The 144,179-nt window shown below is 38.1% G+C and overlaps 3 protein-coding genes across 3 annotated transcripts in view; 2 read left to right on the forward strand and 1 right to left on the reverse strand.

Moving 5' to 3' along the window:
* The first annotated feature begins 35,636 nt into the window (after positions 1 to 35,636).
* prkx (protein kinase X-linked) lies at positions 35,637 to 96,301 on the forward strand. Its single transcript, XM_079811933.1, has 8 exons — positions 35,637 to 36,330; positions 70,433 to 70,601; positions 71,128 to 71,391; positions 81,565 to 81,684; positions 88,445 to 88,540; positions 90,912 to 90,969; positions 92,632 to 92,709; positions 95,208 to 96,301. The coding sequence occupies exons 1-8, from the start codon at positions 36,168 to 36,170 to the stop codon at positions 95,331 to 95,333; spliced, it is 1,074 nt and encodes a 357-aa protein (XP_079668059.1). The 5' UTR covers positions 35,637 to 36,167; the 3' UTR covers positions 95,334 to 96,301.
* A 28,990-nt stretch (positions 96,302 to 125,291) lies between these two features.
* mxra5a (matrix-remodelling associated 5a) lies at positions 125,292 to 138,037 on the forward strand. Its single transcript, XM_079811267.1, has 7 exons — positions 125,292 to 125,641; positions 125,957 to 126,165; positions 127,166 to 127,295; positions 127,482 to 127,872; positions 128,096 to 132,196; positions 133,060 to 133,981; positions 135,592 to 138,037. Exons 2-7 carry the CDS (start codon positions 125,987 to 125,989, stop codon positions 137,498 to 137,500), a joined length of 7,632 nt encoding a protein of 2,543 aa, XP_079667393.1. The 5' UTR covers positions 125,292 to 125,641; positions 125,957 to 125,986; the 3' UTR covers positions 137,501 to 138,037.
* A 5,959-nt stretch (positions 138,038 to 143,996) lies between these two features.
* gyg2 (glycogenin 2) overlaps positions 143,997 to 144,179 on the reverse strand; it is a 23,916-nt gene continuing 23,733 nt past the window's right edge. Inside the window, exon 10 of the mRNA XM_079813430.1 lies at positions 143,997 to 144,179. This exon is cut by the window's right edge and continues 1,398 nt beyond it. The gene's annotated coding sequence lies outside the window, so the exon portion shown is untranslated.

Raw genomic sequence — 144,179 nt, forward strand, 5'->3', positions numbered from 1 at the left:
GGTTGGTGGAGAGTTCCTGCCTCAAGTGGAGGAGTTCAAGTATCTAGGGGTCTTGTTCACGAGTGAGGGGAGGATGGAACGGGAGATTGACAAACGGATCGGTGCAGCTTCTGCAGTAATGCGGTCGATGTACCGGTCTGTTGTGGTGAAGAAAGAGCTAAGCCGTAAGGCGAAGCTCTCGATTTACCGGTCAATCTACGTTCCTACTCTCACCTATGGTCATGAGCTTTGGGTCATGACCGAAAGGACAAGATCCCGGATACAGGCGGCCGAAATGAGCTTTCTCCGCAGGGTGGCTGGGCGCTCCCTTAGAGATAGGGTGAGGAGCTCAGTCACTCGGGAGGAACTCGGAGTAGAGCCGCTGCTCCTCCACATCGAGAGGGGTCAGTTGAGGTGGCTCGGGCATCTGTTCCGGATGCCTCCTGAGCGCCTTCCCGGGAAGGTGTTTCGGGCATGTCCAACCGGGAGGAGGCCCCGGGGAAGACCTAGGACACACTGGAGGGACTATGTCTTCCGGCTGGCCTGGGAACGCCTCGGTGTCCCCCCGGAAGAGCTGGAGGAAGTGTCTAGGGAGAGGGAAGTCTGGGCATCTCTGCTTAGACTGCTGCCCCCGCGACCCGGCCCTGGATAAGCGGAAGAAGATGGATGGATGGATGGATCTAATATAATAAATCTTACCCTTTTTCTTCTTGATCGACTCCGAGCTAAACTTCGCAGTTTCCGCCTGCTATGGAAGTTCAGGTTGTTTGTATCTGAAGCTGCGGCGTGTCGATTCATAATACGTCTTACAGGCAGCTGGAAAACAATTACATGAGACTGGTATTAATAAAAACAGTCACGGTAAAATTAAACAAGGAATGAGAAACACATTAGAAGTTACTTACACACAATGTGGTCGTGATCAGCGGTTAAATCTGGACTCGCGGAAATCGCTCCAAGCAGATAAGAGCTCACGTCTTCGTTATGAAGCGAGGATAGTCTGTGAAAACAAAATGTGCAGTTTTAAGCTTGGATCTATTAACGCATCCATTTCCTTATACAGCTGAATAAAAGCATATTCGTTAAAACGTAACGTTACATTACCCATGCCCTTGTTCATAGCGCCTGCAGTTTGTCTCAGAGTTGTGAAGACGAAGACAGCCTCCTGAAAATTAGTCGAAAAAGTTGGTCGCGTCCATGCAGAGTTGAAGACGGCGTCCTGTTATAGTTGATCGCGAAAAAGGAAAGCAGCAAAAAACATAGGCAATGTAAAAAAAAAAAAGTTTAAAGCTCGTCTTCTACGCGTCATGGCCATGACCTCGACCTCGCACGTCATTGGACTAGGGCTCTACTATGGAACGCGCCCGGGGCCAAATCTCTTTATACGAAACGCGTGACTTATGACTGTTTTTTACGGTCTATGGTTTCAACACGCACTGTTTTCCGCGTCAACGCAGCAATTTTTTACGTGTTTCTTCTGTATGTGTAGACACGCACATTCTGGTCGTGTAACAGGCATACACGCACAGTCGACGCACAGTTTTAACATGTTAAGAAGACACATTTGAACGTGTTTCTTAACGCGCACATTCTGTACATGTCAAAGTGTAATATATATATTTTTAAAGCAGACTTACCTTTAGATGTAGCCTAGGCTACATACATATTAATATAAGATATTAATTAATTGCTTAACTGACTACTGTGCTAGAGTAAAGTAGCCTAATGTTACAATGTATATTAAGTAAGTGCTTAATATTATACAATTATTATAATTTATCTATATGGGTTATTGTTTGTTTTTTAAAGTTAGGCTATATATAATTTCTAAAAGTATATATAGGCTAATTTACACCACATATTTATAACTGAAAACACACACACACACACAACTTTATTCACTTTCACATAATAATGTTTTTGTAATTTGGTGTTTAGTTTGTTGTATAGTTTGTTTATACTGTTCTGTCTCTGTTTTGTTTCCAGGAACATCTGATGAGTGCTATAATAAAATGACTTCATTATATTTAAAATATGTTTTGATATACATTTTATTTATATTATTAATATTTTATTTACCCATAGTGTCTTTAGGAAGCCATAAGTTATAGAGACAAGAATAACTTTTGCCATTTAAATGCCACATTAATTTACTGAGGACCCATACAGCCAATGATCATGTGTGAAAACACATACATAAATTGATCACTTAGAAATCAAAACTAAGGTTTGAGAAATAAAGAATATGCATACAACAAAATATATTGTTTCATAGCAGCTTCAGTAACAAGCTCAAAACAAATTCTGCTGTAAACCGGCTCTAACAAGCCAATATAGTGTCAATATTCAGCTCAAGTGACTTCAGTGTTGATTCAGTTCAGCTGATTTCAGTTCAACTGTAAATCCCTCAGTTGTGCATATTTGTGTGTAGTTAGATATATGAAAAAACAACATTTTTGGAAGAGTTAAAATAGTTTTGCACAAAGTGTTGCTTTTGCAAGCGATGTCTGTGGTTTTGCATGTTGTGTGTTTTGTGTGTAGAGTTACAAGAAATGGAGCCATATATTCAGAAATTGTGTGTAAGCAATTAGATAAAACTGTAAATGAATCCAGTTTATTTTAGTTCAGGACTCATAGTCCAGGTGTTAGTAATCTGTGCTTAATCTTTGTTCCAGGCAACAATTTTTTAACTCGCGATTTACTAGATTAGGCCTACTCTTGGCATAATTTAAACCAGGAAACCACCTCTTGAAAATCTGCATTGATAATTCATAAAATGTGGTGTGAGCTCAATTTAAATGACAATTACAGAAAAACACAATCTGACTTAACTATAAACACACAAACTTGTACTTTTCACATTTATGATTAATAGCCATTTAAAAAATCATTCACAGTGCAGGGTGGAAAAATTAATTTTGGTATGTAAACTGTATGCTTTACTTGATTTATTTGTGTGCTTTGGTTCATTGTCTTGTTGCATCACATAACCTCTCTAAAGGTTGAAGACATGAACTGCTGTCCTGTATTTTTTTTTTTTTACATAACATTGGTTATTGCTAATGACATACAGAGTAATTAATCTACACTGTGAGCCCGGACAAGTTGAATCTACTTAAAAAATTGGAGCAAACTGGTTGCCCTAAAAATGTAGTAATGTGAACTAAAACGAGTACATTTAACTTAAATTTAAGTTAACATTTTAACTTAAACTTTAAACTTGTTTTAGTTAAAAAAATTCAGAACCTAGATAAAACTCCCCCTGCTGCTACTCTGATTTGCATTTGTGTAGCTCACAGCATGTTCATTTACATGATAAAGCCTCCCCTAGAATTAAGGGGAGGGGGGGTCATGGGGGGACAACTGCCAAGCAAGGCCCACGTCAATTTCAGACAATTTACGGCAGTTTTCAGTGTTGCCTGCAAATTGCCGTGCACAGTCGTAAACCTGAAGTTCCACGGCAATCTACAGTGCCACATACTGACGAAAATCCCACTTTTCATGCAGTGAATGTGCCCCTCACATGTTACAATGTGCCCCACTTATGGGGCATGCTGTCACATTTCACTTCCATTCTTTCGGAGTAAGTCAAGAAGTATACACTGTATTAATGAAACAAAACCACATCATTGTACTAGACATGTGTAAAATTAATGTGGGAAAAAATAAATACTCTGAACCCCAAGTGGATTTACACAAACTGATAAAGTCAAAAAGCGTTAGGTTGTGCCCCGCTCTCCCCCTACTCTTGTAATTCTCCATGTTTCCTAATTTAATTTATTAAAGACTGTTTGTGTCTTTGTGCTATCATTACCACCACCCATTCATGCCCATTACATGAGGTTCTCTTACATCATCTATCACTAAGTTCCCCTGAGTTCCTCAATGTTCTTTCATGATGTTGCTTGAAAGCTGCTGCTTATCTGTAGGGCTGAAAAGTTATGGAGCATGAAGTCCTCTGTTTGAAATTGATAAAGCCTGGAGAACTGTTTCCCATCAGGTCACACAGCTTATCGGCACAACCAGCCTGGAGTGATGGCCTGCAATGCTGCGCTCTGAGGACCAACACCAAGCCAATCATGGTGGATATTCTCTTTGGAGACTCTGTTGATGTGGCTGAACTGTAGGCTTTTCTTCATTAAATTGAAGAATCCTGCTGGTGTTTAGGAAGTTTATAAAAGTCAACTTCCTGAGGGGCAAAGCATGTTGAACTGTTGTTTCTGTAGAGTCTGACATTGAAAGGTGAAGTTTGGTTTGGGGATATTGATCATGGTAATGAATCAATAAAAGTTATCCACAATAAAGACAATTATTTTTTTGTTTTAAAATACTTTAAAGCACATGTGGCACGTTCTCCACACTCTTTGTTTTAATGCTATATTTTATGGTTTTTAAACCATTTTCAAGAAAGTTTCAAATTAATGAATGACTGTTAAATTATCATGTGATATAACGGTAAATCATTCATTACACACACATTTTATTGGTAACACTTTACATTAAGGTTCCCTTTGTAAAGGTGTTTGTTAATGACTAATAATTAATTTACAAATGCATTATAAATCGTTGATACTTGTGAACCATTCATGAGTTACAAACATGAATAACCTGTGTAAGTGAACCTTAATGTAAAGTGAACACATATGAACCATTCACTTACGCAGGTTATTAATGTTTGTAACTCAGTAATAAATGCTTCACATGTGTTCACTTTACATAATTTCATATTGATAAACAAGTTTTCAATCTATCTGCATCATGAAATAAATCAGGAATCTGGTTGAATAAATAAATGTATTTAAATGTATTAAAAATGGCTCACTCTTTGACAGGTATTGCGTTAAAATCACCCTTTTTATTCATGGAGTTATAACTGCTTATCAACGATTTATAATGCATTTTTAAATTATGAATTATTAGTCATTAACAAACACCTTTATTAACCCTTTACACATGGAACCTTAATGTATAAGTGTTACCATTGTTTTATTTATTTTAACAATTTATTTTGTTTAATGTATATCTTATTATTCTGTTTCTTTGACTTAATATGGAAATTGAAGTGATTAGTACTCGTATGCAGTATATAGTTCCCATAAGATTAGGAAATATTACAGACATGATATTTTTTCAAGCTTTTAAAATAGATTATTACAATGGTCTTCAACACTCCAAACAGAACATAAGAGTTAAAGAAGTTGTGGGCTATATTATTATGCCAATAGTGATATTCCTTAAATCTTTGATATTTCTGTTTTTATTTTTATTTTTTTTTATTGTGGCCAATCGTGTATAGATATATCACAGAAAATTCTGTTATTGTCTTATAAAAAAAGACCAATATTCATTATTAACAACAAAAAAGCTCCTCGAGAAGGCAGAACAAATCTGTCAACAAAAAAAAATCTAAATCTGGTTTTGTTTGGACAAAAACAGTCAGTTACAGACAAAACCTGATATATATTTTTTTCTCTCTGTCTGACAGTCTGTCTTTAACCAGCCAAACACTTTACTTGACATTCTATTTCACCATTAGTGTCCATCACACCCCTGACTGCAGTCTGTGTCTACCAGAAAGAAAGGTTTATGTGTGTGTACATGTGAATAAGACTACGTAAGCAGAAGGCCCACAGGGCAAACTGCTGTAACGTTCTGATAATTGAGTTTCTCCCGGCAGTGAGACAGTCAAACCAGGGCTGAATCCAGTTGTCCCATTCTTATCAGTAGTGTAATGCAAGGAGCAGAGGTGCCTTCCCACACACAGGCAGTTTGAATTAGAGTGAATGAAACAGGGAGAGAGAGGACACACAGCGAGAAAGGGAGGCTTTCATATAGAGGTGTTCAATGGGAGGGAAAAGAAAATGGCAGCTTTCATACTGACAATAAAATGGTCACTGCTATCTCCACAGTATGGGCAGCACTGCCTTGCACTTGATGTCTATAGTGTGTTTCTAACGACGGCCTCTGTCCCTGATTGCCTCCACTCCATCAACAACAGAGTGACACAATCTGTACACTCATAAATCCTGCTCACTATCAGTGATGAAAGGGGGGTTATTTCGAATCATGCCTGCAAGAGATGTCTTTAATTTCCCTCTCTCTCTCTCTCTCTCTCTCTCTCTCTCTCTCTCTCTCTCTCTCTCTCTCTCTCTCTCTCTCATGGTGGTGCTCCCTCTCTCTCGTATTGGTCTCTTGGTATTCCCAGCACTGGCTGACAGAGTGAGTGCCTATAAAACATGCAGAATGCCATCTGTGACTTTTCCCTTTGGGCATGACTTCTAATCAACAGCAGTCACAGAGCTTTATCCATTTCTTTTGTTCTGTAGATGCACACAGCATCAAAACATCCAAGCCCTTCACTTCAGTTCACTGCTGATAATTGGAATGCACAAACAGTTTTGTGCATGGCTATGTTTTTGCAAAATTTATAAATATCTTATTCTGTGGTTCACAAATGGAGTTTTCCATGTTTATGTGAAGGGAAGTAAAGTCCACTGAGTTTTTATTGGTGTGACTATTAAAGTTTTCCTGATGTTGTCTCGGTTTAGAGAGCACATTTCTGGTTGTCATCAAAAGTTAGTATGTTCAGATTGCATAAAGGATTGCATTTCTTCAATAAGGTCTATATTACCTGACAAAAGATGTTAGCGTTAGCATTCCTGGTCATCTCAAAGGCAGTTGGAAGGTTGGTGCATCTTTGCTTTTGAAATCTTCATTTTTTTCAAAATGAATAACCTGGGAAAAAGAAAGTATAGCATACTTATTATGGAAATAACATACTTTAAAATATATTTAAGTGCAAACTAATTGCATGTCAATTGCAATTAAATGAATATGCATTATATTTTATTTATATTAAATGCAATTATTTAAAGTTAAGAGGGCTTTTTCGACCCACTTTAGAAGGACTTAAGTACTTAAGTACAAGTATTTGTATGGTAAACATCTCTTGTTACTTGACCATAACCCTGTTCCCTGAAAAAGCAGGAACAAGATGCTGCACCTTGCGCTATGGGAAAACATCTTTGTTTGACTGGTTGTGAAATATGTGTGGCAAACACTCCAAGAATGATGGCATCAGAGGTTTATCTATATATAGCAGTACTAAATAAAAATATTAAAATAAGAATTATTAATAAAGTAATAACACTATTTCTTTATTAAAAATAAGAATGCATATAATACTATAGTAATTAAAATAATAATAATTTTACTTTACAGAAAACTTACTTTATGGCATGTAGGTGGCTTAACTATAAATAATTAGAAAGGCAGTACACTACGCTAAAGAAAAACATGTGGATTATCATATGTTTACTTAATTTTTGTTTTAATTTTTTACCCAAAATAGGGTGCTTTGAGCATTATTGAGCACTAAAAACATGTTATGTATGTTTCATTCATACTGAAAGCCATAGGGCGCCCTCACAGAAGTAATGTAACTTATGACGTTCCAGGAAATCCCTAATACACCTATCACTGTACTGTAGCTGAAGATAGAAGATAGAAATGCCTTCTCCAAATCCACAAAACACATGTGGACTGGTTGGGCAAACTCCCATGAACCCTCCAGCACCCTGGAGAGGGTATAAAGCTGGTCAGTCCAGGTGATGGACGAGTCCACCTCCGAGCCCTCAGCCACTGCTTCCTCAATGGAAGACATGTCGGTGGGATTGAGGAGATCCTCGAAGTATTCCTTCCACCGCCTGACGATATCCCCATTTGAGGTCAACAGCTGCCCATCTCCACTGTAAACAATGTTGGTAGGGCACTGCTTCCCCCTCCTGAGGCATCGAACGGTTTGCCAGAATCTCTTAGAGGCCAACGGATAGTCTTTCTCCATGGCCTCACCGAACTCCTCCCAGGCCCGATTTTTTGCCTCCACGACTACCCGGGCTGCAGTCCGCTTGGCCTGCCGGTACCTTTCAGCTGTCTCCGGAGTCCCACAAGCCAGCCAGGCCCGATAGGACTCCTTCTTCAGCTTGACGGCATCCCTTACTTCCGGTGTCCACCACCAGGTTCGGGGATTGCCGCCTCGACAGGCACCGGAGACCTTACAGCCACAGCTCCGAGCGGCCACATCGACATTGGAGGTGGAGAACATGGTCCACTCGGACTCAATATCTCCAGACTCCCTCGGGATTCCGGTCAAAGCTCCGCTGGAGGTGGGAGTTGAAGATCTCTCTGACAGGGGGCTCGACCAAACATTCCCAACAGACCCTCACAGTACGTTTGGGTCTGCCAAGTCTGTCCGTGTCCCTCCCCCGCCATCGGATCCAACTCACCACCAGGTGGTGATCAGTTGACAGCTCCGCCCCTCTCTTCACCCGAGTGTCCAAGATATACGGCCGGAGGTCAGATGAGATGACCACAAAGTCCGATCATCGACCTCCGGCCTAGGGTGTCCAGGTGCCACGTGCACTGATGGACACCCTTATGCTTGAACATGGTGTTCGTTATGGACAATCCGTGGCTAGCACAGAAATCCAATAACAGAACACAGGTTCTGATCAGGGGGGGGGGGGGGGGGCGTTCCTCACAATCACGACCCTCCAGGTATCACTGTCACTGCCCACGTGGGCGTTGAAGTCCCCCAGTAGAACTATGGAGTCTCCAGTCTGAGCACTTTCCAGCACCCCTCCCAGAGACTCCAAGAGGGCCGGGTACTCCGCACTGCCGTTCAGCCCATAGGCACACACGACAGTGAGAGACCTATCCCCGACTCGAAGGCGCAGGGTAGCGACCCTCTCGTTCACCGGGGTGAACTCCAACACATGGTGGCTGAGCTGGGGGGCTATAAGCAAACTCACACTAGCCATCCGCCTCTCACCATGGGTAACTCCAGAGTGGTAGAGATTCCAGCCTCTCTCAAGAAGTGTGGTTCCAGAGCCCAAGCTGTGCGTGGAAGTGAGCCCGACTATCTCTAGTCGGTACCTCTCGACCTCCCGCACAAGCTCAGACTCCTTCCCTGCCAACGAGGTGACATTCCACATCCCTAAAGCCAGATTCCGTGTCCAGAGATCGGGTCGTCGGGGGCCTCGCCTTCGACTGTCACCCGATCCACTATGCACCGGCCCCTTACGATCCCTCCTGTAGGTGGTGAGCCCACAGGAGGGCGGCCCAATGTCACTCCTTCGGGCTGAGCCCGGCCGGGCCCCATGAGGGGAGGCCCAGCCACCAGGCGCTCGCATACGAGCCCCAACCCTGGGCCTGGGTTTGTGAACTGTTCTTAGTCTGGCCCGTCACCAAGGACCTGTTTGCCTTGGGAGACCCCTGTGTTGTCCACCTGCACTAGGACATGGCAGCCCCTCAACTGGGGGAGAAAGTATTTCAGGGCCAGAAATACAGCGATCAACTCGAGGCAGTTGATGTGCCCAGTGAGCTGATGACCCTCCCATTACCCTTGGGCTGGACGACCACTTAAGACCACACCCCAGCCTGTGTCTGTCGTTAACAATCTGCGATGACAATTAAGGCACCCCTAGAGTGGGACCCAAGGCAAGAAACCGGGGTCTGAACCACATAGTTAGTGTACGAAGCCACGTGTCGCGCGCACATTTATTTGCCTTTGAGGATTGGCCCTAAAATCCTCTGGCTTTGAGCCACAACTGAAACGGTCTCATGTGCAACAACCCCAAGGGGATCACCATGGATGCTGATGCCATGAGACCTAACACTCTTTGGTACCGACGAACAGTGAGATCTTGGCCTAGTCTGACTTTGCTCAGGATATGCTGAATGGTCTCGGTTTGAGTGGGAAACAGTTGTATCCGCATCGTGACCAAATCCCAAACAATCTGTAGATAAGTCCTTCTCTGGGCAACCCTAGAGAAATTAGATGAGCTAACACGATGTCTCTGTGTTGAAGCGCCTCATTTTATGTGAAAACATGTGTCCTTCAGATCAATCGTGACAAACCATTCGTGATGTTGAATTTGTGACACGACCGTCTTTACGGTTAACATCTTGAACTTGAGCAATTTAACTGTACGGCCCCACCCTTCTTGGGAACAAGGAAGTATCTGCTGTTATAGCCCAACTATACCAATGGTCATTAATGATGATGAGCGCCAGCTGCGTGCCGCATCGGCCTCGTGTCTCACAGAGGGGTGACGGGAGCATAAAGGAGAAGCGACAACAGTGAAGGATGAGAGAGGACCAGGCCTGGATTTTAAGTTGTGTGTTTGTTTATGTATGTATGCGGCAGTCGACCGTGAGGGGCTGCTGCTTTTACTTTCATTTTATTTATTTATTTGATTAAAGTCTTTTGAATGTTCGCCGGTTCCCGCCTCCTTCTTCCCTGAACATACAATCTCTGTTACATTGACTTCGAAGGCACGAAGACAAAGAATGTATATGGTTTTCTCCATGACTTTGATAGAAACCTATCCTCTAGTTTACTACATTTGGGGGTCTCTTGTTCGTGGGGCCAGTCAAGCTGTAATCTGGCCACAGCGTGAGTAACCACCTCGATTAATTCCTCAACGGATTTATTGTCATGTGAGGAACGCTCAGGGGTTGGCTGCTCGAAGTCCGCAGACCCAAGAGATTCATTATCGTCCCCTGCATAACCCGAAGAAGCACTGGAGCGCTTCGGAATCACACGAAGGAACATATAGATCTGGTGACCGAGCAAGCGAAAGTAAAATCCCTGCAGGAGCCCTGTGATGGTAATATGGGTGGGGTCTGGAAGTAGCCAAGAAGAGCACAAAGCATTTCAACTGTGAATAACTCACAGTGCTCGCACTCGCCCTGCTCCAACGCAGCCTCTTCCCCCAAACAAACAAAGCAGTAAGTGTGTGTATCCATTTCTGGCATAGGAAAAGAACATGGATGGACACAGCACTTACTTTTGTTGTTAACTAATTTTTCTGCTTGGTTTTCTTTGAACTCTTTTCACTTGTGAGACAGAGATAAGAAAGAGAAAATCTGCACACTGCCAGTTGAAATCTAACTCCTAACAAAGTTCTGTAGTCAGATAAAGAGAGAGAGATTTTTTTTGATGCACACCAACAAAGAATAGCCTCTGAAGACAAAAGACCTGACAATGCACCTGTGGCTCATCTATTTATAGCTTTTGATGCTGGGGTATTCTGATGATGTCACTAAAAGCTCTAGGTGAATTCCATTGATGTGTTTACACACTATAGACGTTTCATTGGACGCACACGCATTGCCACGGTTGCGTGCCTGGTCCGAAGTTAACTTCCGGTCTGTGTTTGTTTATCGGTCTGGCTAGAGGATAGTATGGCGCACTACTCTCTAGAAACACATTTTTACGTACTATTCTTGGATAACATGATATAAATATTAGACACCAGCGCAAAAGCAGTGTGTGCGACTCACCAAAAAGCCTTGAGTGCTTCATAAATATCCAGTCTGACTGCAAACAAGAGCAGCGTCTAATGTAATTTAGACTGTATGTCTAATGTAATTTACTTGTTATTTATTTTGCTTGTTATCAGAAATAATCTGCTCTAGAGGTAACTTATTCTGGCTGCGTTTACACTTGGCATTAACATGCGATCATGTCAATCAGGACAAACAAAGAAACATGTTGTTCCGACTAGTGATGCACCGATCATGATTTTACATGGCCGATTCCGATACCGTTTTTTTCAAGAAAACTGGCCGATTCCGATACCGACTCCGAATTATTTTTTTTTATTTTTTTTACACAATAAAAGAATGAAAGTATACATGAACAAGATGTTTATTTGGTATTTAACAGGCTAAATTGGCTTTTGGCTAATGAAAACAAGTCTGCAATCTGAAATTAACAGGAAATTGAATTGGAAATTAAAAGGCTGAAAGGTGACATTAAAGGCAACAACTGCATATTCTGCAATCCAAACAAAGATGTTACTTAAATCAGCATTTGTTTTTAAATTCAGTGTAAAGAAAAAAAGTCTTTACCAGTGAAATTAAATAAAACCAAAGTATATAATTGTTCCAAAATGTTAAATCAAATAAAGTTTAGTGCAACGAAAAAAACTAAGATGCTACAGCAGGTGCTTTTTAAATCAAATTAAGTCAATGTAATTTTAAGGTAAAATAAAAGGTAACACTTTAGAATAATGGTCATTAGTTAGCATTAGTTAATTTATTAACTAACATGAACTAACCATGAGCAGTACATTTGTTACTGTATTTGTTCATCTTTGTTAACATTAGTTAATATAAATCCAGCTGTTCATGGTTTGTTCATGTTAGTTCACACAGTGCATTAACTAATGTTAACAAGACTTTAATAATGCATTAGTTAATGTTGAAACTAACATAAACAAAGATTAATAAACGCTTTATAAGTGCAGTTCATTATTAGTTTATGTTAACTAATGTAGTTAACTAATGTTAACTAATGACCATTATTCTAAAGTGTTACCAAATAAAAATGATCATCCTATAGGCTACAGAACTGATAGTATTTCATTTCAAAAGTGCATGCATGTTCTTCTTTAGGCTACAAAAAGAAGTATTTCGGCTTTGTCACAGTTAGTCTGTTTCGTTCTCATCCGATCCAACACGTGAGAAGCTGAGCAGAACAAACGCTCACTATCTGCGCTTGTGCAGGCGGAGAGGTAAGCTTGCGCAACTTCAGCTCGCACAGGAAAGCGGCTCTTCATTCCCTTCAGCGTATCTCGTCTCTTCCCTCCGTTCTCCAGTTTCCATTTGTAACACACAAGTGACATGTTCGTGAATGATTGCAATATAGGCGTATGTGCACACGGGCGCACTTTCGGAAAAATCGGCAGAAAAATACAAAGAAAACCAGCCGGTTGCCGATTGCGCGCTAGAAGCAAAAACCGTCCGGTTCCGGGTCACGATAAAGACGTTACCAATGCGCTAAGCAGCACAGCATCGATTGTAGCTTTTGAAAGGGAACAGCACTCTTGGTTGTGTGATATTGCTTAACTGTATCATTATGTTATAAATATAAAAACTCCACAATTTGTAGAGGCTGTGCAGGCCTTCACAGCACAACCGTCAGTTTATTATTATTATCCACTATCGATCGCCACTTACACTAAATTAATGCAGAATCTTTCTTGCATTTTTGTGATTCCCTAGTTTTTTTTTTATTGAATTTATATTTAATTAGGATACTTATCCGGTCGGGCAAGTAAAATTCTCTTTCACTTGCCCCTTCAAAAAATCCACTTGTTCCGGACAAGCATTAATGTCGAGCCCTGAATTCTTGTTTGTACCATATATGAAAATTAATTGTGTATATATGGACTCAGATAGTCCAGTGTGTGCGCTCTCAGCACAGATAGATAGCATGGCATAGAGTACATAATTAGCATTTATATTTGATATGATTCTTGCTGTAATTTATATACAACCTTTTTCCTCCAGGCTGTTTATTGGTGCTTTTAACCAGCATAATGGTGTAGTTACGAATACGACACAAACCAGCAGGGGTGCCTTGCATGCTTACGAGCAAAACATTGCATTTTTCAGACTGAACATCAGATTTTGCACTTTTGATTTTCACTTTGCAATTTATCTAATTCTACATCATGTATGTTTCCTTCTTTTCAGCAGTTTAACTCTTCCTTCTTTTTCTCCTTAGAAACCCTCTTACTGCAGTAACCAAAACACAAGCTAGGGGGCAATAGTAACCACTGAACAGATGGTTGGGACAAGAGACATGTCAACACAGGGATATGTAGACACACTTTCACCCTCCTTGTAGAAGCTCCTAAATGAGAAATTACACACTCAGTGATTTGAGTGATGAGTGACTCAAGCAGATGGCTGAAGAATCTAGGATGTACATGCAGGCTAATGAGTTTGCATGTGGATTTTCCACAGTGAAATTTATGGGACTTGTGCCGGAAATAAACGTTTTGCAGTTGTTGCATGTTGCTGTACAGTATAGTACACATTTTCAGATTTAGTTGACTTTGATTCTAACAACTGTAATATCATTTAACATATGAATTAATCAATTAATCAATCAATGAGCAGACACCTTTTAAACATATGATTGATGCCACTTCCATCCTTGATTTATTAAGGACGTTAAAAATAGTCTGAGTGGTTACTCCATGAAAAGCCTCTGTATCACCTCTTCCTACAGATGGGATCCAGCTGCTGTGGAGTTTGAGAATGGCTGAGGATTTCTCCATTGGGATGACAGCTGTGGGATTTTTCATTATGGATGGTGGTATGTGTATATCTAAAGCAAACATTTCAGTCAGAAAAAAGAAATTTGTGATAATGGATGATAGTATACTTTAAAATGGTGCATTTAGAAATAAGGCTAAACTAATGTAATTACATTTTTCCTCTGTCTGTGTATAATCTTCCTCTTCCCACTGGAGAAGGAGCAGCTGGTCATCTTCAACAAATGTTGCCCTGTTATAAATGGAAACCCAGACAGCTGAATTATGGGGTTAACCCACTTCTTTTTCTGTAATATAGTCTTCTTATAAGACTGGCGATCATAGCCTATCAGAGACTATGGCTCACAAACAGGAAGAGCAGACTATTTTGCGCTGCTTGTCCATTACACTGATGAATGTTTTGTCTCTTTATAAACTAACTGTGTATTTTGCAGTACACTGTAAAATGATGTGATTTATTCAAATGGCTTTGCATACACTCATTTGTCTTCATTTCTTAACTGAATTGTGCAATTAATTTTGTGATCTGTGATTACATAAAAATGAAATGAATGTGGTGCAGTCCTTGTGAGTCATGTTCATTTGAATGTATTGGGTTCAGCCTTCTTTTCACATTCAGATTATGCGTCACATGATAAAGATGTACAATTTACATTCTTCAACACTTCAAGGGTAAGTGATGTAAGCAGGTGTGAAACTTCATAAAAGAAGCTCTCAACTTTTTGGACTTCAAGGCCCCCCATTTTCTGCAGTAATATCCAAAGGTCCTTTAGAGTTTTGTTTTTTCAAAACTTATTTTAATATATGGCCTCCTAGTTTCTGTAAATATAAATGTAATTAAATTTTTGGATTCCAGAAAGTGTAGAAGCTGAATGTTCTTCAGCATTTCCTCTCTTTTCAACCAATGAATTTACATAATTATTCCAGTCATTCATGATTTACTGGAAAAGAATATCGGATTAAGTATACACACACACACACACACACACACACACACACACACACACACAATGCACGCACACTCCTGGGCAAAAAACACTAAGCTTTTAATTGTCTTAACCACAAATTACTGGTCAGGAAATTAGCAAAACTTAAAAAGCATTTGCTGTCTCAGAAAAACATCAAAGACAGAATTAAGTTTTTGGCAGAATATGGGAAGTTTTGTGTGGAGTGATGAATCACAATGAAATGTGAGTTGCATGGTGATGCTTAGTGGTGTCTTTGACAATGTGGTGAGAAATATAATAAATGCATCTCTACCACAGTGAAGCATGGAGGAAGAGGGGTCATTGTGTGGGTAGCCTTTTTAGCTGCTGGTATTGGTGAGCAACTTCACTATTAAATAAAATATTTAATGCTGTAGCTGGTTTCACACACATAAAAAAGTTTGGTAACGCTTTAGAATACAGCCCAGAAAGTATTGTGTAAGTAAAACGAATTTACAGCATAACTTTCAGTAATAATAGTGTAACCATAAAGTACGTATGTGTAGGTATAAGGGAACAATATGTAAAGTTTGTGGAATAAAGGGGTAACTATACCAGGAAATTTAACTAGTTATTATGTGCTTTATAACTAAGGGGTACTTATTCTACTATTATGATAAGCAACAATCTTACGTTTGGGAGAAATTTAGTGAGAACATACACTGCGTAGCTTTTTGTAATAAAAATGTACCAATACATATATGTACAGGGTATCAGTGCATTTATACAGTAATGTGTTTTGAGTGCAAAAGTGCAGCTGTTTTATTTTGGGCTTTTGTGTTTCAAGTCAAGAAAAACTATAACTATATAGATATAGTTATAAAAATATAGATAGAATATAAATATAGAATAAGTGTGACATCTGCCCTAAGTACAATACATTTTATTTTCATACAAACACTTCATTTCAGAAGACATTGTTTCATCCATTGGGGTTATATGGATTATCATTGTTATTGCTGTATGTGCAAGGTTTCCAAGTGATATTAGATTGTGTATGCGTTTTTATTGTGCTTTCCCTGTAACTACATAGAACAAGAGAGTAACAAGCACCACTTTAATTCACAACCTGCAGATGTCACACCCTGTAACCACATGGAACAAGAGTATTTCCCTAATAAATAAAATTGTTTTAGTTTTACTGGATAAAACTAAATAGTTTTAGTTTTACTTGACTTGAAACACGAAAGCCCAAACTTAATCAGTGCATTTTAAAATAAATACTGTATAAATGCACCATAAGTGTAGGCCGTAATTAAAAAAAAAAATTATTTATGTATTGGGACACTATTATTACAAATAGCTACACAGTGTTTGTTCTCGCTAAATTGCTCCCAAACATAAGATTATTGCTTATCCTAATAGTAGAATAAGTACTCATAGTTCTAATATACTTACAGTATAAATAATTTGTTAATTTTCCTGGTTGTTACCCCTTTATTCCCCAAACGTTATTGTTCCCTTATACTTACATGTACTTTATAGCTACACTATAATTACCAAAAGTTACACTGTAAATTTGTTTAACTTACACAATACTTTCCAGGCTGTAATCTAAAGTGTTACCAAAAGTTGTTATCTAAACAGGAATGATCAGATGTTATTTTTTAATAAGACAATGCTGCCGCCCAAATTGCAAAGACAACCAATAAATGGCTTGAGAACAAGTCCACCAGGCTTATATTTTGGCCTGGTCAGAGTCCAAATTTGAACCCTATAGTGAATATTTGGTCTCTCATTAAACAAAAACAAACTGGGAGATATTTTTCAACTATTAATGAACTGTTTAAAGCCATTATTAAGTGTAACAACGCTGACTCTTCTTCCTGTAAAAAGCTGTCTGCAAGTTGGGGAAGCCCAGTCCTTGCTAAATTACTATATCTACAGTATTTGTGCAATTCTTGCCAATATCTTGACCAGTGATTTGTGATTAAAATGGTTAAGGCCATTGAAAGGCCACAAAATATTTTGTCTTACAGTTTTTCTTACAACCTCATCTATGAAGATAAATTCATGTGGGATTGGATCAGCATCAATTTGCAAAATGACAACAATAAAAGGAAACAAAAAGGTTCTGTGTGCAGTGCACAATAATGAAGTGTACATTACTTACCTCCGCATTTTATTGCTCAGGTCATTTACTCTTTCAGAATTTCTTTCAAATGGCACTCGGTAAAGTTGTTTCATCTGCATGTGATGTTTTTTAAGGATTCATCCCAGTGTTGATAGAGAGACCTGATTGACATTATTGAAAACAGTGTGGTCATTCAGGATGTTTGTCTGAATTTCTCTGAGACGTATCGCATTATTGGCCAAAACCATGTTTATGACAGCTCTCTCTTGTTCCTCTCTGAATATGGGGCCCTCCTCTACGTTCTCGACCCTCAATCCTATATAGATCAATCAAAATACATGTTACTGTAAATGTCACAGGACAGCATACAAGAATTTTTTTTTTTACACGATTGCTTAAGCACTATTTTAAAAACAAGGCTCATTTTGTCAAAACACTACACACAATTCATACATCCACACACACAAGTAGCAGAACACCTCAGTTCTTTTGCAAAATGAAACACTTCTTTCAAAATGTTAGAATAATTTAACAAAACCCAATTTTGACACCTTATGGAACACACATGGTTCAAACAATCTGATTTTGTTTTATTAATTTACACACTGCAGTTCTCAATCTTAAACACTTGTAACATTTCTACTTTTCTAATTATATAATCTGGGTTTGATTTTTTTTTTCAGAGATATTGTTAGAGTAAAATATATTAATATATTGACCAAACAGTACACACAAGACCAGCGAATCGCATCTGATAAATTTGGTCACCATCTTCTTTGTCCACGTCCTACTCCAGGGTAATGTCTCATTCAGTCCCAAGCTCCCGAACTCCTGAATCAGTATATTGTGTACACGAGTTCGGGGCACTAAGGACAGTAAAAGAAGCTGGCTCACTACACATTTGACTCTATTTCTAAATAAATTATAAATGTTAGCTAGATTGTGTTCATTATCTGTCTATCGATGTATGTTTATGCTGAAATATAATAAAATAATGGTTTCTGTTTTTAAAAACACATATTGTGTCGTTATTGGTCATTATGTGTAGTGAGTTGGCTCACGTGATTTGAGTTTCGCGCTTCAGAACTTCCGTTAAGGGAGCATAGTGAGCATCAATGCACCCTGGGTTTTGCGGTGCATTGTGGGACTTTTTACGGAGCAAACATTTCAGTGCACTGGAAGGATTCTGCAATTGAGACAGCCCTTAAAATGTCCGACTTCCTGATCAGTGCCCTGACTACTGAACTAGGGAGCTGATTGAGCCGATGTTCCCTTCCATTTTTGTTGAAGACAGGTAAACTCACATGTTGCCTTTTTATAGTGCTTACCCCTGATTGTTGAGTTTACAATTAAGCACCTGATGGCTGTGTTTGATCAATTGGTTTATAGGGGTGGTATTTTGGAAAGCAGTGCCTTGAAATGGCAAAGAAGTGACATCAGGTTAAATTTATGTGTCTAATGTAGAGTAAGTGTGTTAAGTGTTTTGCAAAACACTGTGTGTAGTGTTTTGCAAAAAGTGTGAGGCTGAGAATGTGAAATGTTTCTTGGCTCGTAATCATAGGGGAACCTTTTTTAGTGCTATATAGCACCAATTTTGGTGCTTCAGTGGTTCTTCAGCGGTTCTTCAGAGGTGCTATAGCACCTTAGTCAAAGAACCGGTGAAGAACCTCTGAAGAACCGCTGAAGAACCACTGAAGCACCAAAATTGGTGCTATATATAGCACTAAAAAAGGTTCCCCTATGATTACGAGCCAAGAACCATTTTTGGTGCCATATAGAACCTTTTTTTTAGAGTGTGCAGTGTTTTTAGAAAACGATGCATGTGATTTGTAATTTGCATGAAATAAAGGAAAGTTTACAACCTGAGGACAATTACAAAGTGTTCAGATTACTGTGTTAACTGTTTTGAGTGTTAACAGTGATCTGAGTTTGGAGAAATGTGTCAAATTGAGAAAAAACGTAAGTGCTAAGGTCTGCAAAGATACAAATCATCACTCCCTAGGGAGTTATTCTCTATATCAGTAAGCACTGTTTCTGAACTGAAATGTCTCGATGGTAGTCTTGAGTTTTCTCAATTTATTCTGCCTTCCTAAGTTGGATGAAACTTAAAGCTGCAGTCCGTAACTTTTTTTGGTTCAAAATTATCCAAAATAAATTTTTGAGCAAGTACATAACCAGCCAGTGTTCAAAACTCCATACCTTAGTCCGATTCACAACGGTAAGCTTGTAATAATGTGTTTTAATTTGAGTGGTACTGTTAGCATTACGTCACGTCTGTATACATAAAGGAGTCCTGGGCTATATCACATGTGAGGATGCTGCAGGTGGTGGATCATTTATAGCCTTTTCTCACAGAAGCTGGAATAATTAAATGTATCATTTTGATGACAGATTGAAATCCTGAAAGGTCCCAACGACAATCATCAGTGACAACTGGAGTTTCACCCGTAGTCAAAAGCAAAAGATTAGACTGTACAGAAATTAATATCTACAGGTAACGCTTATACACACTAACTACACAGTCACACAATGCTGATGTTGTTAACAGTTTCTGTCAGTACGAACATGTCAGATTACCAGCCACGTATGTTGCAGCAGTGTTACTGAATTCTACAGCTTATAAATTTTAGAGCTGACATTGTTTGTGCATGCACTGTAGCTGACTAACACTCAGAAATGCAGTGTTCCAAGGGCATTGGTGGTGGGAGCGGCTGTTACCCTGTCAGTAAATATGATATGTACTCAGACTGACAGCCTCTGAAAGGCTTAATGGAGTTCTGCAAGCTAACCATGCAAGCCAACAGTCTATTTCCTCCCCAAAAAACGGCTGAATGATATGACATTGCATTACTTGCTACACAGAAAAGACTCAATCATCGTTAGGTTACAAAATACATACATCAGAAAGACTGAAAAATACGGTTAGCAGCTTATGAGCCTGAGCTGAAGACGTGCTCTACTTTGATCTGGAGTGGAATGGTATAGTGTAACAGCTTTCACAGAACCCATCTATAATAAAAATACACTGAGCTGGTTTGAGCTTCTGTGCTTGAGAGAATAAAAGGCACTTTCCATAGGATAGAAAATGGGCCCTAAAACTATTTAAATGCAATTTATTTTACAATAAATGTTCACACAGAAATTAGGAGCTTTAGAAAATGTCAACATAATGAGGTCAAAAAAACTTTCATATTCGCTGTTTTATTTTCTGTAATTTAGTATTTATTTTTCCTATTTAAATATGTATTTTCCATATTTTGACGCAAAAAAATTTTTTTGTACAAATGGAGAAATATGAAAATATTTTTTTATTTCCACTATGTTGTAGAAAAGGTTTAAATAATGTTATTTCTTTGGTAATTAAATTACATTTCATTTAAATACAATTATGGAGCTCATCTGTATCATATTGTATCATATAATACATTATCACATCATTCAAAATGAGACATAGATAATACGATTTTGGTAATTAATTGAAACTACTTCTAAAACTAAGTTTTATGTTAGGTTAATTTTATGTTAGATAATAGTTTAGCTAACACATTTAATTACATTACATTTGTGCATCCAATGCAAAAGTGCTTGTTTCATGTAACAGAATACAGGTTCAAATGTTTTGGATTTTAGATGATAGCACATATTTGGAAGTCTAAAGAGAAAGTTTATAGTGCCTGTAAGCTTATATCATCTCCCTTAGGCTGGTCAGAGAGCACAGTGCATAAATAGACACTTAAGGTTTACATATGGGTCAGTGAGTCCATAACAGGAAGTGTGTGAGTGAGTGGGTCGTAGTTTTGTCTGGGGTTTTGAGCAGCTGTGCTAAATTAGTATTTTATTAAAGCCGCTATATGTAACATTTTTGCAGTAAAATGTCCAAAAACCACTAAGCCAGTGCTATATATTTTGTTCAGTTGAGTACTTACAAAATCCCAAATGTTTCCAGCTATTTGTAAATCGTGAGAAAATTGCTATTTCAATCAAGGAACCGGGACGTGTGTGGGAGTCGCCTGTTAATTGAGTCATATCTGTGTTACCCTCGGTTTCCGGTTTTATTTTGTAGAAACGCTTTACTCTTTCTGCAGTGTGCAACAAGTGTTTTAGCAGCCGCCGCTGCTCACAAGGCGTTTGTTGCGTTCTCCTATTAACAATCGCTCCAGCAGCCTTGCTCAGCTCCCACAACATTCGGTCCTGCTCTGCTTCAGTAACGTTAATGATCGCATCCATGAACATGATTTCTGGAAAAGAGTCATTACGATTCTTTTCCACCGGCTGTTAGGTGAAGACCACAGGTCCCAAGATTATGCGCTCAAACTTGGCATCATCAAGCTATGCCTTTGTTTTGTCTTCTAGCTGACGGAAAAATTACATAGTGCACCTTTAAGAGCACTTTTTTTTTTTTTTACTTAATTAAAATTCCCTCCTTGCAACAACCATTTTACATATAAGAAAAATTACATAAACTCCATTATACATGCATTCCAAATACATACCCCTTGCAGTATCTCAAAATGTTAATCTTTTTTTTTAAAGAGGGATTTTAAAATTGTGGTTTGTTTTTTATTTATTGCTCTGAATGCTCCACATAACAAATGTTTACATATATGCCCACTATTTAAACAAATTAACCCATTCATAAGTTTCTGTTTTTAGCTATGTTTTGTGATTTGTTCATGAGTCCCTTTGTCTTGAGGAAAATCCTCCAGGTCCTACATTCTTTGGATATTTCAGCATCTTCTGCACATTTGAGCTTTCTATTACAAAGGGTGACAACATTTACTTATGTACAATAAGGCAACAGTGAGGACGGGGATGGTTGTAACACTTTTTGTTTGGGCATCGGTAACTCAGTGGTTGTTTGTGCTAGATCTCTAACATTTTTAGCCACATTTGTCTGCTACAAATATAACTCACTTGGAGCTACATAATCACAGATTATGTCAGTTAATGTCAAATACAAAAAGTTCTGTTTGTCACGGTCGTATCGTGCTGCAGTGAAGAGGCGATACGGGACTTCAACAAAGACAGGTATTTATTCAAAAGAACGCTGGACAGAACACAAAGCTGCATCAACACGACATGTAAACATAACCGAGACCAGACAAGGAATGAATTAACACGAGGGAACTAAATACAAACAATGATGACTTCCTAACGAGGGGCACAGGTGATACAGATAAGGATAACTAAACACAGCTGAACAGAACTAGACTAACGAGGGTAACCAAGGAAACAGAGAAAGTGGCGGGAAACATAGACAAAAGGAACATGTGACTAAAGCAAACAACATGACAGAAACACAGATATGTGACATAACGCCCCCTCCCGGTAGGCGCGTCCTCGCGCCGTAGAAGTACAAATTGGGAGGGAGGGTGGGCACCCTGGAGTCCTGGGAGCACTGGGGTCTGACTGGCTGGAGGGCCTCCAGGGTGGAGCCGTGGGCGGCCATGGCGGGTCAGGAGCCTGGGGCGGCCATGGCGGGTCAGGGGCCGTGGGCGGCCATGGCGGGTCAGGAGTCTTAGGCGGGTCTGGAGCCTTGGGCGGAGTAGGAGTCTTAGGCGGGTCTGGAGCCTTGGGCGGAGCAGGAGTCTTAGGGCGCCCAGGCCAAACCAGAGCCCCACCCACATGTTTCCCACCCACAGGTACATGGCCCCCCCCCCAAAATGTTCTTTGGGGAATTCAGGGGTGGAGTGGAGATCTCGTGGGTTGGAGCGGGCTCGTCGAAGGCTGGAGCGGGCTCGTCGAAGGCTGGAGCGGGCTCGTCGAAGGCTGGAGCGGGCTCGTCGAAAGCTGGAGCGGGCTCGTCGAAGGCTGGAGCGGGCTCGAAGGCTGGAGCGGAGTCCAGGAAGTCAAGGAGGGCTGGAGCGGAATCCAGGAAGTCAAGGAGGGCTGGAACGGAATCCAGGAAGTCAAGGAGGGCTGGAGCGGAGTCCAGGAGGGCTGGAGCGGAATCCAGGAGGGCTGGAGCGGAATCCAGGAAGTCAAGGAGGGCTGGAGCGGAATCCAGGAGGGCTGGAGCGGAATCCAGGAAGTCAAGGAGGGCTGGAACGGAATCCAGGAAGTCAAGGAGGGCTGGAGCGGAATCCAGGAAGTCAAGGAGGGCTGGAGCGGAGTCCAGGAGGGCTGGAGCGGAATCCAGGAGGGCTGGAGCGGAATCCAGGAGGGCTGGAGCGGAATCCAGGAATCCAGGAGGGCTGGAGCGGAATCCAGGAGGGCTGGAGCGGTAGGATCGCTCCCAAAGTCCATCAACCACCGGGGCTTAACGGCCGCTCTCCTCTTCCGCCTGTGCTTGGGGACAGGCAGGACCTTCCCGGCAGGCCCACTGGAGGGATATGAGGAGGAAACTGGCTGCGGGTGAACTGACCAGGCAGCGTGCTTCTCTGAGGGGACTGGACGAGGAAGACACACATTCTTAGGAACCTCTTCGAAGATCTCGAACTCAGAACCATTTAAGGACAATATCAAATTGATTGTCTCAACTAGGGAAAAGGAACAGGCAGGTTCCAGGAATCGAATGGTGTCCTCGTCCAGGCCCATCAGAAAAACCGCGTTAAGCGGTGCATCTGGCCAGTTCACCAGATAAGCTAGCTCACAGAATTCCTCCACATACCTCTCCAGTGGCCGACCCTTCTGCCTAATCCCCCAGAGGTGATCCTCCACCGAACCGCCTTCCTCGGGGAATACTGGAGAGAACGGAGACACGAAAATACCCATCCTTAAGAGAAGTCCTTTTGCAGTAAGGTAGTGATGTTACGTATGACACTGAAGCGTCGTTGCGCGTATCGCGCATGCGACACATTTTGTAGTGAAGCTCCGTATCGGGGTGTGTATTGGTTTCCTAGAGTCACGTGATCGATGACAAATGAAGCCTCACTTTCTGTCCAATCACGTGCGCGTTTCACTTTGCGTGTCAGAAGCTTCGAACCCCCAGATCTTACTTAACAAGTCCTTGTTGCCTCAGTCTGGTTGATGGTTTTGTGAGGAGAGTGCTGTACTTTGAAAGTTAAACAATATTACATTTAGATAAAATTTATTCGTCACTATTTATTATTTTTTGTTTGTTGGAGTTGTGTCTTTGTATTTTGGTAAAATATTTGCCTTACTGTCATTACTGTTACACAAGCACTATCACTGCCTAGTGTCATAAGCACATTTAATTACAGATGGTCCTATCACACTGTGTGTGTGTGTGTGTGTGTGTGTGTGTGTGTGTGTGTGTGTGTGTGTGTGTGTGTGTGTGTGTGTGTGTGTGTGTGTGTGTGTGTGTGTGTGTGTGTGTGTGTGTGTGTGTGTGTGTGTGTGTGTGTGTGTGTGTGTGTGTGTGTGTGTGTGTGTGTGTGTGTGTGTGTGTGTGTGTGTGTGTGTGTGTGTGTGTGTGTGTGTGTGTGTGTGTGTGTGTGTGTGTGTGTGTGTGTGTGTGTGTGTGTGTGTGTGTGTGTGTGTGTGTGTGTGTGTGTGTGTGTGTGTGTGTGTGTGTGTGTGTGTGTGTGTGTGTGTGTGTGTGTGTGTGTGTGTGTGTGTGTGTGTGTGTGTGTGTGTGTGTGTGTGTGTGTGTGTGTGTGTGTGTGTGTGTGTGTGTGTGTGTGTGTGTGTGTGTGTGTGTGTGTGTGTGTGTGTGTGTGTGTGTGTGTGTGTGTGTGTGTGTGTGTGTGTGTGTGTGTGTGTGTGTGTGTGTGTGTGTGTGTGTGTAGAGAGTAGGCTTACATTACATCTTATTGAATCATATAAGCTCATATTATTTTTATTGACACACTTTAATGGGTAAATTAATTTATTTACTGGACACATTAAACACAAACATATAAAGCTTTTATTTGTACACATAGCATTGAAACGATGGAGTGTGTTGTGGTTGCTTCATCTGACAGAGCTTCTTCCACAGACTTCTGCCTGCTTTATTTTAAATAAGCACCAGATGGCGCTGTTCTTGACACTCTCGAAGCTTAGAATCTTTTCCCGAAACAGTCAGGGTAAAGCCTCACTGCTTCATGAGGCTTCATTTCCACATCCCTACAGTAAGGTCTGGTCTTCTGTCACGGTCGTATCATGCTGCAGTGAAGAGGCGATACGGGACTTCAACAAAGACAGGTATTTATTCAAAAGAACGCTGGACAGAACACAAAGCTGCATCAACACGACATGTAAACATAACTGAGACCTTAGGCCTATTGCACAAAACTAGGATAAGGGATTAAGCCGGGATATCTTGGTGATCCTGGCTCAATTTATCCGTGATCCGGTTGCACTAAAGCTGGATAGGGTGGCAGTTGGATGTTATGGTATAAATTACCATGGAGATTTATTCTGTGGAGCTAGCCTGCTCCAGACCAGGCTAAATTCCAGGATCTATTTAATCTCATCCCTTATGTCAGTCAGCAGTCACCACAAACGTAAACCAATAGTTATTCTACTGCCCACTATACATTATCACATATAACTAGACCCACTGTCATTATTTAAACGTTTGTGGTCATAATTTCAATCATTTTGGATAAATTTTGATTTTTAGATGATGTTGCTATCATTAGATAATTTACGGTTTCCCATAGACTATAAGGCTATATATAAAAATGATAGAATATTAGGGCCACAGAGGAAAAAAAAGAAAAGTCACAGACTTCGAAAAATTAAGTCATAATATTGTAACCCGTTGTTTTAGAGGAAGACGGTTGTTAAAATGACAGCTGTGGGGCATTTCGTGGAATTGTTCTTCAGTATGGTTTCACAAAAAAGGACATACTTAATCTTTTGGCACATCAGCATCACATTGTCATAAGTATCAGGACTGTAAAAAGAATATGCATCTTTTCCGCAGAAAGAACCAGCCTCATAAATGTATGACTTTTTCCTTCTTCCTCAGTGTGGCCCTAATACTCGGTCGTATAAAATACACATTCCATATAAATATAAAAACACAAAGTGTAACATTAGGTTCCTTTATTGAATAAGGATAAAACAAAGCAGGTAAACCATCAGCTCCTTTCGAAACTGAAGTCACAGTGACTCAACAATACAACAAAAGGATAAATACACATTCAAAGATATAGATAATATATATATATATATATATAAACACACCCCGCTTGTCTACACACTGAAATAAATGCAGGACAAATCCATACACATCAACTGAACAGACAAATGAATGGATGCAGTAGCCTCCCTGCAAGCTTGTATTACACACAGTATACAGCACAAACATCATAAGAGGCCAAAAAAAAAAAAAAAAAAAAAAAAAAAAAAATCGGTGGACAGCATAAGAAGCAGAGTACAACGGCTAAGATTAAACTGTACTACTGAGCGTACACTGTAAAAAATGAATCATGTGTCTTGTAATTTTCACCAAAAAAAATTAAGGTGATAATTAAAAATAGTCTGCATATTTTCTTAAGAAAACTGTGGTTCAGTGTTGTATAGAAAATATTGAGAACATTTTCCCATTAAAGCCAAGAGATACATTTTCCTAATTTTTTTAAGGAAATGTAAGCAATTTTGAGGCTTCAATCGAAGAACCAATTAAGCTGATAAAATTAAGGAAAATAAGGTTACCTATTTATTTTAAGAGAATTAGCTCAATTGTGCAGTTTTATTTAGAGACACCATTGTTAGTTCCCAACATGCTTTGCATATGGCTGGAAATAGAGAGTTAATATTGAAATTAAGTGTTATTTTATGTGTTTTTGAGTGAAGGGAAACATCTGTAAATATTTAATGTTTGGTTATGTTTGACATTTGAAAGAGTTTCTGTTATGTTGAAGTTTTGACCGTTACCATTGTGCATAAGAGTAGAGCTTATGGTAAGGTTGTGATGTAAATACCTGCAAATATTATTATTATTATTAAGCATGTTTCTTTGTTCAATGAGAAATAACTTTTCTAATGCTAGTGCAATAACAAGTTTGTTTCTGCTTGCGCTAGCAGTAAACAGTCTATGTATAAACAGGTCATTTCCATTTAATATAATTTATAACCTATTTTTTAAAGTCAACTTAAATTAAAAAAGCACTTTCCATTAATAATATTAAATTCATCATGTGCCATAGACTAAATAATTTAGGAATTTTTACTTAATTTATTTGGGTAAATTTCACTAAAAAAACAACAACCTTAAAATCTACTCAAATATAATACGTGTAATATTGTTACCATAATTTTTTAAAGCAGATAGCATGTGATATTTTTTACAGTGTAGTAATTATGTAAGCCTTTGATAATAATTTATCAAAGCCTTATACAGTGTGATGGGGTTACTTTACACAATTTCACTCATATCTGTTGTCCATTTCAATTAAAAGTTAAACTGTTTCATAATCAGTGTACAACTGCGTTTTTGGAGATGTGAATTAACTATTTGGATTGTAATTGTGATGTTTCAGCGGAGCGGTGAGTGTGTAATTGTGCACTACTTAGCTACGCATTCAGGAGGTCTGCAATACTTTGCCATGCTTTTTCTCTTTGCTTTATCACTGTGGCAGTGTTGCCTTTCTTCTTAATTATGTATTTTACCTCCTCGTACGCCGCTCTGGTTGCCATGGTAAATCAGTGAATCTGTGATCGGTGGCGGGTCTATTTGAGTGAGCCGTGAGCGCGCACCTATCCAAGATTGGTTTAACCTGGCTTGATGAATCCGTGTCTGCTCATCCTGGCTTGGTCTTTGTGCAACCAATTAAGCCTGGATGCACTTGTTTTGGCTTCATTGAGCTCAGGGGCCCGTTCTTCGTACCTCGCTTAATACATCTAAGATGATTTGACAGATCCCAGATCTTTTAATCGTGATAACTGATCTCTGGCTAATTTGGTTCTTCAAACGAATTTGCGGATTGGATTAAAATATCTGGATTAAATGATCTAAGATTACTGAGCGTTCTTTTTCCCCCTGAAGAGGGCAGATGCATCGATACTCGAAACCACGATCAGCAATGCAGCGATTGGCTGGCGTCAAGACAGCAACGTAATGACATCATATAATTAAAAAGCCACCTGGCAAAAAACTTGACAAATTACACAAAAAACCCCACGAATTTCTGAACCTTTATAAGGAAACAGCCAAACGACCAAACCAACATAAAAGTTATAATAGATAAATGATAAATGTTTAAGAGATTATGTTGAAAATGTTTAAAAGATTACCAATTATTTATATTCACGATTTTATACAGTATTTGTACACCCTTTACATTTTTATTGCAATGCTGTAATTTAATTTTTAATTCAATTTGAAGCAGATTTGTAACGTGACAGTATTCAAGTTTCTTATGGGTCAAGATCAAATTATCCTCTCTTGCGCTGCATCAAGCCACTCCCATAATATCCGTGATCATTTAATGCACGGCTCAGATTAACTGTACAACGTGTGTAAACCAATAAAAATAAAATTATATAAAGTAATTATTCCATCACAAATAAATCGCTCAATCAAGTGGCTGTCTATAGTATTATACGTTCTCATATACATATACAATATAAACATTTTATATTATTATTTAAAATTATTATTATTGCCCCTGGTTCAGTAATGAACTCTTGTAATAAAGTAGCAGTGGCTGGGACAGATTTTAAGTATCACCTCAAGATGCAATCTAATCCTGTTTACATGAAATAAGCCTGCTCCCGAGCAGGTTTAAGCTTACGGACCTGTTACTATGACAGCAAGTCCAGGATGAGCTTCGAAGAACCAAACAATCCAAGATCATGTCAAATCATCAACAATCAAATCCAGCTAACTGAGTTAGCGAGGTACGAAGAACGGGCCCCAGCTCAGTCATTTATCCTGGATGTCTTAATTCTACTTTTGTGCAACGGGCCTCAGACAAGGAATGAATGAACACGAGGGAACTAAATACAAACACTGATGACTTCCTAACGAGGGGCACAGGTGATACAGATAAGGATAACTAAACACAGCTGAACATAACTAGACTAACGAGGGTAACCAAGGAAACAGAGAAAGTGGCGGGAAACATAAGGCTTGTTTGAGATGAGCAAAATCTGCGCAGAACCGATCACCGGTGATCAGCGCGAGATGCATTCCGGTTAGAAAAGTGTCCGAGGGCGGTCCGCCTTGCTCTGATGTCATGCTGACGGGTCAGGGTATATTCTGGCAAACCGTTTGCCAATCGCGTCTAGCAATGGGCAAAGCAAACTGTTGTACACGCCATATACGAACACGTGATGGATAACTCGCCAAGCAAATCATTCGTTTACCTTTTCCCAGCGCGATATTGATGAAGGAATTAAGTATAAGAGAATGAAGCAGCAGGAGGCGTGTCAACAGTTAACAATTTCAAAGTTAAAGTTCGTAACTCAGCACTTGTATATCCTTTATGCCACGAGAGTGTGCAGCTGTAGCCTGTAAACTGTACATTATGTGCAAATATGTAGGCTACATAACTTAGGCGACCATACGTTCTGATACAGGTGTATGTGTGTGTGTATATATATAGGCTATATATATGTATATATATAATCTTTCTGTTCTATTGTGTCATTCATGTATGCATATACACTGAGCTCCTGAAAACCACAACAAATTCCTTGAGCTCATCCCCTCCTCCCATTTACATTTAAATTGTAAGTTTTAAGTTTAGCATGTAGATGGTGATGCTGCATCATCAGCCAATGTATTAAGTGAAAGTATTCATTAAAATAATAAATAACAATGAAGAGCTATTCTGTTTACTCCATTTATGCCCATTTTTAAATACCCATACACTCTAAAAAAAAAAGTCTCGTAATCATAAGGGAACCTTTTTTAGTGCTATATAGCACCAATTTTGTTGCTTCAGTGGTTCTTCAGAGGTGCTATATAGCACCTTAGTCAAAGAACCGGTGAAGAACCTCTGAAGAACCGCTGAAGAACCACTGAAGCACCAAAAATGGTGCTATATAGTACTAAAAAAGGTTCCCCTATGATTACGAGCCAAGAACTATTTTTTTAGAGTGTACTTTAATTGGAGATATGTAATAACAGCAACAGCGATTTAAATTGAATGATTTTACTCAAGTAGCCTAGAGGTTTTAATGAATATGTAGCTAGATATCTGTAATGTACAACTTTCTTATTGAATTATTTAAATAACCCCATGAACTACAACAGAGTGAGTTCCGGAAGCCATCCGCTCACATTACAACAGTAAAATTAGCAGAAAATTCCATCAATCAGAGAGTATAAAAAGGTAACAAAATAGCTCTTTAGCTCTGCCCTCTCCCATAAAGCACTGCAAATGACGTAATTGAGTTGATCTGCCTACGCTCACAAAATAACTACTGTAAATGTTTGTATGTATGTGCATATTTTGCAATATATAAATGTATTTTGTCTTTCAAAGATGTTTTTTATATTTGTATTGTGATTCACATCGTAGCTGTTAGCTTGGTTCATGGCTTTTTTTAAATGAGTGGAAAAAATACTTCCAGAAACCAGCATTTCTGAAAAAGGGGGTGGTCACTATAATGCACTCTGTAAGTATTATACATTTTAAAATAAAAACAAGTATTAACATGCCACTTTGTCTTCTGCCAGTTCTTGGCATTTTCCACAAATCAAATCCAAAAACATTAATGTGTCCACAAATCCCTCATTACCAAAAACCTATTCAGCATATTACAATGTCTTAAATTGCTATTTTCCAGAGACACAAATTTGATAAATGAACAAAACTGTTTCGAATGACTAAATCTCACAAATGCTGATATTCAGATGAAATTACAAAATTAAAAAGAGCACAGCCATTCATTAAAGGTGCAGTGTGTTTTTAGCAGCATCTAGTGGTGAGGTTGTGAATTGCAACTGCCCTCCGCTCACCCCTCTTTACGGTGGCCAACACAAGACAAAGATGTGGTCGTCTGAGACAGCAGAGAGTAGCTAGCACTCTGTAGAGAAGTTTGTCCGTTTAGGGCTACTGTAGAAACATTGCGGCACAAAATGGCGACTTCACTGTAAGGGTGATGTAGATATATATATAGCCTATATATATATTTGTTTTTTTAGTTTTTTTCGCTTTGGTACTATTTTCACAAGCAAGGTGTACATTTTCAAAACTCAGTACTAATATCACAACAGGTCAACAAAAGTGAACTTTTTTCAAACATTTCAGCATATTTTCAATTGCGTTAGTACAATACACAAAACCACAAAGTATCCTTTTCACTACACAAAATAAGTGTTTCATTTACAGTAACTGCCTGCCTCTCTCTCTCTCTCTCTGTGTGTGAGAGATTTTCAATTTGTATAAGGGAGAGAAACATCAGACTGATCAGAAATCAGAAGAAGGGAGACAAATATAGCATTTTACATTACAGTATGCCATGTGATACTGTAAACAGATTACCATGGTATAGACTGTCACATTATTGTAACTCACCCTTATAAAGCTCAACTACAGTAGATTCAGTCATATGGTACAGTGAGAAGTGAGAACATTTATTGGCAGCAAACTCTGTTATAGCACAGAACCTCATGGCTGTGTCATAACTTTATCACACCTTTTGATAACACACGGAATACTATCACAAACATTATGGATTCAATTACATAAGTTAGGTAATGTAAGTGTATTTTCTAATTAGGCATATATAGCCTGTGTTACTGTAGATAATTCAGCAAAAAGGGTGATTTGAAACATGTATCTTGCATTGTTTGCTGTTGGATGAACTGATTGTTTAAAGTACTAAACTGAAAGAAGATCACACTGTTGTGTTTCGGTGATTAAACCAAATGTTCTCATTACATATTATAATAATCTTGTGATTGAAACAATGATTATGTGGACTGAAAATATGTGCAACTGAATGAAAGCATGAGATCAGGTTGTGAAAGAATGACGAGCTGTGTTACAATTGTGATCAGTTTGGATTTTTGTACTAAGAGTTTTGAAAATGTACTCCTTACTTGTGAAAATAGTACCAAAGCGAATAAAAAAAACTGTAATAGAAACAATTGCCTTTATATATTGAAAACTTGGTTTATGTATATTAAACTGCATTTCTGTCAATAGATCCTCATAAATACTACACACTGCACCTTTAAATTATATGAGATTTTGTTTCATCTATGGTCAAAAGAAAAAATGTGTGATGTGAGTGATGGATGGATGGAGTGATTGATGGAGGGAGGAAGGGAGGGAGTGATAGAGTGATGGATGAAGTGATGGAATGATGGATGGAGGGATAGATAGATAGATAGATAGATAGATAGATAGATAGATAGATAGATAGATAGATAGATAGATAGATAGATAGATAGATAGATAGATAGATAGATAGATAGATAGATAGATAGAACTGAAATAATGTTTACGTTATTTCAAATAGTTATGCACTAAAATAAAATTAAAAAGTCAACAGGATTTTTTTGTATTTATTAATAGTTAAATGTATACATTTTTGCATTGCTTTTAAAAAAATATTTACTAATAATTAGGAGTTTTCCTATGTGTTATGATACCATAACTAAATAAAGAAAAAAGTGTTTTGTATATAAGTATGTATATGAAAACGTTTCAATTAAATTACAAGAAATAAAATGTACACTGTAGCCTATGTAATATTTACCACCAGCACAGTCAGGTAGGCTACTTATTTTGTTTATATTTTATTTATTTAAATTGAGACATAACATAAGGACGATTTGGATGCTTAAGATTATGGAATAATCAAGTCATTTTTAAAGTAGAGGGCAGTTTATCTGCCAGTGAGTGTTGAATTTGGATTAAAACTAAATTCTATTATTTTAATAGTGCTTACACATTTATTTAAAACCTAATTTGCAGGAACTTTAACTTTGAAATTGTTAACTGTTGACACGCCTCCTGCTGCTTCATTCTCTTATACTTAATTCCTTCATCAATATCGCACTGGGAAAAGGTAAACGAATGATTTGCTTGGCGAGTTATCCATCACGTGTTCGTATATGGCGTGTACAACAGTTTGCTTTGCCCATTGCTAGACGCGATTGGCAAACGGTTTGCCAGAATATACCCTGACCCGGTCGTATGACAAAAAACTCTCGCGAACGAAAGGCGGATGTGTCGGATTCTGCAGACGAGCGCAGCTGCTCTCCACCGACTGCGCTGAGCAAAAGCATGATGGGAAACGACTTGCTGACGACACAGCTTAATGCTTATTGGTTTAAACAACCGTGATGTATGGTTCTTTTTTTAAAATGTTTGATTTTAAAACTCTGAGATCATGTTTTTATGTGTGAATATTCCCAAACTCTCTAGCAAAGGCGATCTCTCTGTGGGTTATGTGATTTTGTCATATTTATAATATATATATATATATATATATATATATATATATATATATATATATATATATATATATATATATATATATATATATATATATATATATATATATAAAAACATGTATGTAGGCCTAATTAAAGTCAAAATGATTGATAAACACGTCTTTCGATTGGAAATAAATAACAAAAACTTTGGGTGTCTTGTTCATAATATTTATTTTCATATAAAAGTAACAGAACTTTAATTACATCCAGTTTATCAGCAACAAAGCGCACGAGTGTGAATCCCGCGATATCCGCCTTTGATCTCGCAGGTGTCTGATCCACTATGAGAAGAGAGAACTGTCCGGCTTGCCTGCACTTTTTTCACTCCTCCCCTCACTGCAGCCGCCTAGTCTCGGCTGAATTTCAGGCGAGGCGAGGCGCATCTCAAACAAGCCTATAGACAAAAGGAACATGTGACTAAAGCAAACAACATGAAACACAGATATGTGACACTGTTGTTACAATCTACTACTGGGGTGAGTTGTAACTCTAGCTGGGAATAGATGTAACAGTGAGAGGTAATTTGAAATGCAGCAATATCCATTTTTTGCATAAACATCATTGAAGAACAAAGAAGAAACAGTTTGAACAACGTGAACAATTTAAACTGACAAAAAAACCATTATATTGTATTTTTTATACCTGTATGTAGTATAAATGTATAGTTCAAAACAATTGCTGTGCGTATTTGTGTGAGTCTGCGTGTAAGTGTACTATATTCCTGTCACATAAGGGTTCAGTCGCTAGCTATGTTTCCAAGATCCACCAATTTTTATGTGAATTTTTATATTGCATAAAAAAAACACTGGATGGAAACATCAAGATGCGCATAAATTCTAATAATGTGCACAAAAAACTTTCAATTGTTTTCAATTGTACGTTCAATTGAGGCAGATAATTTGCTTCAAACATGTGCATAAACTATGATGGAAACACCTTTACTGAATAAATCCCTCAATACACAACAACAAAATACTTGTGTGACTGTCTCAACAGAGGATGTTATTGATAACTGGACTCATTGGAATCATCCTAAGGGTTGGTAGTAAAATTTTTAATAAACTGTTACAATTATCCCCACCCCAAACAGCCATAACATAGCTAACTGTTTTAGCATGCAGGTTTGAAGTTAGCATAAATACAAAGCATCAAATTAAACTAGAGAAAAAGCTACTTCAGGTCATGTAAGTTAAATAATTGTAACTACAATTCAATGATTGCTAAGCCAAAAAATGTTCTTGATGAAAAATGTTACTTTCTTACATCTTAAATTTACTTTACATTGAATTTATTTACTTTCTTACATTCTTAAATCTACAAATTGTCCCACAGTCGCAATCAATTTCTCCTGTGAGCTCAAAAAGAAGATGGTATATGATATTGATGACGTTGCCACAGCTCTTTTCTGACCTGTCAAACTTGCAGTGTTACATCTAACCCTGTGTTACAACAATCCCCTGGTCTCCCCTATTATGACACAAAGTGTAAACTTTGATCAAAATGATATAGATAGATAGATAGATAGATAGATAGATAGATAGATAGATAGATAGATAGATAGATAGATAGATAGATAGATAGATAGATAGATAGATATTATGGGCTATAGGCTACAGTGTATGACTATGGCTACACTTTAAAGGGTACTGCAAGTCATGTTTAATAATTTATGAATTCGCCATTACTGCTTTACACAAACAGCTGAAGGACAGAACCTATCTAATGTCTCAGCTCTCTTATCTATCACTGTCTTGTGTAATTTTGCCTACTTAGATAACTGAGAATTATGGGGCTATGTAATTTACGGATACTAAAGGCTATATAATAGCAAACGTATTTTGATGAAATGGTCAATAAGAAAAAGTTATATTAAAATGAAATTGATAAATAGCCAAGATATTATCTGAAAGGTGAAAATTCTCCTGTCAGAAAGACTCAAGCTACAACGTGTCCTCCTCCCCCAAAATAGCATCCAGTACCCAAGGCGTGGTGATGTCTACGTTGTGTCTACATGTGCTACGAACAACAGGGAAAATACGTGCACTCAAGCTGTCAGTCACATAGTGCTCCGCCTTTTCTTTCGTTCGATTGGACATTGCCGAAAACACGCTGCATATGATTGGTCAACGCTGCTGCCTGTCAGTTTTCAAGCGTTTCTCTGCTTCCTTGCCGCTGTGCGATGTTTTGAAGGGGAAATGGGCTCCGATTTCTTGATGGGTACGGAAGGGGGAAGTAAATAATTGAAATGTCTCTGATATGTGGCAATATACATTAGGGGACCATCAACCAACGTTTATACCGTATCCTTGCTCCTGAAAATGTTCGACTGGATATCCTCCTGGGTTCGTAAGACTTGAAGTTTGAATCCTGTCCACTCCTGTCTTTGTTAACGTGCAGTAGTCGCACAGGGGACGTCCGTAATAAAGTAGAGAATAAATGGCAGTCCCATTGACATGAATCGTTTAATATCTTAATGACTTGCTGTTTACTAGTCTTTATTGTTCTGAAACATTTCCGGTTGCCACGCGATGGAAAGAAGATGGTCACCGGCCGGTTTGTGCGAACAAAGGATATGTTAACTTGACCAAAACAGATCAATGTGTATGTTATCGATAGCGCGTTTTCCAAAAGCGGAAATTCTAGACTTGATATCTAGAAGTGGCCATTAATGTGGCTATAGTTAGAAAATCATACGGAAGAAGATGGCATCAACTAAAGGCAAAGCTGGAATAAATAATGAAAGCAGTTCTGGTCGGGATAGTGGCAGGACAGACGCAGGCAGTCCCACGATATCCGCAGGGGCCGCATCCCTGACCACCAACAGGACCTACACACTAGACGACCTGGACACCATTGCCACTGTTGGTAAGTTGGTCCTTCTGGATCAGAAAACACTTTTTAGTCAAATTGTTCCCCCCCCAAAATGTTGTCATATTTTGTAAAATGTGTACACTCATATGTTTGTCCCACCAAGTGACTTCTTTGTATGGCATTTCAAGGTTTAGTTTTTGATCTCAAGCTTACCATTTAGACCAACCAACTATACAAAGAGACAAGCCAGAGCTTTATAGCAGCATATTAAGTTACCCTGGGAATTCCCTTGGGAATGACTGCAGTAATGGGCTGTCAAGAACACCTGCATGCATCCTGTCTTTACAAAGCAAGACCTACATAGGCTAGTTAAAAAATATATACTTTTGATATTTTGAAGTTTGTTATCAGTAGATTTTTAACCCAATGTTATATTTAATTGAGGCCATTCTCTAAAACAAACATTTGCCTGGTTTTAACTGACATTTTGAAAGTGAGGCTCAGGTGGGAAATCCCGGAAGAAAAGATCAACATCATGAGGGTGAAAAAACTGCAAAAGTAAAACTATGACATTTATCAGGAGTGCACCCCTCCATTGATCTTTCTCAAGGGTGGATCATAATTTTTCACGAATGAACAACACCAGGAAGTTTTTTTGGAAAAAGTTGCGTCAGCTGAAAGCTCAACACCCAGTTGCACAACAAGGACAAACCCTTTGAATGTACGTCTATCTCTCAGAGCCTCATTTTCATTCACTGTATTGATTGACTAGGATTCATATTGATGTTTTTTCCCCCACAAATGTCTGGGTTATACATTTATACATATTGCATGACATGGGAACACAAGCTGGAAGTCCACCCACTCAATAGCCAAAATCCTATGCAAAATGTTGTTTTAGACCACATTTGTAGAACAGTCTGCAGAATTTCACTTCCATTGGTGCAATGCTAATTATACAATTAGTTTGTCATTTACTTCTACTCATTTGAAGTTTAGAGTAGTGCTTTTCTTACTTTTAAAACTTAACCCAATAATACCTATTTTCTTGTTCTTCCTCTTCCTTTTGCCCCTGAAGACCTCACTATCTTAGTTTACTCACACCTCTAACACATTTTAATTAGTTTCATTACACACCTTCTCTTCTACTCCTACATTTGGCAGTGAAAAGTAATTTAAGTATATACGTGCTGTGCACACGGATGGAACAAGGCCTGTCTGACAAGGAGTAAATCTCATGTGACCAATTTGTGTCTGTTAATAGAATGTTTCTAAACAAGCCCCTCTATTTATATTGAAATGCATGGAGAGAACATGCTACCTCCTTTCTGAGCACCAAGTACTTCCTCGTTCTCATTAGCACCATGTGATTTCAGGCAGACACTGACAGGATTATTACTCAAGCCACAGAACAAACATAATGAGAGAACAACCCACATCAGTTTAGTCTAACTCCACCAGTGATGTTTAGCCATAGGTGAGAGCAACACAATACGTAATTGAATAAGAATTATTTCATTATCGAGTCATGGTGATCTGCATAGTGGCAATATTAATCCTGCCATCTTTTCTAAGGTCTTGTCTTTTAGTTATTAGTAGTTGTGGTGATGCTATCTACCAATTTTAGCTGGAATATGTGAAACTGAAAGGACAACTCATTGTTTAAGGGCCTCAGGGTGAGGAGGAGAACTGTTCACATTAAGAAAAAAACCAGGTCAGGTCGAAAATTTTCACATGTGCCAGCATGTTTTGTTTTTGTTTTTTGGGTGTTGGTTATTGTCATTCGGCATTCTGATGACAGTTATTAAATATTATATTGTAGATTAAAGATTATATTATAATTTGTGGAGCATGCCATTATTTTGTTTCCGCTACTGATGCACCGAAAATATTTGCCCAAAACAAAAAAAAATGGTAGAGATGCACCGATGTGTATCGGTCACTGATATTTATTGGCCGATTTTTGATTCATTTTTAAACTGTTGGATAGCAGTTGTAGGGCTGAAAGCAGTTGTAGGGCTGGGCCAAAAAAAAAAATCCCTGATTTTTTTCACAAAAAAAACAATTTACGATTTAAATCGATTTATTTTTACTTAAAAGCAATCTGCAGATGACAAAGAAATTGTTCAAAACAAGTTTAACTTTTTGTTAATGTAAAATATTTGCGGCTTGGTAGCACATACCTGGGATCCAAAACTTTCAGCATGTGAATAAACCCCAGCTATTCCACAGTATATATAGGCACCATATCTTTTGCAATATACAATATACATATCATAGGTTTATGAATTGATATGCTGATAAAATTAACTTTTATTAACAACAGTAATGTGCAAAATTTTTTAGGGAAAATGTAAATATTCTGCTCTTATTAATATAGGTTACCATTGTTCTTTTATAGTATCACTCTGAACTGACCTGACTGAGCTTCAGTGATTATTAAAGGAGCTTTTCACTTGGTTTCTGGGTAATTACTCACAATTTGAAGAAAAGTTTTGTTTTTCAATGAGCCCATTGCAAATTTAAATATTCAAGCGCAAGAAGACACGAAAGAAAACTCAATTCTACTCCCTGTGTGTGAAGTTTTGTGTGACAGCGCAGTGCGCACACATCCAAAGCACGCACCCTGAAAGCCACATATTAGTAGTGTTGGGTTCTGTTCGCATTTTAACCGGTAACGGTTAACGGCTTACCTGAAAAACACTGTTTATTTCATATGCATTTTTGTTCTGTTATATGTATTTATGTTGGCCTGTTGAATGTTAAATGGATCCAATAAATGTTTAATATAAATTATTTGATGATACAACAATAAACTAGCTAGAATAGCATGTGTTTTGAACTTTGCTAATTTAAAGCATTATCAAAACACTAATTTATTTTAATGACAATGAGAGAGTATTAAGTGACAAATCGGTTTTGGAGTGCCGATGTAATTGATAGAAAAAGTGATGTTTAGTTGCCGCTTCTCTGGTGGCATGTTGACTTTTCAGATAATTTCAGTTTCGCCGTTTGGTTAAAATAATAATACTTTCAGTGCATCACTAGTTTTTGAGAGGTAATTGCAAGTTTAAGGCCCAATCCTTTAATAGTGAATAGTGAAATTATTCCCCTAAGAAATGGGACACCACTATAACACCATTACACGTCATCATACATCATCATACCCCGTTTATTTTATTAGTGTCCTGTAACATTTAACCAGTATGAACAGCAATGAAGTGCACATGTAACAGAAATCAGGCGTGAGCCCGTTTAACAGATTACTCACTCCCAACGTTGTTTTGCGCTGAATTTGGACTTAAGAGAGCAGCGTCTAAGACGAATGGTACAGAATATACAAGGCTGGTGTTACAAGCCGCTTTTCCATCGGGCCAAACTTTTCTCTTTGTTTAACGTTCCATTCATGCCAATCCGAGCCAGCACCCCATCCTTTCACGTGAACGCGCAAAACGAAGGGGTAGGCAGTGTTTCCCCTACCAAACAACCCCCCGCCCCCCCTGAATGAATGACAAAAATGATTTGTCATTACGGTCGACAATAAGAATTGCCCGATGGTCCAGTGCCAGCGTGAAAGACACTCGGGCCAATGCTGCATCCACACGGAAGTTGATCATTTGCGCATTTTTAAGCCTTGCCAGTTTAAATATTCAAGCGCACATAGACGAGAGTGTGTCTAGTTTGCTACTCGCAAAGCACAGCAACCACACACATACGCATGGCCACGCGTCTCACAGCACGTGAATATTCACACAAAATTATATCAAAATGCCTGTCTTGTTTAGTATCATCGTGAACATAGTCGGTTAGGTCTTTTAAATGAACGTAAACATGAAATTTGCCAGTCACCCCCAGCATTTATGGTCAAGTTTCATGGCCCAGAGAATATCTTGTATGAATATCTAAACATGCAATATATCAAAAGAAAGAACATACCCTCTGTTTTATTCTAGCTTCATACATTATTTTTTCAATCAACACTTGAATTTTGCAAGTTTCATGAAAAAGCAACATTTTGAGCATAAATCTGAGAAAATCACGTTTTTTGTAAAAGACTAACGTTACGTCCGAACGAGGAACAGAACACTGATGTTGTAGATTGAATTCATCAACACCCCAAAGCTTCACAGTCCTATAACTCGTCCTGGGTTGACATTTCATTCAATAACATTAGGCAGTTGTGATTTATATGCTGTTTAATGTTGATGATCGCGTTATTTTACATATGCATCTGCTTACACATGATATCGCACGTTGCTGCTTCTTCGTCTGTGTTTTGATTAGGAGATTCTGTTCTCGTCCAGGAAATGCGCTACAGCGCCCCTACCGTATAACAGTGAAAACATGGAAAGCCGGAAAATATCGTCATTGGCTATATAAATATCGAGATGACAAAAGACAAAAGAATAACTGCTCTTGACTGAATAACTTTTAATAAGGGTTAGTTTATATTGAGTGACATATAATTTTATGCAGACTATGCAGTGATATTTTACATTTGACTACTATTTTTGTACCCGGCAATCTAGTTTAGACCTACATGAAAAGAACTGTTTATTTAATTTGTATATGTTTGTTCTGCTGTATTTGTGTGCGATTTTGCTCGTTATTTTATTATTTGTTATTATTTTATTACTAACTGCCTTTAACAATATAAAAATAAATTATTTGAGTTAGGATAATAGTTTTTAGAGTCATAACCTTGTATTAAGCTTACATGGCACAAAAACAATACTATGCCTATTTTATTTTATTTATCTGTTTTTTTTGTGGTGGGGCCAGTGAAAATTCTGGCAGGGCAAGTAAAAATGTGAACCCCTGAAAAAAATCTTTAGCATTGAGCCCTGAAATATATTCCAAAAAAAAACACGGATTTGCGAGCTCCATGTAGTAATGTCGAAGAGGAATGGAGGTGGTGATGAGCCTAAACAGGCCTATAAATGTAAAAATAAATGTTGTTTATATTTATTTACCAAATTAATTAATTTATTGTCTATGGCAACACCACGTATCCGTAACACTCCCGCTCCGCGACACTAGTAGTTTCGGGAGGTCTACCACCCCCCCTGAAAAAAAATCCTAGGCAACACTGGAAGGGGAAATGGGATTGGGCCTAAATCTTTCTGTTTCTCACAGTGTAAAATTTTTTCTCGTAATTGCAACTTTTATCTTGCAATGTCACGCTGCCACTTTATATCATATTTTAAACTGCATCTTAGAGTTACCTTTTTATTTTTTATTCTGAGGCAGAAACAGTCTTCATAGACTGTAGGTCTAAACGTACATCAAAACTGCATTTCAGTCCCTCAAACTTTAGACAGCAAGATAGATCTGACTACTACGTTCCTAAAACAAAACTTAAAACATACTGTACCCTATAATATATTAGCTAAAACATACTATACCTAATTATAATACAGTGCTAATCGACATAAACTTTAACACTGTATAGAATACTATAAAATAATACATTGTCTGCCTCATTCTGTGATAAGAAGCCACATCAGCTCACAAAAAGGAAATTTCAAACACTCAACTGACGATATGAAGTGAGTTAAAACTAGGGCTGTGCGATATTGAAGAAAAATGCGATATGCGATATCCTTGTTAAATAATGCGATATTCGATATGCGATACGATATTGCTTTAAGTGTGTAAAATCTATTTTTCCCCAACTGATATCTTTCACTTAAAGCATAACCGACTGTGTTTACATGAACACTCATCAAGACAGCCATTTTGATATATCTGTGTGTGTATTTGTCAGTTCGATTGTGTAACAACACACAAAAAAAGAACAGCTTGTGCGCACGTTTCGGTGTGTGTGTCAGACAGCAGACAGTGCGAGACTGCAAGGAGTTGTTTTTTGCAAGCTATTGCGTTTAGTAACTCTTCTTGATGTCAAGCAAGTCACATAAGTAACAGTCGTGTGCTCAGTCTATTCTCTGCCATATGCGTCAACCTAAAACGTACACTTTTCACAATGTTGAAGTAGCCTATTAAAATCATTTAGATATTGCGTACCCTTGCGATATGCATATTGCGATATGTACATTTGCGATATTTCGATAATTCTGATATATTGCGCAGCCTTAGTTAAAACATGTTATTAAACGTTGTCTTTTGTTGGACAACAGGTTTATGAACGCTTTGCATTACTGAAGATGTTTGCCACGTTGCTTTTTACAATGCACGTTATAAGCGACTCAAACTTTCAGACAGATCAGCATTTACTACTGATCACAGAGCCGCTCTTCACTAACACACTGTTTATATATTTATTTGATTTATATATTTGAATGCAGTACTATATTTATAATTAATAAAAGCCTTTACGCTTTCATAATACATAAGCCATTCCATTTCGATGAATCGTGCAGCCATAATATAATATTATAATATATTATAATATAATATAATATAATATAATATAATATAATATAATATAATATAATATAATATAATATAATATAATATAATATAATATAATATAATTAATATAATATAATATAATAATATAATATAATATTTTTTTTTTGTTGAAAAAAGTCTCACATTTTGGTGGGATCACCCTGCAACTGAATGTGCTCTGCCGAAACGCCTCTAAGGCATGTAGTGGGTGCAAGAGAGGTTGAGAGGTTTCAGTTTCACAAGAATAAGCTTGTCGTGCTGGATTCCTGTTGGAAGCCTATATCAAGAGAATGCAGGCTAGCAACAGTGAGGGTTAGCTAGACTATGTCTAGCAGCATTGAAGCTTTTCTTGCTGTTAGGTCGTGTGTCCGTGTGTTAAGCTTTTTTGTCCCGAGGCTAGCATATTTTTCCAATTGTTTTCAATGGGAGCACCTCATTTTTTTTAAACGGCAGCAGCATGACAAGGTGCTTAGCGGCTATTTCACGCTGAGTGCTAAGCACTCTGCATTTTTTACAGAAAGTTGAATAATGTTTAACTTTAGGTAAAGCGGCACTCATCAGTCACTTTTTACCCAGCCGTCCAATCACAGTGAAAGAGGGGCAGGACAAATACAACACCGACCAACCGCCACATTCTGCTTGTACAACATCAACAGATGACGACAACAACAAGCATAATAACGTTACAAAATCGTTTAAAACAAGAGCCAGAGCAAAAACTTTACATTGTATCGACATTTTTATATAGAAACAATACAGAAACGAACTATCTGTGAAATACTTCCACGCGTATTCAGTATCATAGCAAGCAAAGCATCTCAACTGAAAAAACGGTGTGCTGCCAAAGAGCTCTCAAGCGTCTAGCCCACTGCCACAGCTAACCTCACGTGTATGAAGCGCCATCTACAGGTATTTCCCTAAACAGCCACAGGTCAGATTTTCCGCCAGAGGATGAGAGCTTATTAATTACGAAAACGATTATTTATTTTTGCTTATTATTATTTTATTTCAGTTAGTTTTTCAGTCACTGTTGTTAGTTTAGTTTTAGTTTTTCATTAATTATGGTTTGTTTTTGTTTTTTTGTTTTTTCAGTTTGCAAAATAATACCCTCACAGTCACTCTTTTGTCCGGTCACAGTTATGTTATTCGTGTTTGCCACCTGTCTGCCTGCCTTTGTGAAAAGCATTATTAAAACTATTGTGGTTTGGAACCTTCTTCGCCTGCAAACACCCCATGACACAGTAACAGTAAAAGCATTGTTGGTATAGCCCGTTAATGTAATATAATTAGGCTACTGTTCAGACGAGTGAATGTGTGTTCCTCCTACCTCGTACAAGTTTTGTACTTTTTGTGTTTTTGTTTATCATTTTTAATTTAGTTGTTTTAATTTCTGCTTTAAAATAGTAAGCAATCAGTTGTTTTTAGGTTTACAATGTAATATTTGTATTTTAACTTTTTTTTGTTGCTAATAATGTATAGCATAGCCCACATAGAGACTAAATTTGTTTTCATAGGCTTTATATTAAAAAAAATTCACAGGATGTGGAATAACATTGTTTATAATAATGGATTAAAATAAATAAATTATAATTTTTTTCATGCATTATAATTTGTTTTTTTTATCCGATTCATCAAAAAAATTATCGTTAGATTAATTGGTTATCAAAATAATCTGCAGATTTAAAGGGGTCCTATTATGCCTGTTCACTTTTTCAACATTAGTTAGTGTGTAATGTTGCTGTCAGAGCATAAAAGATATGCAAGGTTACAAAGCTCAAAGTACACTCCAAAGGAAGATATCTTTGCACTTGACCACTTATCAACTTACATGACGTATTTCCTGTATTTGGCCCAAGTGTTTGAGTAGGCGTTAAGACTGCAAGTGTGTTTATAACTTTTGATTACCCGATGGGACACTTTTTTTTTTGATTACCCGATGGGACAGACTCTGTGTTTACAGAGCAATTTTTTTATTTTCAATACTTTGCATTTTAAAATAAACGTCTAAATGTCGTTTTGTAGTCGCTATGAACTTAACAGAAGACACATTTTAAAATGTTGTGCTTCTAATTAAGTGATATAAAGCAGTTGTATACATAAGAAAATACACATAGCCTACTCATCTTTGCACAAATAAAATGTGCAACACTTTATCAAATTACCTAATTATTTTTAATATCATATCAATATTATTTTAACTTGCTGTGGAACATTTTACTCGACATCTCGCAATTTCGGGGCACTTGACTTTCAGAACATAATGCATGATGGGATACACTTAGCCGCTTTGGAGCGGTATTCGGGGCTAAGCGTATCCCATCATGCATTATATTCTGAAACTCAAGACACTGCACTGCACAACACTGCACTTTGGCATTTTTAAGACATGGGAGTGTCTTGCACACTTACTTCCTGCCATGTGCACGTGCTCTCAAGTGGCCAAGACTGCAAGTTTGGGTATTTGGACAGGGCATTTATTTAACAGAATTCACTTTCCATGAACTACAACGAATGACTTGTTTGGACTATGACTTTTTTCTTGGCTTTATGAAGCCATAATAGCCTGACAAGCCAGACCCAGATCAAGATGTTGAGTCTGGGAACTCACCATTGGCAGGACTCAATCCGAGGGGTGGGATAAACAGTTGTCTTTCAATTTTCCCTCTGCACGCAATAGGATAGCGCTATAACCAACCAGAGCAATGCAGAAGGTGAAACGATCTAGTTGATAGATTAAACTTTCGCCATATCCGGGCGGCAAAACTCCGAACACATCTTCCTTTCTTAAAGGGGTGGTAAAACACATTCTTTCGAAGGCTTGATTGTGTTTGTGGGGTACAGTGTAACGTGTTCATGCTTCGTTTGAAAAAAATTGCATTATTTTCATAAATTTTACCCTTATTCTACACTGCTCTGTCCCTCGTAAAAACGGTCTGATGGTTTCCGGGCGGGTTCCATGAAGCCGGTCCCTCAAAAATACGCAATGGGCTCAGATTGGTTAGCTGGCCCATGTGTGTTGTGATTCGCTAACCGTCTAGTGCACGTTTTTCAGAAACGTCACGCCCCTTACCTTTACCGGTAGACTGCTTTGGTAGTATTAGAAATAATGGCGTCTATAAAACCATACCAATTTGAGCCCGAATCGGACCCAGAACATTTTGGTGAAGATGATCGAGCAGAACCTGTTCAACCTGTTCAGTCCTCAAGAGTTTTTAAATCCATCTTTCAGGACAAGCCGTTGTGCGAATCCTGCATTGAACTCGCGAAGATTGTGGACGTGTTCCTCCGTGAAATGTGCAGCGGGAGCCCGTTGTGCATTCACACACTGGCAGCGTTTGTCTCGCGCAGCTGAACCGTGGCTCGTGTATTGCAAATACAGACGAATATTTTCCATTATGTCACATTTCCCGGTCTTCTCCTCCGACCCCTGTCTGTCTCGTGCTTTGATTTATGATGGGCAGCATATATCTGCTGCAAATGCGACCGTGTTCCCCCCTGTCTCATACACACATAACATGTTGTAAGTTAAACGCACTGCAACGCACCCCCGTCCCTAGGAAAGCTGAACAAAGTAGACCTGCAATCCGGATGAAAATAACAGCATTTCGTCGGCATTGCGGCAACAACACTCCAGCTTACTAACTATACCACAACAACTCTAACCCCACAGCAATACAAAATGGCCTCGCCCCCCCTTATTTAATATTCTCGGAGAAGGGGTTTATGTAAATATTGGGACTGGTGATGTCAACAACCCTGGAGGAATGTCTGTAGTCCCTACCGGCCGTTTGCTGTAGTCCTTAGAAATTGATTTCTTTAAAAGAAAATATCTCCCTTTGCTTTAAACTTTGAACGTTGTAACTTTTCAGATGTTGTTTATGCTCAAACAGCAACATTACACACTAGCTAAAGTTAGAAAAGTGAAGTCGTGTTTTACCACCCCTTTAAGAATGATTTCAGTGCCGTTCTTTGTTCTTTTCTCAAAGAAAAGCTTAACTTCAAGTCTTCCAGAGTTGCGGCCAAAGCCGACTCAAAAGTCCGCTGTTCGCCAGCTTCTTTGTTTTACAAGTAGCATGCGGAACCGCAGCAACTCTGCCGTCATTATGTTAAGCCCGCCCACCGACTCTATACACAATGTGATTGGCCTGACTAGGGCTGTCACGATATTTGATTTTTCACACCACGGTTATTGTGGCCAAAACAATTCACGATATCGATATATTGCAATATCTATAGAAACCTTGTGGGGGAAAATTATCAAATTAATTTTTACTTTGTTTATTTAGTTTTTCTTTTTTACCCAACATTGTTTAGAGTCCGTGCCAGCGGCAGCAGTAGCGAGCGAGCGAGCATTCAGCGCAGCTGCAAGACTAGCCTATATGGCCTTTTACTCTCTGATCAGATATCTATAATAATGTGAAGAGATCAGGAGTAAATGTCTTCCGAAATTCTTTCAAGGCGGATTTAAATCCGATCCCTCAAACCAGAGCTGCCGCTCCCACCACTCGCTGTGCATAGGGCACCACAAGAAAATGCAAGAAAAACATGCAAACGGCCGCCAGTGAAACTGGAAGTAGTCCAAGTCTCAGATGCTCAAAAACACAATCATCTTAATTAAAACTAGCGCTCATAAAAATATCGCTCTCTCATATTGCGGCCTTTGATCTTGAAATGAGCTGATGATAAATAGGCTATAATGCAGCTTGAATCTTTTGCTTTCGTTGACGTGAACTGAATTAGCATAGCCTATATAGCAGGAATTGAAAATTGGATTTATAATAATTTTGCGGAGAGGTGTATGGTAAGACAACCTGCGTGTTTTTTGTTTTTTATTTGGTTTAATAGTTTAGATTGTATAGCCCGCTTTGTTTGTGAGCGCCGTTGCGAGCTGCGAGCAGCATCAGTCCGCCTCAGCCTGTCAAAAATGCGTTTTTACTGTGGTGGTGATGGTAAACATCTAAACTAACATTGTGATATGCTTGAAGTATTTTATATCTATGGATTTTATCATAGGCAAGACAAGTCAAGTCAAGTGTTGATTTGAGAGGCTAAATTGATCAAACGTGGTTAACTCACTGTCGGCCGCTGGCCGCTTGGTCGTTACTTTAAAAAACAAAAACTTTAATTTAACAAACAAAAACTGCTCCAAACATTTTTTCTAAATTAACTTAATAAAGAAACTAAACGAAATATAAATACTTTGACATTACAAACAAAGCTGAACTATTTTTATGGCTGCAACAAGAATAGGTAACAGTAATTGGGAGGAAAAAAAAAAAAACAGGGCTCCAATAGGACTCGACACTGGAGTATTTACGTGTCATTTTATCATACGAGTCCTATTCATTTTAAATATTGTGGTTCTCGCCAATACCGGTATATTGTCACACCCTAAATTAACACTATGTCGATATTTCGTGCTTTGAATATCACAGTTATCACCAATACCGGTATATTGCGACACCCCTAGGCCTGACCAGAGTTTGGTTTTTCCAGCTCGCAAGCCAACGGTGAGTTGCTAGACTACCCTGGCTGCAAATTAGATTTGCTGCTGCTAGGGTGCGTCTAGATTTCTAGGCTAAAGTCATAATGTTACTCAAAACAACAACTATCAGCAATCAGTTCTCACCCCCGCACACTGTGGATTTTAGATCAGCCACATCCACAACCAAACATCCTCTCTCCTCATTTTCTACACTCACTGAGGCAGAAGTATCTAAACTTCTCCAGTCATCCTACCACCTGTCCTCTCGATCCCATTCCCTCACACCTCCTTTAAGCCATCTCTCCTACACTCCTACCAGCATTCACACACATCATCAACACATCTCTCTGCACCGGCATTTTCCCTACCAAATTCAAGCAGGCTCGGTTAACTCCACTGCTTAATAGGGCTGGGCAATTTTATCGATTCTGCGATATAAATCGATATTTTTTCTCCCAAGAAAGTATCGATTTTTAAGCCGCGAGTATCGATACATACATAAGTCCCATTCAAATTCCCGTGTTTACCCCCATTTGCATTGCAGGAAGAGCGATTTGGTCAGCCAGCCGCTAGTACCGCTGTAGAGCAAGTTACCCTTACTACTAACTTTACACAGACGCCTACCTCTTCTTGTTTACGGAGTCAGAGCGAGGAGATTCAAATAAATGGCGGCGAATATAAATCCAGCGCCTTCATGCTTAAAAGCAGATGTGTGGGAGCACTTTGGGTTTAAAAAGAAGAAGGAAAGCGACGACTTAGACTCAGGGGTCAACAACATGAGTCGCCCGCAAGGACCAGACGAGTTGCCCGCGGGTCTGTTCTAAAAATAGCTCACCATAGCAGCTGCGTTCAGTCGCTTCCGTGTTCATTTAAGCGCAGGGCTCCAGACTGAAGCCGAATATATACTAGTGTCTGTAAATAATAAACTGCAAAATACTATTTAAATATTACTCCTGCATGTTCTGCGTCTGTGTGGATGATGAGCGCCGCGCGCGCACTCGCTCTTGTAGTCTCTGCCGACACGAACACAAACCTCACTTCATGAGAATTTACCGTTTCATTTGAGAAAACTGGCTGCGTCTCATTCTGCTCCTGGTTCAGAAGTCAGGGCACTGATCAGGACATGAGTCAATGGGCTGATCCCTGATCAGTGCCCTAACTGAACTAGGGAGCTGAATAAGACGCGCACCCACTGTCATATCATCATGAACACAGACCGACACAGACACTGGTAATCACGGCAACCCGTCAAAATAAAAGTTCGGTTTAACGTGAAGAGATTGACTACAGATTGTAGCCTACAGTAAATTTAGCTACGTCTCTATGTAATAATAATACGTCTCTACTAATAATAATAATAATGAAATAAATAATACTAATTATATAATTATTAATGGTTGCTTATTTTTCACTTGATCTTTCATTTATAAACAATGTTTACTTTTAAACAGCATACAGCCTTTACATGTTTATGTATTATTTACTTATGATTATCATCATATATAATAAAACATTTATTTAAAAATAAAATTGTGGTATTGTACCGACTACTGGAACTCCTACTATACTCTTTCAGGTGTAAAACAGCTTGGATAGTTGTTAATATGAGAATTATGAAGCATTATTTAAGAGTTTTAAGTATTATATAACATGAGTAGCTCTCTTTGACTTTCTTTTTTAAAAAGTAGCTCTCAAATGAAAAAAGGTTGGAGACCCTTGACTTAGACAAAGCATCGCGGTTGATTTGCAAGCTGTGTGACACAAACGTGAAATACTCTGGAAATATTACCAACTGTCAGTGTCAAGCTAAAAAAGCTGTCAAAGAAACTGTTCAGAACAGGCCACTTGCTGCAATTTTTAAAACTCCATTGTTAATTGCAATACTGCACTTTATTTACTTTTCAAAGGCTTGTAAGCTACAGTTTGCACTGTTTCAATAAATGGAACTAATTTTCTCAACACACCTTTGATTCATTTTGTCCAGCATTTGCAAGCTGTAGACTCTCTGTCCAGTCAGAGACATATATTGTGTAATTGATGATTTTAGTTTTCAGTTCAGTTAATTCAATCCAAGTAAATGAAACACTCACAAGATGTCACCAAAATCACTCTGTCCCCTTTAAATCTTTCAGAAAATGATGTAAGTGTATCGAATTGTATCGAATCGTATCGTTGGCTGAATATCGTGATATATATATATCGTATCGTGAGCTGAATATCGAGTATCGTATCGTATCGTGAGATTAGTGTATCGCTACAGCCCTACTGCTTAAGAACCCCACATTAAACTCATCACTCAGAGAACACATTTCTAAGACCGCTCGCTCAAGCAGGTTTGCGCTCCACAACATCAGGAAGATCAGACCATTCCTAACAGAGCACGCAACACAGCTTCTTGTCCAGGCCCTGGTTATTTCTAGACTTGACTACTGCAATGCGCTTCTGGCTGGACTCCCCTCTTGTGCGATCCGAACACTTCGAATGATCCAGAATGCAGCAGCACGTCTTGTCTTCAACGAGCCCAAAAGGACCCACGTCACACCTCTCTTCATCTCTCTGCACTGGCTACCACTCGCTGCTCGCATCAAGTTTAAGGCGCTGACGCTTGCTACAGAGCCACCAAGAGCTCAGCTCCTGCATACTTTGACTCGATTCTACGAGTCCACACCCCCACCAGAAGCCTTCGCTCAGCTAAGGAGCGAAGGCTTGTGGTACCATCACAGAGAAGCAAAAAATCCCTTCATTCCATTCAACGTTCCCAGCTGGTGGAACGATCTTCCCACCACCATCCGAAACGCAGAATCATTGACAACATTCAAAAGTCAACTAAAAACTCATCTCTTCCGTGAGCACTTAACCTCATAAAACCTCTTTCCCGCCCTACTCTAGCCTGTGCTACACTGAGCAATGTACATGGACTCAGTATTTCAGGCACTTGTTGCACTTACTCAACTCTTCATGATGGATCGCTTCCTGTACTCCCAAGTTGTAAGTCGCTTTGGATAAAAGCGTCTACTAAATGCATAAATGTAAATGTAAAAATTTAAATAATCTAGGGCTGCAGCTATCGATTCTTTTTGTAATCGATTAATCTAGCACTTAATCGGTCGATTATTTGATTAATCGGATAAAAAAAATCAGTGTTTTTAAACAGCCAAAACAAATAATGCATAACGAAAATGAAGAGGAAAAGCAATTTAATTTATTAATATGCACAACAGGTTTCATGCTGTAATCTAGCGTGCGTGCGTGCGTGCGTGCGTGCGTGCGTGCGCGTGCGCGTGCGTGTGCGTGTGCGCGTGAGGCTTCATTGCAGTTTGGTACGGCATACATACATGAATTTTCAATAGAACGCTGCATTTGGCTTGCATCACTTGCATAGTGGTGCATTTTAGGTGAAGCATCCATTCGAAAAATCGCGTCACAACATCACGTCCCGGTATATACAGTGAATGCTGAAATTATTGTTGCGTGGCTACATAAAAGTGTAAGCATATGTGATGCATTGCCACGATTGGTCTGACTGGCGCGAGAGAGAGGAGGGTGCATGCGTGTGTGTGTGTTACTGATATTCTACTATTAAAGTTGGAATTTTTCCAACAAATGCAAAAAGTGCATTTCTTTGTGATTTTTAAAATACTTGAAGGAAACGGTTCACTTTCAGCAGTTATTGATGTCTGTGGGGCAGATTTATGTTTGTTGTACATCAGATACAGATACATTAACACAGTAGTAGACCTACATTACATTTATTTGGATGCATTAATGAGAGAGTGATTGTGTGTGTGAATTACTCATTCTGTCTCTATTCATTATGAAGCTGTGGTTTGTACTTACTTCAAAGGTATTCAAATGTATGCCTATAACGGTTGAGTTGAGTTTCTAAGCTCCTTTAGTGACTTTACTTTAGTCACAGGACGGCGTTGACACTGCGTTTCTGCGCTGCTCTCTGCGCGCGATCTTCACGTGAAAAGAGGTCTGCCTTCAGGGCGCGCGCTCGTTGTCAAAGACGCGACACGGCTCGGCTCTCGGTTTCACAGAAAAAAGCTGAGCACTGAACGGAGAAGTTTTCCGTATTGTTGTTTTTGAATAGTGCACAATCGCTTCAATGTTCAAACTGTCAAGGCTTTAAAAGCATTTACTTGACAAACTTTATGAGGACGAAAGTGAAAGCGATCTGGCTTTGGGGCTTGCGCGCGCCGTGTGTGTGTGTGTGTGTGTGTGTGTGTGTGTGTGTGTGTGGCAGCTATAAGAACGGTAATCAACTTACATAAACTGTGTAAAACATGCAGTTATAGTGATTCTGGGCATCTAGAATCTAAACTAAATTCAAAATGTATCACGCGCTATGGTGTGACTGTGCTTCCTGAACATTGAACAGCGGTCCGTGTGAATCAGATCCCTGCGCGTATAGTGCGCGTCATAGGAATTTAACGAGGCTTCGAGGCCTTCCTAAGGCTGACAAACAGTGGTTTAAATTTATTTTAAACACTTTTCCTCAATATTATAATCCCATTATAATCCAAATGTAGTTGCATTTTCTATGAACAATTCCAATTTTAAGTTTTCTGTTATTGCTACGATGTAAACAAAGGGCAACATCCGCTCACCTGCTAGCCAACATTAGAGTTTATATAGTAGCTTTTGTAAGCTCTCGCTTTTGTAGGGCTGTTCACCGCCCCTTAGGAAAATTAACCTTGGTTTTGTGATCAATTGTTTTCCGACAATTATCATGATTAAATGGTATATTTCTAAAATGTGTAAGAAAAAAACAACATACCACTGTTCTTGCAAAGTCCATGCATGAAAACCCGTTTCGGACGATCCACTTGTTTGTTAACATTCTTACGTCTGAATCAGGCTTGGTTTGAAATTGACACCATCCTTTTACATCTGAGTAAAGCTCGCTGTTATGGTAAGGGACGTGACATTTCTTGAAAACATGTGCTACACGGTGCCAATCACAACACGCTGGGCCAGCAAATCAATCACAGCACATTTCATATTTCGGAAGAAGGGGCTTCATCAAAACGCCGCATTCAAGCCAGACTGGGGAAAGAAGGCATAATAGGACCCCTTTAAAGCATATTGTATCATATATATCGCATTAATAAGTTATTGTATATCACATTTTTCTGCAATATCGTGCAGCCCTAGCAGTAACTGTATGTGACTACTGTAATTGAGTGATCAGATGTAGGCTAATATAATTACTAAGCTCAGATGAGTAAATGTGTGTGTGTGTGTGTGTGTGTGTGTGTGTGTGTGTGTGTGTGTGTGTACCTCTTACCAGTTGTTACAGTTCGGCTTGTAACTGCAACAAAAAAGGGTGATCACAAAATAGATCCAGACGCAAAATGCGTATTTATTACAAGGTTCTAGAGCAGGGTTCCTCAAACTCGGTCCTGGAGGGCCACTGTCCTGCAGAGTTTATCTTCAACCCTGATCAAACACACCTGAGCAAGCTTATCAAGGTATTCATGATCACTAGAAAATTACAGGAAGGTGTGTTTGATCAGGGATGGAGCTAAACTCTGCTGGACTGTGGCCGTCCAGGAGCGAGTTAGAGGAACCCTGATCTAGAGGAAAACATAATGCAATAAAAAATAAAGAAAACTTTCAAACGCTGATCAGTCCACCATGGCCACGAGGTAGACGGGACAAATGAGGATCTCATGATTTTTTTGTGATTTATCTTTTACTTTAAAAAGCATTATTTTTTAGATTGTAATGTTGTTACAATGTTAGAATGTGATTTTTTTTTTTTTTTTTTTTACTCTTTCTATGCACAGAAAAAAAGTTCAAATAAATACTGAAAAAAATCAAAATAGAAAAAGCCTTAATATAATTATTTGTCCATGTCGCCCAGTCCTAACACAGAATAGAAGTCCTTAGTTTGCATATAATGATCAAATCAGCCTCACGGTTTTTATTGGAGAGGATACGTAAATGCTATTTCCAAGAAACAGCGATCTTTGTCATATCAGTGATTTACTGTAAATTGCTTTGTGGTTTAGGGGAAAATTTGTCTCATGGCATTTTGAGAGGCGATCTCACGTATAAAAATGGATAGCGGGGATCCGAAGTGTATATACTATAGCATTAGGCCCAGCATAAATAATCCAATTTGCAGAGCTTTTTGTGGGATGGTAGAGATTTACGGTCTGTGACGAATGGTTTAAGTTCTATCTGAATGCTCTTATCGTTAAATTGTCATTAAAATAATGAGGAAATCATCGTTAGAACTCACTTTTTGTTCTGATTTGATTCATGGCAGAAAAGAGACTGAATTCTGGATAATACAGCTTGGAACATTTTCTAGTGATTTTAAGGCATTTGATATCACAGGCTAAATGCAGCTCAGTGAAGGTTATCTCTGCCCACCAGTATAAAGTGTGATGCCAGACTACTAAAACATGAGTTTCATAGTGAAGGCTGAAATTGTGCTTTACTAAGACTTACTTTTAAACTTTTACAGCCTTTACAAAGACCAGTTTCAGTGTGTAAACCCCAAAGAAGAAAATGGTTTATCGAGAAGATCTAATACCACACATCAACTATTCCATTATTGACACCTTCAATTAGGTATTCATCAATGATTTGGGTCATTAATGAGAAGGTCAGTGTCTCATAATCATGAAAATGGCCAGATCATTTGTAAGGTTGGTAATTGAAAAGTAAAAGCTATTCCCATATCCAAATAAAAGGGCATCTGCCACCTTGCAACGAGAGTGATCTGCCTATTTAGAAAACTGCAAATATATTTATACATATTTATTAAATTGATTGTTTGAACTAGTTTTTTTATATTAATTAGGAACCAAAAATAGCCTACAATAAAATGCTTCAGAAATAAGTCTAAAACTTGGAAATATGTTAGCATTTTTGCACTCAAAATTTTCCCTCGTAATTTGTTTTTTTGAATAGGTTTTTGGTTAAATGCCTTAATTAAGGTTGATGGTTAACACAAGCTGAATATATTTTTACTTTTAATGACATAAATCATATCTTTTTTGTCAGCATGAAACGGAAGCTGAAATAGTCTTTCTCTTTCGAGGGAACTCGCACGGCAGCGAGAATTGACACTGTAGGAACGCCTCTGCATGGTTGTGTCTTGAAGCACTTGCAAAATCGGTCCAATGGTGTGAGGGAATGTCATAGGTATGTGTTGTCCTGACCAGGAAGCCAAACAATAGCTACATGGACACTTTTTGCATCTATCTGAATGAATGAATTAATCTGAATTAATTAATCCGACTGTAGTAATTGTTTAGCATTTACATGAACGCTAAATAAAGTGATCGTGTTCATGTGCGCGTTTATGTCACAAACAACTTCTGATTGGTTTTAATCTTTTGACATGCACACAGCATGACTATTCAAGTTTCCTGCTGTTGTTTCATACTAACCATCCTCCTTTTCTTTGTTTTAAAAAGCAGACTTAATATTTATCTATTTCAGGTACTAATTAGGAGACGACCATCGCATGAAGCATTGAGCCGTTTATTTATTTATTATTATTTATCAAGCAGTAAAGACGCCGTTTCCCTCACCCAAAACCAGTCATCTGTGGATGAGAGTCTGAAACAAGTACTGGTGGGACGTTGTCCTGCTCCACTTCACAGACGATGAGTGGAAAGTGAATTTCAGAATGACAGGACACTTATTTATGACACTTTATTCAACAGGAAGAGCAGCTCGTTCCACGCATCATATGCCATTACACTATTTCTACGCCATTGCACATGCGCAGTACTCTCCAGTTTCGATTTTCAATCCGATTACGTTTTTACATGTCCTCTCGATCCTATTACAAAAGGAATAAACCACCCCTTGCAATTCGAATAAAATTTTATTCAGATCTGGCCAATTCATTCCGATTGACGTGGTTCTATTCCGATTGTGCTACTAGTCTAATTACAATCAGATTATTAGGGTCCACGTAAAGAAAGCTAATGTCAGCTTCTGTCCCTTCAGCCAGCGCTCTGTGTGAAATTGTCGCTGATTATTTATTGTTTATCTCAACCATACAAATGGTACGCAACCAGAATGCATTTTTTGCTACCACAGGTACTGCCGTGGTGGTGGCGGGAAATGCATTTCTGCACTTGACTAAGTGGCTCTATAACCATAGATTTTCACATGATATGGAGTAGACGTATCACAACTCGTATTGGCAAGTAGCAGTTAACCGTGCTATGTGGAGATTACAAAAAAATACTATCGATATGATTTTTAAAAATGACATTCACATAACCTAATGTAGTAATCAAAAGCCAATGTAAGCATTTGCTGTTTAGAATTAATTTAAACAGAACAGTAGAATCTTGTTTTCTTTTCCATGTGCTTTATAACAGGGGTTTTCAAACTTTGATGCCAAGGACCCCCAAATATGATGAACATTTTATGAGGGACCCCCTTCCTAAAATCCATCTATATATTTTTATGTATGGAAAAAACATTTAAATAGTTAGATAAATAGTAAGTGTGACATTATAAATATATAGAAATTAGGGTTGAGCCGATAGACAATGCCATCGTCCATCACGATGGCTGACAGACATCACGATGTTGGGCTGGCATCGTGATTCTCTCTTCTCTTTCTGTGTGTTCTCTCTTTCTCCTGATGTGCGCCACATTACGGAGCTTAACAATAAAACGCAACCCCCCAATGTCTTCGTCCATCGCAATGTTTCACTGTAGACATCGTCTGATGCCAATTTGGTAGACATCGCCCAACCCTAATAGAAATATGAATTATATAGGTTAAACATTGGCATGGGAGTATTAAGAGTGTTAGTGTAGTTTTTTAATATGCTATATGAATTCAGCTTTGAATGGGAGTGTTAAAAGAGATAGAATAAGACCATAGCCTTGTGGGCACCGCTACAAGATGTGCCGCAGATGTGCTTCAATCGAGGTCCAGGCTCTCGAACCAACATGATAGTTTGGTCACAAACATTAGCCTCTAGTTTAATATTTGTCACAAATAAAAACGAAATGTTGGCGTTGTCTCTCGTCTCATGATTTTTGAAAATTCTGCTATGTGTGTTCTGAAGGGAGGGTTTGGAGCTCATGCTTTCAAAGCTAGCTTGCTATTGCTGCTCTTACCTACCTTTAAACGGCATCATGCTGAACAAGGAAATGTATACTTACTAGTAGTGTTTTCAAAAGTACCGGCTTTGGTACCTAGTCTGTACTGAAATTAAAAAAATGACAACATCTCTGACTGGCCATTGTGCTCAGACGCTCATCAAATATGTCTGTTATTGGCTACAGTGATCAACATTTCCACAAAAAATGTGTAAATATAAATCAATGACGCTTTTCACCGAGCACTTACACAGATACACATGGGAGCGTTTGAATGCTGCCGTCTATCAGCGGACCAGGATCATGCTCTCGCTTTCAAAACACTTTCAAACACTTCTGTGTGCTTTCAAACGCTCCTGTGTCTTGATCATTGTAGCCAATCACAGACATTCGATGAGAATGCGAGCACAATGGCCAGTCAGAGGTGTTTATGATTCCGATCAACACTGCTCAAAGCATCACGTTTTAAAAATTTTGGTACAGAAGTCGGCACTTTTGACAACACTACTAGTCTTTTACAGCTTTGTTGTATTTATTGTTCGCACTCTTGCAAACTATTTTAACTAAAACTTTACAACTTATAGATTAAAAAAATATATATTATTGAAAGAGTCATCAGAAGCTTAGTGGTGGTGACGTTTTAGCGACCATGGTGTAGTTTATAATGTTTATAGCCTATAGGCCTATTTAGCTTTTTGGTGAATGTATTTAGGGCCAGATTTACTCACAGCTTGTGCCAGCGCAAACCCTCTTTTGGCGTTAAAAAAAATACTGTCAGGATTTACTAAAGACGCGCCGTGATAAATTGGCGCTGAAAAGGCGTGGACAGGGTTATTTTTGCGGCTGGCTTTATGCATTTGTAGGAGTTTCCCTTTCAGGCTCAAAATTCATGGAAGGAGAGTATTTAAATGAATCACGCGAGGTGATTTACAAAGCTTTGCGCTCGTCAATTTACTGGTGTTTGCACCATTATTTACAGCCCAAAAAAGTGCGCCTTAAACCAGATGTAACTGATAGATTGCACTGGTCATTATGGAAATGATCCGGCTGTGTCTGTGTTCTTTAAGGCAGAAGGTATGGACTCTATCGCAGCTTTCAATGGCTAAGGACTGCCCAGAGGCCGTCTGACTGACATGTAAAGCACCCAATCACAGTTTGTTTTGTTCTGCATCATGTTTAGGGGCGTGAAAATGTAACATTGATGTTACACTAAACAGAGCAAATTAGTGCGAGAGCGCAATTCCAGAAAAGCGTTGATGGGAGTGGACAGTTCTGCGCATGATCTACTGACGCAGAACTGCGTCACCTACCCGCAGAACTGTCCACTCCCGTTGACACTTTTCTGAAATTTAAGTAAATCTGGCCCTATGTCTTCAAAATTCACAAAAGTTGGGTTAATTTGTAAAGAATTAATCAATGCCTGACAGTTCTACCCAAGCCATCAAACTGACATCATCATAGAAGGAAGGCCATTCCAGAGTGGAAGTAGATTTCCAGATTTTGATCAATAATTATTTTGACAAAAAAAAATTGTGAATCAACTTGCATGGATGAATTGTTCACCACAAGACTAGTAATGTGCACTAGCAAAGTAAGTAACCCTAATTTTGATTTCATGCCGATTTTAAGAGTCTTGAACTTTTGTTCATCAATCCAAAAGCCAATATAAATATATTCTTAGCTAGTCTCAGCATCAGCCGTCACACCCACGGATTGCTGGCTGAACGTCCGATGCATATGGCACACTTAACTGGAAGCACACTTCAGGATTTTTGATGTCATCATCTGATTGGTTTGGTTGAATTCTACAGGATAGAGATGTGTGCATCAGGTCCTTAAATGGTCCGCATGAAAACAAAGATGCTGTGACGCCAAAAAAGAAAACTGTGACAATGAGCGCTTATTAGGATTAACTAAACACTGGATTTTCAAAAGTATGTTAAATATGTAAAGTTTGCGGCATAGACTTTTTAAAAATATGTCCAAGAGTTTTTTTTTTTTTGTAGGGACATCAATGTTACATTTTCACACCCCTAAACATGATGCAGAACAAAACAAACTGTGATTGGTTGCTTTACATGTCAGTCAGACGGCCTCTGGGCAGTCCTTAGCCATTGAAAGCTGCGATAGAGTCCAGACCTTCTGCCTTCAGTCTGAAGGTCTGGCTACGCAAGACTAGGATGATGCTAACTTTGGGTTTGCCTACAAAAGAATGTCATCCCTGCAGCACTTTTTATACGAAGTCTAAATATAATCTGTTAAATACTTCCACAAAGTGCATTTACTCTAAAGCCATGTGTGGTTTGTTCTAATCGAATGGGAGTAGAGCTCATATTTCATAGATCATGTTTCTTGCTTTATTATTGTTTCAGTGCTTCATTGTCACTGTATCAATCCTTCAAAGAAACAAAGAGTTCAATAGCCTGTAAAAAAACACAAAGAAACTTAAGCTATGCATCATCTTTTAACTGTGTCCTGACATTTTTTCTGATATCTGAGCTGTTGAAATAGGCCTACATTTAGTTATGTTTATTTTATGTTTCTCAAAACATGATTCATATCCTTTGGTTGACACACGCATGGTTGCTGTTGGTTCATCAAGTAAACTGTGACTCACTCACAGTAACAAGTTATTTGAACATCACACAAAACTATATTGTTGTTGAGTGTACATCCATAACAAAATTCTGTAGAACCTGACTTTGCATTTTAAAGCAGACCTCAGCAAGATTTTTTTACAAACAAAATACATCACGAAGTTCACGTCTTGAACTTAAAATGCCACTATTATGCTTTTTTTTGGATATTACCTTTCATGCAGCCTACTGTGTAATATAGCTGTTTGTGAATGTAAGGGGTTCAAATATTAAGATGCACGGCAAATGGAACATTCTGAACTGTCTAAAACGAGTTGTCAGTAATACCAGTCTTACTTTCAGCTCACACATTAGGTATCTAACAAATTTGCATAATGCCCACCTATACTTTTTAATTATTGGCTGCCCGTGAGCAGCGTCTACTTTGACCCGCCCTCAAACACTGTAGTTGTAGCTTAGGTCTGGATGAGTTTGGTTTGTGTTGTCGAAATGTCGAATAGATTCTGTTTTCTGTGTTGTGAAAGCAAATCCATGTTGTGTGCACTTCCAAAGGATGAAGACTTGGGCTCGAATTGATATCGTAAAACCGACACTATTGTTACTGTTGATTTAATTTAATCTGTTCTATTTGCCATTTAATCTTCCAATCAATAGATTTGTTCAAAAAGGCTGATTCATCCAGTATTGAAACAAGCAATGTATTTATGAGTGAGTCACTGAATCATTCATTCAAATCGATTTTTTTCAAAATAATTTATTCAAATTAAATGCATTTTAAATAGACTAAAAAAATGTGCATGTTATTTTGTTTATGCTGAGTTCACACTGCACAATTTTAGCCCCCATTTTCACTCGCGACAGGTTTTGCGAAAATCACAGGCAAATCGGTAGTGCTGTCAAAGTATTAATCGTGATTAATCGCATCCAGAGAATCGCATTGTTTGTGTTTGCATAATATATATATATATATATATATATATATATATATATATGTATTTATGTATGTGTGTGTTCTGTGTATAATTATTATGTATATTTGAATATACACACATATTTAAGAAATATGTGCATGTATTTACTGCGTATATATATTCATATCATTTATAATTAATTTATTTTATATATATTTTTCTTAAATATATACATGAATGTATATATATATATATATATATATATATATATATATATATATATATATATATATATATATATATATATATATATATATATATATATATATATATATATATAATAATTATACACAGTACACACACATACTGTATATTATATAAACAAACCTTTATTTTGGATGTGATTAATCACGATTAATCGTTTGGCAGCACTATCAATCGGTGCTCGTTCATGTGAGTGACAAACACGCAGTGTGAATTTTCAAAGATGCGATCTGAGAGATTCACAGATGAGTTGCCAACGCCCTGCTGTGTGAAATGTGTTTGACTGAAAATTACAATTACACTGAGAGAGCAAGATACAGAGCAGCGGGAAGTTCGGGGAGGAGTTTTAGACCAGAATATCAGTATTTTAAAGCAGCACTAGGTAGTTTTTGCTCTCGGGGTCCCCCTACAGTTGGGAAACAGTATTGTCCTCTACTACTGTCGTAAACTGTCATTCTACATCAGGGGATTATTAGTACATTTATTGACATGACAACCATGATAGCCCTGAACACTGCCGGAGTTCACATGCAGGTGTTCTGCTTGTGTCGCGTGTGAAATGTCTTCATCCCAGGTACAGTGGCATATGTTTCAGCATGTCATATGAATATAATTTAATGGGTTTTATTTTTTTTCAAACGCCAAATGATCGCGATGCTCACGTTTACAAGCCAGCGTCATTATAGTAGCCTAGTCTATTGGTTCCCGTTTTACAGAATCTATATGATACTTCAATTCAATGTTTGAGTGGTAGGTAATAACCATATATCGTCAATATTATAATATCAAGCTACCATAGATTAATCTGCAAATTTGAAAAATCGATTTGCATTATAGCTTGAGGCAAGACAAATAAACAAATATCACAGACATGTTAGGTATCCTAAAATATGATTTTGTACGTCTTGCGTATTTACTTGCAAGAATGTAGCCCCTCCTCCTTCAGCTCACGCCGACGAGCAAACGCTGGCCCAATGTTGATCCTCGTCCTGCCTTTAATCCGATCACTTTCTCGTTTCCTCTTTTTGCTTTCCTCCGACAAAACCTTTGCTTTTTTATTTTTCTGTGCTGCTTCGGCCATGACTATAACATCCGGCAAACAAACTATAGTTGGGCTCGCACGTCTGAATTTAAGGAAGTGGGGGTGGTGGTGGAAGTGACGTATATGCCGTTAAGCAGTCGAATTTTGTAGTTCTTTTTTTTCTCGGGTTACTACCCGAAAGCCGAAGTTTAAAAGTACGATTAAAAACGATACAGACCCCGTCAGGCTATGGCAGACATGTCATTCAACCTATTGTAAGTCGATGTATCATCACAAGAGTCTTGAAAATATATTATAAAGGTTGAAAAGTTACCTAGTGCTGCTTTAATAGATGTATTTACAATTATATAGAACAGAAACAAAGCACAAACAACAGCAGCACATTGCAAAATGATTTATTTACCCGCAACTCTCTTTGCAGGACCATAATCCATAATCTTTTTTTTTTCTTTTTCTCCTTTTCGCTGTGAATCAGCGCCAGACAATTTGGAACATAATTTTTAATAACAATTCCAGTCTCGCGCGAGAACTCCAGTCTCACGCACGCACGCACGCATGATCTCACGTTATTTTCTTATCACTTTCCGCGTGTGTTTGGTTGTGAAACGTAGTTTGCTGGACTTTAGAAGAGGGGCAGATGAAGAGTATGTGACAAAATGCACATGTAAGCCAAAATGTGAATGGGATTGCAAAGTTTGGGGTTCATAAAACAGAACTTTCAGAATCTGAAATCATATTGTATTCATTCAGACTGATGAAAATTGGTGCATGTAAACTAGAGCTGCATGATTCTGGATAAATTGAGAACCATCATTTTTTTGTTTCAAATAGAGAACATGATTCTCCCACGATTTTAAACAGGTAAATAATGCTGAGTTCACACTGGACTATTTTCAAAGTCGTCAGATCACAGATCACAACTATCTGGGGAAGCATTCAGATGCTGCTGTGTGCACATTGCACGATGGATCGGCAACAAGGGGTTGTACATTGCATGACTTTTCAATATAGGAAGAATATTAGCCGACACCTCTGTCCAGTGCATCATCTAGTCAAAGACTACATTTCCCAGCATCCCTCCTGTTCATCACTTACACTCGTTCGGCCATCACCCACACCCGTTTCTCATCAGCACTCCAATCTGCACCAGGATAATAGCACACACCTCACAGTTACTGTGCTGCGTTCCAGTTCTTTTTTATTATGCCCTTCACTCGGTAACTTCCCTCTGTCTCGTTCACTCGGATGCGCATCATTGCTTACGTTGCTTGACTGCCCACAACTGGCGGAACCTTTCCAATGGGCTGAACTGGAACGTCCTAAGGCCTTGATCACTTGGAATTTACTATGGAGTTGATTTATTATCAATTTTTTTCCTTTGCAAAATAGTTTAATGCAGCATTCTATATGTATATATGTGTGTTTGGGTTGTTTTTTTATATATATTAGAGTTGTTTGTGGTGGAGTAAATTAAACGCGATAAACAGTGACATTGCATTGTGGTATATGGAGCTGCCCTTGTATGTAAAGTGTACATATGAAGGTCAAAATCGAAGGAGCAAGGGTCTGTCCATATACACTTCCCTCGTACACAAAGTTGAACGCAAAATGGCACTATCGATTCCCCCGAGGGGAAGTGCTTAGGGAAGTTTGCAAGTGGAGTGAAACGCAACCATTGTCTCAGTATTTGGTCTGAGTTTTGCTTTTGCTTTAATGACTTAATCTAAAAGGAAGGCTGACAAATGTCAGAAGAGCTCTTTTAACAAATACTTACTCACTGACCAATTCGCAAGATGTAAGTGAACACATGCACATTTGTAAGAAATAAAACGCATGTAAACAGATCTTCTTATAAAAGGGCTCTGGTTAGCATATTTATCACAGCACTGCACATTTTTGCTCAAGGTATTTTTGAATCAGATTGAGAACATAGTCTATGTTAGTCTAATGCCAATTTCAGACTGCACGATTTTTCAAACTCGTCGTATCACTGCTCTTTTCACACTGCATGACTATCTGGGGTAGCATTCAGCTCAGTTCTGTTCACACTTCACGATGGATCGACAACAGGAGGTTTCACACTGCATGACTTCACACAATAGGAAGAATCACCGACAACTCTCTCCAAACTATGTTTCACAACCAAACATGCGTGAGATGTGACAAGTAAGCAACGGGAGATCACGCGTCAGACCGGAGTTCTCGTGCGAGACTGGAATTGTTTTTAAAAATGATAAACTGGCACTGCAGAAAGTTTGCGATCCAAATAGTCTGTGTGTGGATTTGCAGCAAAAAGGAGAAAAAGAAAACCGATTATGGCGGAGGAAATGTTTGGGGAGACACAGGGAGCAAGGATTGTGTTCTGCAAAGAGAGTTTGAGGTAAATTAAGAATTTTGCAATTGTGCTACTGTTGCAGCTGGCCAAGCAAATGTTTGTGCTTTGTTTCTGTTCGATAGAATTTTAAATATATCTATTAAATAAAATACTGATATTCTGGTCTATAACTCCTCCCTGAACCTCCTGCTGCCCTGTATCTTGCTCTCTCATTGGCTGTAGGTCATCGCTGATGTATTTTTCAGTCAAAACTTATTTCACACAGCAGGAGTTTGAATTGCCGACAAGTCCAGCTATTTAGCGGGCCAAATATCTCACGGGCGTCGCCGACTAGTCTGTGATTCTCTCTGATCGCGTCTTTGATAATTCACACTGCGTGATTGTCACTCACGTGCACGAGCACCGATTTGCCTATGATTTCGGGCATTTGTCAGCGATTTCGCAAAACCTGTCTGCGAGTCAAAATCAGGGCTAAAATCGGGCAGTGTGAACTCTGTCATTTTTTTCCTTTTTTGTTCAGATTATTTCCAGTCCCACCCCTTTCAATTTGAATGAAATTTAATTTGTTTCAAGCTCAATTGAATAAATTGAGATGTTTACATGAAAGCTTTTCAGTCCGATTGAGCCAAAATCCGTTTTTTGGGTGCATGTAAAAGTGATATATTGTTCTATAGTAGGGATGGGCGATATCTTATCGTTTGCGATATACCGGTAAAAATTCTCCCCACGATAAGAATTTGTCTTCCCGCGATAATAACGATATAGCCTAGTTGATAGCGCGACCCATCCGCACCGTGCCACCGCTGGCCGTCTCTTGATGCCCTAAGCGTTATTACTTTTTGATGGCCGCGGTGGCTGCGTTCGTCAATTTGTATAGCTGAACGGGGGTTGGAGAGATTCTTGTGGTGCCCCCCGCAGCACTCGGTGCCCTAAGCGCCGCGCAATGGGAGCGGCGGCACTGAATCCGCATCTCACGTGCAGAGCGAAAACAACTAGAAGCTGCGGAAGAGTTCATAGCTAAACGAGGGGCACCTGAGGGTAATCTGAACCTGTACATACAGATGTATTTTCACTCACTGAGCACTTGGACTGAGCGCTTAAGAGATTCGCTCTGTCTCAATCGATCGGTAAAGCATACTATTTCAGTTCAACTCAATGAATGCGCAGTGTATTTGACGCACAATCACATTAAACAGTGTGAGGCGCGCGACTGAGAGCGCTCAGTGTTTCACACACACTCAAAGAGAGAGCGAGAGAGTCTCATATACCACACAGAATTGACGTGCTACATGTAAACAATAACCTTTGTTGTAGTTTCCTGTAAAATAATGGCGTTTATTTGGAATTATTCAGCCTTTCATGAACAGGAAGAAACGAATGCACAGACGGGAATCTCATTGGCTGGCGTGCACCTATTACGGTGCCTGTTTTGATTTCAGTAAATCAGTTAGAATGAGCGCTGACAACGTGATTAATATTCATGAACCCAGAAGCTCATTATTCCTTAGTGCAGTTTATTTTTATTAGTAGAAGAATTTGTGGTATTATCTTATCAACTCAAATTACTGAAGTTCTATCATTAAATCATTATTAAATCATAACTTTTTTGTAATCTGAAGACATTTTTGGGATTATTACTTTTGCTGTTTCTGCTATTTTTACCACTGCACCATGAGTGTATGAATAAATACAGAATCAGTTTACATGTAAAACTTGTCATTGATTTGAATTATTATTGTTTGTATTGTGTGATGTTTTTCAGCACAGTTGCACTATTTAAACATTACCTGCACTTTTACAGAAGACAATTATATCTGCAACTTGTCCATTTCTGAAAAGGCTGGTGTGGAATTTTACATATTTGTTTTTAAAATTAATTAATTAATTAAATAATTAATTAAATATATATATATATATATATATATATATATATATATATATATATATATATATATATATATATATATATATATATATATATATATATATATATATATATATATATATATATAATTATTATTATTATTATTATTTTTAATAATTTTTTTTTTTTATTATTATTTTTTTATGTATTATAGGAGCCTATTTGATGACATGTACGTTTTACTTTAGATCATTGTTTGTTTTTCTGAAACTCGCAAGAATGCATGCAGCTTTCACTTGTATCCAAAAACATGGGGAATGATACTACATTTATCGTCATTGATATCGTTATCGCAATAAATACAAGAAAATATCGGGATAAATTTTTAAGTCCATATCGCCCATCCCTATTCTATAGTGACTTCACTTTACAATATCAGAATTATAATACAATAAAACCAACTCATTTGAAGATTTTCCTGTAACTGGCAGGAAACTCTAATGTGTCATCATCACACGTGTTTTACTTCACATGTTACCAATTCTGTCTCCTCCCCACTGAAAGCTAAGGCATTTGTTTTCTTCCCTGCTTGTGTAACCATGTCGACAAAGTGGTCTCTGAACAAAGATTCCTTGTGTGAGGTAAACGTGTTAAATGCCAACATTCCATGTCAGTTATTCCGTCTGTGTTGTAGCTCGTAGCTCGTAGCTCGTCACGATGCAACTACAAGGAAATGTAGGTCGTCTAAAACTCCCCATTACGAATACTTGGGAGCATGGCTTTGTTCCATGTTCAATATAACATTAAACATTTTGCTTCTAATCTTTTTTTTTTCTTTTTCTTTACTTGAAATATAACTTTCTTTTGACATTTGCACTTTCATTGTTACTGTAGTGTACAAGGAAGAAAAGTCATGAGTCACAGTACTGTATTGTTATTATTTTAATATTACTAGGCAACAGTTTTAGGAAACAGTTTTCAGAAATGTCATTAATAAATGTTTTAGAAATGTGTGAAATTATCAAACTGAAAGATTTTTTTGTTGTTTTGTTGAAATTAGCTTGACTGTATACGCCATTAAAACTTAAATACTATATTAAACAGACTGAATTTTCAGCAGCCATTACTCCTGTGTTCAGTTTCACATGATCCTTCAGAAATCATTCTAATATTCTGATTTAGTGGTAAAAAAAATAGTGGTAAATTCTTATCATCATCAATGTTAAAAACTTGTGCTTTTGGTTTTTTTCTTGCTGACCCTAACCATTTGAATGGTAGTGTCAATTAAAAGGCATCTTTTTTTTTTCTAAGATATCTCTCAAAATGTCAGGGATGTTTGATCTGACCCAGGTGTCTAGGCATTCTACTTAAAATGTCTTTCTCAAGCCGAAGCTTGGTTAAACAAATAATACACAAGCCTCTCTGCGGTATCTCATGTCTCCTTGATCCACTTCATGCCCCTTAAACCCAAACAACTGCCACTCCACGATTGTGGTTTTCCGCCTCTTGACCCGATTGCTAATGGTACCCGCAAAGAATGCCAACTCCTCACGTACACACAACAGGGCTTTTTTTTTTGGTTTATCATCAAGGATTAGTTAAGCATTTAGTGTGAGGCTTAGGTCTAAGGACATATAATAGGTTGTATTAGTTCAAATAGCCTGTCGAGTTGTCTTCTATTGGTATTGACCTGTCAAGCTTGTAACAGTGCTCTAGTGAGACTGAGTAGCCTGTGATTTGGTGGGAGGTTCAAGGTGCCCTGCTCTCTCAGCTTGAGAGCTCTCTCTGTTGCCATTGATCATATGTGTGTAGCGTAAGATCTTTTACCCACTGAAACCCGTGTCCCCATACAGTTGAAATCAAAGACTTCTTTGAGATGGGTCGTCTTTGAGAGTTTTACACTCCCTGCTCTGAGTCCCATTCATCTGTGGAGAACAGAGCTCTGTGAAGAACAAACACAAACATGCTTCTGTAGTCTCAGTATTTAGAAAGTGGAATAGAGTGGTCGTAAGTAGCTTAAGTGTCCATACTAGTTCTGTCAATGTTAACGCATTAACGCATGCGATTCATTTAAGGTCCTTAACGCGTTAAAATAATATAACGCAAATAAATTACAGAAGTACGTGAAGCTGCGTCATTAACGTCATTTTCGTCATGCAGTTAGATGATCTTAGAAGTCAGGAGTTAATCACAATCACACCGAGCATCTACAAGCACTCGTAACCCTGGTAGGAGGTAATTTCCATTCTAACTCTTTAACTCGATTCTGCTTCTCTGTTTGGGATCAGGCCATTTGAAGCTGTTAAACTCTGGGAAAGTGTTCATTGATCCAGTAATCGAAATTCAATCAAACAGCGCTAATGTAATGATGGCCAGGCTGATTATCACACATATCATATCAGAGAGAATAGAGACTCACATTGTGTTTTTAGTGAATTGTCCGTTCCAGTGTGCTTTGCTTTAAAATACGAGCTCTGTCGTATTCTGCGATTGTTTCTGAAGAGCGCAATTTTGGTGATTTACAGGAGTCGTACAGTAAGCGCGTGAGAGTCTGTTATATTGATGCACAAACAACAAACCGTGTATGTACGCGCTCTCGATCACTGATCTCACGCTGCATTCATGTACAGACACATTTCAGTACATTTGCGTTGTTTCAACACACACTAGGGAAGGATAATGTTTGATTTGTCATATCATATGTACGTTGTTGTGATTAGTAATCGTAGGTTTATGCAATCAAAGCGTTTGATTTAGGAGTTTTTGGCATCTCCGTGTGGTCCTGTTCGGTATCGCAGTTTGAGGTCTAACATTTAAAACAATCTCGTTGTTGTTGTGAATTCTGTAAAGTTTCTTTATGTAATTTTTTTTTCATGGGTGCTTAGGTGTGTTTAAATTTGTTATATAAAGTAGGGATGCACCGGTTGACCGGCCAAAAATCGGAACCGGTTTTCTTTGTATTTTTCTGCCGATTTTTCCAGAAGTGCGCCCGCGTGCACATACACCTATATTGCAATCATTCGCGAACATGTCACTTGTGTGTTACAAATGGAAACTGCCGAACTGAGGGAAGGAGATACGCTGAAGGGAATGAAGAGCCGCTTTCCTGCGCGAGCTGAAGTTGCGTGAGCTTACCTCTCCGCCTGCACAAGCGTAGATAGTGAGCGTTTGTTCAGCTCAGCTTCTCATGTGTTGGATCGGATGAGAACGAAACGAGTACGAAATACTTCTTTTTGTAGCCTAAAGAAGAACATGCATGCACTTTTGAAATTAAATACTATCAGTTCTGTAGCCTATAGGATGATCATTTTTATTTTACCTTAAAATTACATTGACTTAATTTGATTTAAAAAGCACCTGCTGTAGCATCTTTTTTTTTTTCGTTGCACTAAACATTATTTGATTTAACATTTTGGAACAATTATATACTTTGGTTTTACTTAATTTCACTGGTAAAGACTTTTTTTCTTTACACTGAATTTAAAAACAAATGCTGATTTAAGTAACATCTTTGTTTGGATTGCAGAATATGCAGTTGTTGCCTTTAATTTCACCTTTCAGCCTTTTAATTTCCAATTCAATTTCCCATTAATTTCAGATTACGGACTTGTTTTCATTAGCCAAAAGCCAATTTAGCCTGTTAAATACAAAATAAACATCTTGTTCATGTATACTTTCATTCTTTTATTGTGTAAAAAAATAAATTAAATGAAATCGGAAATCGGTATCGGAATCGGCCAGTTTTCTTGAAAAAAATCGGTATTGGAATCGGCCATGTAAAATCATGATCGGTGCATCACTAGTATGAAGGATTATATGGACTCCTTATATTTGGTGTCATTTTGGAGTCTCCAATGATCCTTGAAGCTAGCAGAAAATACAGTTTTGTGAGAATCACCTTTCAATCTGATTGTTTAATTTGGATATAGCAAATTATGCCAAAATTAATGTGTTTAATGAGATAAATGGCGTATGATTAATTTCACGACAACAAAGGTGCGATTAATCGCAATTAAAATGTTTAATCTATTGACAGCCCTAGTCCATACATTTTCGGTCCACTATAAATTAAGTTGATCTTTTTATTGAATTTTGTGCGGCCATTGTGAAATTATGTCATTATCTCATTATGTCAGTTCTCCACGTTGTTTCAGGTACAGGAACATTTGGAAGGGTTTTTCTGGTGAAGGATAAAAAGACAAGAAGTTTCTTTGCTCTGAAGGCGATGAAGATCCCAGATGTTATTCGTCTAAAGCAGGAGCAACACGTACATAATGAGAAAGAGGTTTTGACGGAGGTGAACCATCCTTTCCTCGTCAGACTGTGAGTGAACACTGCACAACATTAATATGTAGGCTAACAGAATTGAGAACACTGTTTATACACTGTTGTCTCATAAACACACTGGGTTATGATCTGTATAAACATTTCAGTGTGCAGTATAAACGTCTCAATGTGCTGAAGTACCAAACATATCAATGTCAAATGTTGTTTGACCTGCTACAATCACTTCAGAACATCAATTCAGAACATTTGAATGTTATCTTTAAATCTATTATAAATATTTTTACATAAAAATGCTGATGTTTACCAGTGGTTGTCAACCAGGGTGCCTCAAGAAAAATCAAGATATTTCTTATTTTAATTCAACCCCTCAACAACTTAAAAGTATTTAAAAGTATTTCTAGACCTGGAAAAGTTGATAAATCCATTAATATAATAGTATAATACTTTCGTTATGTAAGTCCAGGTCTTATAATGTGTAGCCTGACTGCTTCAAGTTCATATGGCAAGTATATGACTTCTGTATGATCAAATCACATGTAAATATGACGTGGACCTTTCTCAGGTTCTGGACGCATCATGATGATCGCTTACTGTACATGTTGATGGAATACGTGAATGGCGGTGAACTCTTCAGCTATTTACGCAGCCGAGGACGTTTCAGCAACAGCACCGGAATGTTTTATTCAGCTGAAATCGTGTGCGCCATTGAATACCTTCACTCCAAAGAAATCGTCTACAGAGATCTAAAACCAGAGAATATACTGCTGGACAGCGAGGGGCACATCCGACTGACAGATTTCGGGTTCGCTAAAAAGCTCTCAGAAAGGTATGTTGTCATTGGTTATCTGTAAAAACTATATTTGTGAAGTTTTGGTAAAATTTGTTTTATGTTTTTGAAAGAAGTCTCTTACGGTCACCAAGGCTGTACAATATATTGTACAAATATTATTACAATTTAAAATAATGTGTTTTCAATTGTAATATTGTGTTGTATATATTTATTCCTTTGATGGCAAAGCTACATTTTCAGCAGCCATTACTTCTGCTTTAGTGTCACATGCTCCTTCAGAAATCATTCTAATTTGCTTTGGTGCTCAAGAAACAAGAAATGTCTTATTATTTATCAATGTAGAAAATATTTAATAACCACTTAATAGTTTTGTGGAAACTGTGATAGAATCAATATAAGGTTGAATTCTGTGCTTATGTACTTGTTAAAGTGCTCTGAGTCTAAAAGCCAATACCGGGAAGAATTAGAGCTGCAGACAGTTGTGTAGGTTTTCATATTTAGTCTCTAAAAATGGCATTGGTGCATTCCTAACTCAAACAGTCGATATATGATGGAATTTGTTTGCAGATATAACACTTTTTTCCTATTTGTTGAATTTAGTACATTGAAATATATAATTTATGCTTAATACACTCCTAGCAGTGTTGGGTGTAGTTTTATTTATTTCGGTAATTTAAAGGGTTAGTTCACCCAAAATTGGAAACAACTGTCATCAATTACTTACCCTCATATTGTTCCAAACCTGTAAGACTTTCGTTCATCTTCGAAACACAAATTAAGATATTGTAAATGAAATGACCGGTTTAGTCCAAATTTTCTCAATTGCTTTATATGATGAGCAGATTAAAGTTAGGCTTTAATTTACATATAAACATGATCAGAGAACATAAACAGAAGCTAAACCGCACATTTGACGCGCAAGAACAACCTCATTGGTTCTTGCGGAAGCTCAGTCGTGCTGCGTAACACAAAATAATGAACCTTACTGGTTCTCACAAAATTGGATTTAGAAAGTAATAAGTAATGCAATACTTTTGAGAGAGTAATTAGTACAGTAATCTAATTACGCTGTTGAAGATGTAATTAGTAGTAATTAATTACATGGTAACATTTTAGTTTAGGGTACAATCCTCACTATTAACTAGTTGCTTATTAACATGCATATTACTAGGATATTGGCTGTACTTATAATAGTACTTATAAAGCACATATTAATGCCTTATTCTGTATAACCACAGTCTACATGCCTAATCCTACCAATACCTAAATTTAACAACAATTAAAGGTGTCATGAACTGGATTTTTTTATTTTTTTATACTGTTGTCTGAGGTCAACTTATGACGTTTGTGTGGTTTTTACATTCAAAAACATCATAATGAATAAGTAATAGGCTATTTTCTGCCTTGATTTTGAGGCTCTCTGAAAAACACTCGGATTTGATGGGCGTGCCGCACTGAACACTTGGAAGTAAACGCCCATGGCTAGGATTGGATAACATTTGCATATTTAATGAGCTTCAGCTACCATCAGTCCATATGGGTATCGTTCAGGGAAATGCTCAGAGGACTCGCAAAATATCAAACAAACACAATGATTAAATCACACACACACTCTCGCGGACACACACACACACTCACTCACTCGCGCGCGCGCGCGCACACACACAGACACACTCACGCAGACACACACTCACTCCCTCACTCGCGCGGACACACACACTCGCACGGATGCGGAGACACACACACTCGCGCCTGGCCCATAACGTTACAAGTCCGGTCACGAGTTAACCAGTAACACCTTCTCCACCCTGTGACAGCGTGCTAAGGTATGTAATCAATAAATTTCAAACGATCTGTAATATTATGCAAAACTAACACATATAAAAAAACATGTTTTGGCCTACTCACATAAGTGTGTGTTCAGAAGGAAGCTTATGCAGGGACTGCAACGCCATGTTTATAGCTTGGTAGTGCGATCGTTAGCTCACGAGTCGGTGGGCGGGGCTACAGAAGCATATTTATCTGTAGAGGCGGCGTCTAGGTCCTATTACGTAAGAGGTCCGCATATTCTGAGAGCTCTCGTTTTCTGGGCCTGGTGTCTATAAAAGCTTTTCTTTGACTAACAAGGAAGTTTTCGGCTCTGAAATTTACAGGATATTCTTATATTACCATGACCTTTTATATATCAAAAGCTCAAGGGAAAGTTGATTTCTCAGTTCATCACCCCTTTAATAACAATTAATATGTAATTAGGAGTTTATTGAGGCAAAAGTCGTAGTTAATAGTTAGTTAATAGTGAGAATTGGACCCTAATCTGAAGTGTGATCAATCTTTTTTATTTAGAGTAACTTACCCAACTCAGTCTCCAAGATAGGTCTGTTGATGATGTGAAATCTTTTGAAGTTATTTTTAAGTACATAAACCAGGGAGAGAGATAGTTGAGCAGCGGTTATCTGAAGTGTACGTCCTTGTTGAGTTCATTTTAAGATTGTATTAGGCATGCTCAAGAATTTTTACATTCACATCATGGCATTTTAACATTCCTAGTGTTGTCATTGTCAAATTAAATGTAAACCATCAGTCCTTTGTCCTTGACATTGCTAAAATTCTGTTGGCTATCAAAATCATTTCAGTTTTTTTTCTTCTTTTTCTCCAGAATCTCAGCTATGTTAGGTAGAATGTAGATGCAGAATGGGCTCAGAAAAGAAGTGCCACGTCACTCTTCGTCCTTCAAAATATCCGACTTAATCCCTTAATTTTTTCTTCACTTATACAGTGTGACTTCCCCTACCAAAGTAATATAGAAGTGCTTCTCTGTGGTTATTAAAGCTGTCCTAATATGAGCCTCTTTAACAAAAAAAGGAGGCTTTGTTTGGCCCCAGAGCATCCATCAACCTACCGTTATTAATTCTGAATGAGAGCGCACAGACCAATTTAAGAGTAACCTTGCTAAAATTGAAAATCCCTCTGGTTGTGCCCTCTTATAGTATCATTCAAATAAAAGAAAAGAATGAGAGATTGTGTGTGTTTGTGTGTGTGTGTGTGTGTGTGTGTGTGTGTGTGTGTGTGTGTGTGTGTGTGTGTGTGTGTGTGTGTGTGTGTGTGTGTGTGTGTGTGTGTGTGTGTGTGTGTGTGTGTGTGTGTGTGTGTGTGTGTGTGTGTGTGTGTGTGTGTGTGTGTGTGTGTGTGTGTGTGTGTGTGTGTGTGTGTGTGTGTGTGTGTGTGTGTGTGTGTGTGTGTGTGTGTGTGTGTGTGTGTGTGTGTGTGTGTGTGTGTGTGTGTGGACTGGTAATCATCACGTTATGGGGACAAAATGCCCACAAAGATAGCAATATCCGAAATCCTCATCCTTGTGGGGACATTTTTAGGTCCCCATGAGGAAAACATCTTATAAATCAGACTAAGTGATGTTTTTTGAAAATGTAAAATTGCAGAATGTCTCCTGTGAGGGTTAGGTTTAGGGGCAGTGTAGGGGGATAGAATATACGGTATGTACGGTATAAAAACCATTACGCCTATGGAAAGTCCCCATAAAAGATGAAAACACTACGTGTGTGTGTGTGTGTGTGTGTGTCTGTATGCATCCGCAGTGCAGAGTACTGCAGTGCTTTTTCAGAGCAACCCATGACCCCTCTGATGAGTATGCATAAGGCGTCACTATTCTGTTTCTCTGCACATGAGGAAGGGGCCCAGAACAACGAGGGCCTGACTGTGATGCGCAAGTGACCCACTTATAGAAACTGAAACCAGTGCCTCTAGTCCAGTGGAGAAGACAGCAGTCCCTGCAAGCAACAGCTTTAGTTTTTACAATTTGAGTAAATAACATCTACACAGATTGTCGTGTGGCAACAATGCCATCTGGTGGCTGTAATTGCATTTGGCATTACGGAATAGGATATTTGCTGTTTGCCTTGATCAATGGCCATTTAAAGTGCCTGTATTTTTAAGAAAGGACAGGATGAGGACTTTAAAAATCTGGTCGTACATCAGGCATCAGGTTTTTTTTTTACATTTTTCTTTTAGACAGCATTAGAGCGTTTTTCTTTTATCATCTTGTCAGAGTGTCTGCTCAAGATGATGGCTTATTATTGTGCCACAGTTACTGATAAATTGCAGGGTTCTTATTGTGGTCGTGTTTGGGGGCGAAGGAGGAAACTTGTCAAACGGTAGCTGCACAGCTTCAAGTGGCCAATCAAAAAGAAAACATAAAAAGGAATTAGGAGAAAAGTCACCATGACAACAGCGTTGACATCCTAAATGTCCTTTTTGAACATTAGAATTTTGAGTTGTTTACACACTTGTTACAGCAATGACATAGACTTGTCAGACTTCAAAGCAAAGAGTAACGGTTAAAACTCTCTTCACATCCTGATAGCTATCAATAATAGAAGTCTAAATATTAAAAATATATACATACAGTGGTGGCCAAAATTATTAGAACACTTGGCATATTTAAGAAATTTCAGTTGTTTTTGTTGAATTGGCCATTACAATACCCATAAAACTAATGAAATATCTAAAAATCAGAGGTAGAAATCTGCTGGAACATTAAAATGATGGACTGGCCCCCTCAAAGTCCGGACCTCAACCCCATCGAGCACATTTGAGGCAAGTTGGAAAATAAACTGGAGAAGATCTATTGTACATTCAAAGGAAAGTCTTTCTTTTCAGTTGCAGAAGGCATGGGATAACATTTAGTGTTGAAGTTTTCAGAGGAAATATATTGACACTATACCAGAGAGATGTGATGTTGTAATTGCTGCAAAAGGTGGACATACCAAATATTAAAGTTAAAAGTGGATAAAAACAGTACGACTCACTTCATCTGAAATGTGTTGTGCTCATCTGCATGTTTCATGAACATTATGAAATGAAATCATGTCAAGTCAATATTTTCAGATCTGTCTGATGTTCTCATAATTTTGGCCACCACTGTACATCTTCTGTGGAAGTCTCAGAACCAGGGGCGGCGTTTACATATTGCAGAGTATGAAAGTTGCCATACCCTGGCATTCAGACAAGCAGGGGAAATAAACAGCTCATGATTCTGCTTGTTAGTTCTGTTTAAACGAACGCGATGTCCTAACCAGACGCGATGCAACATGATTTTCACCGGCAAACCTGACTCGACCCGAGAACAATCAATCAAAAATCACAGCCAATCAGAAGAGCATGTGGGTGGGCTCTCTCTTCAAGCGCACTGACTGCATTCGCAACGAAATGGATAAGTATCGTATTCCTAAACCTTACACTATTTTAGCATGATTAAAAATACATAGACTGAATTTTTTTTTTATTATAGAATACGCTTGTTTGTTCACCTTGAGTTGACAGTTTGAACATAGTAGTTTCCTTTCATTTATTTTCAAGATCTGAGGTGTCTTATCCATTGTTGCTTTCAGTAGGCCTAGGTTATGTCTATAAAGGTCACGAAAATGATATTCAAACTCACTTTAAATTCTTTTTTACATTAAATAAAGCACATAATCTGCAATGGTCATACTTTGTATGTTGTTCCAGCCACAATAATGCTGCAGGAAGAAAAAAAATCGCTCTTGCGGCTGGTTAGCCTAGCCTACAAAAAAAACTCTGATTAACATGGAAAATATAATTTTCCTTACGTGTCGCGTTTGATTAGGACACAGTGAAGGCTTATGGCTGTTTCAGTATTTGCATTAATTTTGTATTGTTGTTAAGTTCTTTTAGTGGATTTTTGTCCACATTTTGTTTAGATATAATGTTTTTATCTGGGAATATCGTCGTTGTATGGCCAGAAGATACAAGATGCCATACCCTAGGTCTTTGTGGAACGGCGCCACTGCTCAGGACCAAAACATTTTTCGTCCAGTCATTGCATTCGGCCCGATGATTGGATCAGCACGTTCCATGAGGCTATGCAGAAATGTAGACAGTCACCGAGCGCCATAAACTAACAGCAGCTGCCTTTTACAGTCCCTCCTGAACCAAAACAACTAGCTTATGCTGAGTTCACACCATGTCATGCCCGTAATTACAAAATGGCAACCCCTTGACGTTCTACCCAGACCTGTTCAGAGTAATGAAACTCTCAACGCCGAAATGAATCTGCAGCAGTCAGGTGGTACAAGTAAGAGCTCTGTAAGTTGTTTATGTTCATTGTTGTAATGTTGTGTGCTTTGAGACGTCTGTCATGACGCTTTGCAGACTCTACTGTGTGCGCTTTGGATCTAATGATTTAAGGCCAGCTTGCTATTGCTAGTCTCTCCGAAATTGCCTACCTTATAAATAAAACAGGCTTACCTTTCTTACCTTTTCTAGCCTTACCCCTGTGCAGAGAAACAGTCATACAGACATATTATTGAGTCATCTGGTGTTCTTATCTTAATAACAGGAACCAATCTTGATAACAGGATCAGTTTCTTCACTGCTCCTATTAGTATGCAGTCTGATATAATTAGTGTAAACATAAATCATCTGAGCCAATCGCAAACCACGTCACACCAAACTTCTCTTGCGGTTCATTGAAATGCTGTTGTGAACTGACACTGAAAGGCTTCAGTTAACACAAGGGAAACTAATCCTCTCTATTACTGAGAGAAGGATTAAAACCATACAGCTGAGCACAGAAAGATAAAGAAAGACTAAAATAGAGTGCAAGAAAATAAGGAATAGAAATGCTGTGAGTGACATGCATTCCCCCTTGCCTTTAAGTTTCCTGTCATGATGGCAGTTTTATGATAGCATCAGCAGTAGTATGGCCCAATGAGGTTGAGAATAGAATAGAAGGGCCAAGCACTGAATCCTGAGGTACCCCAGTTTTGTAACATTATTTAAACACCTCTTGAAATCATTAATGATCATTTTAATTGCATTGTTAAAGGAATAGTTCACCCTAAAATTAAAATTCTGTCATCATTTACTCTCCCTCAACGTGTTCCAAACCTGTATGAGTTTCCTTCTTTTTCTGAACACAAAAGAAGATATTTTAAAGAATGTCGGTAACCAAACAGTTGATGCTCCCTATTGACTTCCAGTGTTTTTTTCCTACTAAAATATCTTCTTTTTTCCTTCTTTCTTTTTAGTGTGAACTATTCCTTTAAGTATGTTATTATAGGCCTGACCTCAAATTCAACACTCTTACAATATGCTTTCTCCATCAAACGATTCTTGACCTGAGAAAGGGTTGAAGACCTGAAAGCTATAACAATCAAAAGGTTCAGCTAAATATTTTTTTCTTTTACACAACTTGCATATATATTTTACATATTTACATATCCTTTCCTTATTGACATTCTGGTATCAACATATACAATCTTATAATTCTGTTACAAAACCATGTCCAGACAAAGAAGCAAAGGGCAGCCATTTGCTGAAGGACAGGTCAACAGACTCATTTATCGACCACAGCCCCATGGCCCCAAACAAACACAGATTTGTCATTTCACCCCATGGAGCTGCAACTGCTCTGTGTAATCAGAAACCCTCTACCACAAATAATACACAGTGTAGTGGGCTTTCACCCTGGCTTCTAGCTCAATATACAGTTACGCTTATAGTATCCTTGGCTTGAAGTGGAGATGCTGTCTCTACCTTACACCAGCCAATACAGTCCAGTCCAGATAGCCAGCTGTCACAAGGTGTTCTGTAATTACACCCCTATGTATGCTATCTAAACAGTCACTGCAGTAGCTGGGCTATGTCATATGACTATATATCTATTTTTACTGTGTTAAATATATAGCCAATACAAATCAATATTTTGTGTCCAATTGTTTATTTATGGTAAATGTACAGGGTTTATGCGGGTTTTAAAAAGGTCTTAAAAAGACCTTAATTAGACCTTTCACAATTTAAGGTCTTAAAATGTTTTAAATCGGGGCAGAAAGTCTTAGAGGGCACCTATTATGCCCCTTTTTACAAGATGTAATATAAGTCTCAGGTGTCCCCAGAGTGTGTCTGTGAAGTTTCGGATCAATCCAACGCTCTCCGTTGACTTTGTATTGTGAGAAGCGGCCTCCTTGTCATTTCTGACTTATAACGAAAAACAGAGCAATGTCTAAAAGCTGTTATGAGACAGGATATACAGCAAACAAGCTAAAACGTTTTTATAAGCTGTCGACCCAAAAAAAAGAGCGTTTAAGGACACAAAAGTGGATACAGGCAATAAGTCGTGAAGCATCAGCAGGAAGAATGGGTAAATTGTGGGATCCTGACACTCAGTAGGCCTACTTGTGCAGTAAACATTTTGTCACTGGTAAGTCAAATATCCAAATGTCAGTTTTATATATTATATTTTAGCATATCCTGTCGCCGATTACGTTCCCCTCCAGTTGGCATAGAGCGCAAAATGTCATATTACTCTGAGAACTGTCTCAACATGTGGATAATTGGATAATTGCCTATATCCACTCTTGTGTCCTTAAATGCTCGTTATTTTAGGCCGACAGTTTATAAAAACGTAGTTCTGGGTTTTTTAGCTTGTTTGCTGTATATCCTGTCACATAGGAGCTTTAAGGCATTGTTCTGTTTTTTTGTTATAAGACAGAAATGACAACGATGCTGCTTCTCGCAATACAAAGTCAATGGAGAGCCCCCATAGCCGTGGTTTTTAGATTATGCTGCGTGTCGCTCTGGTGAACACGCGAATGAAAAATAAAACATGATACATCTGTTTGGTTATGATCATCTCTATCGCGGACATGCTCACGTGACATTGCAGTTCTTCATCATCATGAAATATTGTCATCTGCATGTGTTTTAAAGCCATATCACTCTCAACTTGAGTACACACACCAGACGCATGCATACAGAGAGCTGGATGTCGGTGCGTCCTATACTAGTTCTCTTTCATGTGTTATTGCGATTAAACTGTCGAATGCACACAAGGTTATGTCAGAAACACACAAAGTTCACATGAAAACAGTTGGTTATGTCTGTGCACGTATGCAGCAAGTACAGAAATCCTGTGTATACTGTATATTAGATCTGTGTACTAAAGTGAGAGCAGTGTAATATACAGTACCTATTGCTATATCTGCTGTTGATATGAATCAAACAACAAAAGATAAAAAGAAAATCACTCGCTGCTCTTGACTGAATTAACTTTAGTAGCTTTATTAAGAACACATTTCTTACTTGAATGCTCTGGCATGGAGATAAACATGGCAGACTGTGTACAGGTCTTTGCTAACATGGCAATGTCCATCAACATTCGCGGGCGGGGCCTGTAAAATGTTATGTCACTTTGCCAGGAATCTGCAAACGGCTTGTTCTGAGACGATGCTTATGATTTATGGGGAATAAAAAAAAAGGAGTGGGGGCACAATGGATATCTTGGTTTCCACGTCAACGCTCTGATATCTGATCTGATATCTGTGGTTTATAACAGAGAAGCTTATTGGTGGAGTGGAGAGGAGAAAGGGGGATGATTAGGAGGCCATGTTGATGGACCGAGGCCAATGGGCAAGTTTGGCCAGGATTTTTCGAAGGACATCCTGGGATTTTTAATGACCACAGAGAGTCAGGACCTCCGAAGGATGAAATTTATCACATTACAGCAAAACAAAGCCTGAATGTATATCAGAGGTTATGTTGAAACATACAGTAGAACTTACAATCATGTACAGTGGTTATACAAAGTCTACACACCCCTGTTAAAACAGTTCGGTTTTGTGACGTAAAAAAAGAAAGAAAGATACATAAAATCAGAACTTTTGCTCTTTTAATGTGAAATTACAATATGCAGTGCAATAAGTGCCAATGTATACTTGTTTCACTTATATATTACGTATTGCCTTATGAATTGTGATTACATTATAAGTTGCTAAAGTGTGTTTATAGTGTAATACATTTCTCATATAATCTATTACATTGGGTGAAAAATTGTATTATGTTGGAAAATCGTTATTACATTATGAGCTCAAGGTTTTACATTTTGACAAAATTATTACATTATAAACATTTTATTACATTAATAATGTAATACCCATTTCATTATGTGCAGTTATTACATTACATTATATTTTTGTTTTTACATTTATACATTTTTAATCCCTTTAACTCTTAATCAAATAGTAATCACATTTTTGAAGTTGACGATGTTATTTTTCATAGTCTTAAAACATTTAGTTTTTTCCCAGTTTTACAGTCTCAAATCAGATTCTTTTGGGCCCTGTAGGATATTTTTCTCTCTTTCTGGCCATCACTATTTTATTCTTTATTTCTTTACAGGACATGGACTCTATGTGGTACTCCTGAATATTTGGCTCCTGAAGTGATCCAGAGTAAAGGTCATGGGCGAGCCGTGGACTGGTGGGCTCTTGGTGTGCTCATCTTTGAAATGCTAGCAGGGTAAGACCAACTGCTAAATATTTTTTCAGTCTGTGTATTCCTGGAAGTTTGTAAATCACTGCAGACAGGGGGCCCACAGAGATGTATAAAGCTGTTTTTTCTTCAATTTCTAGATTTTTTTTTAGCTAAACATTAGCTAATGATCTGATAAGCATTATACAGTCAAACCAGAAATTATTCTGACTCCAGATATAATGTTTTACTAGTGGATGCAGGACACTATAGTTAATTTAAAAAGCAAAATAAAGTGAACCGTGACATATTATACCCGAAAGTTCTTCATATAGTGGGCTACCAGTAAAATTGATAAACATTTGGAACCAAAATTATTCAGACACTTTGACCTGACCATATATATATATATATATATATATATATATATATATATATATATATATATATATATATATATATATATACACACACTCACACACACACACACACACACACACACACAGCTAATGGGTACTTTATCAAAACAGTGATAAATAAATACATTTATTTATTTCATTCTGTATGGCTCAGATTGTATTTGAATTAGTGTGTGGTCTGGAGAGATTGGCTATTATCAAAAATACACCACTAGAGGGCAGCAGTGGAATATTGAACTCTGCTAAGGGCCTAAACCTCCATGTGCATGTCTCAATGGCCTCTTTCAGTGCTGTCTTGATATTTATCCTTATTATGATATTTATCCTTATTTGCCTAGAGGTTGATTCCTGCAGCATGCACAAACTGGCATATTTAATATGGACACAGATAATCTGCTCACATTTACAGTATCTTTGGGGGCGGATGTGTTTCTTGGAATAGATCTTGTTTACAACAAGATTACATCCAGATTAAAACGTTATTACCAACATGTGGGCATAAATGTGTGGTAGAACAGCATGTTGAATTTGCAGATTAAGTTTTGGCAAATTATTTATGATTTTTAATTCCTGACCTGTAATTTCCCCACAGCTAAAGACAAAACTGCACTTTGTGCATAATCTTTGTCTTGCACAAGAAATGTGTTCATTTTGTGACATGGATTTCTAAGCCAGTGTGAAAATAAACTTTTTCCCTCCTGGTATAATTTTGGATGCTGTAGTTTATATCCAGTCCAAACTGCTCCATTCCCCACCTGCGTGTTGCTAAATCTAAATCTGCCCTAGAGCTTTCTCAGACTCTCGTGTGGAGGAAAAAGTGACCCACCCTCTTCATTCATCCCAGACTTCTTTTGAAGTGTTGGCTCCTGCAAGTCAGTGAGAGAAAAATCCCTGGTCCCTTATTTTTCCAGGAGACAGACTCACGGACATAGGCTCAGCATGCCCAGACATACAAAAGCTCTTTTCAGTCATCTCTTGGACTGTGTTTTTACGTCACATGTCAAAGGTTGTTTGACTCCCCTTTGCGGGAAATATAGCTGAAATGGCTCCTCCTGGACTGGCACATCAAAGGGGTCGCAACCTCAATGTAGTGACCGTGTATGCGGGTGTGAGCAGATGTCTTGTGGGTGTGTTTGTATTTCTGACTACAACCCTAAAAGTAACTACTTTTAGGGTTAAAATTGGTGAAGATGTCCGCTAAGTCTGAGCAAAACTTTTAGAGATGCATTAAAAAGCAGCTGGGTAAAACAAAATACCACATGATGTATTTTGAATTAAGGATTGGGTTAGGGTTAGTTTGTACTGTAGTAATTCTAATTCAATTAAAATATTATAGCTAGGGTGTCTGAAAGAGAGAGAGGTTGTGTTTATTTATATGCGAGAAAAGCTTGCAGTCAGATTGTAGGGCTGTCCATAGGAAATGACAGACACGGCTTCCTCTGAGAATTTAGGAGGAAATGTGTCACTCAGGGCTCTCTAGAGAGATCACCTCCTCGATTAGCTCCAGGGTTCATGTAAATGTGATTTTATTTTACAGAAGTGCAGAAAAGGGTGCTGAAAAAGAGCAAGACTCAATGCATTATTGTCAGTTTGCATGTACACATAGATTAACAATTAAAAAATAGCCCAGACGGAATTCAGTAATGCACCCTGTGTGAATGGACAGATTGATAAACTTGGTTTGTTGTGGACTGTATGCCAGTGATAGGCTTATTTAATGATAAAGAAATAAAAACAAATAACATTTTGACTTTTAAAGCCACTTATCTATTCATTTACATTACATTTATGCATTTAGCAGACGCTTTTATCCAAAGCGACTTACAACTGAGGAGTACAGGAAGCGATCCATCATGAGGAGGCAGCAAAACACAGAAAGTGCCTGAAGTACTACGTTTTGGACATCGCACAGAGCATCACACACTAGGACAGGGAAGAAGTAGAGGAAGATAGAAGGAGAATAAGGAAAAGGAAAGTGTTTTTTTTTTTTTTTAAGATAAGGTTAAGTGCTCGCGGAAGAGGTGAGTTTTCAGCTGTCGTTTGAATGCTGTCAGTGATTCTGCAATTCGGATGGAGGTGGGGAGATCGTTCCACCAGCAGGGAACGGTGAATGTGAATGTTCTGGAGAGGGATTTTCTGCCTCTCTGTGATGGTACCACAAGCCGTTGCTCCTTAGCTGAGCGAAGGCTTCTGGTGGGGGTGTAGACTTGTAGGAGCGAGTCAAAGTATGCAGGAGCGGAGCTCGTGGTGGATCTGTAAGCAAGCGTTAGCGCCTTGAACTTGATGCGAGCAGCGAGTGGTACCCAGTGAAGAGAGATGAAGATAAATATTTATCTATTCAAAGATTACCTTGTCTTCTCCAATAATTCTTTTGAATTGTTCATTTAGGATTTTTTTTTTTTAGCAAATATAAAAGTCTTTTAAATGAATACATGCAAATATCAATAAATTGATTGATAATCAATTTGCTAATAGCAATTGATTTGTATTAATTAATCAGAAAATCATGCCATCAATTTGATTTAAATGTTATTTGAATCAGTTTACAGTCTTAGTTATAATACAGTAGTTGTTAAAGGATTCAGCACTTCAAGCTCACTTTTAAAGGCTTCTCCTTTTCTATTCTCTTTCTCATTGGAATCTTGGCGACACCTGTGCTGTTATGTAAAAGTTTTATAATTCTCCTTTTTTCCCCTGTCACCAGCCACTGCTTACAGTAACACTATAGAGACGAATATGTCTCTCCTGTTCGTTTTCTCTCTCTTTCGTTCTCCTTCACTCTATCTCTCTTTTCCATCACCCACGAGAAGGAATAGCTGCAAGTTCTGCTCTCCTGGATTCTCTTTGTTTATGGTTTCCACACTCAGTCAATACTGTCAGTCCTGCTCAATCCATTATGTTGAACCGCCTTATTTGATTTCTTTTAGAAGGCCTCAGCTAGGTCTGTTAAGGAATAGAAAAATCTGTAATTTCAATTCAAAAGAAATCTCTTCTACCAGTTCCATCACTGCCATTTGTGTTTATCTAGAAAATTATCATGCCTGCGCACAAATAATTTCTCTAAAATTTTTGAAAACTGAGAAAGCAGAGAAATTGGTCTGTAATTGGATAAAAATATGTGTATCTCCACTTTTAAAAATAGGAATAACTTTTTTTTCATATTATTTGGACATATGCCTGTTAAAAAGGACTGATTACAGATATATGTAAACAGTTTTACTATTCTGTAATGTTTTTGTCGTTTTTTTTTATATATATATAATGACGTCAATTTTATTACAATCTGTATAATTTTTATTCTTACAATTATTAACAATGTCAAGTATTTCCTGTTCATCAGCTCCCCTAGGAAATATTGAATGAATATTACTAGAAATATTTATTTCATCTACCCTATCCCCAGTTCTCTGCTCCACAATCTCTTTTTCTAACTTATATCCAATATTTAAAAAATATGCATTCAATTTGTTATATACTGCATATACATTATTTGCAGTTCAACATCATTTACAAAATAATTAGTTCAGTCTACTTTTCCTGTATTCTTTTTAATAAGTTACTTTCCATGTTGCTTGAGTATTACTCTTATACCGGTCCAATAGTTTGATAATAGTCCTTTTTACTAAATCTTATAATACTTATTAATTTATTTTTATATATCTTATCTTTGTTTTCATCTTGTTTTGTTCTAGTTATTATACATTTCCTATATAATAAATGTTTTGCATGCCTTCTCTATTCCCTTAGTAATCCATGGCTTGTCATTTATTTTTGCGCTTTTATTCACCCTCATGTTTTTGCGCTTTTATTCACCCTCATGTCATTTCAAACCTATGTGACCTTTTTTTCTTCATTTGAACACAAAAGGAAATGTTTATGGTTTTCTTTTCCATTCTGAAAGTAAATGGTGACCAGATGCTATCAAGCTTCAAAAATGCACTATAAAAAATCATATTTATATGACTGGAACATATGTACTGTATATGGTTCATTTTTGTAGAGAATTAAAAGGTTCAAGGTTTGTTCAAGGATAAAACTAAGTATTAAATCTTAGAAAAATAAAATCTTACTGCGGCAATTCTGGGTAATGCTCTTTTAAGCCATCACAATTTGTCATCCCCTTTGTGCAACTCTGAGCTAATGGCTTATTCTGGGTCAATCACTGCAGGGTCTTTCACTCTATATTTTGCTGCTGATGTACGTCTCATCATCTCATCTTCATTGTTAACACTTGAGTTCTGTCATTGTCAGTGATCTGTGCCCTCATGTGACAAGTGGTCACCTAGTAACAGGCTCATTACCATCTCTCACCTTATCTATCCCTCATATTTAATGGCTGTTTGCAATGCCACCTGGACCCAGGCATTAAACACAAGCTCATTGCTTGGAGAGTGGTAGGATGTTTGATGGCACGTTGTTTGAGGCGTAGCAGAGCTGGAATTCTGTAATGGAGTAATGGATTACACAGCATGAGCTGGAGAATCGCATACCAGACATTAGAGAACACGCATCACATGGACACAGCATTTTACCGAGACACAGTCCACAGCAGTCATTCAAAGGCCTAAAAACGACACATTCAGCAGTTGCGGTAACCCTCCTCCAAGGTTACTTTTAATGATTTAAGTGCAGAATGCATCTGTGACATTAGCCAGCAAAAACGTGAAGACTTTACTTAACTTGCTTTACATTACATTGAAATAATTATATTAAAGGATTAGTTCACTTCAAAATTTCCTGATAATTCACGCACCCTCATCTCATCCAAGATGACCATGTCTTTCTTCTTCTTCAGTTGAAAAGAAATTAAGTTTTTTGAGGAAAACATTGCAGGATTTTTCTCCATACAATGTACAATGGTAACCAATGGGTTGAAGGTCCAAACCAATGCCGTTTCGAAGGGCTTTAGAGGGCTCTGCACGATCCCAGCTGAGGAATAGGGTCTTATCTAACGAAATGTTCTAAAAATTGTTTTATTAATATACTTTTTAACCTCAAATGCACAACTTCGGTGTTGTTCTTCTTCATAAAGTTTGACACCATCACGTTGGAAAGGTCACGTGTGACGTAGGTGGAAGTACCAAGCCAGTGCTGAAAAACGTTAAAATTGTCCAACATTAATGTTTTACCTTTATTTTTGTAAAGGGCGTTTGATTTAGTCTTTCCAGGTTCGTTTTAACACTGGGTTGGTGCTTTCATGTACGTTACGTGTGTGACCTTTCCGACTTGATGACGTCATACGTCGTGAAGAAGAACAACACAGAAGTCGCGCATTTGATGTTAAAAAGTATTAAATTTTTTTTTATTATTTTAGAAAATGACCACTGGTTTCACTAGATAAGACCCTATTCCTCGGCTGGGATCATGCAGAGCCTTCTGAAGCCCTTTGAAACTGCATTGATTTGGACCTTCAACCCGTTGGTTGCCATTGAAGTCCATTATATGGAGAAAAATCCTGAAAAAAACTGTGACAATGCTTTTATTGTTTTGTTTCTGCTTCTTTTTTGTCTATGTTTTGATCTGGAGATTCTGCACTCTTTCAGAATATGTGTAATAGTGCCCCATACCATATAACAGTGAAAACACAGAAATCCAGAAAATTCTGTCAGTTCAAGCGCCGTCTCATAAATGATGAAAAATTCTGTCACTGGCGGGGAAAGAGTTAAGCAAAAGTCACAGAATTGACAAGGTAACATACTGACAATAAAGCAGTACAATTACTGCTACTAATAATAATGATATCATTTTTAAGTTGTATTGTCAGTATGGCATTTCAAAGTATTTAATTAAAAAATGTAAACTTAATTTATGTAAAACGTTCCTAAGAAAAAAAATTCTATAATTGGTCAACTAGATGTATTTATTTGTTTACCAATTATATATTTGACACCTAAAACTGATGCTACAAACAAAATAAAAAAATTTGATGTTATTGATTTTATAAAATCTGCCGATATAAAATCTGCACTAATACTGCACTTGAATGTCAACTTTTCTGCCATCTAGTTCAAGTTTGGTCCTTGATAGCTTAAGTCACAGTTGTTTTTGCCTTCATCTATGTGCTTGTCTTGTCTGTAGTGTCCAGGTCAGGTCTGTTCATGAATCATTGCTGAGGTTTTTATTGGACTAAGCTGACAAAGATAAAGTCTGCATTAGTTTTGGGCATTTCAGCACTGAATTCAGCTAAGCTGTCAATAAGATGGAGGGCACTGGTATATCTTTAGAGACTTTTCCTGCTCTCTGTCATGCTGACACATTAATTGATCATTATTTCAAAATGTCTTTGTCAGCATAAAAATATTGCAGGTGCTCTCTGGTTGGTACATCTTTTTAAGGTTGTCACTGACATTTTAAAAGCTCTATTCTTTTATTGCCTTTCTCTGTCTAAGGTATCCACCATTTTTTGATGATAATCCTTTTGGCATCTACCAGAAGATTCTGGCCGGAAAGCTGGAGTTTCCACGGCATCTGGATTTCTATGTAAAGTGAGTTTGATAAAGAAAACGCAACCGAAAAAAGACACATGCCATATTTATAGCATGCATAAAACACGTCTAGTGAAAAAATCATGTCAGCATAAACAATAACTATTTTATCTCAAATTATTGTGTGTATTTTTGTAACCAAAACATGATTAAATGATTAAAAATCATTTTTCATTTAGTGAATTTAAGCAGAAATAAAAAATGTATTAAAATGTAAAATTATTAGATGCAAAAATGGAAACTTGAATGAAATTAGAAAATTACTATAGGCCTATCTTTAACATGAAAATGAAAACTTTTCAAATATTCAAAATATTAATAAGTACTGTAATAGTATATAAACAATGCTAGACTAACACTCGTAAAACAAAAATACATTGTTTCATTGCTCCTCCTAAATTAAATTAAATCGAATAAAATGAAAACGTATATGTCTTTGAACATCAGTAATGACTATTTTAATAATGACTTTGCAACAAAAGCATCTTCAAATATTGAAATCCACTAATATGGTACTAGAACACACTTAAAATGTAACAATTGTATTTCTACTCCGTGATAACAGGGTGTACCTCTCTCATTCCAGCAAGGGGTCCTTGAAAGGAAAAAGGTTGAAGACCCATGTTTTAGACAGTTCATAGTTCAAAGAAAGATGCTTTCACAGATACACATCCATAACACATGCCCTCTAATGAACCCATCTAAACATGTCAACTAAGCACACTGACGGCTATAGGAGTGGAGGCATCCTCTAGATTACAGACAGACATGTGTCTGTTTACTCTACACTATTACTCAGCGTGCTTTTGAACTTAAGGAGCTCAGGATCCAGCCCAAAAAAAGTGCTGTTTCGTCTTGATGTTCAAAATAAAGTAATCCTTAATGATACAGAAGATTATCCTCTCTTAGTTGTATCATCTAAGAAGTCATTGCAGCTGTACAAACACACACACAAAATGACACCAGAGCTGCATTTCCTAACAGGGCTTTTGTCCACTAACTGTTGGGCTAACTGCTGTTCACTGCTTCAAACAGTCTGTACTCCAGAGACCAAGACAGCTTAAGGAAGCTCTAGGAAATAGAGATAGACAGTCACCTCAGGCAAAGCAAATCCGTGTTTCCTTTCAGCTGACATGTTTACTCTAGTTACAATTGTGAAAGTACCCGAACGACGTCTTATGTCAGTAGGGGTTTAACAAGCTTGATAGGATAATAGTATCGTTAAGTCAAACACACATGATCATTGGAGAATGAATAACATCTGCGAGGGAGGCAAGAGTGAATGGTAAGGTCATCTGTAGCAAGATCGCTCCAGGCGTCTCTCGTGTTAGGTTGAGTGAGAACATCAACGCCACAGCAGTTAACATGCTAATGCACTCATCTTCACAGCTTGAAGCGTGTTGGATCATAGATACAGATTATTTTTTTGAAAGCAACTCTTAACCATAATGCAGGTCGATTTTTATGTTTGAAGAAATTGTTTTTATGTTGGTATGATAGTAAAGATAGTGGTTCTTAAACTTTTTATCAAAACATATTTGCATATGTATCAATCTGTATATAATATTGTACACTTTTTCAAATGCAGACAACTCTTGCATAGGGACACACAAGATATTAGCATGAATTAGATATGTTGTTTGTTTTTCTACATTTATTGAAAATTAGGTTGATGATGGATATTTTATTTTCGGAAATATATTTCCACAAGTTTTAATATTAGATTTACTTTTTTGCAGTTATCTAGCATAACATTGAATTGTATTATAGTGAAGATTTAACTCTTTCTTTAAAAAAAGTACAGCAAATGTTGCATTTACAATTATTTAAATTTTCCCATTTAGCAGACACATTTATCCAAAGCGACTTATAAATGGGGAATACAACAAATGATTCGTCTTAAGGAGGCAATAAATGCGAGAAGTGCTAGTAGTACAATCGTTCAGAATAGTTCAAACTTTATTAATGTTACTTATTGAAACGTGCCATAAACTGTTTTCGACCACACAAATTCCTATATAATTTTAAGGACTTTTTTAAAAATATGATTATTTTGTATACTTATTTCATATAGCAGATTTAAATACTGCACATTTATAATGCTGTGATGCTTAAATTCATTTGTAGTATACAGATTATTTATTTATTTATCAAAGTTATTTAGCATAGTTCAATCTTAATATTCAATATTAGCCAGTTATCGGTTATAGTAACATTACAATAATTATTGGAATCAGCCAGAATTTTAATAATGGTGTCTTCCTAATCTTAATTTCTTAACTTTCTTTTGTGTATTGAATAATTAAATGTCTAAATCATGTGCCTTTTTAGGATAGATAGTGATTATCATCTTCCTTCTTTGTTTGTCTAGGGACCTAATCAAGAAGTTTCTGGTAATTGACCGGGCAAGAAGGCTTGGAAACATGAAGGTAAGCAAGGTGTTAGTAACATATTTCAACACCATCTCACAACCAATTTGTACGTATTTTACGAGGTGGCTAAGTCGTATGAATTTGTACGACCTCACTACAAATTTGTATGATTTGTCTAAACCCCAGTGACGGGTACGTTTATGGGTGAGGTTAAGAGTAGGTCATTCATACGAATTGGGCAACTTTTAAAATACGTACAAATTGCTGTGAGATCAGGTTAGGTATTTTCTATAGTGCTTAAATGGTTGAGCAAGGTATTTCAGCAGGAATCAGCATCTAGGATATTTCCTTTGAGAACATTATATTGATGATACACTCTTTTTTTCTGTCCATATGGGCTCTTTATAGTTATATCACATTCAGGGCCAGGTTGAGAATCCATGAATCAGATTAAACTATTTCTAGGCCAGTTTTTCCATCTTAATAAGCAAATAATAAGACCTTGATTGAGTCCTGCGAGATCTTTCTCCCAGAGGCCACAGTTGGCCACATGTTTCCATTTATGATAAGGAGGCTGCCTATCTGCCTAGAGGGGATTAGATGAGGCTCTGGAGAAACTCCCTGGACACTCACAGTGATTCTGACACCGGGCAACCCTCCCACTAATACCTCCCTTCCAACCCCCATCAGATGAGGAGGAAAAAACTGCAGACTGCAGAGTCCTTGTGCAAAATGTTTTTGCATTTCCAGCTTGAGTAATTCAAACAGTTGCGGTTTAATGGCAGTTACTTTTCTAAATTGTCCTTTCAGAGGAAATAATTCAATAACTGGCGCCAGATGAGGTGGCAGCAGTGCGCCAGGCCTGTCATGCATAATGTGATGCATATTGTGACGGTGATGTCATGAGAAGTTTGTGAATGGTTGCGTCTGAGCGTCATTTTCCCATTAGCAACAGTTAATGCTGTTATTATAATTCTCTGTATGTGAGGAGTGAGCTGAGCTGAAATGTATATCTCAATGTTTGTATGGATTATTTTTTAAATTTAATCAATTATGATTTATTCAGATTTCCTGTTTGTTGTCAATGCATATTCAGAGTAGGAGACAATGATGGCAAACGTTTTCAGAAGAAATGAGACTTTGGGTGGACTTCCCAGGCTAGATGTTTCTGTTGTTAATTTAGCAGTATGCTTTTTTTTCTTTCTCTTTTTCTTTCTTATCCTCCTCTGACTCTATACAATGAAAGTTTAAGAACCGGCAGCCCAATCACAGCTGTGTTTGCACTGTTTCCACAGCAAGGCCAGGTCCTGCTAGCAGCGCTCATTCACAAGTGCAGATATCTGTTATTCCACTTGAGTGGATGTCTATCTCTCATAGTCCCACAGTGCAATGCGTGGCCCAAATTCTGAGGTTTTTAGAAGACTTCAGTAGGTTTGCGTTGTTGCCCCACTTTTCTTTTCCTCTCTAAGAAACTAAAAAGACAACACAGTGGCTGAAAAGACTGTTTGGAATAAAATGGATTCAAATGAGGTGTTTTGTTCAAGGCAGATCTAAAAGTGTTGATAGACATATTCATTGTAGCACATTAAAAAATGTTATTCTCGTCACAGTTTTAACTGTGATGGTTGGTCTCAAAATGTAAGACTTTATTCTGCTTTAATGTTCATTTAGTTATAGTAATCCATCACCTTATTGTGTATTATTTTTGTCTTCTTCCAGAATGGAGCTGATGATGTGAAAAAGCACAGATGGTTTAAGTCAGTAGACTGGGAGTCTGTGCCCTGTAGAAAACTCAAGGTAAGCACCGCAGGTCTGTCGTATAGTTTTAGGATATGCCCTGTTATTAAAGATTCATTTAATACCACTAATCATTTTTGTAAGATTTCCAAGTTATTACTGGCCACATAAGTGTCAACACCTCTTTAAAAAGTAATTATATTTTACTATTTTACTTACTTTACTGTTAGAATTACATAGCCAGAATATTCCCCAAGGTTTACTGGACATATTGCATAGTTTCCCAGAAATCCTTGGTAGCTGGATAATGGGATGTTGGTATACACTACCAACAGTCAATTATGCTCACCAAGGCTGCATTTATCTGATTAATAATGAAGTAAAGTAAAAAAAAATATATAAAAAACGTAATATTGTGAAATATCAGTACTATTTAAAAGAATGTTTTATATTTTAATATATTTTAAAATGTAATTTATTCCCGTCATGCCAAAGCTGAATTTTCAGCAGTCATTAATCCAATCTTCAGTGTCATGTTTTTTCGGAAGACCCAATTCAGATGTTTTTTTTCAAAATGACCCAGGAATGTGTAAGCAGGAAAAAAAGTACATGGATTCCGATATTTTCAGATCGGTTTCAGGCCTCATTCAAATGTGGAAAAAATCTGATATGAATCTTATATATGCATTTGCGTCTGCCATGCAAGCGGACAGATCAGATATTCCCCTGCCAACACGAGTTGTACTTCATTGAAAAAGCAACGGTGGCGAATGATGTCAACTCGGGTGGACACTAGTCTCATCCTTAGATGTCTCTGGCAAGCTGTTTTGACTTTTAATTAATTTACAGGATATGAATTCTTGATATCAAGAATTGAATTTTAACTTGTAAAACTCCACAGTCAATTTTATATATTCACTAGTGAAATGTCACCATAGGCTGCCATTCAAATTCAATTGTTGATATCAGGAATTGAATTCTTGATATCAACAATTCAATTCTTGATATCAACAATCAGCGTTTCTGATATCAAGAATGTAATTGTTGATATCAATAATTAAATTCCTGATATCAATATAATTTCAGATATCTAAAATTGCTTTCTTTCTAGTAACAATCGCATTCAAAAATTAGCATTGTCACTAGTGACAATCAAATTATTGAGATCAAAAATGAACATTTATACTAGTAGCAATTCAGTTGTTCATATCAAGACTAGACATTTGTACTAGTAACCACATAATTATTGAAAAATAAAGGTTTTTACTAGTAAGAAATGTATTCCTGATATGAAAAAATAAAAATTTTAATTAATAAGAAATCAATTATTGATATCAAGAATTGAATTTGAATGGCAGCTTATGGAGACATTTCACTAGTGAAAATACATTTACAGACATTAAGAATTAGAGTTTTTAGTTGAAATTCAATCTAGATTTTAAGAATTAGCATTTTAACTAGTGAAAATGTAATTGTTGATATCAAGAATTAATATCCTGGGAATGATTAAAAGTCAAAACGGCTTGCCTTAGACGTCACACCCACGGACCATTGCCTGAACGTCTGATGCATATAGCACACTTTTCTGGAAACACTTCAGGAGTTTTGAAGTCATCATCTGATTGGTTGAATTCTACAAGATGTCCGTGAGACGTTTATGTTGCGTTCTTTAATGGTCCGCCTGGAAACGAATGCCGTGACGCCAAACTCCCTCGTGGACGAAGTACGCCGCCGTGTTTACAAAAAGTTCATGGCTTCATTGTTACAGTAAACTTGCACAACGTTCTTGAATTAATAATTTATACATGCATGGTGGTCGGTTATTGCAGGGACATCGACTTTACATTTGCACGCCTCTAAACATGATGTGGAACAAAACAAACTGATTGGTTGCATACATGTCAGTCAAACGTCCTCTTGGGCGGCCCTTGGCCAATGAAAGCTGCGAAAAAGTCCAGACCTTCTGCTGTCAGTCTGAAACTAGGTGGACACCAAACACGATCACATGACTCTTTTCAATGGCGCACTGGAGGACAAAGGCTCAACCCAATGTTTTGATGACCTGGTGCGGAAAGCAAAAGCTTGTATTATCATTTTATATGCGTCCATTTGCAAATTGTGCCATTTTTACTTCCTTTTCGGACTATGCTTTTTCGGGTCAGTGCGTCTACCTTGGGTTGGTTTGCCAAGTGTATAGCATAAATGCAGATATCGGATATGGTTCAATTTTAAAAGAAGATATAAGCTGGTCATCAAAAAAACGGATAGTCAACAAATAGTGCAAAAAAAACAAAAACTTTTTTTTTGTGGAAACTGATCCATTTTTTTCAGGATTATTTGATGAAAAGAAAGTTCAAAAGAACAGAATTAGTTTGAAATATAAATATTTTGTAACATAAATGTCTTTACTGTCACATTTGATCAATTTAATGCATCCTTACTGAATAAAATTAGTAATTTCTCCAAAAAAAAAGTAGTGACCCCAAACATTTGAATGGTAGTGTATATTTAGCTGTATCTGAGGCTGTGTTAATGAGTTTCTCTCCTTCCTGTGACAGCCACCCATAGTTCCAAAGGTATCTCATGAGGGAGACACATCTAACTTTGACAGCTATCCAGAGGATGAGTGGAAGAAGGACACACCAGTACCAGCTAAGGATCTGGAAATTTTCAAGAACTTCTGAAAGGAAATTCTTTTTAATGACACGAACGACAGGACTTGGTAGAAGATAATGAATTGGAGCTAAAGGTTTACCCTAGCCATTCAGCGGACATTAAAAGGTCATAGTTGTATTATTATAGGTATGTCTTCCCTGCTTGTCCCTGAGTCCTGCACACTTGAGAAACAGAAATAGACTTCTTGTTATCATTGTTATCATTGTTATCATAATTATCGTTGAACAATTGAGGAGGTAGTTTTTCACGTCAGCATCTACTAAGTGATGAATAACATCATTCAACACAGTCTGAGTCTCTTTATATTATGCAAAAATATCATTTAAATTAGCAATAATAAGGTTCTGTTCAAGGTTCCTTTGGTTTCGTTTTATCTTGATGGTCCCTTTAACACATTCTGTTGACTATAAGTAACATTGCACCTACATGTCTACTAACTCTCACCAGAGTGTTAGAGTATTAGTAGACTGGTAGGGTTAGAATAAGTTGACATGTACTTGCAAAGTTACTTATAGTCAGTAGAATGTCTGTTGGAGGACCATCACAATGAAGAGTAAGCAGATATTAAGCAGACATTCTACTTATACTCTGAGAGTTAGTTGACATGTAGCTGCAAAGTTACTTATAGTCAACAGAATGTTAAAAAAGGGGCCATCAAAATAAAGTGTTACCGTTCCTTTTGCTGAATCTAGACAATGTCTTTGTTTATACCTAGACATGTATGGTCATGCTTTTGTTATGACTATATTTCTTGAAAATCTTGCTGAATCAGAGCTTTAAGCCTGACAAATTTCCTTTTCTGGTTACTGAACTTGCTGTGTTGATCCTTTTCTCCTACATGGTTTATCTATATAGATTTTATAACATAATGCCTGTTTCACACCGCACACTTGAGCAGGCACATAATCAAAGCAACAGCGTAACTGCAACAACACTCACAGCGTTTCAACTACGTAACAAAACTGCCAGTCTATACAATAAAAAAATCAATAAATAGTCAAATTTCTGGGTTACTATTATAAATATTTCCTTTAATAACGGCCATACATTTTAAAATGGTCATTTTTTTAGTTCATTCAAATTGATTACAAAAATGTATATTCTGAAATGTAATTTACATGAGTTTGTGGGCCACATCCAAATAGTCATTAATCCACACAGAACACAACCCCAAAAGTCTCCTGAATTCAGTCATATTTACTGAACAGAAAGTGCTGCTTGTATGTCTACGCTTTTTTTTATCTCTCTATTTCTTCAGACGATGGGTGAATAGTTTGCTCTGGTATTTTATTTGAATAATTGTTCATATGTATGGAAGCCCATTTCGACCACATTAGTGGAAAATGCCAACCCGATCTCACGGCAGTTCATATATATTTTACGAGGTGGCTAATTTGTACAAATTTGTACAACCTCACTCGTAAGAATTCAGTAGATTTTTGCTAAATCCTACGTATTTGACGCGCTGCTTAAGTCGTATGATTTCGTACGAATGACCTACCCCTAACCCTGCCCCTAAAACCTACCCATCACTCCAGTTTAGACAAACTGTACAAATTCATACAAGTGAGGTCGTATGAATTCGTACAAATACATACAAATTGGTTGTGAGATAGCATTGCAAATTCTTTGGTAAATCTTAATTATGACATAGTAAGTCATATGTATGAGTCAAAATATGGCAAATATTCTAAATTCTGAGACTGAAATCATAAGTATGACAAGTTAAAAAATTATGACTTATCTCAATTTTGACTGTTATAATTCAGATAAATCATATGACAAGTCTTTTTGTATAGAGATTTCAGTCTTTTTATATCGTCATTTTGACTTGTCATTTGATTTCTCAATTTCTAATTTATCTCATAATTATGATTCATAATTTTGACTTGAATTAATTTCTACTTTTTAAAAGTATATATATATATATATATTATGGAACACTTTACAATAGGGTTCATTAGTTAACATTAGTTAATATGAACTAATAATGAACTGCACTTATATAGCATTTATTTATCTTTGTTAATGTTAATTTCAACATTTACTAATTCATTATTAAAAACTTGTTAACATTAGTAAATGCACTGTGAACTAACATGAACAAACCATGAACAGCTGTATTTTTATTAACTAACGTTAACAAAGATTAACTAATGCTGAACAGAGGTGTTGTTCATGGTTAGTTCATGTTAACTAATGCATTAACTAATGTTTATACAACTTTATTGTAAAGTGTTACCATTCTTTTTTTTAAATTAGGCTTCTCACAGTAAGATTTCTTTCCCCCAAGTGTTGGAAATTGGCTCCCATAGATATGAAAAACATACATGTTCTGTGTGAATGGCCTCCAAGAATCCAAAGACCTTTTGATCACATTCCTGCCAGGATGTCATACTGAGAATAGCAGGTAAAATAGAGGTACTGTAGCACTTAACTAATCAAACTTGACCTCACAGACCTGTAGGTAACCAATAAATCGGCATTAATGCTTGTATTATCAGATGTCTGTTCCGATACTTTGGCTGTTGTGCTGTTTTTATGTGTTTACTAATTGTTTAAGTGCATAAACACTTAATTTACTAGCCAGGTGTTTTCTAAAGTTGCCTTGCATTGATATGGGGGTGAATTTAGTGAACACAGTTTACATTGCTTTGTAATGCTACTTAATACATGGTTGGCATATTGAAAGGGTTGCATAATGGGAAGAGAACTGAGTATGGTGTGAAATGCTTTAGAAATGTAGCTTCTGTGTGTATGTTCAAAACAGTTCTTTCTTTTTCTGGACTTCCCTAGTTTTTCATAACTGTTTTTGTTTGAAGCAGTTACCTATCATTGTAAAGTGTCTACTGAAGATCATTTATTGAAATGGCTGTTCTTTTTAAATTGCAATTGCAATTTTATACTAAGGAACTTGCAGATTTCATATGGACTTTACAGCTGTTACCATCTTTTGGGTTTTTCTGTTATTGTTTGTTTGTTTGTTGTTGTACCAAGTGTGGATAATTTTTGCTGTATTCTCAATTTTCAGTGTGCTCTTTTTTTACACTTGTTTGAGAAAAGATTGTATTTTATATTATTTGCAACAGCAAAAACTAAAATGAAGTTCTATGAACTTATAAATTGACACATACCCAGCATAGGATTTTATACTGTTTATTTTATTTTTATTTTATTTTGTTTTAAGTTTCAGTACTCTTCTTTTATTGCCTTCTGAACATTGATGGTGTATTTGAGATGGTACAAGTGCAATGTTACCTTCAACCGAGCTGTTATGAAAATCTCCAAGTACTATAATCATGAAAATAAACTGAACTTTTCATGTGGACTAATACACCTACTGCCTATTATAACTTTTCAGTGTACTTGTTACGACAAGCTTTGGGGAAGTTATTAGGCCATTTACTGTAAGAGTCTTAATATATTCTCGTTTTCCTATAAACCCATGCACGATTAAGTGTTTTCCACAGTTTCATATGCTTGCATTTCCTCCTTTTGGTCCCTTTATAGTTTATTTTCCTTAAGTATTAATGTAAAATGTATATTAAATGCACATTAGCAGTTAACAGAACAAATTAGCATTACTCCTTCCCTGCAAAAGCAGATGAATGATCTCATCCATTGAGACTATTGCATTTTTAGGAGGTTATTTCATTCTCTAACCCCTGTGGTTAGACTTCACCCGTGTAGTGAAACGTTCAAACATAACTTTCTTTCTTTGCTCTGCTCCTTGTAAAATTCGACTACAGTTTAAACATTTTAATGACATTTAGTCCTGTCAGACACACCACTGGGACAGACTAATTTTACTTAATAGTTCCCTTACGGTCTTCTAAATGCCTGTACGATAGATCTGTCCCCAACCTGATAGGAAATGGTTTTCAATGTATGGTATGTGTTTGTGTGCACGCCTCCACACTTTGGCAGTTCTGCGTAATATATTCCCACATGTGCAGGAAAGCAGAAAAACACTTTACTCGTATGATGTAAATGACATTTCCATTTAACACTAAGACTATAGTGTATTCAACTGTGTATTTTTGGGTTGCTTAAATCCAACCAAATTTCGATACGTCACCTGTTGAAAGATGTTCTCTGAAGCTGCGATGTGAAAAGTTGCAGCTGTACTAATTCTTAGTACTGTCAACGCAGCACTTACCTGAGGACACTTTTTGGCTGAGCCAGGGGCTCTGAATGATGTTCTCTAATCTCCCTTTGTCCCGTAGTGGAGTTGTTTGTAAAGAAGATTTTGTTCGTTTATTGCATCAGTTACTTTATTTATTAGGAAAAGAAATTACAGGATTAGTGCTGTTGTGTTGGAAATAAACCTGATGTGAATTTGCAGCCTGGAGCAAAGAACCTTGAAAGTTGCTGAGTGTGGTGGAGTCTACTTCATAATAAACAAACCACAAACTTACCATTACACCCTCGTTCACCTACACGCCGCTCACTTAACCCCTTCACCTACTGGAGTAAACCTGTCAAAAACAAAACTATATGGGGCGACACCTTTTAAATAGCAGGTAACCACAGTGATCAAAGAGTCCTGTCATCAGACCACCACCACACCCACAATGAGATATTATCATAGAGGAAACCTCACCCATCTAACGGCTACACCTCATGCTGCGTTCACGTGCTACCGGACTTCAACAGCCTCTCAAGTCGTATTTACGACTGGGAAACTCTGAGATACTTTTGACACCCAAGTTTCCGAGTTGGGCGGGTCATAAACTTTAAAAATGGTGGAGGAGATAACTATTGCTGTAGCGACTGTTTATTTTTATTAGCTTTTTCCCACAACATCTACTTTGCTTTCTCTGACCATTACAGTCATGCATATTAACCGTTTCATGCATGGGGTCCACTACAGTACAGATATTTGGAAGCCATTTTGAACCATTTAAGTTGTAGTACCATGCCCCAACCACCAAGTGGAGAACCCCCAAATCTTTGTCTATGATTCAATTTCATTATTGTCTTTGTATCTCTTTGTTGTTTTACCCAACCTTATAAATGGCGCAGTTAATGTCAACGTATATATTGGTTGGCAATGAATGGGATACTATATTTTATACAAAATCTGTCCGAGATTGACTAAATATTTTCAATACACTTTAGCTTTAAGAAGTTTCCCCAAGAAATAGGCAAGAATGAACCTGGTGTCCTCAATGATTCCCAGGTTCCTCCATGATTCCTATTATTTCCAACAATAAAGCACTTGATCGCGACAAACTCATAATTACAAATTCAGAAGTGGGAAGTAGGACATTTCAGATAGCACATGAAGGCAGCATCAGACACCTTTTTGTCTTTCCAAACTAATTGTGATATAAAAGGCAGAAACTGATGCTAGATTGGTGACACGTTCTATATAAACCATTACAGGAACAAATTCAATGTGTTTATGTTGTGAGAACTATTGGATATGTTGGATAACCGTATTATAGTAGTCTGTCCCACTTTAGAAATCTTGAATTTTTCAACTGTATCCAAAAAATAAAATCATGTATCATCATTTTGACATAATGAATTGTTAAATTAATATTCAATTCATTGTAAAATTTTTAAATCATTTTAATAATTACAACAACAACAACAACAACAAAATTGAACAGTAGATGTGTTGCACACAACAAAAAGCTATTAGTGGGCTACACCAAGTAATGTCCTTCTTTTGAAAGGGAGGACTGTGTACGTGAATGTGATCGAGCTGCCTTCAAATGGATTTGGTTTGTATTTGGCTCATTTCTCTGCAGATGTATCATGTGCAGGTCTTCCACTGATACACACCTGTTAGTACTTAGGAAGAGAAGCTCACCGTCTGAGAGGTGGTGTCTCGGTCAATAGAAAAACTGATGGTTTATCCCAGATTTGGCATACAGTCGGTCTCCTGGAGGTGCATTGCATTGTTCAAATCCAAATTCTGCAATTACCCCTTATAGTTAATTTCATCCAATGCTAAATTCCAAAAACATCAATGAAACACAATGAACCAAGACAAACAAATCATCAGAAGATATTCTTAAAATGCTTTCTTCATTTCAAGCTTGTTTGAGAACTACTTCCTAGAGATTTGTTTCAAGTAAACAAAGAAAGCAGGCAGCTGGATAGTGTACCAGGAATAATTCAAAGTGCATCTGTTTCCAAGTCATGAACTAATTGCATTTCTCTGCTCATAATATCAATATCCCTGTGCCATTTAGCTGATCAAGGTAAACACATAATCTAATGTAACTGCTTTTGCAGATTTGAAGAGGGTTACTGATCAAAAGAGGATCCTACACATTTATATTCAAACACTGGGCAAAAACATTGAGACTTAATAACCATTCCAACATATTTATTATAATTTACATAGTATTTTTTTTAGTATGGGTAATTAAAAAAGGTTGTGTATGTTTTTTTGTTTTGTTTTTTTGAGTACCACACAATACATCAGGTAATTGTGGCTCATTTTGTATTATGTATTGAGAATATGTGTGTGTATATATATATACTGTACAAGTGCTGGTCATATAATTAGAATATCATCAAAAAGTTGATTTATTTCACTAATTCCATTCAAAAAGTGAAACTTGTATATTATATTCATTCATTACACACAGACTGATATATTTCAAATGTTTATTTCTTTTAATTTTGATGATTATAACTGACAACTAAGGAAAATTGCAAATTCAGTATCTCAGAAAATTTGAATATTGTGAAAAGGATCAATATTGAAGACACCTGGTGCCACACTTTAATCAGCTAATTAACTCAAAACACCTGCAAAGGCCTTTAAATGGTCTCTCAGTCTAGTTCTGTAGGCTAAACAATCATGGGGAAGACTGCTGACTTGACAGTTGTCCAAAAGACAACCATTGACACCTTGCACAAGGAGGGCAAGACACAAAAGGTCATTGCAAAAGAGGCTGGCTGTTCACAGAGCTCTGTGTCCAAGCACATTAATAGAGAGGCGAAGGGAAGGAAAAGATGTGGTAGAAAAAAGTGTACAAGCAATAGGGATAACCGCACCCTGGAGAGGATTGTGAAACAAATCCCATTCAAAAATGTGGGGGAGATTCACAAAGAGTGGACTGCAGCTGGAGTCAGTGCTTCAAGAACTACTACGCACAGACGTATGCAAGACATGGGTTTCAGCTGTCGCATTCCTTGTGTCAAGCCGCTCTTGAACAACAGACAGTGTCAGAAGCGTCTCGCCTGGGCTAAAGACAAAAAGGCCTGGGGCCTCATTTATAAACGTTGCGTACGCACAAAAGAAGGCGTACGCCGCTCTCTATGCAATGATTGGTATTTATAAAAAGCAAACTTGACGGGAAAATGTGCGGTCCTTCACGCAAGCTCTGACCCAGGCGTATGCACAAAAACGGGTGAAATGAGAAATGGCGACACCGTCGGCAGATGGAAGAAACACGTGAAAGTGTGTGAAACTGAAATGTCAATACTGTCTCTCATAAATAACATGAAGACTTCACAAAGCAAGTCTTACAATTAACAGCCTACACGAACACCCGTTTGATCGATCTGCAGTGTAAAACAAACAAAATCAAATGAAAATTACAACAGAAATGCAAATTAACACATATTTGTGAAATATGTTCTGCAATAATATTGGCATGTTATGCAATTCATCCTCATAAATAATATGGTAAACAGAACAAAATTATGTACAAAACTGATATTCTCGTCAATGTGTCCATCTGGTGGAGCAGATATAGATGCATATAGATAGACAGACAGATAGATAATTAGGGAGATATATAGATAGATAGATAGATAAATAGATAGATGTATTAATTGTCCACTGGGGAAAGTTGTTTTCATTGTAAAAATGTATTCATCAGCTACGGAATCATGGTATTCATGCATATGCCTTTAGTTTGTTTTATTTTTGATAAAATAACGTATGACGTATGTCTCAACCATTCAGGGGTGCGTTTCCCAAAACCATAGTTGCTAACTAAGTTAGCAACTTTGTTGGTTGCAATGCAATTTCCCATTGCCAACGACCTAAGTTGCTAACAGGTTAGCAACTATGGTTTTGGGAAACGCACCCCAGAAAGCTGCAACAAATTACATTTGCACTGAACTATTTCCCATTTCCACGTAGATTATAACCGACATCTGTAGCTTGTCAGATGCAATTAAATGGATGGAAATAAAATACCCCATCACAATGCGTAATGACACACAATGGCTGATCTTGCGCTCTTAGAAGATGTGGCAAATGGAAGGATTCGTAGTGAACGCATCTTCAGACAGCAAGAAGACTTGCTGACAAATGAGGACACACTCTGGCGATGGAGCGCTAGACGCTTTTTTGCCTCGACTTTGATGTCCGACCATTTCTTTTTTATTTCGGCCATGGTCCGAGGTTGTGAGGCTACATCATTTACAGCGTCTGCAACCTTTTGCCACTCAAGTGCCTTTTTGGCATTAGTAGCCTAATGCCCACACTGTGCCCTCCAAAACAACATTTTTCACCTCTTTTCCACCTCGCCAACGATAGCTTCTACTTCACATTGAGTGAAGTTATGTTTTTTTTATTTCCTCTCTGTGTTTGCCATGATTTCGCAATCGATGAATATTAATTTGTGGGCGTTTCACAGACTATTTATGGGCAACTATGGGCGTGACATGAAGCCGCAAAAGCTGCGCTACATTTAGAATTGATTGCGATTTATTAAGGGAAAACTGCATAGGATGTGCGTGCGCACGGTTTTATAAATCCGAATAGTTCTGTGCGTACGCACGTCCTATGTTTCATCCGTACGCCACTTCTGACGCAAATCCTACACAAAGTTTTATAAATGAGGCCCCTGGACTGCTGCTGAGTGGTCAAAGTTGTTCTCTGATGAAAGTAAATTTTGCATTTCCTTTGGAAATCAGGGTCCCAGAGTCTGGAGGAAGAGAGGAGAGGCACACAATCCACTTTGCTTGAGGTCCAGTGTAAAGTTTCCATAGTCAGTGATGGTTTGGGGTGCCATGTCATCTGCTGGTGTTGGTCCACTGCTCATTCTGAGGTCCAAGGTCAACGCAGCCGTATACCAGGAAGTTTTAGAGCACTTTATGCTTCCTGCTGCTGACCAACTTTATGGAGATGCAAATTTCATTTTCCAACAGGACTTGGCACCTGCACACAGTGCCAAAGCAACCAGTGCCTGGTTTAAGGATCATGGTATCTGGGGTATTGTGAAGAGGAAGATGCGATATGCCAGACCCAACAATGCAGAAGAGCTGAAGGCCACTATCAGAGCAACCTGGGCTCTCATAACACCTGAGCAGTGCCACAGACTGATCGACTCCATGCCACGCCGCATTGCTGCAGCAATTCAGGCAAAAGGAGCCCCAACTAAGTATTGAGTGCTGGACATGTTTATACTTTTCATCTTCATACTTTTCAGTTGGCCAAGATTTCTAAAAATCCTTTCTTTGTATTGGTCTTAAGTAATATTCTATTTTTCTGAGATACTGAATTTGGGATTTTCCTTAGTTGTCAGTTATAATCATCAAAATTAAAAGAAATAAACATTTGAAATATATCAGTCTGTGTGTAATGAATGAATATAATATACAAGTTTCACTTTTTGAATGGAATTAGTGAAATAAATCAACTCTTTGGTTATATTCTAATTATATGACCAGCACCTATGTATGTATGTGTATATATATATATATATATATATATATATATATATATATATATATATATATATATATATATATATATATATATATATATATATATATATATATATATATATATATATATATATATATATATATATATATATATATATATATGTATGTATGTGTATATATGTATGTATGTGTATATATATATATATATATATATATATATATATATATATATATATATATATATATATATATATATATATGGATATATATATATATATATATATATATATATATATATATATATATATATATATATATATATATATATATATATATATATATATATATATATATATATATATATATATATATATATATATGGATATATATATATATATATATGGATATATATATATATATATATGGATATATATATATATATATATATATATATATATATATATATATATGGATCAGGCATAACATTATGACCAGTGAGGTGTGGTGATTAAGAGCTACTGTAGTTCAAATTGCTCACAAAGTTAACGCTGGTTCTGATAGAAAGGTGTCAGAATACACAGTGTATCGCAGTTTGTTGTGTAAATGGGCAGACCAGTCAGGGTTCCCATGCTAACCCCTGTCCACCACCAAAAGCACCAACAGTGGGCATGTGAGCATCAGAACTGGACCACGGAGCAATGGAAGATGGTGCCCTGCTCTGTTGAATCACATTTTCTTTTACATTGTGTGGATGGCCGGGTACATGTGTGCGTCACTTATAACACATGACACCAGAATGCACTATGGGAAGAAGGTAAGCCGGCGGAGACAGTGTGATGCTTTGGGCAATGTTCTGCTGGGAAACCTTGGGTTCTGCCATCTATGTGGGTGTTACTTTGACATGTACCACCTACCTAAGCATTGTTGCAGACCATGTACAACCTTTCATGGAAACATTATTCCCTGGTGGCTGTGGCCTCTTTCAGCAGGATAATGTGCCCTGCCACAGAGCAAAAATGGTTCAGGAATGGTTTGAGGAGCACAACAACAAGTTTGAGGTGTTGACTTGGCCTCAAAATTCCCCAGGTCTCAATCCAGTCGAGCATCTGTGGGATGTGTTGAACAAACAAGTCCGATCCATGGAGGACCCACCTCGCAACTTACAGGATCTGCTGCTAACATCTTGGTGTCAGATACCACAGCATACCTTCAGGGGTCTAGTGGAGTCCTTGACTCAACGGGTCTGGGCTGTTTTGGCAGCAAAACGGGGACCAACACAATGTTAGGAAGGTGGTCATAATGTTATGCCTGATCGGTGTGCATATACTGTATATAGGATAATAAAAGTAAACCTAAGTTGCTTTAGTTTAGTAAATGTTCAGTAAATGTAAATGTCCAGTAAATTACTAACATGTTCTTAGGTTTTGTTCATAAAATCATTAAAGATTTCAGAGCAAAAAGACAAGTGTACCACAACCTGAAGATTTAAATTTTTACAATTATACTAGGACTTTTACTTGCTATTTTTTTGCCCATACCGAAATATAAAAAGCAAACATAAGTTCACAACACAACGAAAACAAGCCACAACACAAATAAATCAAGCCACAACTCAACGGAAACAAGCCACAACACAACGAAATCAAGCCACAACACAACGGAAATGCTCCCAACCACTCGGAGGCTCCGGAGCGTGGTAAAGTAATCAGCAGCCATATCACCCTGTCAGCAGCAGCCATATCACCCTGTAGCCCAAGAGGTTTCCCACTGAGGCTAAGCAGGGCTGAGCCTGGTTAGTACCTGAAAAAACTTAGTAACTGGGAAAACTAGGTTGCTGCTGGAAGAGGTGTTAGTGAGGCCAGCAGGGGGTGTTCACCCTGTGGTCTGTGTGGGTCCTAACACCCAAGTGTAGTGATGGGGACACTATACTGTAACAAGCACCGTCCTTCAGATGAGATGTTAAACCGAGGTCCTGACTCTCTGTGGTCATTAAAAATCCCATCGGTAAAGAGTAGGGGTGTAACCCCGGCATCCTGGCCAAATTTGCCTATTGGCCCCTGTCCATCATGGCCTCCTAATCATCCCCATATATATACGATTGGTATCATCACTCGGTCTCCTCTCCACCAATTAACGGGTGTGTGGTGGGCGTACTGGCGCAATATGGCTGCCGTCGCATCATCCAGGTGGATGCTGCACATTGGTGGTGGTTGAGGAGATTCCCCCTTCTATGTAAAGCGCTTTGAGTGCCTAGAAAAGCGCTATATAAATGTAACAAATTATTATAAAGTTGCCACTGTTCTATAGAGTCGGCAATCTTACAAAAAAATTAATACCACAATTAGTTTTAACAGTAGGCTAACCATTGTTTATCGATATGAAATACTAATTTAAAATCACCTACATGCATTATAGCTGCATATTTATGCTCGAGAATGCTTTGACCCGATACCACAGCGCTAAGGGAACATCTGCCAATTCCACCAATTGGTTGAAACGTATAATTTGTATAAATTAAAATTGCTTTTAATATTTAAAAACAGACATGTTAAAATTCCACAGCTTGGTTGTATTGGTAAAACTGGCTTAATAATGCACAACACAGCATTGGAATTTGAAAATTAAAAAAAGTTAATTTAATTCATACAAATTATATGTTTCAACTTGGTGGAATTGGCAGACGCTCCCTTAGCGCCGTGGCAGCGGGTCAAAGCGTTCTCGAGTATAACTATGCAGGTATTATGCACGTAGGTGATTTTGAATTGATATTTCATGTCGATATACAACTGCACACTTAAAACTGATCGTAGTGTTTAAATATTTGTAAGATTGGCGAATCTATAGAACAATGCAAGGAAAACTAACTTTACCGCACTCCGAGAGTCCCCTAGTGGTCGGGAGCATTTCCGTTATGTTGTGGCTATTTCGTTGTGTTGTGGATTTTTCATTGTGTTGTGGCTTGATTTCGTTGTGTTCTGGATTTTTCGTTGTGTTGTGGCTTGATTTCGTTGTGTTGTGGATTTTTCGTTGTGTTGTGGCTTTATTTCGTTGTGTTGTGGCTTTATTTCGTTGTGTTGTGGCTTTATTTCGTTGTGTTTTGGCTTCATTCCGTTGTGTTGTGGACTTATTTCGTTGTGTTGTGAATTTACGTATGCTTTTTAAATTCCGTTGTGTTGTGCACTACTGGGCCACCATAGATAGCCCTAAAATAAAAAATAAAAAACCTGTATGAAAAAAAAAGGAAAAAGGTCAGTGGGGTCCAATGTTACCCTTTCATTGGATCTTCTTGTTTTCATTAGATTGTCAACAACAAGAGGGTGAGTATAATGATGACACAAATTACATTTTTAAGTGAACTAAGGTGTCAGTGTGGCTATCAGGCACAAAACCCTGACGGTACAGGGGGACAGTTAAGGTCAGCAGATACATAATAACGCTATCTAGGTCAGCCTAGAGTCCCCATTTTAACACCGGCAATGCTGTAATATTTCTTGATTAACCAGCTGTTGAGTGTAACGGCAACTGAATTTAGAGCAGGCCTCTACAGTGATGGTCATCGCACAAATATGCTTACTCAGATCTAAACGTCCATTTGCAGAGCCTCTGGGGAAGGAGTGAACTGTAGCTCTCGTGATTACAGTCTAACGGTCTGATTAGAGGGGAAGATGTTGCACGGAAATGAGAATCAAATTAGAGAGGATCTTCTTGCATGGAGAAGTAAAAGATCTAATTGAAAAGATATTGCACTGGATCTGTGTCTTATTCAAGTGGTGGATAAGAGCAATAGGAGACTTTTAAGTGAACATTTCATTGTGATTCATGGCTGTAAGTGTCAGAATGTATCTGTATCATCATGATTTGGAATCGTACAAAAGACTGATTCCGAAACAAAGCTTCCACGTGATTAACTGTAATGCTTTTCTTTAGGCCTTATGGGTACCAGATTACTTCATTGTTCATCCAGTGTTTATTAGTATGAATTGTTAATAGAATCTGACTTTATTCAGACTTTTACAGAAAAGCAGACACACATGTATGACGCAAACAAATCATTTTAACGGTTGTTTTCCCAAAGTCTTCAAATAACTGCAAGGCTCTTTGTAAATGAATTACTTTGGTGGTCAGTCTGCATCTTCAGACTGACTGCTTGGTTTTTATTCAAAATGAGGAACTGACTTATTTGAAGATTTGTTATGTCTCGTCTTTGTTCTTGTTTGTGAGTAATGGCGTCAAAATATTAATCTATGAAAACAAGTTCTATACACAATGTCTTTGGCTATTGTGCCTGGCCATTATTTAAATGCAATGAGTTCCATGCTTTTTAAAATGGCAAGTTAAAACAAGAAGTGCCTTGTAAAATGTGTTGCAGACCGCTGCATTCTGTTCCATTCCATATTGAAAGCAGTAACACATCCTGTGTTAAGTGTGGTTTGGCAAAGTGTAGTAGTTTGTAGTAGCAGAAAACTCAAAAATATGGGATGGCACTTCAAGTTCAAATTTCTCCATTGGAAGAATCAACCCTTACTACAAAATCTATTTAAGTTTAAGTGTTATTTTGTATATAATTTTCCTCGACAGAAGTGTTTCGTTGTACAGTTGTATCCTCCATGTTTTTTTGTTTGTTTGTTTGTTTGTTTGTTTGTTTGTTTTTTTTGGGGGGGGGGTTGTGCATGCCACTTGAGGATGTTGTAAATTGAACGGAACAACCATTTGACAGTATTATGACCTACAAGCACAACATCTGATAGTAATATATACACTGAACAAAATTATAAACGAAACACTTTTGTTTTTGCCCCAATTTTTCATGAGCTGAACTCAAAGATCTAAGACTTTATCTATGTACACAAAAGGCCTATTTCTCTCAAATATTGTTCACAAATCTGTCTAAAGCTGTGTTAGTGAGCACTTTACCTTTGCCGAGATAATCCATCCATGCCTTAGGCTGGCCACAATAAAAGGCCACACTAAGATGTGCAGTTTTACCGTATTGGAGGGGGGGGGAGTGGTCCGAAAACCAGTCAGTATCTGTTGTGACCATCATTTGCCTCACGCAGTGCAACACACCTCCTTCGCATAGAGTTGATCAGGTTGTTGATTGTGGCCTGTGGAATGTTGGACGTTTTCACCGTCTACACGACAACGCTGTAAGCGGAGTTTCTAAAAATCTTCACCCTGGCCGGAGTTTTCAAAAAAGTCCGGTTTCAGTAACCGGATACTGCGTTTGCGTGTGGACGAACAGCCAAACCACGTAGAAAAAGCTGCGGTTTTGAAAATACCCGTGTTCGTGTGGACAGGGCCTTAGAGTGGCCTTTTATTGTGGCCAGCCTAACGCACACCTGTGCAATAATCATGCTGTCAAATAAGCATCCTGATATGCCACACCGAGGCGGATGGATTATCTCGGCAAAGGTGAAGTGCTCACTAACACAGATTTAGACAGATTTGTGAACAATATTGAGAGAAATAGGCCCTGTACTTTTGAGTTCAGCTCATGAAAAATTGAAAGCAGATTTTCAAAACAAGAGCACTTGAATTTTTCAAGGGCATGCCAATCTGACATCTACATCATGAACTGTGGTCTGGTCAGGCTGTAAGTTACACACAACAGGTGTTATCTGGCCATGTGGATATGGCCACATAACATAATGCACCTAGAATGACAGGCCTCTGGTGTGATGTCACTATAATCTGTGTTGCTTCAAGATGAGCTTGTTGATATGGCTTAGAAAATTGAATGAAAAAAAAAATAAATTTGAATGAGCAGGCAACATATTTCAATAATATATGCAAATAAAGTGTGATTAACAATCCTACAATATAATTCGATTTGATCATGGTCAATTCAGTGTCCCATATCCCAGCTGTCATTCCTTTTATAAGCCCCTATAAAAGCCCCTCAGTCCTTGACATGCTCAACAGGCACCAGTAGACAAGTGAGTCATGCCCTGGCAGAAGTGAAGTATATTCTGGCATAGTTTCCAGGAGATGTCTTAGCTTTGAGAGAGGAAACATAAAACTAAAGCTCATGGCTGAAAGACAATCCAAAGATTTATCATACCATCAGCACACTTCGAGTTTAAGCACTGCCTGAGGCCTTCCTATCAACCCATCTAGTTACTGAATGCAGTTTCACATACATTTCCAGGTCAGCGATAACAGGTTGATTTAATTTCTTAACAGATGTATGTGCATATGATGACGGGTTATTTGATACAAACACTTTATAAGGATTAATTGAGTGATTCAGCTTTCTTCCGTTTTACTTTACTAAATAGCCGTTGTGCCACATTGAGGAGATTCAATGAAATCAAGAGCTAATAATTTGAAGAGCTAATAATTTGCTTATACCATGAACCCTTTGTAACCCTTTAGTATGCAAGTTATTATGCAAACATGGTCTCCCATAAAGGTCGACCCCTGTCATCACCCTGTTATTACTGCCTTGCAGGTAAACTGCCATTAGTTCACCATCTCTTCCCCTTTGAAGTGTGACCAAGGACATCTTATCAAAGCCTTTGCTATTGTATCTTCAAACATCAAGACATCAAAACAGAGGTTAGGAGTAATTAGCTATCTGGCTGGCTTTATTCTTCATCCAACACATAATAAAAGTGAAGTTAGAAAAGTGTCTTTTTTGAGAAAGGTTTGCCCTACATTTAAGGCTCATTCACACCAAGAAGAATATTTGGTGAGAAATGTAGCACAATGAACATTTTTATTTGAATGAATGGCTGTTAATGCATGAATGTTTGCCAATCATTATTACATATTTGGGTCTTTAGCGACCCGGATCTATATCTAATACGGATGGAGCTCTACTTGTCGCGATTATATCAAACTCTCCTTATATTAGAGTAACAATTACAGAAGAATACAATAAAGAATATGTTGTTACTTTTTGGAGCTTGGAAGGGTTCCGTTTAAGCAGATTTATACCATCATCACTGTCCTCGTTCAGAACTCATTTCCCAGTACATTCAGCATCTGGCTCATATTCACAATCTAAAACTTCTCAAAACTATAATTTTCAACAATTTCAAAATCAATATTTTGATCGCTGACAGCATCTTCACCAGATCCACCATCAAGTGACACTAATATTTGATTGCGTTCAGTTCTTGCTCTGCAGTAAATCACGGAGCCATCTCAAGTTTTGCTGAAGATACTTCTGTTATTTCGTTTTATTCCTGCGGCAACTATGAGTGAAATGTGACTTCATCATTGTGTATCAGACCTTGTGGAATAAAGGTGAATTGCAGTCAATAAAACTTGTTCAGTCAATAACAAAATAAATATTGTTGTGCAGAAACATAACACTTAATAAAATAAATAGAGAAACAGGCATTCTTTTATATATATTTTTTTCTTGTTATGTTTAGAATGAATTGATTGAGCAATAATAAGAAGGCTGATAGTGAATGACGCCCCAGGTCACTAAAGACCCGAGGTATGCGTTTGAGGGTTAAAGGTGATCTTTTGGTCACATTTTCAGAACCACTGATGTTACTTAACTTAGCGGTGCTCCCAAACAGATTAATTTGCCATGCAACACTAAATAGCAGAGGAAGAATCTGGAACTGACTATCTTGTCTCTGTAATCTTGTATTTTGTGTTGTTCAACAAGCACCATAGTGAATACAAAAAAATTAAAGCCTGTAAATACTGTTTGACTTCCTTTTTTTCTGTGACAAGCATGTGTTACAGACGGAAATATACGCAGAACTTTGTGTACTGGAGTAGCTTGGGTATTTCTGCTTTTCTATTCTATCACCTACTGTCAGAGAGTGACATTTTTATTTTTATTCTGCCCCTTTCTGTTTTTACACATTTGTCTGAACAGACAAAACAGTGGAATTTTTAGTTCATGTGAAAACACAAACCGGCCCTTTAAAATCAAAATTCGACCTTATTTACTTTGTTAGCAAACATTACTGGTCTTAGGGTGAACAATTAATCTGTGCAAGTTAATACACAGAAAAAAATTTGTTTGCCGTGGTAATCTTTAATCAAAATATGAAAAGTAACTTGCGGTCTGGACTGGCGTTCAGTGACTGAATATCCTTAAAGGGTTAGTTCACCCAAAAATGAAAATTATGTCATTAATTACTCACCCTCATGTCGTTCGACACCCTTAAGACCTCCGTTCATCTTCGGAACACAAATGAAGATATTTTTGTTGAAAGCTGATGGCTGAGAAAGGCCTCAGATAGGCCTCCATTGGCATTCAGTACATTCACACTCACAAGACCCATAAAAGGCACTAAAACGTCGTTACAAAGTCCATCTCACTACAGTGGCTCTACAATAACTTTACGAAGCGACGACAATAGTTTTTGTGCTCCAAAAAAAATCTAAATAACGACTTTATTCCACAAGTTCTTGTCTTCCGGGTAGGCCTCGGACGTGAACTCATGAAGCACCATGATGCATGTGCGAGAATATTACGCAGATCCGGCGTTCGGACACATGACCCAGAAGCGAGGAGGAGATTTGTTTACAAGCAGAGGAAGACGCGCCATATCTAAGCTGTTGAATTCTACATTGATCGTGCTTTAGGTCTCGGCGTAGTGCTCAAAATGGGACTAAAGTGTGCATTTCATGGATTCCCGAATGCCGGCGCTACGTCATATTCTCTGCTTTCATAATGCGTCGTGGTGCTTCGTGAGTTCACGGCAGAGGCCAAAACGGATAGCAAGAACTTATGGAATAAAGTCGTTATTTAGATTTTTCTTTTGCGCACAAAAACTATTGTCGTCGCTTCGTAAAATGATTGTAGAGCCACTGTAGTGAGATGGACTTTGTAATGACTTTTTTAGTGCCTTTTATGGGTCTTTTGAGTGTGAATGTACTGAATGCCAATGGAGGCATTTCTGAGGCCTTTCTCAGCCATCAGCTTTCAACAAAAATATCTTCATTTGTGTTCTGAAGATGAACGGAGGTCTTACGGGTGTCGAACGACTTGAGGGTGAGTAATTAATGACAGAATTTTCATTTTTGGGTGAACTAACCCTTTAACCACTCCCCTCCAACCGTTAGTCTGCTTTGACCGCGAGATGGAGAGGAGGAGCGCTGAAGTAAAACCCTGCCCTCTATTAAATATTCCGTTTCACTTGAAAATACGTCACAGCACTGAAATAAAATCAGTTGCAGTTACTTCTGGTTCACTTCCGGTTTACTGGGACTTTAAAAGATTGATTTCAATTGGACAAAAACTGACTTAAAATCGTATTAGTACTTGTTTTTGCGAAGTTGGACAAACAGACCTGGATAATGTGATAATGTTAACACACCTTTTTTAATCAGACTGCTCTTGACATTTCTTTTGTCCATTTGCTCTGAAAGGAACTGTAAATGTTATCATAAATGTGCATATAATTGTAATTGATTTCAAATAAGTGAGGTGATTCCAATAAACTGGTTTCCAGTCTGATCATTGGACTGTTGCTGTTTTGTTTTTTGGTCACACTTCAGATTAGGGTCCAATTCTCACTATTAACTAACTATTAACTACGACTTTTCCTAATTATTGCTTATTAATAGTTAGTAAGGTAGTTGTTAGGTATTGGGTAGGAATTTTGTAGGATTAAGGGATGTAGAATATGGTCCTTATACATTAATATGTGCTTTATAAGTATTAATAAACAGCCAATATCCTAGTAATAGGCATGTTAATAAGCAACAAGTTAATAGTGAGAATTGGACTCTAAACTAAAGTGTTATCTGTTTTTTGTTTTTTTTTTTGTTTTTTTTTTCTTGTAAATATTCTGGGCTGCTGTTGAATGGACTTTCCGATAGGCATGTCTTGCTTTCTCACTCACTGAAACAGACATCAAGTTCATCTCGTTTCCAGAAGCAAAAGGTCAATACTTTACAACTTTATTTCAACACTGGCTGTCAGTAGTGGTATGGCGACCTCATTAATGTCTGCCACAGAAGGAGATAAAACTAATTTAATGTATGCTTCCAGATCTAGTGGTTTAATATCATTATACAGTTGATCAACACAAATGAGCAATATGTGAAATTCGCTTAAAAGCTCAGTAATTTAATTAGTCTCCCATAGGAGCCTCTCCCTCAGCTGTGTGTGGATCCTATCAGGGTCTCTTCCTTTAGGGGTCAAAAGCTATTTTCCACATTCTCGCCTTTCACTACATTCCTCCAAAGGAGTCCATGTGGATTTGTTTAGAGGTACATCTGTTAAAAATCCAAATTCGCTTAGTTACTATTTGACAAGACTTCAAGACAAGAAGTGCTTTCAAAAATTTGCAATGGTGTGATATCAATCTTTGCAATGTTAAACAAGTAAGCACTCAGAATGCAGTTTTATTCACTAGAGAAAGGAAAATCCAAACCTATACAGTTAGCAGACAGAGAACTAACCATGTCTAAGAAGTCTTTTCATGTTACCCATCTTTCAGAAATCGTTCAATCAAAATCACAATTTAAAACAAATGCTCTGGAAGCACATTTGAAATAACTCTCACTTTATCACCCTTTGGTGGACAGGCTGGTCTACAGCAGATGTTAACTAGGTCTGTTACACCATTTAGTGATTTATTGGGATGTTTATGTTCGATTTGATGTCCTAGAAACATCTCATGCCTCTTACTGATTTCACTGGGCAGAACAGCTAAAGAAGTGTCCATTGTTTTTTAGAGGTGGTTGTTTTAAAATGCATTCTTTGAATGTCTTCTACAGCTGCTGAGTTAATTATGTGAGCAGGTTTGTGTTTTTGTCATTACTGTTGCTATTTGTATTTGTTATATAATCCTGCACTTACAGTAGAGCATTTTATGTGCTTAGCATCTGTTTGTGATCTGAGCCAGACATGTTGAGAATATGTTACACTGTGTAATCTGGGGTTTCTGGAATAATCCTGATTTATATTCTCGCTTTGACCTGAGAGGTTTTCCAGTCATGGGGTTCAACATTTGCATAAATTAAGTTTTGTTACCTCAAAAAGTCCAAAGTGGTAAAAAATAAAATAAAAAGAATAATAAATAATCAAATAAATCTCATTCTTTCCAGCTCAATTTGTATTATCTTTCAAAAGTTGTCTGCTTTACATAGCATCACTTAAGAGAGATCAATTTTAGTTTTTCTTTTCTTTCTGAGAATTTATTAATGAACATTCTAAGCTTTTCTCCCTCACATGTGACAACCTGGAAAGAAAGGTATTCATTGCAGTGCCATTCCACAGATGGTCTTCATTAAAGTGTTTTAATCAGAACACCCAGGGTCTGCTTCCATCTCTGGGGACCGGATTTGTGAGTAAGCACAATCTAGAGGACACAAACTAATGTAAGACCTGAATAAGGCTGGATAGATTTCCATAATTGTGTGATGCCTTTAACCTGTAAAACATAAAGAATGTGCCAGGGCATGTTTGGTTTAGTGTGCAATCACATCCAGTAGTTTCCACATACCTTGGCCATGATTTCTCAGTAGTATACACAGTTCTGTGATTTACTGTCATCTTATATCACAATAATCAAGACCAGGTGTTACGTTGCAAATGACAACGTGTTATTTAGCTGTTGCAGGAAGCAGTTCGTTACTAAAAGTGGGGCGAAATGCATTTGTGAGTAAACTCATATAAAGTTTAACAGCCTGGAGATTCAACTGCTGTTTTGATGGACTAGTGAAATACAGAAGATTTTTCCTGCCTGCTAAAGACAGATGTGTTGGTGAAGAGACTGCATGTGCTATGACCATTTGAGATTTATTCGTTTTTTATTCTGGGCAAGATTAACAGTATTAATCTCTAATATGAGGAATATTTATCATGTCTTTTATATAACAGATAAGTGTGCACACTAAAGGAGTGCTGTGCATTTTTCGGTGAATCATTTGCCTAAAGCTTGATTATTATGCGACTTAGATACGCAGTGTTTTCCTACAGTTTCTGGATAAATATTGACTCAGCTGAAATTCATTATGAGAGCATTGGAAGAACATCAGAACAGTTCAGACTTAGTCTTACTTTAGACTGTAGAATGTATCGTATGAACACAACAAGCAGCAAACACATTTCTCAGAAATTACTTACTGTGTGTACATTTTTGTGATCTTTAAATATATCTTATCCCTGATTATTCTGTATTTAAAAAAAAAACTACATGCATTTCTTGGGAATTTCCACTAATAAATTGTCATAAACTCTACAGTGGCATTTGTTTGAGCACTATGATGTGTTTCCCAAAACCTTCATTAACCAACCATGGTCGCAAGTTTTGTAGTTACAGGCATAGTTCAGTGATTCAGCATTTCCACATTTCCCCAAAACTATAATTCCAATGAACTTTCACAAGCAACATAGCAAACTTGTGTAGTTGGACCTACAGTTCTTGACCTGTGGTTAGAAACATAGTTTATTCAAAGTATGACAAGTGGATTTAAATAGACCATGTTCTTGGGCACAATAAGCGAGTATATATCTTTCATTCCATTTCCATCTTTGGGAGGCCAATGAGCGGGACACACAGGACACTAGTATGTTTCAAGCTCTGTCTGGCTACCTGTTTATGTCAGTAGCATTCTTGCTGTGTTAATGTTTTTTAGATCAAACATTAATTGGCGGACCACCTTTATTCCTGCTGCAGACCCCCGATTGAAGACCCTTGTTTTAGCGTGTAGTTAACATGTGTAAAACATTAAATATTAGATAAAAATGCATAAGAGAACCCAGGAAATGACAAAAGAGCAATGAATCAAAAAATGAATAAAGCCAAAATAATCTGAAATCAACTGTGAAATAGCAAAAGTCTGAGACTTGTGTGGGACGTTATTAACAACAGTCCTATATTATTAAATCAATGTGGTTCAAATGACAGTGGGGCGACCTTGCAACAGTTTTGTGACTTGCTAGTTAATTTCTCCAATGATACATATTACGGTGGTTAAAAAGCGAGTTACATCATTGTACAGGAAACGCACCCCTGACCAGCTGACACAGCAACTTTGGCTCAACCAATGGTGTGAGTAGAAGATTTTTTGCAATTCCGTTGGTGCACTATTGGTGCATTGGACACCTCATCTTTAAATTACTTTAACTATTTCTTTATAGCCTCACAGTCAAAAGTTTTTCTCTGTAGGTTGAAGTGTCCATGGTTTTCCACTCTTTGTCTAGACTCTTGCAATAGTCCAGCTGCACTCAGTGGGTTGGGAGGTTGTTTATTATACAGTCCTGTCCATGTGGAGGCCCTAGGGATCTTGGCCAGAACGGCAAGACAAAAGGCTATGTGAGAATTCAGGGCAATGGCCTATAAACCTGAATGCTACAGTTTAATACTGACACACTGAAAACCACATAGTCTGCTCTACAGTAAAGTGCCAAAAGCAAATACAGAAGGACTGACTAAAATGGCACATCTTTATATCTGTCTTGTCAGTGCTTGCCTGCTAACTCTTTTCTTTCTCAGATATGCCCTTTAATGTGATATGTCCATCACTCCTACAGTATTTTCATTAAAGCTGAGATAAGTTTGAACATATTTCAAGAGTCATAGTAATAACAGAAGTGATAAGCTATTCATTTTGGGACTCATAGTTTATTTTGCATGATTTGCCAAAAAATATATGTAATAACATATCCCTTTATTATAAATTTGACAATGTAAATAAAAGCTACTTTACTCATTATAGGATAATTTGTCTCACAGTTATCATTTTAACAGATGTGGTCAGACCACCAGTGGAAAATAAACAGGACTTCATTGTCAAGGGAATGTTGTTTATTATTAGCTGTATTCTACAGGTCGGTCTTCAGCCAGATGGTCAAACAGGGGAGTCTGGCTAATATAGATCATAGCTTGCAGCTGCCTTTGCTGATCCAAGGCCAGCTTTACTGTTTCCTTTTCTATGTAAAAGGCAAGGAAACTGATCTGGGAGCAGTGTAAATGGGCGACTGTCACTTTTTGATTAATGCAGAGAGAATGAAAAACACATTTCTGTGTCAGATGTCAAAAAATGGAAATGATGACACTGGTAAAATTTTGTAAATCCCTGAGGTTAGAGAAAACAGGTGCTATATTTCACATCTGCCACAGGTGCTGTGGAGAAAATAAAAAATATCAACAAAAAATTACCTGTATCTAAACAATGCCAGTTAAATAATAAGTAAAACTGTTAAAGTGCCTCTATTTTGCTATTTTAAAGGATCCTAGTTTTTCCTAGTTTTGGAAGTCTCCTACAACAGGTTTACGTGCATAAAAGGTCAAAAAACACTTTCATTTTCTCATAATATACATTGCGCACATCACCACATTGTTCAATGATTTTCAAACGACTTGAAGGATGAATCAGTCTTTCTAAACCCCTCCTTTCCACAAGTTACTCTGCTCTGATTGATCAGATGGCCCAGTGTGTTGTGATTGGTCTACCGCTTACAATTGCATGTCGGAAACAAACACCCATTATCATAAACTTCAGCTGCGGAGGCTTCCTAAAGCTCAGCGATACACACTGTAAAGACAGTAACAATGATGTCAATTTTACCATATCAATCCAACAACATGTCCTCCAACCAATACGCCTATATAGGTTGTTTGTCACTTCCCTGAAATACGACCCATAGGAGCGTTTACTAAAGTTGTGCCCCTATCGACAACAGGACACTTTCATTTTAATGCTTTGTTTCCTTTTATTTGCGTCATATTTCAGGTTTTGCGTAGAGCATTGCAACATCATATAACATCATATAATCATGTGATCATGCAATCGTGGGTTCGACCCCAGGGAACACATGTGCTCATAAAGTGCAATAAATCACTGGGTAGGTTTAGGGGTGGGGTGGGTATATTTTTGCTAAATGGAAATATGACAAATGGTGGTAAAAAGTCACATTGTATTTAATTGAACACGCATTTTGATTGGTAACGCAAGTCATACGTCTTTTCATGACGACAGACGTAACATGACACTGTCATTATTTTTCCGCCAGCTAGAGGGCGCATGACTTTAAAACGTAAATAAAGGTCGTAATAAGGTGCTTAAAAAACGACCTATAGAGTCGTTTTTTTTTGGAGGACAGTCTACAATCCAAGCACGAGTCCATTGATGAAACAATGGAAGAAATAGTTATTCAACCCGAACCTCCATCGCAAGGACGACTTGAGCAGTACGTTTCTAAATGATACACTACTCATTTTGAGGTACATTATGAGATGTTGCAACTGTAATTCCTCACCATCAGCTTTTACAAGTGTATGTCCATCAACAAACCCATGCGTATATTTCAAATTTATTGCAGTGCACATGTGGGAACTGTATTAACTGTATCAATAACGTTGCATACTTCACTTTCGCCTTTACAACTTTGCAAAGTGTTTAAATTCAAAAACATATATTACACACTGCATGAAAATAAATATTCGAAAAACCATAATAAAGGCTCTTTAAATAAATCTGATAATTGCTAATGAAGAATAGAACCCACTAATACTTGATGATTTTGTGATTTATTTATTTATTCATTCGTTCATTTGTTCATTTTATTTTAAATGTATTGCTCGCCGCAGTATGCTTTAGAATAGTTCTTGTTTTAGTTAATTTAAATTGGACACTGAAAGAACATCAGTCTTTTTCTAGTATCATGAAGATCTCCACTGCCTGAAACAAAGCTTTTACTACACCTGAAAAGTATTTGCAAGGAAATCATGCATGCACTACGTCCTTAGGTCATTTCCATGTTAGATGAACTACCGCTCAGGGACCACTGGTAACATGTGCTAACCAGGTGGATGGGTCTGCATTGCATACTGTAGATTCATTGTTAAATGGTAGCTACATTTGCTTTCAAAACAGTGTCTGGAAAAACAGGTGCAAGCTTTGATGCCTCCCACTACACCAAAATATTATTAATCCAATACAGGTTGTTGTTCAATTGTGTGCACACCCTTTAATGTTAATTTTAAATCATGCCAACAAAGGTCTTTGATTCTAATCTTAACAAAACACCTTTGACCTCCCAACCTGTAAACATGTTACGTCTTCATGCCTCCCTGTTATTAAGTTGAATCATGTCTCAGACATAACAAATTTACAACAAACTTAAAAGCAGTGTTGGGGGTAACCATAGACTGTAAAAAAATATGGACATAGTGTCCGTGACGTCACCCATAGGGTGCTGAAGAGCAGTTCTGAAGCCTCAAAGTTGGTCGTTGCCATCTTGCCATCTCCCGGATAATAGAAAATTGGCAAATAGGCGGGACATGGCTGGAGCTGAGGAGACGTGATGACTAACAGACAGCAGACAAACAACAGTCCACCTGTCACTCAAAGTGCCCACGCCCTTAATTATGCAGAACTTTAAGGCTTTATATAATGTAAACGAATGAGTTATAAAAAAATTCACCCCCCTCACAGTTGTCATGAAGGGCAAAATTAGCCGTATAGACCAAAACCACAATTTGTACCAGGCTGTGATGAACTATATGCACTTTATTGGCCAGTGTACTTGCTGCTGACCTTTGAACAAGCAAAAATGACTTTAGATTTTTAGTTTTTATTGGTGATGTTCTCCTTTTTCTCCTGTGTCCTATTCTTCTGTTATCCAGAATGGCAGTGCAGCTGAAAGGTTTGTTTGAGCAGTGGCCTCTACTGTATGTGTGCTAATTTTAATTTCCAAAAAACCAATAAGCCCAGCACAGGCAAGAAAAAGTAACACAAAAATCAAGCATACTGCATTAGTTCAGGCAGGCCACGTAGTCAAGCTCCGCTATCAGCTGATTGGAAATATTCCAACTATCAGCTGATCCGATTCCTATGCACTCAATTGGCATCTCTCAAACAGGGCGTCTTACTTAAGCGTAGCTTCAGTTCCATCTGCCTGCTTGGCCGCTTCTGCTGCACGCTGCTTTGCAACCCACCTCCTCCCCAGCTCCTCCTTAAACTGTGTTTAACTTAATCAATGTCATTCTGTTGTCATTGATGCATACTCTGTTCTAAATGGGGGATTTACTCTGCCCTCCCAGTTTAAAATGGGAGGTTGTCCCAGAATCTGCTGCTGTTCCCTGTTTTGGCTTTTCATGGAGCTCATGAAAAGGATGGGGAATTTAGAACAGAGCCATACCGCCAAATGTACATTTTTGGTGTTTTTGACTTAAGTGGACCTGACTGAAGTAATGTATTTTTCTTAAAAAGTTACTTTTTAAGGGAGTAACACAAAATTGTAATGTATTACTTTTCAAAGTAACTTTCTCCAACCCTGCTTAAAAGTAACATCATTATTTTCAGTGTACTCATACATTTTTTAAAAACAGTTAAACTATTTAATTGCACTTTTGTTACAGATATTAAGCTCATCCATACAAATATATTTTTTAGAGCGTACACTTATGGTCAGCTAATTTCTTTTTCCACCTCTAGTATTTATGCAATAAAAATGTACGCATTAAGCTACACATAGCCGCAGAATTTGTTTTGGAAAGTTGAAGTTGAGTCATGGTGGCCGATTCAGCATAATGTGAGCCTGCTCATGTGCAGAGTGTGTATTGAAGGCGATGGAGGATGAACTCACAAGTCTGCTCCAGGTGCACTAGTTCATCTGACCACTGTAGAAGTATATTCAAAGACCATTCAGCGTGACTGTGGTGTATGACAGGTCTGTGGCAAAGCGCAAGATATTTCCCTCTTCTTTAAGAGAGGCCTGCTTTTTTTTTTAACCACTCAGTCAGTAGTTGTTAAAAGATTCTGACATCAGGTTCTTTCACTATGTTTAGAAGTTGTTCTGCCATTAAACGAATGACATGTGGAGGTCACAGAACATTCAATTGAAATTAGTTGTGTTTGAAGAATGTGTAAATGTGCTCACTGAGAAAACCAGTCACCTTGGAAGACTGTTTTGATTACCTTTTAACAATGCCCTGATTGTGAATGAAGAATGGAATTTCTCTGTTTTCATGTTTTGTTAACCTTTCTGACTATAAAAACTGAACTGTGATTTCATAAATCACTTTAATTTTTCCTTGAAATATGTTTTTACACTAAGACCTACATAACAAAAGTTTGTTTAAAATGTCTTGAAATCAAAATGGAAACCTATTTACTTTCTCTTTATGCACATTCCACTACCGTTCAAACATTTAGGGGTGTTACAGGAATAGTTCACCCAAATGAATTTTTTATTTTTTATTAATTACTCACCCTCATGTTGTTCCAAAACCCGTAAGTCCTTCGTTCATCTTCGGAACACAGATTAAGATATTTTTGATGAAATCCGAGCTCTCTAACATCTCCATAGACAGCAATATAATTAATACTTTCAAGGTCCAGAAAGGTAATAAAAACATTGTTAAAATAGTCCATGTAACTCCAGTGGTTCAGCCTTAATTTTATGAAGCGACGAGGATACTTTTTGTGCGCAAAAACAAACAAAAATAAAGACTTAATTCAACAATTTTGTTGTAGCCGATGCCAGTCTCCTACGCAGTTTACGTTGTAAAATGTAAAACATAAACTGCGTAGTAGACTGACACATTTTTTTTTTATACGTTTATGCTCACCAAGAATGTATTTATCTGCATTTATTAATACAATTTAAAATAACTGTTTTTAAAATTGTATTTATTCCCCAGTTTTCAGCATCATTACTCCAGTCTTATGTGTTGCATGATTCTTCAGAAATTATTCTAATATGCTGATTTGGTGCTCAAAAAACTTGTATTTATAAGTGTATTATTGTGTTGAAAACAGTTGTTCTGCATAATATCTGCTTAATGTCTAATTTCCTTGAAACCATGATACAAAAACTTTATTGAATAGAAAGTTCAAAAGAAATATTTGAAAAAGAAATATTTTGTAACATTGTGAATGTGTTTACTGTCAATGTATTTACTGTTGATCAATTTGGTATGTGAGGATTTGTTTCATATCTTCCAAACAAAGAAAGTTCCTTTCTTGAAGATGATTACATTTTGTTTTCATTCTTGTCTTATCTTGATCACAATCTGTGTATGCTCACCTCTATTTCCATCACTGAAGATAACTGCAGATACATGTCATTTTCAAACAGGTGTGCTTTCTGCTTTCTGCTTGAAATGACATGATGTGATGTATGGAATCTCCCAAGTGGTCAATAACAGGCAGGAGCTTGTGCCCTTTGCCCTTGCCAGCCCCCTGCATTTTCTTCTCTAAATTCTTCAGGGTGCCTTGTGAACTCAGGGGATGCATCAATTTAGAGCATGCATGTGTGTGTGTGTGTGTGTGTGTGTGCGCGCGCGCGGCTGCATGTGCACCCAGGTAAACCCTATGTTGAGGACAGAATGTCCCCACAAAAAAAGGGCAATATCCGAAATCCTTGTCCGTGTGGGGACATTTTTTGGTCCCCATGAGGAAAACAGCTTATAAATCAGACTAAATTATGTTTTCTGAAAATGTAAAAATGCAGAAAGTTTTCTGTGATGGGTAGGTTTAGAGATTGGGTTATTGTAGGGGGATATAATATGCAGTATGTACAGTATAAAAATCATTATGTCTATGGTAAGTCCCCATGAAAACACAACGTGTGTGTGTGTGTGTGTGTGTGTGTGTGTGTGTGTGTGTGTGTGTGTGTGTGTGTGTGTGTGTGTGTGTGTGTGTGTGTGTGTGTGTGTGTGTGTGTGTGTGTGTGTGTGTGTGTGTGTGTGTGTGTGTGTGTGTGTGTGTGTGTGTGTGTGTGTGTGTGTGTGTGTGTGTGGGTTATTGTAGGGGGATATAATATGCAGTATGTACAGTATAAAAATCATTATGTCTATGGTAAGTCCCCATGAAAACACAACGTGTGTGTGTGTGTGTGTGTGTGTGTGTGTGTGTGTGTGTGTGTGTGTGTGTGTGTGTGTGTGTGTGTGTGTGTGTGTGTGTGTGTGTGTGTGTGTGTGTGTGTGTGTGTGTGTGTGTGTGTGTGTGTGTGTGTGTGTGTGTGTGTGTGTGTGTGTGTGTGTGTGTGTGTAGGGTCTAGGATTAGGAGAGAAATAACAAGGCTTTGAACCTTGCGTAACCTTTACCTTTATAGAGTCTCAGACTGAACCTTTAAGGGTCAAAACAGCATGTCATGGAAAAAGATCAGTGGGGGATGCAATAACTTCAAAGCTACCATAAACATCATTGTGCACATACATGTTCTCGTTGTAGATACAGCAGATACAGCCAGTTTTAGCACCGAACTGACATTAATACACTATACATTTTGTCTGAACTGTGTGCTTTCAGCAGCTCTGTGTCTCATCCAGAACATTACTTTCAGGAACGCGTGTAAAAGCCTCACAGTCGGTCACTCCCCCGTGCCCAGCGTGCTGTGCGCAGACGCATCCAAGTGCGCGCCACCGCCATCTGAAAGTTCCATTCTCACGTTTCCAACATAACGCGCATTTTCACAGCTGGAGTCTCCAATGCGCTTCTTAAACACAGCCTTTCTCTGAGATTGTAGGGATTTATTTATGCTGTTTCTCCGCACCAGAATACAAACAATTGGATAGCCTACGTCTTGGATTAAGGAGAAAACCGACAACAAATCAAAACTTTATGAATGAAAATATTTTCAGCTTTTTCATCATCATTGGAGAATTTGCTTCCTGAAGTGAATGGACTATCTCATGATTTCTGGAGATGATATTTTGAAGGGTTCTGTGGACCAAAATCATGCCGGATTGTAGTTGGAATAATCTTCTGTTAACAAAGTTAACATAAGGTTTGCTTTTTCCCTTTCCAGTAGCTCTTGAATGAAATCGGAGTTTAGTAGCCTATTGCAGCAGCACTCTCTAACTTATTTTTATACAAGAATGCAGTTTTATTATTGTAAGATTATCGTGACATTTAAAACAAATAGCTTTATTTAATATATCACTAAATAAAGATAAAATATAGTTAAATATAGTGTTTTTATATTTTGCTTCTGGACGAGTGCCTTGTGCTTGTATAGACATTAGTATATAGAAAGCACAAGCACAATATTCTTCGACAGTATTTTGCAATATACCGCTTCAAATATTGCGTCTTTCTGCAGTGTAAGGGGGTTTCTGCTGCGAAGCTGAAGATGGGTCGCTGTTATGCTCTGGTTTTGATGCTGTTGGTGTTAGTAGCACTGCCTGTAGTGGTACGGTGTTGCCCGAGGCCATGTGCGTGCCACCAGCCCGCAGAGGTGCACTGCACGTTCCGCTCCTTATTCACGGTGCCTGCTGGCGTGCCCAAACAGGTGGAGCGGGTGAATTTGGGGTAAGATTGACTGTGCTGTTCCATGAGATTATTATTCTTAGACATTGCTTTCTTTCTTTGCCTTCTGATATCAGCTTTCTTAATAGAACACTTTAGCAAATCCACTTCCAAAACTGATTTATCTGTATTTTTTCATACGGGTCATGATCATCGTAACAGGCTGAAACTGGAGTTTATTACTCATTTTTAGACATATGATCTAAGTGGGTTCATCTGTAGGTTAGTGGGAATTTCCCTTGATGATGTCAAATGCCGGGGATATTTCGACCATTTTACAGGTGACCTACAAATATGCAGGATGCTTAGGACTCTCCGGATTTGAGATCACAGGCTACTTAATCGGGGAGACATGGGCTCCAAATTTCTCTCCAGTGAATATCAGTGTAGGGTTATTGACTGTTTATTTGTCTACAAAATACATCTTATAGGTTACAAAAGATAAATTTCACTTAACCAAGTGTTTAGATCCAGTTCTCTTAATAGCAGTTACAGTGCAACCCTGTGATTCGTTTTTTTATTACAATAAAATAAATAAACAGTAAAAAGATTAATAAACAAAATCATTTATAAAGCAACAAAAATGTAATCAGAACAAAGTAGCAAGCCATTGTTTTAACCAACAAATCTTGTATTTAATAAATTGTATACATTTTAGCATAAAACATATTCCCTGGCTTCAAAAGTATGAAAAATATATACATTTGTCAAGGGAACAAAGTTCAATAATTTGGTTATAATTAGCCTACAGAAGTTGACCCATGAGTGTGTCAGTGTGATTTTATTGTGTTCACTTGTTTACCCAGACTTTCCAATTTTATTTGGAGAACTGAATTAAATTATCTAATTTTAAGATTTAATACATTTGTACAGTTACTGAGATAAAACCTTTTGAAATCTAGCCCTATACACTCCCACATTGAGTATTTAGGTTATATTTGGTAGATCTGCAGCATCACAGCATAATTAACCATCTTATTGTCTCCTTCTTCAATTTCCTCAGGTTTAATACTATAAATAGAATATCTTACAGCTCTTTAGCTGGGTTACGAAAACTGGAGCTTCTTTTAATGCATGGCAATGATGTGCATCAAATTCCTGATGGAACATTCCGTGATCTCATATCCCTTCAGGTACACATTTTGTCCCTTGAGAAAACATTATCTCTATACCTCTTCTTTTTTGTTTTACTACTGTTTGCAATTGTATCTAATATATTTATGGAACAACTTTTGCAATGAAATAACATCAATGAATTCAAATTGAAAAAATAATATAAATAAGTGCATTGTATATGTTCAATGCCTCTTTCTTCTCAGATGCTGAAACTAAGCTATAATAAACTGAAGGTAATTAGCAGGCAAACCCTTATGGGTCTCTGGAGTCTCACTAGGTTGCACCTGGATCACAACAGACTTGAGTTCATCCACCCCGATGCATTCCAAGGCCTCACGTCTCTTCGCCTTCTCCAACTGGAAGGCAACCAACTTCAGCAGCTCCATCCAGCAACCTTCTCCACTTTCTCTATTCTTGGACACTTCCCAGTGTCCTCCCTGAAGCATTTGTATCTGTCAGATAATATACTGACCACATTATCACAGAGGATGTTAGCAGGCATGCCCTACCTGGAGAACCTCTCCCTGCATGGGAACCCCTGGACCTGTGATTGTCACATGAGATGGTTCAAAGAGTGGAATAAAAATTCTCCAGGTCATTATTATCATGATTGACAACAGTAGTAATAGAAATCATCACTTGTGATTATCTTCTCATAATGATAGTTCTGCATAGGATTATATAATGTTGTTTAGTATTATTCTGTACTCATAATTGCAACATTAGTAGTAGACCTGTTTCCAATGCTTATCATTTTAAGACTTTATCTTGACGAATATCCACTTACTTCTAACGCCCTCCTTTTTTTCTTTTCCAGGTGTGCTGAAATGTAAGAAGGACAAAGCATATCCGGATGGCCAACTATGCCCTATCTGTTTCTCTCCAAAACCCCTAAAGAAGAAACAACTACAGGAGTTGGAAAAACCCACTTGCAATAGTCCCATCATCCGCACCTCTCACAGAGCTATTTCCCCAGAAGACACCGAAAGTGACCTCCTGACGATAGATGAATTTCGTCAACCCCTTGGCAACATTTCCCTGGGCCTGTCAGATGAACATGGACATCAAGTAGACCTGGAATGCCTTGTCACTGAGCCAAGAGAGCTGACAAGTATAGGTTGGGACTATGTTAACCAGAATCAAATATCAGCAAATGTGACTCTGACGTTAGATTTAAAGTGTGCTATCGACAGGTCCAGTTATGAGAGGTTATGGAGATTGATTGCATATTACAGTGATGTTCCAGCCCATCTTCGAAGGGAAATTATGCAAAGAAAGGACCCTTACACAAGCTTTAGATATCGGCAAGATGTTGAAAGGGATGCTCTTTACTATACAGGAGTAAAAGCTAACATAGCAGCTGACCCACCCTGGTTAATGCAGTCATCAATGGACCTTCAGCTAAACAGACTTCAGTCGACAAGTAAAAGTGTTCGAATTATTCTCAGCACCCATTTGACTGAAGTTATGGAAAAGGAATCCATACAACAGCAGAGTAGGGGCTGGGTTATAATTGAGTCCAGGAACAACACTAGAACAATGCAGGCTGCTGTCGTGGGAAGTCCTGCTACAATAAACTGTAACATACATAGCTCAGGGAACGAGTCAGTTAAATGGATGTTACCTGATGGCTCTACTTTAAAAACACCTTATAGCAATGTTGATAACATGCTTTCAGCTTCAAGTGGTGGTGTTCTTGAAATCAAATCTCTGGATCATTCTGATTCAGGAGTGTACTACTGTATTGGACAGGTTTCAGGTGACCTTACAATCCTCCCTTTTCGCCTGACAGTGGAGGAATCCTCCAGCCCACCACCTGGAGGTGAAGGAGTAACAGAGCCAGTAACAGGATTCACAGGTCGACCGTTTTCTCTTCCATGTGTCGCCACTGGATCCCCTGATGCTGATATACACTGGATTCTCCCTGATGGAAGCATTGTTAACAAGTGGATAAACATTTCCAGGATATTTGTGGCTTCAAATGGAACTCTGATTATTCGACACAGTCAGCTTTCAGACAATGGATACTATAAGTGTGTAGCAGGAAACCAGCATGGGATCGATACTTTGGCTACCAAAGTAATAATAGCTAGGCCACCAGGTATGCTCCCCTTACGGAAGTATTCCAGTAGTCCCCAACCTGCTGAGGGAGTTTCAACCAAAATAAGAGTCCGTGTGACAAACAATGTTGAGTCATCTGGGGATAATGAACCTGAAGAGTTTTTAGAGAAAGTGCTTCCTACGCAAGTGGATTTTCCCAATCGACGGAGGGTCCCAAGTATGGGAATAAGGGGAGGCCATCCATCTAGGAATTCTTGGAGACGTCCTGCTACACCGAGGAGAAGAATAGGTACCCCAGTAGTGGACAGGGTTAACACTGTAGAGTCAAGAAGAAGAATTACCATGTCAAACAACCAAATAGACCCAAAGCACTGGGCTAGCATTTTGGCAAAAGTTCGCAGTAGTGGAACCAGTTCAAAAACAACTCCAAACTATGTTCAGACCAGTACAAACAAAATACAGGAGTCAGAGGATGCCTACACAAATCCATCAGAAATTGCTAACAAGATTGAAGGATCATCTGCAGAAGGTACAACAACAAGGGCACCAGTAAAGGAAGTATTGTACTCAGTCACAATATCACAGATGCCTATTGAGGCTACTGAGTACAACTTGGATATAAGAGCTCTGGATTCTGAGGATGCAAGACAAGACATTTACCAGATAACAGCTCCTGAAACAGATCCAAATTCAGATTTGTTTACAGTTAGCACATATATCATACAACCCACAGTTGGACCACAGATGACCCATTTCACTGTGGGAGATTCAGAGGTTGAAGATGGAGTTGCAGGGAGCACTGTGTGGAGCACAACATCATATGGAACCCATTTACAGGAAAACCAAAGCCACACAATGGATGTAACTGAAGCAATTCAAAAGTCTGATGGCGAAGATGACGAAGAATACAGGGTTTTGCAAAACCGTGAGCATGTGGGAGAGGTTTATCAGGAAAGCATGGATCACAGCTTAGCATCAACCACAGCAAAAACTCCCACAGAACCAAGTACAGAAACTGCTGTGTACTCATTTACTGAAATTCTAACTACAATTAAGCAAGAACCACAGACCCTACGAAAGCACATAACTAAAGAGAAACATAATGTCTCAAAAATTCCACTGCTTCTTACTGTGACACCAACCACCAAACCCACTTCAGAACATAAAGCAACCTTCACTAATTTAATGAATGCGTCCTCCTCACATGCTAGGAACTCGTCCAGTTTGAGGAGGAGGAATGGTGGAAGACGTAAAAAGCCTAATCGAATCAGATCTAAGACAAACAGTTCTAAATCATCAGTATATGTCACAAAATTCACCCCACAGCCCACTTCAGCTTCAATTGCAGAGGTCACAAATGAGTTTTCAGTCGTTACTAAGACGACTGTCTCCTCGCAAACTAAAATAGAAACATATCCATGGTCCAAAAGTGCAGGAGCCAAGATGCCTGACAGCCAACCAGAGTCACTAGGCAAAATGTCTCATGAAGAGAGCACAGATCCTTTATACAGTGGCAGGAATCGCAAAACCCACAAATTCCTATCCCAAGAAAAACTATTTATGACAAAGGATAGACACTCATCTCATGCTAAGCCAGATCAAGAGAAAAGCACCACAACAGTACTAGTGTCTCCATCAACATTCAGTAGTTTTAGAAGTGAACAAAAAAAAGCAACTATAGAGAAAGAAAAAAAATCCACCTTGTCTCCCCATATCCCAAATCCTCCTATCAAGGCAGCCATTCATGAGTGGTTTACAAGCACCCATACCCCTGCAGCTAAAACGTTTGAAGAGACTCAACAGGGAAATATTACAGGACAGCCCAGCTCGAGCCCAACGTCAGATGGCTCTCAAGCACAATTAGAAGAACATCCAGATGCAAGTTCAGACAAAACAAACAGCCAATATAACCCCACAGAGACTGAAAAAGTGCTGTCATACAAAGAGCTTGAAAGAAGGTTTCCTGTGAGGTCATTCCCTTCACCTTCCCCAAGTACCCAGTATGAAATCATCAAAAATGATTCAGAAAACCCACATGGTTCAGCAACAGCAACTACTACGATTTTCACGGAGGCACAAAAGAGTTTGCAGATTCCAAAAGGAAAGCCTAAAAGCTATCCAGCATTAGTGCTTGCAACAACAAAACCAATTAGGCTTCCAACTGGCAGCATTCACAACAGACAAGATTCTGTTTTATCTAAAACCCCTTGGTCTCCATCAGAAAATCCTAATGTGTCTCCAGTTACAAAACAAAGCATAATTGCCACAACAACAACAACAACTACAACAGCCCTGAGGCCACCTTCAGTACATACTCATATGCTTTACCCAAATACACCCACTTCTGTAAGCATGCTGGGTGAACCAGACAACACAAATCACATTCCTGATAGTGACAAAGACAGATTTATAACCCCAGGCCAGGAAAACATTAGTAAGATAGAACTTAGCAGAACATACAGTAGGGCAAGACTTACAGTCACACAATTTCCTTACCGATTAGCCAGTGCCTCTGAGGAGACAGGATCCCAAGAATTAGAGAAAAACATCCGCAAAAATAGCACTACAATAACACCCACAACTCCCCCACCTCACTCCACTTTAACAGTATCTTCACAACAGCAAAAACTTCCTGGCAGGCCAGGTGTTCAGATTAGAGGAAGCTCTTCTATACATTACTCCACATCAGGAGGGCCTCAACAAAGACCAACGGTAGTGCCTGAGGATACAGGCAGACCTCGGATCACCAGCACAGACATTAGATCAGTTACAGCACATGCCGAGACTGATGCCTACTTGCCTTGTGTGGCTATGGGGAAACCCAGTCCCTTCCTTTCCTGGACTAAAGTATCCACAGGTAGGACAGATATGGTTTATCCTTATTTAAATATTACAATTAGGTTTTCAAATCAGTACATTGTTGACACATGCATGTAGAAATATGTGACCCGTGCTGGCAAAATGAGTCACAATGAGCACATTTTCAAAAATGAGTTATTGTTATTTTCTCTTTCCATATTAAAAGCCCTTCGAAATGACTGAGCTAGACTGTTTGAAGTCAATTGAGTCAAATTTGAGAAAAATCAAGTTACAGTTTTCTGAAGGTTCCAAAACATAATCACCTAGTAACCATACCTTAAAATCCCTGGTAATAACACCAAATTTGACACATACCGAGTCAACACCAAATATATATAGGAAATACATATATTCAACTTTTTTTCCCCATGATACCTCAATTGTTTGATTAACATTAAACAGGCAGCCTATATATTAAGACTGTACCGCACAGATCTAAAATAATGTAAAAACATGTTTGCGCCAATAATTTAATACTCACCAGGACAGATATGAAATGTATACCAAAGGTGTACCAAATACCGAACTTGTGCTGAGTGGAAGCAGCAATGGTTGAGAAGAAAGCTGAGAAAAACAGCAATTTTTCATTGACATGGGAAAGGTACTTCTCTCATAAAACGTACAAATAAAGATACTTTTAGATGTGTAATTGCTATTTGGATAATTGGGATTGCTAAACAAGGGCTTAATTAACTATTTTTTTTGGGAAAACCTCAAATTCGACAAAAAACTTTATTTTTTCACTTGTTTTGCATGTAGATCGTAATTTGCCTGTGCGCATTCCGACTCATTTTGCCAGCAGGGGTCACATTCTTTTGATGCTATAGCTCTAAAATTATTTTGTCATTACTTTTCCTACAGGAGCTAGTATTACACAGAACACCAGGGTTCAGAGATTTGAGGTGTCCTCTAATGGTACGCTCATAATCCACAATGTACTTCCCCCAGACAGAGGCCAGTACCTCTGTAGTATTCAAAACAAGTATGGAGAGGACAAGATTGTAGTTAATTTAATTGTTCTAGCTGAACACCCCAGAGTGCTGCAGCCTCGCTATAGAGATGCCACAGCATACCTTGGAGAAACTGTCGAGTTTGAGTGTCAGTCTCAAGGGCATCCTCAGCCTCGGATCACCTGGGTCCTACCTAATAGAGAAATGGTACATTCTAGTGAACCTACTCATGACACTTCTAAGCACATGGTCTCAGTCTTACCTAATGGCACGCTTCACATGAAATCGGTCAGTCACATGAATCGAGGAATTTATAAATGCATTGCTAGCAATGCTGCAGGTGCTGATACCATATCCATTCGCCTGACTATTGCTTCCTTGCCACCCATCGTTCAGCAGCCAAGACATGAGAATGTCACTCTTCCAGAGGGAAGCACCGCCTACTTGAATTGCACTGCCAGGGGTGCCCCTCCCCCTGCCATTGGCTGGATCACCCCTGATGGCGTGCAGCTCCGTCCTTCCCAGTTTATTAATGGACGTAACTTGTTTGTATTCCCCAATGGGACACTCTATGTCCGTAGTCTTGCTTCGACAGATGCAGGGAAGTATGAATGCTCAGTAACCAATGTGGTTGGCACTGCGCGGAGAGCCATTATTTTGACTGTAAGGAAGTCTATAATATACTCAAGAGCCAAGATTACATTCTCATCGCCTCAAAAAACAGATGTGGTCTATGGAGGCAGGTTGCACCTGGACTGTATTGCGTCAGGGAATCCAGAACCCAGGATCATCTGGAGGACTCCATCCAAAAAGCTTGTGGATGCTCATTACAGGTAATATAAACACTTCACTGAAGCACATCTACTTTGCAGGAAAGAACATACTGAGTTTATACATTTGAGAAAAATGTGCACATAGCTACTGTCTTACTATCTTTTTCCTCTTCCTCTGCATTTCTCTTGCTCCTTAAAGCATGCACTTAGACACTATGCTTTTAAGTTTGCATCCTGTTTTGACCAATCAGATATGTTACTCTTTGCACACAAATCAAACACTCTTAACTGCTCCTCTATTTTCCGTCATTTATAAGACAACAACGCATCCCTGAAGTGTCTGCAGAGACTTGTCAATTAGACACCCCCCCCCCCCCCCCTGAAATTGCCTCATCGACACGGCATCCCCAATAAACCTGTCTCCGGCGTGATGACTCCAATCTTTCGAATATTCCTATTTAATAATTGTTTAATCGACATGTCATCCTCAATAAACCTGTCTCCGGCGTGATGACCTCTGACCTGTAATGTTGCCAGAATAATAATCATACACTGTTTGTTAATTGGCTAGAGGAGAACTGGCACCCCGACTGAGCCTGGTTTCTCCCAAGGTTTATTTTTCTCCATTATGCCACCTGATGGAGTTTTGGTTCCTTGCCACTGTCGCCTTTGGCTTGGCTTGCTCAGTTGGGGACACAAAATGTTCAACTTAATATCCAAATAAATGTAATTACTAAATTAAATTAAATACATCAACTAAATTACACATTGTCAGTGTATGATAATTGAAATGAGCTAGATGACATCACCGTTTTCTCTAGAGCGGCTATACAGCCGAATCAAATTCTGTTGCATTATGTTTTATGAACAAATTTCGGGAGGAGGGGGGGGGGGGTACTCTGGGTTCAGGCTAAAAATCAGGGCCCGGAGCCCTCCCCCGCGCCAAATACGCATAATCTTTACTGTAATCTTTTTATGTAAGTGTGAACTCGTGAATTTCCTGTTAACACTGTGAAGCTGCTTTGAAACAATCGGCAAGCGCTATATAAATAAAGTTGACTTGACAACGCTTCCCTGTCATTTAATTTTTTGTCTTTCCATGTTTTCACTGTTATACAATTGGGGGCATTTTTACACATCTTCTGATTAGCTTATGTATTCATATGCATATGTAAAATAACGCGATCATAAACATTAAACAGCATATAAATACAAACTGCCTTAGCGTTACCGAATGAAATGTCGACTCTGGATGAGCTATAGAACTGTGCAAGCTTTGTGGGTTTTGATCATCGTTCTGAATCCCATCCAGATGTAGTCTTTGACAAAAATGTAAATTTTTGATAATAAAAAAAAAGAATGCATAAAGCTAGAATAAAACGTTGTTTGTTGGTTTAAAAGCAGAGGGTCTGTTCTTTCTTTTGTTCTATTGCATGTTCAGGTATTCATACAACAAAATATAACCTACTGAAGGCCATGAAACTTGAAAAGTGAAAATTATCAAAAATGCTGGCTCTGGCTGGTAACTGTTTTCAAAAATGCTGGCGGGGAAAGAGGGGCTAATCTGATTATGAAATCTCAAGCATCAAGGGTGCAACATTCTAAATAAAAAGTCTTCTGAAAGTAACATTTTACATTACATTACATTATGTGATTTTTTTATATTTCAGTTATGATCAAAGAATCAAAGTCTCTGCCAACGGTACACTATCCATCATCTCTGTGACGGAGAAAGATAACGGTGAATACCTCTGTGTTGCTCGCAACAAAATCGGGGATGATTTTGTGCCCTTTAAGGTCAACGTCCTGGCAAAACCTGCTAAAATTGAGCAGAAGACAGAAGCTGATAAGAAGGTGATGTATGGAGGTAACCTAAAAGTTGACTGTGTGGCCTCTGGACAACCCGATCCTAAAATCCAGTGGGCATTGCCTGATGGCACCATGATCAACAGTGTTGTGAAATCTGAACGTAATGTTGGCAGTCGAAGTCGCAGGTATGTTGTCTTTGACAATGGAACCCTCTTCTTCAATGAAGTAGGGCTGCGTGAAGAGGGCGACTATACGTGTTATGCTGAGAACCAGGTTGGAAAAGATGAGATGAAAGTGCATGTCAAAGTTGTCGCAGATGTTCCTATGATTGAGAATAAGACACATGATGTCATCAGGGTCCTCTATGGGGAATCCATCTCTCTGCAATGCAGTGCCAAGGGTGAGCCAAAACCTCTTATATTGTGGTTCTCACCCACTAATAGAGCCATCACTTCAGCTTCAGACAAATATTTTTTACACAACAATGGGACTCTAGTCATTCAGAAAGTTCAGAGATTCGATGGTGGGAACTACATATGTCTTGCCAGGAACAGTGCAGGACAGGATCGCAAAGTGACCAGAGTAGAAATTCTTGTCTCTCCACCTGCTATTAATGGCCTCATAGGCACCTCAAACTCAATGAAAGTGTCTAGTATGAGAAATCAGCGGATACTAATTGACTGTGAAACTTCTGGTACACCTGTTCCACGTGTCATGTGGGTTCTTCCAGAGAATGTTGTACTCCCCGCACCATATTATGGCAGTCGAATGACAGTACATCGCAATGGCACTTTGGATATCCGTTCAGTGAGAATGACCGATTCAGGCCGGTTAGCCTGTGTTGCTCGTAATGAGGGAGGTGAAACAAGACTCATTGTTCAGCTTGATGTAGAAGATATTTTGGAGAAGCCGAAACTCAAGAGTCCTAAAATGGAGTCCCTCTTATTGACTGTGGGCAGGACCATTAACCTAAACTGTTCAGTTGAGGGGTCACCAACCCCACAGCTGACGTGGATCCTTCTAAATGGCTCCCCACTATTGAGTGGTGCACAATTCAGTAAATTCCTCCACAAGTCTGATGGGACTTTGGTCATCAGTAACCCTGCTCTCTCAGAGGCAGGCACATACCGGTGTCTGGGACGTAACGCAGCTGGGCTGGTTGAAAGAACTGTTACATTAAATCCAGGGCACAAGCCAGAGATCAATAACAGGTATAACTCACCTGTTAGTATCATAAATGGGCAAAGTTTACATCTGCACTGCTTGTCAAACACTGACCACGTCCGCCTCACCTGGACTCTGCCAAGCGGGATAGTCTTAAACCAACCACAAAGAGCAGGTCGTTACGCTGTTCTTCCCAATGGAACCCTCTCCATCCAGCAGGCCTCTGTCCATGACAGGGGCTCATATACCTGCAGGGCCTCAAATGAATATGGAAGCTCTCTGCTAACTGTTCCAGTCATCATCATTGCATATCCACCTCGTATCACTAGTGGCCCAGCTCCTGCTACCTATGCTAAAAGAGGAGTAGCGGTACAACTTAACTGTGTGGCCACTGGCATCCCTAAAGCAGAAATCGCATGGGAGACTCCAGACCGAACACGGCTTGCTGTCAGCCCCCAACCAAGGCTGATTGGAAACAAGTATCTCCATCCTCAGGGTTCCTTGATCATCCAGAATCCTACAACAAGAGATGCTGGACTGTACAGATGCACAGCCAGAAATGTGGTAGGGGTTGACTCAAAAGGTACATACCTTTATGTATACTAAGAAACAGGACATCTATTCTAAATATGCCCACGGAACTGCGACATTGAGCTTTAACACAGCTTGATAGCAATAGCATTTGTCAATGTGAAATATTGAAAGGAATCAACCCAATGCAAAAAACAAAAAACAAAAACAAAAAAAACATTTCATTGTATTTTATTATTGATGGGAGCTTTAGTTTAAAGTTTGCAAGTAAAACTTTGCAAAATGTACTATTCTTCAAAAGCTTGGTATGGGATTCATGTAATGTAACCAACCTACTGATATTACAAGGCATTTTTCTACTTGTTTGACAATGACAGTTTATGTCTAAATGTATAGATGAAAAGATATATATTTGTAGCCATGAAGAAAATGTAAATTATATATTCTGACTTTATGGAAGCCAATAATGCAGAATATTTTACAAATCAGGGATAACATTATTTTAATAATGCTTCAAATGAGGAAAATTATTCAAATGTAACAAGATGACGACTTTTGAAATTCATTTTCCCAATATTACAATCACAGATTCTTTTTCAGCTTTCAAGAATTACTAGCACATGAAATACAAAGTTGCCTACAGTAGCTTTCCCATATGATTATTTGTGTCTACATTGATCTGGAAAAAAATCATACCTACTTGTCCACTTGTAACACTTATAAATTATTTGTCCTTTAAAAACTAATGTATTTCTATTTTGCATATTTTTTAATAAAGATGACTTTTAATAAATAACCAAAGTTTCATGTCAGCCCTTGAGCAACATGATGGTATTGATAAGACAGCTTCCCCCCTCTGCAAATGACTTGATATAAACATTCTCTAACCAGTGAATGAGAGCAGTTTATGAAAATAGTGATTTTGGAAACCATTTCCCAGACACTAAATGTTCTGTAAATATTCTCTCAAAGAGTGGGAGAACATTATTATGAGACCAAAAACTTTACATCTGCCACACTATCCACCGATTTCACAGACCAGGCTTAAAGTAGTCCCAGACTGAAATGCAGGTTTGAGCTGTTTGCAATTGCAATTTGCAATGACTTAAAATATATCAGTGCCATTGTTTTGTCTCAAGACAGTAAGGTATATATATATATATATATATGTAAGGCAAATTTATAAAAGCTACTTAAAGTCTAAGCCCTGTCTGTGAAACCAGGCCTATGTGATACATCTTTCTTTGTTAACATACACAGTTACATAAGCAAATTCGTGCTCATATCATAATACAGCAGAACTATTGAAGTCCTTTACACAAATGTGTGTGAAATCTGTTTTGGAAGCAGGAAAAATTATATTGATCCCAACAACACAAACCATGCAAAGTGGAAGAGCTCAGATAATCCATATTGAATTCAATCAAAGTCTTGTACTTTGCAGACACTTTCACATATAAGGTATACGAGAAGCTCATCTAGTTAATATTTATTCTTTGTGGATATTTTGGATCTTATTTTGGATCCAAATTCAATGATGCAATATACACTATATTTCCAAAAGTTTTGGGACGCCTATTTTTTGCATGCACATGGACTTTAGTGACATTCCATTCTTAATCCATAGGGTTTTAATATGGGGGAGGCCCACCCTTTGCAGCTATAACAGCTTCAACCACTGAAAAATAACCACACACCATAATCACCTCTCCACCAAACTTTACACTTGGCACAATGCAGTCAGGCAAGTGCCGTTCTCCTGGCAACCAGACTCGTCTATCGGATTGCCAGAGAAGCGTGATTCATCACTCCAGAGAACTCCACTGCTCTAGAGTGCAGGGGCGGCGTGCTTTATACCACTGCATCCGACGGTTTGCATTGCACTTGGTGATGTAAGGCTTGGCCATGGAAACCCATTCCATGAAGCTCTCTATGTACTGTGCCTGAGGTAATCTGAAGAAAGTCTGTAGCTATTGACTCTGCAGAAAGTTACAGACTTCTGTGCACTGTGCGCCTCAGCATGCGCTGACCCCGCTCTGATTTTACGTGGGCCTACCACTTTGTGGCTGAGTTGCTGTAACTTGGAATATTAAGTAGTGAGGAAATTTCACGAATGGACTTATTGCACAGGTGGCAACCTATCACGGTACCACACTTGAATTCACTGAGCTCCTGAGAGCGACTCATTCTTTCACAAATGTTTGTAGAAACAGTCTGCATGCTTAGGTGCTTGATTTTATACACATGTGGCCATGTAAATGGTTGGAACACCTGAAGTAAATGATTTGGAGGGGTGTCCCAATACTTTTGGCAATATAGTGTATATCCTGTTCTTCATCTATCTCTTCAAATAGTTCTTAGAAGACTTCTGGTTTCGGCAGCACTGTGAACAGTAAACTGTGCTTTGCACCAGACCATGATGCACAGCACAAATAATGAGGCAGAACGTGAGCAGCTTGACAAATCTCTCAGATTGCTAAGCTGTCAAAATGAGTAATTGTGAAAGACTGAAAGTTTATGTCCAGTGCCATATGTTGATTGATGTGAAAAAATTATATGGTCTGTATAAATGTCAACTTCACTTATGCTTGACTTAAATAAAAATGTTCTGCACCTGTTGTTTGACAGTGAAAAGATAAAATATAATGCTTGTAGCAACTTATAATGTAATAACTGTACATAATGTAAAAACATAATGTAATAGTACATTTCTTTAGTAAATTTTTCATCTCTGTTTTTATTTAAAATAAGACAAATCTGATATTATTTTAATCTTATATCTGTTATTTAACAGTTGAGATCGTTCTTTAATGCTGATCTAACCAGCAGAAGACACAAGCCGGGTCCCAGTTGCGCAGGAGGGGTGCATTGTAACACTGCCCCAATTATTAAAAAATGCCATTATTTTATTTGAAAAAGTTAATAATTGTATTTTATTGACAAAATATTTTAGTTTGTCTTGGATATTTTTTGATTATATCATAACATTTTAAGCTGTCATTTGGTCAAGTTACAATGTGCCCCTCACATTGTGCCCCACCTATGGGGCATGTCACATTTCACTTCCATTCTTTCGGGGTAAATCAAGAAAAAAGTATACACTGTATTAATGAAACAAAACCACATAACTGTACTAGACGTGTGAAATTAATGTGTGAAAAAATACATATTCAAACTGAGAAAGTCAAAAAGCGTTGGGTTGTGCAGTAGTAGAAGGAGGAGGAGTAACAGTATCAGTAATCTGATGGATTTTGTAGGCAGGTTAGATTTTTAAAATGTACCAATGCTTTATTTTTAATAAACATATAGTAATAGTAACACTTCTCAGGTAGTTTAAGACTGGCTTTAGATTTTAAATTATTTTAAAAAAATTATTACATTATGAGCTCAAGATTTTATTACATTTTGAGAAAATTATTACATTATGAGCTCAAGATTTTATTACATTTTAAGAAAATTATTACATTATGAACATTTTATTACAATAATAATGTAATACTTATTACATTATGAGTTGCTACAATGCTTAATGGTGGAATTGGTAACTAATATTGTATACACATATAAATTGTTGTGCTAATGTATAAACTGGATGATCTCAAATGTATCTATGTAGATTCTGTTTAGTAATGGACCCTTTTCACAGAAACTCTGCATTTTCTTCCATTTTTGCAAAGTCAGTGGAATATTTCTTCCAGTGTTGGGAATGCAAAAAAAAAAAAAAAAAGGTACTATGGTCTCCTAAATTTAACTTGCGTCCATGTGCCAAACCTGTTGTACTGACAGTATTTAAATAATATTAAAATTGAGATATATTTAGAGTGAATCAGAATGCAGTCAGATCTTTATTTGTGCTGAGTTTAAAACATATGAAGAGAGACAGAGAGCGAGATCATACCAGAAAGGTACCCCTTGAAAACCTTAAGATACTGTGGGTGGCGTGTTTTATTGAACAAGATCAAATGAAAGATGCTCTCTAATTTCTCAACCCGCCGTCTCCTTGTTGACGCTCTCTCCAGCGGCGGGGATCCCAACCCCAGCTTATCGGCATCGCCTCTCGTTGGCCTCCCGGCGCCTCCACAATGGCCACCATATACCTCTCCTCTTGATCTAGTAGCTGCTCAGATGGACACCCCAGACTCCCCACTTCCGGGAGTCGGGACAGAGCGTCTGCGTTTGTATGCTCTCTCCCAGGCCGGTACTGGAGCTCGTACTCATAGTTGGCCAACTGTGCCACCCACCGCTGCTCCACAGCTCCTAACTTGGCTGTCTGCAAGTGTACAAGAGGGTTGTTATCAGTGATTACCTGCACCTTAGCGCCCCACAGATAGTCCTTAAATTTTTCGCTGAGCGCCCATTTCAATGCCAACAACTCCAGCTTGAATTAACTATAATTGGCATCATTCCTTTCGGCTGGATGAAGGCTCCGACTAGCGTAAGCGATCACACGTTCCACTCCTCCCTGTCGTTGGGCCAACACTGCCCCCAGGCTGAGGTTACTGGCATCTGTGTACAGGACGAAAGGTTGGGTAAAATCTGCATAAGCCAAGATCGGGGCTTGCAACAGCTCTTGTTTCAGCCGTTGAAATGCTTTCCCACACTCAGAGTCCCAAGCAATCGATGGAGATCCACGGCCTCGAGGGTGTCCTGTCCCGGACAGAAGTTGATTCAGGGGCTTCGCGATCTTGGAGAAGTCTTTAATGAACCGTCGATAGTACCCCACAAAGCCCAAGAAGGATCTGACTTGCCTCACTGTCTTCGGGACACTCCACTCTCGTACCGCTGACACTTTCTCCGGGTCCACAGAGACCCCAGCAGCGCTTACACAGTGGCCCAGGAACTTTACTTCTCTCCGCAACAGGTGACATTTATCCGGTTGGAGCTTCAGCCCGTACTTCTCCATGGCTTGAAAGACCTTCTCTAGATGTTGCAGATGGGACTCAAAGTCTGGGGAGTAGACAATAACATCGTCTAGATATACTAGTGTGGACTCCATCAATTGACCACCCAAACATCGCTGCATCAGTCGCTGGAACGTAGCGGGAGCGTTGCAAAGGCCGAAGGGCATCCGGTCCCACTCGAATAGCCCGAAGGGGGTCGTGAAGGCGGTCTTCTCCCTGTCTACCTCTTCCACCTGCACTTGCCAATAGCCGCTTGCCAGATCTAACGTGGAATACCAGGCCGACTGAGTTAAACTGGCAAGTGAATCCTCGATCCTAGGTAAGGGGAAGGCATCCTTCTTAGTCACCTGATTTAACTTCCGGTAATCCACGCAAAACCTCCAGGCTCATGTCTTCTTCTGCACCAAGACTATGGGGGCTGCCCAGGGGCTACTGCTTTCTCGAACAATCCCTTGGTCAAGCATCCCTTGCAACAGAGTTCGAACCTCAGAGTACAAGGTAGGCGGTATGGGGCGGTATCTCTCGCGACTGGGTCCGGCTTCCCCAGTGGGAATTCGGTGCTTCACCACATTGGTACATCCATAGTCTTCATCGTGTGCAGAGAATATATGTTGCCACTTCACCAGGAGTTCTCGCAGTTTACGTGTCTGGGCATCTTCCAACTCTTCTCCCCGCAGGGACTCACCTACCAAATGGCCGGGCATCTCTTCCCCAGCCTTCTTCGGGGGCGAGTCGGTTTGAGTTAAGGCCACCTCAACCACGGTAGGACACACTTGTCGGAAGCTCACGTCACTTTCTTCCCTTACTTGGTGGGGATCAACCATCGTCACTCGGGCCAGTCGTTGATGTCTATGTAGGTGTATGGAATAGGGGTTCTCATTGCGTACTTTCACAGGTACTCGTCCTCGACGGACTACTGCCAATCCTCGGGCCACTTCCACACTTTGACAATCCAGATGAGGCTCCACTAATACCCAGCCTTCTGGCCCATATTCCTGTTGGGGGACTCTTACCCACACAATGGCCTCACTCCTAGCTGGCACGGACAAGGCATAACGACAGGCCACTCGGCCGGTATCTTCCCGGTCCCTTCGGACTCTAGCTGTCTGTATTCGGCGACAGTCAGCCACAATGCGTTCCCACTCTCGTTGCTCTGCAGGTGGTATCGTCTTCACGGGCCTCGCCCGGAATAAATATTTAAAAAAAATTATTACATTATGAGCTCAAGATTTTATTACATTTTGAGAAAATTATTACATTATGAGCTCAAGATTTTATTACATTTTAAGAAAATTATTACATTATGAACATTTTATTACAATAATAATGTAATACTTATTACATTATGTGCCGTGATTACATTATGAGTTGCTACAATGCTTAATGGTGGAATTGGTAACTAATATTGTATACACATATAAATTGTTGTGCTAATGTATAAACTGGATGATCTCAAATGTATCTATGTAGATTCTGTTTAGTAATGGACCCTTTTCACAGAAACTCTGCATTTTCTTCCATTTTGGCAAAGTCAGTGGAATATTTCTTCCAGTGTTGGGAATGCAAAAAAAAAAAAAAAGGTACTATGGTCTCCTAAATTTAACTTGTGTCCATGTGCCAAACCTGTTGTACTGACAGTATTTAAATAATATTAAAATTGAGATATATTTAGAGTGAATCAGAATGCAGTCAGATCTTTATTTGTGCTGAGTTTAAAACATATGAAGAGAGACAGAGAGCGAGATCATACCAGAAAGGTACCCCTTGAAAACCTTAAGATACTGTGGGTGGCGTGTTTTATTGAACAAGATCAAATGAAAGATGCTCTCTAATTGACTCAGAAACATAAGCAT

This window comes from Gobio gobio (assembly GCF_949357685.1).
Source record: "Gobio gobio genome assembly, chromosome: 3".
Taxonomy (NCBI): Eukaryota; Metazoa; Chordata; class Actinopteri; order Cypriniformes; family Gobionidae; genus Gobio; species Gobio gobio.

Bases quoted from the DNA above. Each gene is read 5' to 3' on its own strand.
- mxra5a (XM_079811267.1), top strand. From the start codon at position 125,987: ATGGGTCGCTGTTATGCTCTGGTTTTGATGCTGTTGGTGTTAGTAGCA. The intron at 132,197-133,059 runs GTAGGACAGATA...CTTTTCCTACAG, and splicing joins CTGGACTAAAGTATCCACAG to GAGCTAGTATTACACAGAAC. The intron at 133,982-135,591 runs GTAATATAAACA...TTTATATTTCAG, and splicing joins CTTGTGGATGCTCATTACAG to TTATGATCAAAGAATCAAAG.
- prkx (XM_079811933.1), top strand. From the start codon at position 36,168: ATGGCATCAACTAAAGGCAAAGCTGGAATAAATAATGAAAGCAGTTCT. The intron at 71,392-81,564 runs GTATGTTGTCAT...ATTTCTTTACAG, and splicing joins GCTAAAAAGCTCTCAGAAAG to GACATGGACTCTATGTGGTA. The intron at 81,685-88,444 runs GTAAGACCAACT...TCTCTGTCTAAG, and splicing joins ATCTTTGAAATGCTAGCAGG to GTATCCACCATTTTTTGATG.